The 144179-nt window shown below is 41.3% G+C and overlaps 1 protein-coding gene and 1 long non-coding RNA gene across 5 annotated transcripts; both read right to left on the reverse strand.

Annotated features, from left to right (window-relative positions):
- Positions 1–48546: 48546 nt before the first annotated feature.
- On the reverse strand, positions 48547–66474 carry Gm46660. The gene is made up of 2 exons (XR_001782703.2): positions 62709–66474; positions 48547–58885 (listed from the first exon to the last, which is right to left on the reverse strand). It is a non-coding gene; the product is annotated as a predicted gene, 46660 (long non-coding RNA).
- Positions 66475–66705: 231 nt separating this feature from the next.
- Rab11fip2 (RAB11 family interacting protein 2 (class I)) lies at positions 66706–116860 on the reverse strand. 4 transcript variants are annotated; one of them, XM_011247388.3, is made up of 7 exons: positions 115852–115935; positions 112361–112457; positions 110192–110634; positions 108810–109278; positions 86607–86652; positions 80140–80347; positions 76088–79498 (listed from the first exon to the last, which is right to left on the reverse strand). In XM_011247388.3, exons 2-7 carry the CDS (start codon positions 112399–112401, stop codon positions 79428–79430), a joined length of 1278 nt encoding a protein of 425 aa, XP_011245690.1. In that variant the 5' UTR covers positions 112402–112457; positions 115852–115935; the 3' UTR covers positions 76088–79427. The 4 variants fall into 4 exon arrangements, with proteins under 4 accessions (XP_011245688.1, XP_011245690.1, NP_001028344.2 ...); XM_011247386.3 differs by lacking the exons at positions 76088–79498; positions 112361–112457 and adding an exon at positions 66706–70298 and having other exon boundaries at positions 115852–116860; NM_001033172.3 differs by lacking the exon at positions 112361–112457 and having other exon boundaries at positions 115852–116568.
- Between the last annotated feature and the right edge of the window lie 27319 nt (positions 116861–144179).

Consider the following 144179-nt stretch of genomic DNA (forward strand, 5'->3'; position numbering starts at 1 on the left):
TGAATGCCAAATGGATGATAAATCAGACCAAGGAACACTTAAAAGGATATCAGTATACTATTTATTAAAATTCAGATGAAACCTAGTTTCATAAACAGTAATGAACCAGCTCAGCGCTGGTTTCTCAGCTATGGCAGATGTGCCATGGCAATGTGTGTATTAATATTAGCAGAGTCAGAGGGAGGAGCAGATGAGGTGAGGTAGTTACTATATCTGTAACTTCTCAGTAAGTGTAAAATAATTTCACATAAAGAGGCTCCTAAAAATGCATTCTGCACAGCCATTTATACTTTTCTCCATATATTTGTGAAGAATAAAGTCTAGGTAGGATTTATTGAACTTAGACACTGGCTGTTTCCTGGCTTCAAATTGGCTTGGGACTTTTGTTTCACACACTTTGATTAAAGTTAACAAACCATGATGTTACTCAAAATAATGCCAATGAAAGAAGAGTATTATGGGATGTGAAAAATGCTTATCATCTAACAACAACAATCAGAGGACAAAAAATAGAATCCCTGTTACATTTGAGACAACGTTTCTTTTAGCTCAGGCTGGCCAGAACTCCTGGTCCTTCTGCCTCCATCTCCTGAGTACTGGGATTGCAGGAATGTGCTACCAATCTTAGCCGGAGTCCTCATAATCTTATTCTTTCTTTATTTTTAATTAATTGTATGTCATGGCACATATGTGGTGGTTAAAAAACAACTTGTGGGAATCAATTCCCTCCTTCCACCATGTGAATCCTAGGACTGAACCCAGGTCGTGAGGCTTGGCTGCAGGTGACTTTCCCAGCTCAGCCATCTCAACAGCTCCTTAATCTTATTTCTAAAGTATATTTATTATCTAAATGACTGAAAGAAGAGGCCTATTAAGTTATGGCTTGTGCCTGCTTCTGGATTAGTAATTTTATTTTCTCCATGCATTTAAAATATTTACAGCAGATTCACAACGGATGCTCATCTGTAATAATGGGGTGGCAGCTCTTAGCGTTTTACTGTTATCCAGTGAGGTTGGGCTGGCAGTTGGCGATTCCACTGGAAAAGTTAATTAAAGCAGTGAATCATAAAATGCGATATATACATACTTTAGAGATTTAATTTTAACCTAAAACACATGGATGCTCACTCACTTGCCATGCTTTTGATGTTGTGCCAAAGCCCTTTCTCCGTGTCAGGTTCTGCTGGTCTGACTTCTGAGCTGTCTTTCCTAAAAACCACCCATAATGTGACATCCAGAAGGTCTGGGTTTCTTTCAGTCATTATGATCCCTCTAAGACACTTTATAAAAGCAGCTTTTCTCCACCTCCAGTCTCCCCCCTCCCCATGTTCATCATGTGTTCTGCACATCCCACCTCTCACACTCGTTTACTAAGCAATTTTCCATTGTTAGTTTACATGTGAGCGTACAAATAGAAGCATATAATGCTAACATAACCAGGTGTCACTAAACTGATACAGTTAAGTTAGAGAACACACATGGCTGACATGGTGATTGTGGGTGGGGGGAACAGAAGTGTGGGGCTTAATGAGGAACAGCCTTAGGTGGGAGAACATCAACAGGAAGTATTCATGGAGGAAAGAAGATCTGTCCTCATCCATCAATTAGATGATACTGAGGAGGAAGGTGGAGGAGCTCTGAGAGACAGGAGTGGAGGAGGGAGGGGGAGGGGAAGAGAGAGGGATACGAATTCTGACACAAGGCATTGTCTGCCGTGTGCAGGACCTATCTAGCATCATGCTGCCCGTTTGTTCATCTCTATACTTTACCACCAGGATTCCCCTTTCCCAGTCCCGAGTAGTTCTTTGGGCCTAAGTTGCAAATGAATGGCAAGAAGGTCTTTCTTTTGAATGGCAGTGGTTCTCAACCTGTGGGTCATGCCCACTTTGGGAGTCATTTATCTGATATTCTGCACACCAGATATTTATGTTACAATTCATAACAGTGGTAAAATTACAGTTGTGAGGTAGCAATGGAATGATTTTATGGTAGCGGGCCACTGCAACATAAGGAGCTATATTAAAGGGTCTCAGCATTAGGAAGGTTAAGAAGCCCTGCCCTAGAGGATCATGGTCTTTCTGTTAGTAGGAATGAGAAATGGGTGCACTGCAAACTACTCAAGCCCTTAGGCTTTCTGTGTTCAGGACTTCACCTCAAATGGATTTGATTTTTTACTCTGAGCTTGCAGCTCTAGTGACCTAGCCTGGTGCCTCTGCTTAGTGCACAGGGTTAATAAATCAAGATATACATGAAAGCATACACTAAAGAGCATCTTTTTGCCTTTAGGTTGGAGCACAGCTTTTCTCCACATCTTGTTTGTCTGAGTCCTAAAATCACTGGTTATTCAAAGATAGTGCATGTGTTGTTGTATGGAACTATTTCCTAGATACTCAGAACACTTCGCCTCCATCTTTCTGTTAGCAGGCTGTGGTCACAGAATCCATACTTGTCTTTATTATCCCTATTCCAGATTATTCTCAATCTCAAAAGTGTTGCCTGCTTCCAACTCCTATAAGCTGCTAGAAGATACACAGTCAGAGAAGATAAGGATTTGGCTAAATATCCCAGAGTTCCTCATGCTCTTCTTGGACATGCAACCCTGAGCTGTTTGGCATCCTAAGTTTCTTTTCTCCAACATTCTACAGTAGATTTGTTTCCCTCGATATTATGTCTTTTTTTTTTTTTACCATGTCTCCCTTTTACACTTGAGTTCTTCCAGTAAGTTATCCAATTTTTCACTCTTCTTTCCCATCTTTTCTCTAAAGTCCCACTTCTTAGCAAGGGCAACTGTTATGAATCTTGTCAACTTGATATGATTTAGAATTACCGTGAAAACAACAATCTAGGCTTGTATCTGAGAAATTATCTAGATTAGGTTAATTGAGGTGGGAGAACCCAACTTAAATGTGGGCGGTACCATGCCATAGGCTGGAGTACCAGATTGACTAAAAAGGAATCAGAGAATTCAACACAAGCTTCCAAATATCTCCCCTCCCTCCCCCTCACTCCCTCTGCTAACTGTAGATACAGTGTTACTGTCCATCTCCTGCTACACATTTTTCCTGCCAGTTATGGGACCACCAACTTGGGCCCAATCTCCTCAAACTTAGATCGATGGAAACACTACACCAAACCACAGCAAGTTACCACACAGAGAAACCCAAACACACACACCTTTCAGTCCAGTTAGTTACTCCACTTCCTCTTAGCATGATCACATTTCCCTGTGTTCATCCTCTATCTGTCCCACTAGGTTGCCAGGAGGATAGTGACTCCCTGGACCACTACTGTGTTTTCAAGCCTAGGTCCTACATTGGAGTATTGAAATTCATTTTTAAATTACTGATGGTGCATCATCTGCCTCTGGATACCTGTAACCTTGAGTGACAAGCACTTATAATAATATTAAAACTGATTTGAGGGCTGAGAAGATAGGTCTATCGGTAAAGCACTTGCCTTGCAAGCATTAGGATCTGAATTCTATTCTTGAAAGAAAGAGAGAGAGAGAGAATGAATGCTGGGTATGGTGCTGCTTTTCTGTAATCCCAGCACTGAGGAGATTCAGACAGGCAGCTCTCGGGTTCATAAGACAGGTTCAGCCTTGTCTAATGGGTGTGTTCCTGGCCATTAAGAGACCTTGTCTCAAAAATAAGCTGGACAGTGATCAAGGATGCCCTCTGGCCTCTTCCACACACACATGCAAGAACACGTATATTCGCACACATTAACATAAAGAAATGCATGCATCCAATTGCTCACACATACACATGCCTGCAGATACACGAACCAAAATTAAAATAACGTAAAAGTCATAGTAATAAAAAATTACCTAGTACACACTGCACACTAGACACTGTTCTCAGCTCAGCTCTTAGTCTGGGTTAGTGTTTAACTCAATCACTCTATCAGATAGGGTTTGATCAATTTTGTTCTTGTTGTTCACTTTGGTGTTGGAGACGGAGAGAAGAGTTGTGCACATACAAGGCAAGTGCTGTAATGTTGAGCCTGTGCTCAGCTCTCCAACTCTAGGTACATATAATATTATCTATTCATTTAGGGAAGTGAGGCACAGAGAGGCTAAGGTACAAAGGTTACCATCATGAATCAACAGATGGTCCAGATTGCTATAAACATTATTTCCTTGAACTTAATTCTTAGTTCCACTGTGTAGCAAGCTACCAAGAGAGTAATTATCCCGATTAGCAGTTCCGTTTGATCCTATTGAAGAAAGACTTACCAATACTAGATTACATAAAGCTCAACTGGAAATATCAATAAATACAACACAAGGACTTAAGAAAACATTTTAAATTGAAAGATTATAATCCTGTGGGCTAGTGTGATGGGTCAATGTAAGGCACTTGCCACCAAATCTGGTGACCAGAATCTTATTCTGGGAACCCACAGGGTGGAAAGAGAGAGCTGACTCTCGCAAGTTACCCTCTGATCTCCAAAATATACAATGGCTAAGGTAAATGTGTACATGTGTGTGAATGCATTCACACATGAGCACACACACAAACAAATTAGAACATGTAATAAAACCTTTAAAAAGGGATCTTAGTTGCTTACTTAACCCTCCGAAGGGTTAAAAAGCCACTGATTTTCAAAAAGGAAACTTCTGTTTCCTAATTTATGCCTATCTATCTCTCAACTGTCAGCAGGAATGCAGAAGGTCATTTCAAGCTGCTCCAATAGGTGTTTCATAAGCTAAATGGTGATAAAGAATTAGATCCACCCCAAAGCCAAGGCAGAAATAGAAGTGAATACACGCTTTCCGCAAGCCAGTCCTCACAGGACATAAATTATAGCCCCTCTAAGACAGAGGAGGCGTTCACTCAAGTCTCTCTGTAGGTTTTCAGAGCCTTTGACTATTGTGTTTGAAGTAAAAGTTAATAAAAGTCCAGAACCAAGTTTGAAAAGGCATGGGTACCAGGAGATTAATTCAAGGGTTTTTGGAGGAAGTGCCCTCCATCATGATGGACTGTGGAATGAGAGGAACCCGGCTCCACATGTGGTCACAGGAATGTCCTAATACTGAGTCCCAGCCTCAAGCCTTGAGCCCTGTCATGCCCAACCCCCACCTCAGAAGAGGAAAACTTACATGGTTATTGGTTCCCAGGGGCAGGTAAAAACCCAGCATCAGCATCCCTCATACCACCACAAGGCGAAGCTCTGTGGCCAGCAATCCATCTGGAAAGCCTATTTCTCAAACTCAATCAGGCTCACAGGGAAAAGAGTCAGAAAGCAACCGTTCTGACCTTCCAGGCCTTAATATCAGCATGTTTCATCAACACAGACCAATTGCACTGTGGATTTGAAGTGATTGCCAAGATAGACTAAGTCAGAGGAAACATATACTTCTTTCAGTCTGACCAGCCCTCCTTCCTGCCCTTCCTGCAAGGGAAAAAATGTTGACCCAAATAACTCACCAACCTAAGTCAATTGACCTCAGCAGAGACTCTAAGGGAAACCAAGCTCAAGAAGTCAGAGCTCAGGACCCAGCAGATTACAAGTTATATGCACCGAGAGCTTGTGAAGAGATTTGGCTGAGGTGTCTGAGACCCCACAGGGACTGTCGCTGAGAAGAAAGTTGACATTAAAATTGAATCAGCCTGGAAGAATCACATTAGGCCCCAAAGCCAGGCAGGTAACCCCTACTAACAAATGAGGCTTGGAGGAGATGCGGACCAAGGCAATTTTCACCTCGCTCTTCCCCAAGACAAAGCAAATATGCCAGCATAAAATGACATTTAAACCTGCTCCAATAGAAGGGCAGTGCAAATGCAGACTAGCAAGTGTTTTTCAAGAGGGTGAACTGAAAGGTTAAGCTCGGAGCCTACACACAGCCACAGAACTGCAAACAGTCACTGCTGAGCTGAGCTCCCTGAGCCCCATCACCCTAGATCCACAGTTGGAGAAAATTCCCCATCGAGGCCCCGGTCAGGGAGGGCCTGTGGGACATCACAATACAGTGGGATGAGAGATAGAATTTGAGATGGCTCTTAGTCCAATATATAGATACGACATTCTGAAATTATAGCATTTGGATTCGGGTGAATGAAATGTGGAGAGCAGAAAGAAGAATTTGTGTGCCTGTGATGATCCTGAAGCCCTCTGCAGTATCATGAGCGGTCCAGAGTGGAGCTCAACCTAACAGGTCTTTAGGAGGCATCTTGTCACTTTCCTACAGTCTACAGGTTATAAGGGCAACTGGAGTGGGCACTCATTCCCATGCTGGGTTTCACGATGCCTGCACCATGCAGGCAATGCATGGAGGACTTAGTAACGTCAAGTAACCCTCATCCCAGAAGCAGAAAAGGTTTGTGGGTAATATTCCAAACTTCTCCATCTGCATTTCAGGAAAATTTCTCTGGAGATCCTGGATGCATCATATTCTCAAAGGTGCCGCAGAACTCAGCCTCAGTTACCCACAGCAGTTTTTCTTGCTTCCTCTGGTGCATGGGTGCTTGTCTTCCTTCTCTGCCCATCTCTCTCTCTCTCCCATCTGCTTCCTATTGCACTCTGACAGTTAATAAACATTTATACCCAGGTCCTTGTCAAGGTTCTGCATCTAGGAAATGCAAATATAAAGGCACCCAAAAGCAGTAAGCAAAGCAGATACACGACACAAACCTTAACCCATGAACCCAGTAGCCCCTGCAACTTAGCTCTCTGTCATTTGAGCTAAGAAATCTCTCCCTTCTTTCAATTTTACTTAAGGTAGATAGCATGGGACTTTCATTATCTACAGCGAAAGAAGCATCAAATAAGACAAGGGCTTGGACATTTCAACCAATTAGCGGTGATGTATGTCCAGTTGCTTTTTAGTTGGTTGCAGCTTCTGATCTTAGAGTTTAGCTGGCACGTTCCCTAACACAGAGTAGACACAAGCAACATGCATTAAGTAAATAGATCTCATGCTGTGTAAAGATTGTGTGTGTGTGTGTGTGTGTGTGTGTGTGTGTGTGTGTGTGTGTGTGTGTGTAGGGGATATAAGCAAATGAGCACAGATGCCTACACAAGCCACGGGCATCAGACTTAGAGTTACTTAGATGTAGTTGTGAGCTGCCTGATACAGGTGGTGGCAATTGAATTGTCCTGTGCAAGAGCAATATGTGCTCTTCACCACTAAGGCATCTCTCTAACCCCAAATCTTATCTCCCCCCCCCCCGCCCCCCCCCCCCGCCCAGAGAATGAGGGCTCACATTTAGATACACATACTGGTATGGAAATACTGATTTGCTCAGTCCTAGCCCCTAAGTGCCCCTAACATCCTTAAACACCCTAGCCTGTACACACACACACACACACACACACACACACACACACACACACACACATAGCACCTGCACATGCAAGTATGCACCCCTCTCTACAGTCCAATACAAGGTTAGCACCTGACACAGCAGAGTCTCCAGGGCAGCATCTGCCCTGATTGGTCAGTTCTGGCCTGAATCACTGTATATTCAGAGCATCACCCTTGCATCAAGCCTAGTATTTTCCCTCACACTGTTCTTTTAAAATTAATCCCCACAAAGCTCCAAAGTAATGCAACACAAAATCCTCAACACAAAGGAAATGATTCTTCCTCCAGACCTACCATGCTGCTAAAAATGCAGAGGAAACAGCTTTCTAGACAGTCTCTGCATGAATATTAATACCAGTACAATCTGCCTGCAGATGTAACTCAGGCTTCTCATCTGGCCACATGATGCATCAAGAAACCAACTGATCTGCAAACTTTCCCCTCCTTCATTTATGCAGCTCCTGTGGGTGGCATTGTGTGATTCTTTCAGATTTTCTTTGCCCACCCCCCTCCCCAACTGGTACAACTCAGTAGAATTTTTTTTTAATAAGATGGACTCCCATCTGTGTCCCAAGTCCCAAATAATCAAGAGGTTTCTGATGTTACTTTTTAATGCATTTCCCCCACTTAGTCTTATATTATTTCTTCACCTTTAAGAGCCAAATTTAATTATAAGCCCCTTGGAGGCCACACAATGGACTGTGTTGTTGTTGCTGCTGCTGCTGCTGCTGCTGCATAGTGTAGGAGACATCTCATGGTTGGGTTCAATGTTGAGTGGTCCCATTCAGCCATAATCCAGGTGGGATTTTACAACAGGTGAGTTCAGGGATGGATGAAAATACACACATGATCCAAGTAAGTATATCTGGAGGGTCTAGAAATGGTAGAATGTGTCTACTTAGATGAGAGACAGAAAAACATAGACAAAAGATGGCTTCCTTCTAGATATGCCAGCCAAAGAAGGAACATTTTCTGGCCACTACCTGTGCATGTATTTATTGAGAAAGATGAAGGATTGAGCAGAGATTTTTCAGAAAGTAAAGTCATGGCAAGAGAAGGAACTGGAATGATGTGGAAATGGACTTCAGTTTCAGACGAGATAATTGTGTACCTGAAGACTTCCCTCTTCTCTCTCTACCAATACGCTATCTATCCTCCCTTTGTGAACCAACCTTTTCCTCCCAGAACTCTTCTTTATTCTCCTGTGACTAGAGTCACACGCTATTATTCTGGTGGTCTAAAACAGAAGGGTAGTATGTCTTGGTTCTGGAGGCTAGAAATCCAGCAGAAGTTGACATTTGTGGGTAGAAGTTGGGTATCACCACGATCACACTTTCACTTCCTTGGAAGCTCCAGGTACCTCGTCATTATCTCTTGTAACTTCTGATGGCTACAGCACTTTTTGGCTTGTGACCATATCAAGTCAAACCCCACTTATAAGGTCACAGAAACGTTTCCTCTTCTAGTTGAACCCACTGCCACTGGTGACCTCTGTGAAGACAACTCTATGAAGACATTTGGAGCTTACCCAGATGGTTCAAGATAATGTGCCTATTTTGAGATCCTTAATCACTGGCAAAATTCTGCCATGTAAGATAACATACACAGATCTCAGGGCTACATAGAATCCTCTAAAACAGTGGTTCTCAACCTTCCTAATGCTGTGACCATTTTTATAGTCCATTTATTATTATTATTATTATTATTATTATTATTATTATTATTATTATTATTCACTTTACACCCTGATTGCAGCTGCCCCCTCCTCCCAGTCCCACCACCAGCACAGCCCCTGCCATCACCCCTCCGTTCTCCCCTGAGAAGGAAGAGGCTCCCCTGGGTACCAACCTACTTTAGCACATCAAGTCACTGCAGGATTCACTTCTTATCCTCTCCCACTTTGGCCAGTTTCCTTCTAGCAGTGGGGCATATGGAGCCTGAAGTGGCCACCTCCTGTAGCCAAGCAGGACTCCCAGTAGAAGGATAAGGACACCAACCCACCCACAAAACTCTTGACCCAAAGTTTGTCCTGCCTACAAGAATTGCAGAGACAAAGATGGAGCAGAGACTGAGAGAGTGACCCTTTTAATACAGTTCCTTCTGATGTGGTGACCTTTCAACCATAAAATTATTCTTGTTGCTACTTCATAATTATAATTTTGCTACTGTTATGAACTGTAATGTAAATACCTGATATGCAAGACATCTGGTATGAGACACCCAGAGGGGTTGTGAGCCCCCATGATGAGAGCTTCTGCTAGAGAGGGTATATTTCTAAGCCTATTACAGGCCCTGTCTGAGAAGCTGTGGTCCCTCCTTGTAGCCCCACACTTTTGGCACTCTCTTCATGTCAGCTTGTTCCCAGACTGAGCCAGAACATGAGGGTTTTGATGCCTTACAGTGCAGACTACAGACAAAGCCAACTGGGACATGGAAGAAAATACCCCTTCTTCCTTGTTCCTGAGGTGGGATAACCCTAAAGCATACTCTACTGCCTTGGAGTTCTCTGTTGAGCCTGGGCTGTGGCAGCCTGCTTGCTGCAACATATTTCTGGGCTTCCACCCCCCAACCCCCTTCGCAAGATCACCTCCTTGGCCCTGGCCTGGCTTCCTAGAGTGATCTCTAACATGAACTGCTTGCAACTACATCCTCATTTTGGGGTCCATTTCTGGAGCAACCCAAACTCCAGACAGATTTTACATTCAGATAACAACACCATTTCCAGGTAGAGTAGGCTATGGACCCTAAGAAAAGCAAGAAGCTCATTTAATTTACCTTTCCACAGCCAGGGCCTGCTGAAATGAGCTAAAGAAATAGAGCCATCATTTTTAGAAAATGTAGTTCTGAGGGCCACATGATCTAGGGCTTTAAAGTCACATGACTTGGTTTCTGAAAGGCATATGGTAGCCCCTAGGCAGAGCCTGAGGATCAAGTTCTTTGCCAGCAAGATCTTAAAAGGAGGAATTGTCCTATTAATAATTGGGGGGTACTCTTCCCAAATTTCTTTCATGTGGGAGGATTTTAGTGCTCTGTCTGAAGGCAGACTATGATAGTGTTAATCTCATATAAATAGAAAACAGTGCGAAATGTATAATAATTGCACAAACTAACTCCTTTTGTCGACTTTTTGGTTTAGTGAGACTTGCTGTAGAGCTGGGCTTTATTGTGTTACTATTCGACAGTAATCTCTTCTGAGGTTTTACCTCATTTTGTTACATTTATCTTGCACGCCAGATTCACACTCCCACAGTAACCATATGGGGAAAAGCCACAAAAGCTGTTAAGTACATTTAATTACTGTTTTGATGAGCTCATTTTTTAATTATGTTTATTGATTCTGTGTATATTGAAATAGTTTTAGCATTTCCAGAAAAAAAAAGCAGAATCAATATGCAGCAATTACTGAACATTTGATGATTATGTGTGTAATTAAAACTTTCATAAACTATTTTTGAAGAATGTATCCCCCCTAATCCTAGAGCAGTGATTAACTGGGTTTCTCACCATGCTTAGGTAAGCTTTTTTTCTTCTATGTAGAAGGGAAAATAGGGTTCAGTGAAAAATATGTTTACAGTCAAATATTTCTGACTTTAAAATGTCTCCTTTCCAAAACAGCAGAAAAGCACATATTGTACCTTACTCGATTTGCTAAAAACACCTGCTAACAATGATTAAACACAAATGTAAACTTCCTAACAGTCCCCCGTTGCCAGCTCTAGGACGACTCCAACTGTCAGCCATACGTATATTGTTGCTGACAGATTAGAAAGGAAGCCACTCCACTCCACCTTTTGGAGCGTGCCTGATTCGTCTGCTTGAGTTCTTTCTGTCTCTCTTGAAATTTTTAAGGATTTTTTTTTTCTACTTTAAAAAGCAAAATGGCACAAGATCTCAAAGAGTGCAGAGGATTAAATTAGGACCACTTTCATCTTGTCCATTTCAGTTATGTTCAGTCTGGTCTCAAGAAAACAACAACAAAAACTCTAACAACAAGAGGAAGCAAAGATAGGGAGTCATGTCTTAAAACAGCGATGCTAGCTCTGTCTCTTCCTCCAATCCACCTGGCTGTTGTTTCTAGAAGCACAGGGATGCCCAGCCACTGTAGGCAGCTTGGGAACTTGTAAACTCTTGGCTGCTCACGCCAGGCCTCTTCAGAGACAGCCCCAGAAATCTGAATTGCAAATTGAGCTTCCTGGCAGCAATCAGGGTAGGGCTAGCACTCACCAACCCCTTCTGATTCTATAGGGGGCTCTTCATATCCACCTCAGAATAAGCCTGGTTCTTCTACAGAAGCTGCCTGCAGGAAGACTTCACGAAGATGGCCAGGGCGAGGCACTTTTGCTGCCTCAAATGGGCCCAATCCACATTTCCTTACTCTTCAGCATCAATGGGCTCCCCTATGGCAAAAGTATTGAGAGAGCACTTGCTTTCTAGAAGTGCCCAAGACCCAACCTTGCTCAAAGCAGGTCAACCCCTTGTTTTCTGGGATTGTCATAACAAGGAAGACAAGTTGGGTGGCTCTAAGCAACAGACAACTATTCTCTTATAGTTCACAAGACAATGTTGGTGAGTTTGATTCTTCTTGAAGAGGTCTTAGAGAACCCAGCACATGTCTCTTTCCTCCCAGTATAACCTCTCTGTATGTGTTGGAGTCCAGCTAGCCCTTTTATAAGGTTAGCTCCATCCTAATTTACTATGATCTTCCTCCAGAAAAACTGAACTAATCAGACAGGCACACACAAAGATTTATTGTTAAAAATTTGCTTGCATGGTCCTTTCAGAAGCTGAGAAGTTCAAATATCAAACTGTAGTTCTTGGCCAAACTATGGTTCCTGGGGAGTAGAGTATAGGCTCCAGAGTGAGTCTAAAAGTTCAAGATTCAAGGACACTGGGACTATGAATCCTGATCCAAGAGCAGGGGAAAACAACTCAACTCAAGCAGCCAGACCAAGAGGAAGAACTTAAACTCCTCCCTCTGCTGTTTCTATGTGGGCTGACTGCTGCCCTCAAACACTGAGTAGGGCCACTGGCTCTACTTAGTTTGACAATTCAAATGTGAATTTCTTACAGAAATACTTCCACCTAGAAATAGTGTTGACTACTTATCTGGGCATTCTGCAGCCTCTTCTTAACTTGATTACATCAGCCAGGATCTTAGTTCCAAACCGGAGTCACATTGACAGGCTTGGGGAAGTAGAGCTTTCATGTATCTTCAAACACCACAACAAGGAGTAAGCTTACAGGAGGGTGGCCCTTTCTTCTGGAGTCCCCAATGTTCTCTTTTGTGTCTTTAAATGTAGCCAGGCCTTAAGAGAGTTGCCTCCTCATATCTCATGTACTCTGTTCCTTGCAGAATACTTTTCTGAGGTGCTTTTGGTCAGTTCTTATCAATTCTTGCCAAGGACACTGAAGTACAGGGGTATGAGGTGAAATTCACACATGGATGACTGCTTAAAATTCCCCAAAGATAGGCTTGAGATAGATATTTCCTCCAAAAAGCTGTGCACCTTACTTTTGTCCCAGAGGGGCACCTCGAGAGAAATTCTATCAAATTCTTCTCAGTTCAGAAACGGAAGTGTTTATTCTTCTTCAATGCTGACCATATCTGTACTGGCTAGTTTTGTGTCAACTTGACACAGCTGGAGTTATCACAGAGAAAGGAGCTTCAATTGAGGAAATGCCTCCATGAGATCCAACTGTAAGGCATTTTCTCAATTAGTGATCAAGGGGGACAGGCCCCTTGTGGGTGGGACTATCTCTGGGCTAGTAGTCTTGGTTCTATAAGAGAGCAGGCTGAACAAACCAGGGAAGCAAGCCAGTAAAGAACATCCCTCCATGGCCTCTGCTCCTGCTCCCTGACCTGCTTGAGTTCCAGTCCTGACTTCCTTGGTGATGAACAGCAGTACGGAAGTGTAAGCTGAATAAACCCTTTCCTCCCCAACTTGCTTCTTGGTCATGATGTTTGTGCAGGAATAGAAACCTTGACTAAGACAAATTGGTACCAGCATAGTGGGGTATTCCTGTGGCAACCTGACCATGTTTTGCAGAGGACTGTGGAAGGACTTTGGAACTTTGGGCTTGAAGATCCATTCATTGTTAAGAGCTCTGTCAGATGTTGTGTGGGAGCTTGGAAGATAATGTTGAGAACAGTGCAGAAGATGGAGGTCTGGCTTGTGAAATTTCAGAGGGAAAATTAAAGACTCTTTTTAGGGCCATTGCTACTTTGGATTGTGAAGATTCTGTGGTTCTGGTTAGCTGGGGCTGAAGAATCAGCTGTGATTTACAAGATACCAAGACTACTAAAGCAAAACCTTTGCATTACTGGGACTATTGATGCTGGTTAGCTGGAGCTAAGAAATTAGTGGTGATTAAGAAGAGACCAGCATCATTGAGGTGACATCTTCTGGGAAGTGTTTTCTGAAAGCACAAAGAGGCTGTGTTCCAGAGATAGCCAAGGTTGTACTCCTGCTGCAGCAGGACTTGGTAATGTGTAAGGGTCACCCAGGTGGTACTGGTTTTGAAGGCATAAAGGGGTCAGGCAGAGCAGCTGAGGCTCGGCATTGTGAGAGGCCATGGAAGGCCATTGGTGAAGGTGCAGCCTCAGTTGCAATTGACGGCCCAGGACTGAAGGGGTCATGCAGCGTTTTGGAGATGCCAGTACCATGAGATGACCACCAAGAGCAGCAACAGTGGAGTACAGGCATCTGGAGCCTAGAGGATGATGTGTGTGCTACAAAGGGCATGGCTGGAGAAGTGACCCAAGCCCCCGGAGGAGCCCAGAAGATCGTGAGTTGGATCCCAGACATTGGATGGTTGGAGATTAATTTTTGCTTTTGATTGTGACTGTGCCCTCATATGTTCCCTCTTGAAAGAAGAAACTATTTTAGTGGAGCCCACAGTTAAGAGGCTTTTAATTGTAAAAAGACTTTGGATTTTAAAAGAGATGGATATTTCAAAGAGATTGAAATTTTAAGAATATGTAAAGACTGTGGGATGTTTAAAGTTATTTAGACCTTGGGGATGAATAAGAATGTAAGGGTTGAGGCTTACTAGTGATGTGTTTGTGTGTCAAGTTGACAAGGGGTCAATTGTACTGGCTAGTTTTGTGTCAACTTGACACAGCTGGAGTTATCACAGAGAAAGGAGCTTCAATTGAGGAAATGCCTCCATGAGATCTAACTGTAAGGCATTTTTTCAGTTAGTGATCAAGGGGGAAAGGCCCCTTGTGGGTGGGACTATCTCTGGGCTGGTAGTCTTGGTTCTATAAGAGAGCAGGCTGAGCAAGCCAGGGAAGCAAGCCAGTAAAGAACATCCCTTCATGGCCTCTGTATCAGCTCCTGCTCCCTGACCTGCTTGAGTTCCAGTCCTGACTTCTTTCAGTGATGAACAGCAATGGGGAAATGTAAGCTGAATAAACCCTTTCCTCCCCAACTTGCTTCTTGGTCATAATGTTTGTGCAGGAATAGAAACCCTGACTAAGACAATATCTCTTATTTTCGTTTGACTTTGGAAATACTAATTAGTGGAACTATGGCAGCCAGATAATTAAACAGCACAGGAGTTGGGGTGAAAAAGGATGGACAGGTGGAAATGTCATTTGTATAAAATTAGACAACACATAATTCATTCATCTAGCCTTTAAAAATGCTCATTATGGAAATTTTAACATGCATTTAAACATAAAGAGGTATAAGGAACCTTGGATATTAAAACTATCAATATTTTGCTAGTCTTAATAATCTACAACACTTTGCTTTTTTCTTATTCATCTTAAAATAAACCTCTTATGGATAGATAGATAGATAGATAGATAGATAGATAGATAGATAGATAGATAGATAGATAGAGATATGTAGATATATGCCCTTATAACGTAATGATAACCTGACATCAAATAATTTAATATCATTAATACAATCCATGTTTATTATTTCCAAAGGTAAGCTAAAGTTGGCTCTAAGACTTGGACAAAGCAAAACCCCTAGGCTCTGTTGGTGATCATGGCTCTCAAAGTGTTTCATTGTCTCAAACATTGATTCATGAAGCAGCTCTAGCACTTTTGAAGATACAAAATCTGCTGAGCTTGCCTTGACAGCTGCTATTCAGCAGTTTCAGATTGGGTCTCAGCTATGACCACCAAGTTTTTTTCCTGAGTATGAATTCCAGTTTTAATTTTGGGTTTTCACTAATTTCATTAAAAAATTTTTGTGACTACCTTGTTTTATACTTTAATTGTGTTTTTGCTTGTATGCCTGTGTCTATATGTGTGCATATGTTTGTAGGTGCATTGCACACATGTGTACATGCACATGAAGAACAGAAAACAACCTCAGGTATCATCCATAGGAACACTGTCTACTTCCTTGAATCCCAGAGATCTGTGAGTGTTCATCCTCAGCTCTCACTTACACCTAGCTTTTTATGTGGGTTCTAGGAATCAATTTCTGGTCTCATGCTTCCAGGCAAGCAATATACTGGCAGAGCTATTTCACGAGCCCTTTGGAATTTACCTCAAATTCCAAAATTTTATAGGTAAGTTGAATCACATTAATAATCATTTGGGGTGCTGAAGCCATCCAGAAATTAAATCCCATAGTCTAAACATCATCTACAGTATATAATCCACCAGGTCATGGAGTGCTGATCAGGTATTGAGGAAAGTGCTTAGAACAGCATCTAGCATATGGTAGGGCCATCAGAATGCTGGCATAGCCCTGGTTGGGGAGACTGAGGCAACAGAGTGTGTCTTTTGTGTTATGATTGGGAAAATCAAACCCATCAAGAATAGTGATGAAATTCTAACATTTAACAGATAGGCATGAATTTATCAGTGTTTGTTTTAAAGTTTCAGTGAACCCAATATATATATACATACATATATATATTTGTGAGGGAGCCAAAAGTCTCACTGAATTTTCACGTCATTTATTGAAGATCTTTGTGTAATACTAAGCAGAAAAATACAATAACTGAAAATGGCTAATATAAAATTTCAGAAACTCTTGTTTCTTTTTTGCAAGGACTGGGGAGTTTCCAAACCATCTATATTTGCCAAGGGATTTATACTGGTGAATGAAAAGGGAAATTGTCCTTGTCCTCATAAAGAGATTTATAAGGGCATTTTCTCTCAAGATTTATATGTAAGGTATACATATAACAGTTCAAGTTTAATTTAAAAGAAAGAACAATGAACTCTTATTAGTTTAATAAGTTGTCCATTGGCTCTTGCTATGTGTATGACCTTCATCTACATTTTTTGGGGAGTGAAAAATTTGAGAGGCTGTTTGTACTCTCACAGAACTGAAGATACTGAACGAGGCTATAAACCGTCCTGAGACCACCAGGTCCTGAATGATGAGTAGTCAGATAATCAAGGCTAAAGGAACTCCATGGTGTACGTTACACTGACCTACCATTCCTGACTCTCTGTCAACTCACTGCAATAAGTTGATCTCAAATGAAGGACCTCCCCATCCTAATGTTCTTTCTCCAGTCAGTCGCCTTCTTCAGATGGGAAATCAGACTCTCCCATGTGACTCCCAAGGCACTTTACCATCAGCACCATCTCCCAGTGTCCTCCTGGCAGCATTAAACTGACTTGTAATTTTGAATAATTGACTTAGACGCCTCAGTTTAATTATCTAAAGAGTGAGGGTAAAAACAGTCCACTCTTGTTAGTGATGAGACATTTACAATGTATCTGCTATGTGGTTACTAAACAGCCCACGCTTATTGGTGATAAGTCATCCACAATGTATCTACTGTGTGGTTACTAAACAGTCTACTCTTGTTGGTGACAAGTCACCCACAATGTATCTACTGTGTGATTACTTGTGCCCTCCATTCAGTAGCCAATTAATTACTTCTATCTGACTTTATTGACCCTTCTCCTGCCTGTACCAAGACTGAAAAGCATAACTCCAGATAAGAACACCAAGAGGAATAAAAACACTAGGAGGAATCCACCCTTGACGAAACAAAGCAGATGACCAAAATGAACTAAGGGAACAAGATAGAGGCTGACTTCTGAACTAACACTGAGTAGCAATGTATAAGATTATGTTAAGCCCCAGGGTCTGCTTCTCTACTTCTCTGAGCTATTTCTCCTTCCTTTCTCTTCTTCTTCTTCCTTCTCTCCCTCTCGGCCCTTCCTCTCCCCCTTACTCCTCTTCCTCCTCTCCCTCTTGCCCAGTTTGGTTCTTCTCCTCCTCTACTCTCCTCCTTTACACATGGGGTCATTTAAGGCTTCTCAGACTAGACTTACACAGTAAACCATGATTCAGATCTTGACTCAGGCTGTCGAGAGCCATTGACATTGACACTTGACTCATACATGATTTCATAACAGTTATTTGATCCCAGAAGCATTTGCAAGGCGTGGCTACTTGAGTGCTATCAGGCCCAGACCAGCACAGTGCAAATATTTCCACCCACTCCTCCATACTATGAGTCTGCAGGTAAGAGGCAGAAAGGTTGAAGATCTGACAGGTTGAGCAGGCATAAGCAATGGCAGCGATATCTGCTGAGTGGTTTCTGTGCTTGGAGAATGTATCCATTTCCCCCTCATACCCCCAAATCCACCACTGGTCCCATCATCATGTATTCTATGAACAACAATCAGACATCAAAACATTCTGGGTAGCTTCTCTCTGTGGTCTGACTTCCCAAGACCTCTTTATTGAAATAGCCAACACACACTCAGACTCAAGATTCTTCTTTCTATATGACAAAGGCCACAAATAACTGAACCCTGGAGAACAGTGGCACCTGCCTGTAGTTGGATAAGATGCCTGGATTTGGATTGATATCGAGAGGATTCAGTGTGAGTGAGTGTGTGTGTTGTGTATTCATGTTTGTATGGAGACATGTGTACATATGTACATGTGTGAGAGATTAGAGGTCAACCTCAGATGTTCTTCAGGCATCTCCTATCTTTTGTTTGGGTCAGGATCTCTCCAAGCCTCACCACAGAGGCTAGACAAGCTGGCTAGCAAGCTCTAGAGATCCACCAGTCTCTGCCTCCCATCTCACCATCTCTGGAATTACAAGTGTTCACCACTGCACACTGCTTTTTATGTAGGTTTCTGGGATCAAGCTGAGGTACTCATTCTTATAAAGCAAGCATGTCACCCAATGAGCTAGCTCTTCAGCCTCAAGGGAGTCTGTGTTATAGAAAGAACCACAGTTCTGTGGGCCTCAGTCTTCTTGCTCCCCTTTCGAAGTTATTTTCATCTCACATGGAGTCCAGTCACTCTATGGAAATTACAAGAGTGGAGTAGGCTTTGTTCAATGAGCAGCATCTTTTATTTTTATCTAGTCCATATTTCAACAAGGACCCTGGCTTCAGAGATTGTTTTCTTTAAAATAATAAGTGTCTTTCTACAGTAAACTCCACAGCTGCCATTTTTTCAAGAATCTAGCATGTGTCCTGTCTAGAACTAAGAAGCCTAAATTATGGTATTTAAGGTCAAGGGCAGGATAATTAATTATATTAATATGATATTAATATTTATTATGTTACATATTTTTAATTAATTTATTTTTTATTTTATATGCATTGGTATGACAGTGTTGGATCCCAGAGTTACAGACAACTTTGAGCTGCCATGCTGGGAGTTGAACCTGAGTTCTCTAGAAGAACAATCAGTGCTCTTAACTACTGAGCCATATCTCCAGTCCCTTACCATGTTATATTGATATCAACATTTTACAAATGATAAAGTCAAGTTAGTAGATATAAAGAACAGCTATCTGGGAGGAGTAGAGAACTCTAATCATTCTATTAGCTCCCTTCAAAGATTTATTCTGAGAACACCCATGCTCTTGCAAAACATACAAGGCCTGGTTTCCCCAACCAGGCATTTCTGCAGCTGTCATTTGCTCCCTCATATGACATATGAAGATCTCTGGGTTGCCAGATCATGCATCACTTGATCCCCCATTTCTGCCTTTTGTTATGTGAGGTAATATATCTACAAAGGTCCATTATGAAGAGTCAAAAGGTAGGGGTGTCTTTAGAGCATGGTTTCAAGACTGCCTATCACAGTGAGATTATACTTGCTCTTAAACCAGTTTCAGAAAACAAAAGAAACTCCCAAATTCCTGAACGTGTCTCCTAAATTGATGTCTGTGCCTTAATGGCCTACAGGTTTCTAGTATCTCATGCATGCACAAGAGGGACAGAGGGGGGGGGAGAGGGGGGCTCACTGAGTCACTGGCCTGTGGTATATGCCTAGAGAGTATCAAATCAGGGTCGAGCTCCAAGATGTGTGTCCTGGAGAAATGAAAGCAGCTCTTGGAAGGGACTGCTGTGCTGATTCCAGAACCAATACTGGATTCTCTCGTTGGAAGGACAGGGAGACAGAATGGTTTGCTTGATGCTGTAAGGCCTTCTACTTTCCCCGCCCTGCTGCATCTGCTGTGTCTATTCTGTTCTGCTGCGTCTCCTTCTACTTGCCTTGATGCACTGGAAACGGAGCCATGGGCCTCTGCCTCTCTCATCAGCCTCTCCTCAATGCTCACTTCCTAGTGCCTGTTCGGTCTCACGGATCTGCATAGCCTTTTGGTACCAGCCTCTAGATTCATTCCTTGGATTTTTTTTTATTCGCAGAACCCCTCCTGAGAGTCAGACCATGCCTCAGTTCAGGTGCCTGGATCGTTTGCGACATGATCCCTCTGTAATTGTGATGTGCCTGGGCTTGTGCTTTCTGTATGATTAATCGAGTTATGACCTCAGCAGCACAGACCTATTCCAAATTTTATAAGATGCCTGGGAGTTTCATGATATTCAAGGGGAAGGTATAAATAGGAATTGTAAATTTAAAACTTGTCCCAGGTGTTGAAAAGCAATCACCCCAAAACACCAAGGCACTGTATTAACATTTTTGCCAGAAAGGCTCTATTTCTACTTGCAGAGTTACAGAGCTCATGTTTTATAAGGCTGGATGGAAATCTTCATACATCCATCAACACTTATCTTTCAAACAGCCTCTGGACCTGGATCAGTGGAAAATTAATTTCATAATAGAGCCACCACTTTCTTCTTGGGAATCTGAGATGTTTGTCCATTGCCAAGATCATGGGGCTATAAAAGCTACTCCTTCAATATTACAGATCCTCCTTCATAAATGTGAGCTTTGGGTAATCCTGTGGAATATGGGGAGACATTTCCAAAGCAATAAGGCTAAGAGCCACCTGATGCTCTCTTTCTTTGGGTGATCGTATGGGCACCTTGGCAATGACCCATTCAGCATCTGTTCACAGTTGACCCTTCCCGTCTATCCATCACTAGATGACTGGTAGGTTCTTTCTTTCAATATATTGAGAGCCTCTGATGTGCTCAAGCTGCCCAAGCAACTGGTCAACAGTGGCTTTTGCTCCAGAAAGTGATAGTGTTTTCCTCTCTAGCCTCCTACCTGGTCTTCTTGCCAGGCAGCTTCAGATTCTCTTTTAAGTCCAACCTTCCAGCCCTTGGGAGCTACAGTCAGCTTAATATCTTGTTTTCCAGGTGCCTCTCTGATAACATCTAAACTCCTAAGATCAGGAACTTTGGCAGAGCATAGAGCATGTACTTGCCCCAGTCATATGGCTTGTGTGTCATGGACCTTGTCAGATTCAGATCAAGCAGTGTTGTAACCACTCCATCCCACTATCCTTGCTGCTGGGCTAATGAATGTTTTCCTCCTCAGCACTTCCATAGATTAGGCCTTTCATGATGGGTCACAGCAGCCCATCTGTCAGGTTTTTCCTCCAGGAAAGCTTCCTTAATTTTTTTTCTGTCCCAACCCCACTATAGGTACTGGGTCCATTCATAATTAAAGTTGACTAGAGTAGAAGTGCGCAGCCTCACTGTCTCCACAAAAATGATGAAACCGTGAAAGGCCTCAAAGCATGGTGTCACTGGGTTTCTGAGAGCCCACGTGCATATAGAGCAAAAGAGTTGATTTCTAATATGACTTTATCGAAGTCATTGCTGGCTATTCAGTTGCGCTTTGAAAATGGAACACAGTGACTTGGGAAAACAATGGAGCACTTATATTGAGCGGAAGTCCCTCTTTAAATGCAACACTGTGTAATACACATCGCCAATTAGACCTGTTGAAAACAGACTTACAGTCATCAATTGAGCTGCCTTCCCAAGCAGCTGCCAGGTTTCATGCTGCCAATTTCTAATGTTCTCTTGCAGACTGTAATTAACATTAAAGCAGCCCTAAATTACCATAATTTATATGGGGTGAGTTAGTGAGTAAACCTGAGAGTGGACTCACCACAAGCATCAGGTTGAACAACCTTTATAGTAGCCACCGCCTAAGGTACCCATGGAAGACTTGAGAGACATGGTGCCCTGACATTTGCTGTGCTGCAGCAAACACAGCAGCAGGCCTGCCTGCAGGTTGAATGCTCAGGTCATTCTAGCTCTGAGCATTGCAAGCTTCTTTGTGATGGCCCATGCCTAATTGAAGGTGTCAGCTAAATCCTTTCTCCGTCAGAACAAGAAACTGTGTGATCTTGGTTTCTGGTTCTTCCTGGGTACTTTTGTGCATTTCTCTCTCCTGATATCGCACTGCTATTGTGTTATTGCCTACAACAATGCTAAAATAATAGTTTTCATGGGCAAAGCCAAGCAGAGCTCTTTGACTACATGATCCACCTCACACCAGAGTCACTTGTCAGAAAGAGAAGGAAGGAAGAGGCAGGGGTGTTTGATGACCTGCTGGGATGGTACTATTGTTCATCAGTGGCCTCGAGCACAGCTCCCTTTGGTGCCCTCATGTCATTGTGCAGAAGAGACTTTGAACACTTCAACAAAGTGTCATCATGCTGGCAGCTGTTGACTCTAAAAGAGGCGCTGAACGGGATTGTTTCCTTTCTTCTTACTCCGGTTCACTTTAAAGAAAAAGCAGAGGATAAAGAGGAAGTGATTGGGTCACAGGATGGCTCTGTCATGGGTGGGATTAATGCCCAGATGTCAGGCAAGGTGGTCAAGGTGTTTGCTGTTAAATCTGACAACATAGCTTTGATTTCAGGGACCCACAATGTAAAGAGAGAACCAATTCCTACAGATTATCCTCTGATGTCCACATGTGTGTGCAACATAGACAACCATGCCCTACACACATGGACATGTACACACACACATAAATATATGTAATTAATTTTTTTAAAAAAGAGACCACAGGGAGCTCTCTTTCTCTCTTTCAGCCATGCTTGCCAACTGGAAGACATGAGTCCTTGGAACCAAGTTCTGGTCCTCTACAAGGGCAGCAAGTGTTCTTAACCACTGAGCAGCCCAGACCTTTCAGCCCTTTCTTTTTGTTTAGAATAAAACAAAGATTCAACAATAGGAACCAGAAAACCTTGGCCCCTCATTCAAATCATATATTAGAAGGTTAATAGGTAGTGAAGGCTTGTTGAGGTTATACAAGCTACCTTCTGGCAACATTTACCATGGACAGCAGTGAGCTGTGGCTCTCTAAACAGGTCAATGAAAGTCACCAAGTTCCCTTTTATTTTTCTTGCTGACAAGTTGGGTTGTCATGGGGATAAGGGTTAACACAGGCAAAGTGCTCAGCAGTGTGTCAACTCATGGCAAGTGCTCAACTCATAAATGATTTTACTTAATATTGATATTAACAACAAAGTTCTCAAAGTATCACTCAGGTAAAATATTAATTTCTGATCTACTTTAGTCAACTTTAATTATTGGGAGGTAGATCTCTGAGTTTGAGGGTAGCTTGGTCTACAGAGCAAGTTCCAGGACAGACATAGGAGATTCATTCTCTCTCTCTCTCTCTCTCTCTCTCTCTCTCTCTCTCTCTCTCTCTCTCTCTCTCTCTCTCTCTCTCTCTCTCTCTCTCGTGTGTGTGTGTGTGTGTGTCTGTCTGTCTGTCTGTCTGTCTGTCTGTCTCTCATATATACACACACAAAACCATACATTTTTGTTGTAAGTCTTTTTGTTAATGAAGAAAACAACACTAAAGCTCAATAAAATCTTGTCACAAAGCATGTAACAATAGTCTATGCAGGGCTCTAAGCAAGCAGATAGTATGCATTATCTAAAGTCATCTCTTCCCAGTTTAGGGAGATATCTCTTGAAGAACTCTTCTGTGCGTTTGCTGATCAGGATGAGCAAAGGAGGTCAACATGAGTTTAGACATCTTGCACATGTGCACATGTGTATGTGTGTGCAGGCAGACATGTCCTTGTACCCCTATGTATGTGTGCATGAGTTTCTTTTGTCTGCCACTAATATTATGAACAGAGCTGAGTTTACTCTGCCCCGTAGTTGGTTTTCTCTCCCAAGAAACTTGGAGTGGCGACTGAGAGAAGGGAGCAGGAGCCTCCAGGATGGAGGAAATGAATCAGGAAGGGATACATTGTTTCACTTCTCTTCAGATTAGTCTCAATTAAGTAGCTTGGCTTGAGGAGGGGCTGGGCTTGAGCAGAGTTGGGGGCAACCTGACACCGAAACTAGGATCTCAGTCTATCAGTGTACTAAATTGATGGCAATGAAAAAGATCCTCCAGAGACACAAAAGTACACTTGTTTTCAGATTAATGTACCCTGAATGTAAGCTTTTCAGGCCTGGCCTGAAGGAGTTAACATGTGCCTGCTCCAGGGTAGCTTCGGAGCCTGGTGGTATTACTTTGTGAAGTATTCACTTGCAGGGGTGACCTGGCCACTTGCTCATGAATACACTGAAGGGTTGTTCTTTCCTAACATCTCACAGTGCACACTCACAGGGACACTAAAGGGTTTGTTTAAGTCAGTGTCGACAGAGGGACAACCCAGAATGTGTGCTGGGTGGACCTTACACGCTTCCCCAGGCCAAGTCCAAGTCACGTTGACAGAGCTCTATTTCCTCCTTCCCTGGCAGCACGGCATCTCAGTTACCTGCTGTTAAGCATCTTGGCCTTATCTTCATGTAACCAATGCCTGTTTCTCTTTTCAAAAATGACTTAACAGGAATTCAGGGTATTGTGTTGAATCTTAATGGCTTATTTTGTCTCTTGTGTGCTGGTTTCTAAAGGCCCCACAGTTGCTTCCTCTCTCTCTCTCCTGCTCCTTTAAAAATAAGAACAGGAATCTTGCTGTCTGGTGATGGTCTGAGTCAGTATCTTCTTAACTGCTAGGGAGGCTCAGTGGTTTAAGACTCTGGGCTAAAATCATATTGTAATCAGTACTTTAGGTTCTTTGAAGTTTTGATCTGGAATTTACTTAAGTTAGGAGGTTGGCAAGGAACCATCCTGTACTTCTAATTAAAGCAGCCTCCAAGCTTGAAAATGCTGGTAGAAGACAGATATGGCTTATAGACATGCAGGAGCCAAAGGTGCCTCCCTCCCGTCTTCTTTTTTCTTCCCTCCCTCATTCCCTACTTCCTCCCCTCCTTCCCTCTCTTACTGCTCCCTTCCCTCTTATCCCCCTCTATCCTTCCCATCTCTTCTTTTTCCTTCCCTCTCTCCCTCCTCTCCTCCCTCCCCTTTTTCTTTCCTCTCTCCCTCCCTCCTACCTGTCTTATACCTCCCTTCCCTCCTCCCCTCCTCCCTCCCTCCATCCTTCCCATTTCTTCTTTTTTCCTTCCCCCTCTCCCTCTTCCCCTCCCTCCTCTCCTCCCTCTCCTCTCCTATATCCATTCTTTTTCCTTTCCCCTTTTCTCTTTCTCCCTCTCTCCTTTCTCCTATTCCTTCTATGTTATTTTTCTTAATAAGATAATTTTTACACACTTGCTTTTAAATTTCAACAATCATTTATATTCTGTGTTAGGAGAAAAATTTTATATTTGGTGGCCTTGGCTTATATGGAACTTCCTTTGAGCATGCCAATATGTCCAAGTTCAAAGGCAAGCTGTCTCCTTAGTCCAAGAAGGGAATATGATCTGTGTGTACACATACTGAGCACTTTTTCTCTCCACAGAAATTGGTCTTGTCTCAAAAGTAGACTCTTCAAGTTTTAAAGGTGTGCTGTGAGTCTTGCTTGGAAAGGCAGGGGTTAATAGAGTTGACACTACACTCAGAGCTTTTTGAGGCTTTGTTATAATTGGTACATATCATAAAATGAATTTGTGGTGGGCCCCTTTGTTTTTATAGACAGCAGACTCATATGATTTCCAAGGCAAAGTCCATAAAGGCAGAGAGGCCTGACAGCCGAGCAAGGCTGAGCAATCACATCTTAAGTTTACAAACAGGAAACAATAACAATTAGTGAAAAACAAGGCAGTGAATTGGAAGGAGGGGGCATGGAAAGGTTTAGAGGGAGGAAAAGAAATGGAGAAGTATTGTGATTACATTACAATTTCAAATATATATAAAGTAAATTTCCTATCTAGTGGGGAGAGGCTATAAAATTTCAAAGCCCAGCCCCAGTGACAAGCTTCCTCCAGTAAGATTTCACCTCTATTAATCTCCCCCAGACAGTGCCATCACTGAGGCTAAGTGTTCAAATACCAAAGCCTAGGGGAGAAACTATCATTCCAACAACCCCAAATACTTACTTATAAGCTGTCTTTTCTCTTTCCTATTGTGTGTATATTTGAGAGAGAGAGAGAGAGACAGAGAGAGAGAGAGACACAGAGAGAGACAGAGAGAGACAGAGACAGATAAACATAGAGTCAGAGATAGAGAGACAGAGACAAATACACACAAAGAGAGAGAGATGAAGACAGAGACATACATGCATGCACACACAAAGATAAGACAGACAGGCAGGCAGAGAGAGAGAGAGAGACAGACACACACACCAAACACAGACACACACAGACACACACACACACACACACACACACTCACACACAGAGAGAGAGTTGATCTCTGCTTCTCATCCTTATTCAACTATTTAATTGGAATACTGGGGAGTGGCCAAGCCTGCCCTGACGGGAAACACTGGAATGAGAGAATAGATGGAAGCCATTCTTTCCCTAAGCCTTTGCATACATTATAGTATTAATTGTAAGGTCTTTGAACCTTTATATTTATTTATGTTTTTTAAATGTGCAGTAATGCCATTTAACTACAAACACTTCCTTTCCTGTTGCTCCAAACCTTGTGTGGAAAAGTACTTTGGACAAATACAAATATATTAAGAAACATTTTTTTCATTCATTCAAATTACGATCAGGGGCATTAAGTCCCAAGTCCTGTCTATAATTCTTTCTCCTCCCCCACAAAATTGCCCTGAGTCTGCATCCGTCATGAGAAGGCTGCTTACCCCAGGAATCCACTTCTGGAACTGTGTCAGTTCCACTTGCCAAGAGAGAATCTGACCTAATTCTTTTTTTTCTTTTTTTTGGTCAAAAATAGTCAATACGTTTAATCTATTCCTAGAAAATTAACTATTGAGACTTGGCTATTTGCCACTCACAGCATTTGTAATTTGGTCCAAAGCACCCTTTCCACCACATACTCCCTTTCTTTCTCTGTGACTGGAATGCTAGTCATGCTTTAGACAATTTTACAATGTTTTTCCCCCCACCAAAGGTCTCCTTTCCAGGTCTCTCTTCTGTTTTCTAGAATCCTCCTAGCCATTGTGCATACCCCACTGGTCCATAAAAACTTACCAGGTCTTCAAACAAATGCCACCTTCCCTCATTTTAACCCTTCAGTGAGTCTCACAACAGGATACAAATCCCATAGGATTTGAGAGTGATACCACTCCTATGAATCACACACTTGAAAAAAAAAGGCAAAGTGGCCATCAGCTTTGTAGTCCAGTAATGCTTTCTACCTGATAAACACTCTGTCTTTGTCACATTGACCTAAAGAACATTTTAGGACCACACTTGCAAATGCTAGGCTTATAGACATAAACATCTGATGAGAACCTAGGTTAGTCCAATTAGACATCTGATGAGACCATAGGTTAGCCCAGTGGTTGATATTCCTATTAGATCAGAATCACCAGGGTGTTATTTAAAATTCAGCATTTCAGCCTAGCTTCCTTCAACATAACTCTATTGAGATAGAGAAGTCAGAGAAAAAAAGGTACCAGTGGGGACCAGGGAAGAAATCTTGGTTATCACAATATGAGATAGAAAAGAAACTTAATATCCCATAAGTACTGACCCACAGTTTGCCCCCTAGAAAATTCCTCCATCTGTCTTGGCTTCTTCACTTAAAAGCTTTATCAGACATCTTATATATTATATATTACATGTTATATAACAGTTATTATATAAAATGGATGAGAGAATGGGTGGAAATCATCTGATAGCAGAGGGAGACTTAGGTCTTCCTTCCTCTCTCCTGCTTGTTACCTCACAGCAGTACCTGACCTCAATACTATGCCACAATACTCAACTGAATAAAATTGGCAGTAATTCATAAAAATTTATGGAGATTTTCTATGAATCAGGCACATTATTAAGCCTTAGAATGTCCCACTTAAACACCAGCATTGACAGAGTATATTTTAAATAATTACATACTATGTCACTTTCTGGAAATGAATATTGGGCTCAGTATTTATCAAATACTATGATAAATATCAATAAATATCACTGTGACCCACACCACAAGGGAATAGAGAAGCACAGTTTGTTTCTTTCAGCTCGCCATGCTCTTGCCAATATCATGATTCACTGTAATGTTAATAATAGCTTTGAAAACAGGAATAAAAGCAAGGTATAAATTCTGTTTCAGGGAACTACAAGTTTGCTTCTTTCGGTGAGTTGCAACTCAAAGTGAGCTTTTCACTTGAGCATCTCTCGTTTTTTTTCTCAGTCTGATGTTTAATAAGAGGCTTATACGTTTCTGGTTTTCTTAGTTGGGAGACCAGGATACGACTAAAACTACCATGTCTCCTTAATCCACTGTGGCATATGTGAATAGCTTCCAAACGTGACGATGTGGTGTGTTAAATAAGCAATATTTTTCACTGCTCTGTTATGGTTTGAATCTAAAATGCCTCGGTAGACTCATGTTCTTGTATATTTGATCCTCAGCTAGTGGTATTATTGTAGGGGGTATAATGGTGGAAACTTTAGGAGGTGGGAGCCTAAGTGGAGGAAGTAGGGAGCTAGAGGTAGGCTTCAAGAGTTATGGCAGGCCTTATTCTTGCCCTGTTCTCTGCTTCCTGATTTGGAGTGTTGTAAGCACTCTTTAGCACACACTCTAACAGCCTTCCCTAATACAATGGAATGCAGGGAGTGCTTCCCTAATTGTTTCCCTGATTTTTGTTGGTGAAATAAAGATCGCAGAAGCCAAGAAGGCAGGATTTCTGGGCAGGACAGGAATAAGAGGATGGGGAGAAGATGGGAATCTGACAGTTAAGAGCTGCAGACACGTATGTTTCTCGGGGCACAGGTAGTTTGTGGCCTCTTCAGGCAACTGAGAAGGCCAAGGAAGATGGGGCAGGATATTCTTTGCCCAGCCTTTGAGTTATCTGATCAGTTTTAAAATATAAAAGTGTCCAGTGTTTTCCTTTCATGGGGTTAAAGGGAGCTGGGTGAGACCAGGGCAGTCATTGGTGGTCTGCAGGGCTAGCCGCGGGGTGGTGGGGCTGGGGCGTGGGGTGGGGGCTGGCCGGCCAGTCAGTGGAGCATGTGCTATGACTCTGGGTGTTCGCAGGAGGGGCAGCACTGAGTGGCTTGGCAGGGGCAGCGAGGGAGCCATGGCCAGCTACATGGCGGAGGCTGTCCTTGGAGCATAACTGGGAGGGTGATCTTGGCGTTTGTGGGAGAGGTGTTGGCTAGCAGGCAGGCAGCTGCTGGTCCCAGGGCCTAGCCGGATCAAGCGTGGGTGTTTGTTTGTTTGTTTGTTTAATTATACACAACAGTGGAACAAAAAACCCCTTAACTTCCCTTAACCATTTTCTTTCAGGTATGAGGCCACATGGTGAGGAAGTAACTAATATACTAAAGAACCTGGATGCATGCCTCCCAGGAACGTGTATTTAGATTATAGCAACAAGTCCAACCGTGCTGAGGCCGTCCTGCAGTTGTAAGGCAATTGCTGACCAAGCATCAGGACCCAAGTTCAGATCCCTGGTAAATACATAAAAGCAAGGCATAGCAGCACACTACTGCGATCCCAGCACTTCGGAAATAGGCAAACAATTTCCCCATGGTAAACACTGGACAGATAATGGAGAAGAAAGCAGGAAAGTGGGGGAAGGAATGGACTCTGCCCTCATGAAGCCTAGTGCGGGTGAAATCAACCAACCACTCATCAGCAAAGCCCCACATAAGGATGGTCACCAATGTTCAACGAAGCCACAGGAGGAATCTGGTTGAAGACTGACATCTTGTCCAACAGGGACGTCAGCTAAAGGCATCAACGAAGGAAGTTTCAACCAGAAGTCAGTCTCTAAGCAAAAATCACAAACAGTGAGGCATAGATCTGAAATGATACAACTTTCAAAAGGAAACATTTTGATTTAGGATTGGGTAAACTGTCCTCAGCATGTTCCTAAGTGTATTCTCCATTTAAAAAAATTAAAAGATAAACCAAGTTAAGAAGTTTCCTATGAAAAATACCACCTAAGATGATTTTTTTTTAAGGAAAAATGTAGCCTGGGACAATATGGTAGAAAAGGTAAGGGAAGGGAAAAGGGAAGGGAAGGGGGAAGGGAAGGGAAGAGAAAAGGGAAGGGAAAAGGGAAGGGAAGGGAAAAGGGAAGGGAAGGGAAAAGGGAAGGGAAGGAAAAAGGGAAGGAAAGGAAAAGGGGAAGGAAAGGAAAAAGGGAAGGAAAGGAAAAGGTGAAGGAAAGGAAAAAGGGAAGGGAAGGAAAGGGGAAGGAAAGGAAAAAGGGAAGGAAAGGAAAAGGGAAGGAAAGGAAAGGGGAAGGAAGGGGAAGAGGAAAGGGGAAAGGGAAAGGGGAAGGGGGAGAGGAAAGGGGAAGGAAAGGAAAGGGAAAGGGAAGGGAAAGGAGAAGGAAAAGGAAAGGAAAAGGGAAAGGAAAAGGAAAAGGAAAAGGAAAAGGAAAAGGAAAAGGAAAAGGAAAGGAAAGGAACATGTCAAGTAAAAGCATGTAAACCACACAGCACTGCCAGGTGTTAACACAAATCAAAGGTGTGGATACTATTGCGCTCTTCCGGAAACAACTCACAGGATAAAGGACCAAGTGTAAGTGTCACCATGCTGCTGATGAAAGCAGAGAGCAATGCTGTCATGCCACAAAGCAGTTGGGTTTTTTTTTTCTCATTACACACTACATAACCCAACAATCACACTTAATGTTTATCTAAGAAAAGAATATATATAGAACTTGTATGCGGATGCTTGTGGGGCCTGCATTTGTAGTAGACCCAAACTGGAAAAAACAAATATTCTCTAACAAGTGAATGAATAAGGAGCTAGGATCTGCCCAGACAGAGAATACTGCTGAGACATAAGAGAGACACAGACAACTGACTGATTCCTACAAACATCTTGGGTGAGTTGTCCTCCCCGCCCCCCGCCAAAAATGATAAGAGCTTCAGAGCCACTGGCAGAGGCTGACATTTTAGGATTCTGCTTGCATAGCATTCCCAAATGCATCACATTATAGAGATGGAGAGCAGAGCAGAGGTCACCACGAGTAAGGGCTGAGGAGGGAAGGCCCCTTTCGGGGAAGGAAAGGTTCTGTATCCCATTTTCGATGACTGCTACCAGACTTCCAATCTCCTAAAACAACATCCACGTGCATTTATGTAAACTTTTAGGATTTTAGCATTTCTACTAGAATCAAAAGTAACATAACACTATCCGTGTGCAAATACTTGTGTTCCTGTGCATATTCATGTTGGCACACATACATGTACACATGGAGGCCAGAAGACCTTGGATGTCATTCACCAGGGCGTATTCACTATGGAATGTTTCTGAGATAGAGCATCTCACTGACCTGGAATTCACCCAGCAGGCTAGGCTGGCTGGCCAACTATCCCCACGGGTACACTCATCCCTACCTCCCTAGTACTGGGATTATAAGCCCTCTGCTTTTCCTCACATAGGTTCTGGGGACCAAACCCAGATTCTCATGAGTTCATGGAAGCCAAATAGTTTAGAGACGGAGCTATCTCCCTGTAGTTTATAGACTGAACTATCTACCTCCCAGGCACCTGCACCAGTGTTTTGACATCATACTGTGGTTATGGCCAACGAGTCTATGGTAGGAATCCGAGTCATGGCCACACAAGCTTCGGAGTCCTAATGTTCCTATGAGTCTTAACTATTTCAAAATTAAAGGTTGTATTAGAAATAGAACCCAGATGCCCCTCAACAGAGGAATGGATACAGAAAATGTGGTACATTTACACAATGGAGTACTACTCAGCTATTAAAAAGAATGAATTTATGAAATTCCTAGGCAAATGGATGGACCTGGAGGGTATCATCCTGAGTGAAGTAACCCAATCACAAAGGAACTCGCACAATATGTACTCACTGATAAGTGGATATTAGCCCAGAAACTTAGGATACCCAAGATATAAGATACAATTTGCTAAACGCATGAAACTCAAGAAGAACGAAGACCAAAGTGTGGACACTTTGCACCTTCTTAGAATTGGGAACAAAACCCCCATGGAAGGAGTTACAGAGACAAAGTTTGGAGCTGTGACAAAAGGATGGACCATCTAGAGACTGCCATATCCAGGGATCCATCCCATAATCAGCTTCCAAACCCTGACACCATTGCATACACTAGCAAGATTTTGCTGAAAGGACCCAGATAGAGCTGTCTCTTGTGAGACTATGCCGGGGCCTAGCAAACACAGAAGTGGATGCTCACAGTCAGCAATTGGATGGACCACAGGGCCCCCAATGAAGGAGCTAGAGAAAGTACCCAAGGAGCTAAAGGGATCTGCAATCCTATAGGTGGAACAACAATATGAACTAACCAGTACCCCGGAGCTCTTGACTCTAGCTGCATATGTATCAAAAGATGGCCTAGGCGGCCATCACTGGAAAGAGAGGCCCATTGGACACGCAAACTTTATATGCCCCAGTACAGGGGAACGCCAGGGCCAAAAAAGGGGGAGTGGGTGGGTAGGGGAGTGGGGGTGGGTGGGTATGGGGGACTTTTGGTATAGCATTGGAAATGTAAATGAGCTAAATACCTAATAAAAAATGGAAAAAAAAACAAAAAACAAAAAAACAAAAACAAAAAATAAAAAAAAAACAGAAAATGGCCTAGTTGGCCATCAGTGGAAAGAGAGGCCCATTAGTCATGCAAACTTTATATGCCTCAGTACAGGGTAACGACAGGGCCAAGAAGTGGGAGTGGGTGGGTGGGGGAGTGGGTGAGGGAGCATGTGGGGGACTTTTGGGATAGCATTGGAAATGTAAATGAAATAAATACCCAATTAAAAAAAAAGGAATAGAACATGAATGCACATAAAGGCACAGTTCTGTTCGGTCCCATGGGAACCATACATGAGGTACCAATACCTCTGACACAGGGATTGACCTGGTCTTACAGATCAGCAGAGGCTTAAAAAGTAACTAAGACCTGAGGAAAGGGTGAAGAAAGTGAGCAGAGAGCCAGAGGGCAACATCGATCCCTGGACTTACACAAAGTTCAATCAAGCAATAAAACCAACCCCGAACCTTCAGAGTTGGACACACATGAAGACGCAAACAAGCTAAGGTGGCCTTATCAAAGATGGGCTTCAACCAAAAGATGAAAAGATCTTAACCCCCCCCCCCAGCTGCTGAGTAAATTAGAGTGAACTTTCTTCTAATGCAGTGGTTCTCAACCTGTGAGTCACAATGCCCGTGGGGTGGGGGGGCTAACGACCCTTTAAAGGAGTCGCCTAAGACCATTGGAAAACACAGATATTTACATTGTGATTCATAAGGTAGCAAAATTACAGTTATGAAGCAGCAACAAGAATAATTTTGTGGTTTGGGGGTCACCACAATATGAGGAACTAAATTAAAGGGTCGCAGCGTTAGGAAGGTTGAGGACCAGTGTTTTTAATGCCATTCTGGGCTCGACGGTTTCCAGTGATGGTTGAGTTAAAGGCATATTCTCAAAATGACCTTGATAGGTCAAGTACAAGAAGTGTTTCATTCACAATGGAAATGAAGAATTAAGTACCAAGATCCAGCCTTCCAACTGAGTGCATGAGAACTTAAACGTCTTAATAGGGGTCTGACTGAGCTAATATTTATACATTTAACACAAATTTCAACAGTTTAGTTAAAATGTCCTTTTTACAGCAGTACTCTGAAGAGAAAGATTGAAATTATAGTCACTAATAATATGTTCAACAACTGAGGAGGCAGTAGAATATATCCAGCTGATGGGCCAAAATATATTTGCTTTAAAACCACACATACACAGAGAGAGAGGGAGAGAGAGAGAGAGAGAGAGAGAGAGAGAGAGAGAGAGAGAGAGAGAGAAAGAGAGAGAGAGACAGAGAGAGAAATGTAGCCAAGAGTAAAAAGGTCCCTCCTCCTCCTCTCCCCCTCCATTCGACCTCCCCTCCTCCTTCCATTTCTGTTTCTTTTCTTTCTTTCTCTTCCTCTTTCTCATTTTCTCTCTTTCTTACAGCTCTCATTTCTACACTGACCTTCCTTCCTCCCAAGGGCACCACTATCCCTTACGTTTCCACCCTGTCTAATAAAATAATCACAAATATTTTGAATGCCCACATTGACAGATGGAATTAGAGCATTCCATGCTCACAATGGCCCGGTCTCAGGGTGAAGAGCAGCGTTGCCTGCTTCCCTGCTTCCATTTTTAACTCCCAACCAACCAAAACATGAGTGTTTATCTTTTAAGCCTGAAGGGCTGGGGCATCTGATTGACCCCACTTGGGAGACAGACTGTGGAGAATGAATGGGCCATTCTATTTTGACTGAGACACAATTGCCTTGAACTTGTGAGGAGTTCAGGTGTGGGGTTCCAGCTACCTGGGGCAGCTGCTGGAATGTGATGGTCTGCACCCTCCAGATCACGCATCTGCCAGGCCACAGCCCTTGTAGGGCCCAGCTCCATTTCACGGGAATAGCTTACCTATTCATGAACAATGAGGGTCAGATTGTACTTTTCCTTAACACAACATTAACTCTCAAAGAGCTGGAAATTCAGCCCTGGTCCTGTGAGCTTAGACTCCAAATCAGTCACTGAGAACATTATATGAGCGGTAATCCCATTAAATATATCATCTTGCAAATATCTAAATCCAGTTAATTAACTTGTATTGCAAAAAAAAGCTCAGCAATAGAGTTTTCAGAGAACAGCCACACATTTTAGGGGCCTAATTATACTTAAAAACAAATTTGGGGCTCTACATTTTTGCACAAAGTAGGAGGGGAACTATCTGCTTGGGGAGTAAATGAGTGTGTTGGATTTAGCTTATGGGACTTGCACAGCAGACAAGATATTCAAAGATCTCAAAAATGAACTGATGTCTTACACGTACTTTTTTACTTGCATTGTGGGAGATTTTTTTCTTTAATAAAAGGATTAAACAAAGTCTGCTATTTTAATTAAAATTCATAGCAATACACTGTCATCTTTACAATGGTCACAGAAATTAAGCAGCTCCTGGATTTAGCTACCTTCAGAGTTCAAAATCAAGTGACTTTAGCATGCTCCAACCCCCCTCTCCATGTATGGATTGTAAATTCATCATAGAAGGGCTTAAAAATAAAAATAATGACTCTACTTAATAAAAATCCCCACTAATGGATTAGAAATGTTGCATAGTGGTTTGATTAGGGAGCTGTAAAATCAAATCTTTACCTAGAATGTGATGTGACTAGTGTGTATTTTGGAGAAAGGGAGACAGAGAGAGGGGAGATGTGGGTTTGGAGGCAAACTGCAGACAATTCCCTGGCTACACTTGCCTCACCCCACAGTGACACTAGATCTTCATTCTTATTTGTTAGCAATATCAATCCCCTCAATACAATCTTTTCGTTATGCCTCACAAAAAAATCCACACCCTTGAAGTGTGAAATTCAAGACCGATTTATTTTACAATAGTTGAAATTGTGGTTTCTCTAGGCTATTGTTCAACACAGACCAAAAAGAATCACCATAAAGAATAAGAATAGTTTAAATATAAATAGTGCTATTCTTTCAAATAGTTCACATTCTTCTCTTACATGTAAATCCATTTATATGTATGAAGAGAATATGTGAAATAAAATCTTTTTTTGAAATCTCAGTGCCAACTGAAGTCTGGGGCAGATACAGTTTTTCAAAGATGTCAACAGGATTGGATTTATTCTCACTGAAATCCATGACCCCATTTGGGGCATTGTGGTTCATTGTTCTGAAGAATAAAGTCCTGAAAATATTCTGAGACTTTTTCTAACATTATCATTTGAGCTCTCCAAATGTCACCAACACAAAACATACCATCCTTATTAGAAAAATATGTCTTATTGGGCATTTATACCAAAACAGTTTTGAGGAGCTTGTACTTAGAAGCAGACAGGCAGGCTTGGAGAACAAAGAATTCCATTGATAGCCAGTCTTCTTCAGATACATTTATCTAGAGTCCACAGAAATTACAAATATCTAACTCCAGACATACAGGCTTGGTCAGGAGGTTCTGCATATCATAGGCAGGAATGGCTGAGTGTCTAGTAATTTCAGGAATGTGTACACTCACCTTACTGAGACTTCAGCTTGGGGGTTGGGGAAATGGTTCAGTGGGTAAACTGCTTACTATGTGAACTTGAGGACTTGAGGTCAGACTCTCCAATGCCCATGTAAAGGCCAGGCAGATACAGCAGTCTGCTTTACATAAGTCTGCTTTATGTAAGACAGGACCCTTAGCTGGCTAGCTGAATCAGACAGCTTTGAATTCAATGAGAGACCTTGCTTCAGTATATAAGATGGACTGAGGTGAGGATGAATCCTTGTGTCGAGTCTCAGGCCTCAATATGCAAGTGCCCACATATGCGTAATATGGATGTGCACACAAAAGACTTAGCAACTACATCATCAATCGTTTCCCAAAGCTTGCAGTGCACTTTGTGATATCTAACATTAGAAACGAATCAGCAAATACCCACTTTGCCTCCTAACAGCTCTGTGCACTGAGACACAACTATTTGTTTCCTTTATTGGTGGTGGGGGAGCAATTGTTTGCTTGTTTGAGACAGAATCTCTCCATGTAGTCCTGGAACTCAGGACTCAGGACCATGTAGATCAGGATGGTGTCAAACACAGAGAGAGCCACCATCTCTGCTTCCCAAATACTGGGATTAAAGGCCTGCACCACCATGTCCAGCCATAAAGGCCTGAGCCACAGTGACCTTCCAATCATTTTTTCCATTTAACAGCTAAGAAACACAGAGCTTAAACATGTTCACTCAAAGCCATGGATATAATGAGTTATGAAGCTGGGATTCAACTCCAGGCTATCAGACTCCCAAATCCAAGTTTTTCGTGAAAAAGCTCCACTGTTTTGCAAACACAGTGCCCTATAGCCAGTGTCTTAGCTCTTGCACCCTCACTCTGGAATTATTAATACTGAAGTCCTGCTGGTTGATAACAGGTCTCCTATAGAGGCTGACATATCCTATGAAACAGTATGCCCACTGGCACTGAACTGGTGGTACTCAACTCTGAACAGGAATGGTACAAATGACTCTTCTGGTTGATGTAGGATGCACTCACAGTTTGTCAGTAGCAAGTGCTTGAGTTATACTCTGAGGACTTAGGTTGGACTGAGTCTGGTGAAAGGGTTAACCATCTCCCAGGCTTCCTTTCTTCCCTATCCTGGGTCATGTTATCTAAAAGCAAGGCTCCCTGCACCACTGCTAACCCAGGATGTATCCTAATGACAGTATAATTAGAAGTATCATTGTGGTAATGATTCTTTTCATCTGAAACACAGGCTCACAAAAGGGGGTTCTCATTCAGCTAAACCCCCCCCCCTCCACCCATCCTTGAGTTTTCCTGACTGAAGGTCAGCATCACAGGGTTAATACCAGGTGTTTGACAAGTCCTCAGACTCAGGACTCATCAGACTAATTAAAGAGAAACACATCCAAAGTCTAGTGAATTATTTTACCTTTTAAATGCTTCCCATTCATCGGCATGGTGGGTTTGCTTAATGAAGACAACAATGGGCCCCTTGTTCCTGTGACCTATAGCCACTTGGTTCGGGTTCAGTGGGCCCAGGGAGAGGCATCTACGCCTTAACCTGGTCTTTCTTTCCTACTTAAAAATCCAAAGAGCAGAGAAGCTTCTGATTTCTATCAGACCCGTCAAGGCAGGAAAAGAAAGACAGAAACCAACTCCATGCACCGAGTTGATGTAGCCAGAACTTATTTGTTAGACTTAAATGCTCTCGGAGACGTCCATTGTTCATTCGCCACATATAGAATAATTCGAGATATTAGGGAAGCAACCCAGACACCAAGACACTTTCCAATCCCTAAAACCAAGAAAGTCCAGAAACCTGTCCCTTTTTAAGAAAGCTTTTGTAGTACACTGAAGCTCAGGGCTCTCCCAGGGTGTCCCTATCTCAGCCCCTCCCCTAGTATCCCCCTTGGAAATGAAGGAGGATATTGAGAATATCTGGGGCTGGATGTGAAAAAGAAATTAGAGTTTTGGATTCTTTACAGGAGTGATTATTCTCTTAAGTAAAAAAAAAAAAATTCTTTCTCAAGTGCCAAGTACATCTTAGATGGAGTTGCTCTCTGCAAGAGCAAAATGACACATACGTATAATTAACTAGGTAAATTTGGAGGAAAAATCGAGCATTTAGGACAAACTTAGATTAAGATGCGTGTGCTCCTGACATGTTAAAAAGAAAATCCAATAGACAACGGTACTAACAAAGTTAATATATTTAACAAACCACAGCTGTTTAAGATGTGGCTTTTAATAATGTTAACCAAATTCATTGTGAGATTACAGTTTTAAAACTCATAAGCCATAAATAAATAGCACCTCTAAGGCTCAAAATCTTAAAATCCAAATTATTCAATGTAATATCTTCTCATTTGGTATAGAGATATTAAATGACATCTTAGCCCTACAGTTCAAATTATGGAAGCATTTGAACATCACACTGAAGAACCACCATTGTTTATTAGACTAAAATTTAAATGAGCTAGTTTCTTTCAGAAAGTTTCTCTCACATTCTTAAACTTATGTTTATGGGCTCAGTGTTGGTGCTTTAAACTTTCCTGGAAGCCCGCCCCCGCTTTTTTTTTGCCTCCTCTTTGCAGGCTAAATGTTGATCAGGTCTGGGCAGTACCACCTCACCAACTCTTTGTACCTGTGACAGTTTATTGTTTCTAGGTTGAAAGTTATTAGATTTCATAAGAAAGTCCACATTCAAATGATTTTCTTGTTTATCAGAATCGAAGAGAAGCTGAATAGCCAGTTAAGTGGGGTCCCTTCAGGAATCGCTTCCTTCAGTGCATTGAGACACACTAACTCCATGACAGACAAAAAACGTGGTATTGTTGTTGTTAACCCATTATCACAAACATTAAGAAGTATACATTGCAGCAGAGTAAACAGCATTCAGCAAATTCCCTAACCTCCAGGTAAACAAAGCTGGGCAGTTTTCTACACACTAGGACTTTCCCCCTATGTCAACCTGCCCTGTTTGCCTAAGAAAACAGAAAGTGCACTCTGTTACAAACTAATTTGCAGCATCTTTCATTTTTGCTGGCCCAATGGCATCTTTTTAAAAATGAAGTTTATGACAAACATGGAGCACCTCGTTTCTCTGCGATTTCATCTGTGCCAAATGAGAAAGATATTTTGGGGGAAAAAAATCATGATTTCCAAATTCACCAATATGTGAAAGGTTCACAGTATCAAAAGAACAAGGGCTGTTCTGAAAGCCAGCTGAATCTCATGCAGTTGGTTTTAGCATCATTAATCAATGCACAGGGGCTCTTCTGAAAACCAGAACAATTTGAAACTGGAAAGAAAATAACCCAAGTTAATAAAGGTCTTTCTTTAAAAGAAAAAACAAACAAACAAACCAAAAACCCTGACTACTATCTTAGAAAGTCCACTAAAGAAGGTGAAATATAGCAGGTAGACTTTTTCAATTTAATGTGAACACTGATGTAGAGCTGACCTGAGGGCTCCAGGTTCACCTGGAGTTACTCTGAAATCCTTGCTTATTTCTTGCTCAACAGGATAGACACAAGTCATGTGAAATGTCAAGTTCTGTGTGGCTGCATTTTCATGCTTATTATTTAAAGTCAAGAACTAGATTTAATGCATGGGCTTTCACATGGTAATATTGAAATTAAATTCATTTGTGAGTGGGGTCTAAGACACAATAGGAAGGCCATTATTAAAAAGCAGCCACAAACTTTTTTTTAATGGCTTCTTTTGTTTGTCTTCTTCCTATACTCCCAAATGTGCACAAATTCTCTGCCTACAACAGCTCTTAAAGAAATAACTAATAAGTTAAAATATAAAGCTATATTATATTTTGCTCTCATTTCTATCCCAAAACACCTCCCCTCCCTGATTCAGGATCTCCCCCCCCCAACCCCCCACCTAGGGAATTAAATCCCAGCCATGGATTTGAAATGACAGATTTTGTGGGTTTTACTTCTCAGCGATGATGTCATTTGTCGGGAATTGTTGGGTAAACCATACACTCTTTTCAGAAACCTGCAATTACCTCTCTGAATAAAGAGATCAATGTCATGTTTCTAGAAATAATGGCTAATGATACGTCTCCCGAAAGGAAGTGGCGTTATTAATTACCTCATTGTGAACACACAGTTTATAGACAGCTCAGAGGGCCACTTGCCCAATTAAGTATAATGACTAGAGCTTCGGTTAGTCCAACTGCATCTAGATTAACAAGTCCACAGCTTTACAGGCAAGGGAGGTAGACATGCGCAGTTAGGAGTGCTCCTGGGCCATACCAGGCAATATGCAGTTAGGAGTGCTCTCGGGCCATGCTAGGCAACGGAGGTAGACATGCGCACTTAGGAGTGCTCCCAGGCCATACCATCCAGTGGAGGTAGACATAGGTACTTAGGAGTGCAGCCGGGCCATACCAGCCACTGGAGGTATACATGAGCAGTCAGGAGTGTTCCCAGGCCATATCTGCATGCCCAGAAGTGGCAATGAGAAGGAAAAGCTTTCAACTATTATTTTATGATCACCTTCTTTGTTTCTTACGTCAGCTGCCTCAGTACTGACCTCACCCCCCAATGTCATTTACACTGTATAGTTCACATTATATGCTTAACTACATCCCTATATGTGAAAATATTTTAAATGAGTTCAGATATAAATTTTTAATAATGCATTTAAATTATATTTGAAGTGTATTCATTTCTGTATATAGTCATAAAATATATAAGATTTATATATGATCATTTATGTGTATGTATATAATACACTTATATGCAAAATGTAAGGGTAATTACAGAACTATATATTTATATAAAATACAGTATTTAAAGACATACTATAAAACTTAAGACATTAAAATTGACAAAAGAAAATGAACCATGACCCAAGGGGCTACAGATACCGACTAGAATTTAGCTCCGTTGAGAATAAAGTCCTGATGTTGGGTGTGGTGACATATTCTGTAATCTTAGTATCCTGGGACTATGTTCAAGACCACCACAGGACTGAAATCTAAAACAGAACCCTCCTGCCTCTCTGTGTGTGTGTCTGTTTCTGTCTCTCTGTCTCTGTCTCTGTCTCTATCTCTCACACACACACTGCTGTGCTGTGATTAAATGTTCATTTTTTTTTAAGTTGCAGAAGAGTCTGGCTGGGGAGATCCTTGCACAAAGGCCCATGTGCTAAGATCAGTCTTCTTGCAGATGATGTCATCTTGCTCTTTCAGATGATGTCATCCTGCTCTTTCAAGTGATGTCATCCTGTTCTTTCAGACGATGTCATCCTGCTTTCCATCAATGGATTATCCCAGCAGTCCTGTGATGTTTGTTTCTTTAATTTTCTAATTGTTATGGGGGCTCCATGTTAAGCTCTGGGGAATGACATGGGCCATTTATCATGTGTTCTGTTTGTCTCATTATCAAAGATTAGTCAAAATACAGAGGCACCAAGGAAAGACATATCACACTCCTACTCTGGACACACTCCTTGACCCCAGAGGACCAGAGAGGATTCCTCTCTTGTGTATGCGTTCCTGTCACAGACGAGGCGCTATGGATGCTGAAAGTCCACATGCCAACTGTACTGTCTGTCTGAACATACACATCAGGGAATCATGAAGTTGACTGCCATACTGCCCATAACAGACCATGTATGATTAAATTGCCGCATTTAACATATATGACAGAAGCATGCCTAAGTTCACTCTGAGAGAAATCTGGACCTATGGATACCAGGAACATAAACAAGATGTTCACAAAAATTATAAACAGTGTACTATAGAGCAAGGAAGATCAAGGGCATGTGTGTATTTGTACATGGTTAAAATGTGTATGAAGAAACGTCAGGCACAAAATTTAGGAGAAGAGACTAAGTCTGGAGAGAGAGAGAGAACAAGATGAAGAGTCCGGAAGGTCAGGAAAAGGCAGGAGTGCTCTGCAAGAATTGACAGTCACTGGCTTCACACGTGCCAACTTTACAACCACCTTTGCCCATTCAGATATTTAACTTATAAGCATAAATATTATATATCTTATAGAAAATATTTTTATGTTTTCTGTTAGATCTGAGTTCTGGAAGCCAAATATCCTTGAGAAACAATACATATGGGGATGCTCCAAGAAATGTCATTTGTAGAAGGGGCAAAACAACAACAAACATAAAAAACAGAAAACAAAACAAAACATAACAAAACAAAACCCAAAGCAGTATCCAGATTTTTCAACATGACAGTGATTAAGTCTGTCGTGGAGTGGTCATTATCCAGAAAATGTTCCCAGCTATTGGCTTATAAGAGAAAGCTAGAACTTGCAGAGGCTGAGCAGTCAGAGCTCATAAGGTGGGATTCCTTTCTGCACTGTCTGTTGGTCAGAAATAATCACTGAGACTTGAATTTCCCTGGCCTTCTAGATAGTGAGTGGTAGTGGTGTCACATTTTCTATTAATATGGCTTGTAATTCAAAGAGAGCCTGGAGGGCTACACTTTCTGGATGACCATATACACGACTATGTGTGCACTTATAAATGTTGGTCTCATGTGTGGCTGTGTGTATAGGGCCAGGGGTCAGGGGTCAGTGCTGGGTGTTTTTCCTCAATAGCTTTCCCACCTTATTGTATATAGTTGTGAAACAAAGTCTGAATTCAACTAGATTGGCTGCCCAGAGCTCTGAGGGACCGCCTGCCCCTCCCCATCCAACACTCCCCCCACCCCAGCATCCCCATCCCCAACCCATCACCCTCCCCAGCACTCCCCCCACCCCGGCACTCCCCCACCCCAGCACCACCCCTGGCAAGCACTGTGATCACAGGAGGAGCTCTGAGCCTCATGCTGTCACCCCAAGCACTTTACTAATGGAGCTCTCACACCAGGAACTGAAAGAGATTTTTCTAAAAGATTTTCTTGGAAAATGTAGGAAAGAACTATTAGGGTTTGAATCAAGTTTCTTTAGCAAGAAAGATAGCAACTAATAATCCCACCAGGGCAAGGTGGTTAGGGACCCCAATAGCGGAGAACCATATCTATATAGGCACCTTTACTCTACCCCAGTACCTCCTTGGGGTATTCAATGTGGCTGTTAGGCTTGGGCCCCTCAGAGCTCTTGGCATTCAGGTGTCCACTGAGGCGGAGGTGGGAGCCCCTGATGGACAAGCTGTCTCCATTGTGACACTCTGTCTGCCATGGTCATCAATGATTTTCTTCCAACTGCACAGCTCGGTTTTCAATTTCCTCTCCTCTCTCTCTCTCTGAGATGCTAAAATGAATTGGTCCAATAATCACTTGTAGTCAGCAAGCCTGAATGAGCACTTCTGTTCCCAGCATGCCCTTCTCTCTAGAACTTCTTTCAGAAGTCTAGCCACACCCTCATCCAGAGTTTGTGTTCTACTGCTCACAGCTACTGCTGTGGCTTGGGATTTGACTCAGAGACTTAATGTTCTCTGAGGCAAAATGGTAGAGAGCCTTTGAGAGGGTGTTCTCTGTACACATACACCTGCACACACACACATGGATGCACACCTGGACACCCACCTGGATACACATCTGTCTGCACACCTGCACACACTCCTGGACACACTTGCACACACACCTACCTACCTACACACACACACTTGCACTTTTATACCCCACAGGCATGCATACACACACTACCCATTGGAAGCCAGACTGTGTCTGAAGCCTTTAGCTGGGGATCAGATAACTCCAGCAAAGCTGAGCTGTAAACAGAGGTTAATAAAGGGATCTGTCTGGCCCTTGGAGAAAGTAATGGTTTTGCCCTCACACTCAGACTGCTCTGGCCTCTGGGATGTAGTTAAACTCCAGCAGGCACCTGAGATCACTTGAACCACAAGCTGACATTTCTGATGATGAGATGCACATAACCTCTCACAAGAAGTTCCATTTTCTAAGATGCCACTCCATTTTATATGGACACATATAAAATCATCCTGTAAAATAAAATGCAAGAGGTACTTTCAAACCACTGGTAATTCACTACCCCCTGGCATAAATATTTCTTGTGTATTATTTTACTTCTATTTTTGCCTGTTCCTGAATTTACATAGTTCTTGACATGTGTGTGTGTGTATTTACTTGTCTTTCTAAATTTTATATCATGCACACCTTTCTCTACTCTTCATAGTTTATACAGCAAATACTTTACTCTTGGTATCATCATACCACCAGTCTAATAAACTGTAATTTATCTAGTCAATTCCTTGGGGCATTCAGATGATTCTCTATTATCTTACTATTGTGGATAAACCTAATTGATATCATATGTAAACCCTTTTTCCTTCTCATTGTCTCATGAGTTTGATATTAATCATTGTATTTGTTACTAATCTCATTGCTGTGGTCAAAATACCTAGCAAGAAACTTGAGGACGGACAGGTTTATTTTAACTTAAGGTTGTAGGGGTGACAGTCCATCGTGGAGGAGAAGCAAACACTGCGGGAGTGACAGGCACATGCCACGTCACATCCACTGCAGGAAGCAGGAGAGGAATGATCAGCTCAATCTCTTTTCTTTATTTACTCTGGGGCCACAGCTCATGGGATAGCATCCCTCACATTTAGGGATGTCTTTGGGATAACACAATCTGAATGATCTTCATATGCAGACCCAGACCTATGTCTCCTAGGAGATGCTAAAGCTGGTCAATCAACAATGAAAACTAACCACCACAGTTGTAATGGCTACTCCTGGTTGTCAACTTGACTGTGTCTGGAATGAACTACAATCCAGAATTGGAAAGCTCACCTGTGATCCAGATCTTGAGGCTGGGAGATACAAGTTTCTGACCTGGATATCGGTGTGGAGATCTTGAGGCATTGTGGCCATGAAAATCGTAGGCAAGGTACTATACACCTTTAATCCCAGGAGATTGGGCAAGGAGTTCAAGGTCAGCCTGGGACAAAACAAGTCCCAGATCCAGGCCTGGTGGCACACACCTTTAATCCAGGCCACACCTTCTGCTGGAGACCTACATAAGGACATTAGAAGAAGGAAGATTCACTTTCTGCCCACTTGCATTTACTTGCCAGCACATCTGTTGGAATCTACTAGCCTTGTGGGACTGAGCAACTACTTGATTCTTGGACTTCCTATTTACAGCTGACCATTGTTGGGTATTGAACTACAGACTGTAAGTCATCATAACAAATTCCCTTACTCAATAGAGACTATCCATAAGTTCTGTGACTCTAGAGAACCCTGACTAATATAATAGTCATTTGAACACATTTGCTCATAGATATGATTCCATTTGGCCTTTCACCTATCCAGTACTTTTCTTAGAATCACTTCTGAACATCTGTGATGCCCTGTTCTTTCACCCCAGGCAAGACACCCTCTGACAAAGGCCCTATCCAGGCTCAGTTTTTGCAACAATATCTCTCTCTCCCACTCTTACACGCATTCTCGCGACCGGCCAGGAAGAACGCAGCAAACCAGAATCATCTGCGGCAAAACTTTATTGCTTACATCTTCAGGAGCAAGAGTGCAAGAGAGCAAGAGAGCAAGAGCAAGAAAGCAAGAAAAAGAACAAGAACAAGAAAGCAAGAGAGAGAAAACAAGAGAGAGAAAAAGAATGGCAAAACCCCGTCCCTTTTAAGGAGAATTATCCTCCGCCTAGGACGTATTACTCCCTGATTGGCTGCAGCCCATCGGCTCAGTTGTCATCACGAGAAAGGCAGAACACATGGCGGGAAAACTGCCCCTGCACGTGTGCAGATTATGTTTACTACTTAGAACACAGCTGTCAGCGCCATCTTATAATGGCAAATGTGAGGGCGGCTTCCCACAGATCCCCCTTTTCTTTTAATAAGAGCAATAGGCCACCCATATTAATGAGAGTGGAGATAGAGGTCAAATCCCCAGTGTGCAGGTAAAGGAGCCATGTACAGGATTAGCTCTTAGGCTCACAGGCTTTTACCCAGAGCAACCCTGACCTGCTCCCGTGTCGTTTTTCCTGGAGAGAAGGACACTTGGACACTCAACCTTCTTGAAAGATGACATGTCTCCCTAGAATAGGCTCATATATGCCGCAGAGCCCTTCTACTGCAGTGCTTAGCCGTGCAACTCTCTCGGGCTGCTGAAGCACACTCACTCTATCCCGTGCAATGAGACTAGCCTCATGGGGTGCAAGAGCTGAATGGCCAGCGACCTATTGCTTAAGCATAGATATATCAGGGGAAGCACCATGTTCTAGTGCTGCAAGCGCCTGGGCAATAACCACCTTGTCTCTCCTAGTTTGGGCCTTAAGCTTACAGACCAACCAAAGAAGCAACACTAATCCACAGCAAAGTGTATCTCCAAATAATATCAATCCCACCCATTCTTTAACGAAGGAAAATGCTGAGGAGATCCAATTGGGTAATCCTTTGATCAGGGAACAGGTCCAAGCGTGTGGAGTTGACCTGAATGATGGCAATTCTCAATTCCCGAAGGGTCTGTTCAAATTCAGCCGTCCAATTCTGTAACATATACTGAGAAAGACTTTTTGACAAATTAGCTGCCCTAGTAAATTTCTCATACTGAATGGAAGTAACGGACAATCCCGGAAACTTTTGTTCACATCCCAGCTGAGCTATTTGCCATAATACATCTAGTTGTTCCTGGACAAGATCTATGCGTTGATTCATTTCTGCCCATGGAGCATTTTTGGGATTGGAGGATGGCGGCCGCTAAGCCTGCATTGGTGAGAGGTCCCCCAAGCTCCCGACAAACCCTGAGCCAGTCTTGTAAACCTTTGTTCTTTCTTGGGGCTATGGCCGCTCTGCATTCCTGTGTGGCTTGCTCATAAATAAGCTATTCTACCAGAGGTGCGGCTTGCTCCAAATCTGCAAAAATACGCCCTGCTGCCTCTGTCATTCTGGCCACAAAATCTGAGAATGACTCCTGAGGTCCCTGGACGATCTTTGTTAGTTGTCCAGTGGCTTCACCTGTTTGGGAGAGCGCCTTCCAGGCCCTAATAGCCTTTTCATATGATTCAGAACTATTAAGAACTGGCTCCTTGAGCTTACCTAGTGATGAGTATAGTCTCCTTCTCCTAGAGACCTCCGCTAATTGATCTTTTTTCTTTTTTTTTTCCTTCTCCTTCCTTCCAATCTCTCCCCAGGTATTCTTACCTGACCTAAACTTTTCCTCAGGTTCAAGACCCGTGGAAAGGCCTGTATACTTATTTTGTGTACCATATTTCCTCTTTGCTCCTACTCTCTCTCCCTGCTTTACTTCTGATAGATTGCCTTGAATTTCATCCAGAATTTTCAGCCCTGCCTTAACCACTTGATAACATGTGAAAAGGAACAAAAAGGCTCCTAACACTAGAAAAAGTTCAAGGCCAAACATACCTTGTAAAGCTATTTCCCACTTTACTTCTGATAGACTGTCTTGAATTTCGTTAGAAAGTTCAAGGCCAGACTTACCTTGTAAAGCTATTTCCCACTTTACTTCTGATAGACTGTCTTGAATTTCGTTAGAAAGTTCAAGACCAGACATACCTTGTAAAGCTATACTTACGGGTACCCTGTTCCCCAGCTGAAGAGTTCTGAATTCACGCAGTTGAATCCTTCTCAACAGTCTGTGTTGCGGGAACACTTTATTACCACCGTTCCCCAGCTGAGGAGTTCTGAATTCACGCAGTTGAATCCTTCTCAACAGTCTGTTTTACGGGAACACTTCATTACCGTGACCCGCAGTTCTGGTTCCGGAATGAGGGATCTTCCTTGCGCCGGTGATGGTAACCGTCCCAGGTTTTCTTGTCCCAGGATTTCTCGTCCCAGGTCTTCTCGTCCCAGGTCTTCTCGTCCCAGGTCTTCTCGTCCCGGGTCTTCTCGTCCCGGGTCTCCTTGTCCTCCCGGGTTTCAGCACCAACTCTTACACGCGTTCTCGCGACCGGCCAGGAAGAACGCAGCAAACCAGAATCTTCTGCGGCAAAACTTTATTGCTTACATCTTCAGGAGCAAGAGTGCAAGAGAGCAAGAGAGCAAGAGCAAGAAAGCAAGAAAAAGAACAAGAACAAGAAAGCAAGAGAGAGAAAACAAGAGAGAGAAAAAGAATGGCAAAACCCCGTCCCTTTTAAGGAGAATTATCCTCCGCCTAGGACGTATTACTCCCTGATTGGCTGCAGCCCATCGGCTCAGTTGTCATCACGAGAAAGGCAGAACACATGGCGGGAAAACTGCCCCTGCACGTGTGCAGATTATGTTTACTACTTAGAACACAGCTGTCAGCGCCATCTTATAATGGCAAATGTGAGGGTGGCTTCCCACATCCCACCTCTCTTCCACCTATGTGTATGTATATATGTATACATATGCAATGTGTATGTATGTGTTGTGTCTTAGTTAGGGTTTTATTACTATGAAGAGACACTATGACCAAAGTAAAGGCAAACATTTCATTGGGGCTAGCTTCAGAGTTTTAGCCCATTATCATCATGGCAAAAAACATAGTAGTATACAAGCAGATATGGTGCTGGACAGGCCTAAAGTTCTACATATTGATCAGAAGGCAGCCAAGAGAAGACTGTGTGCCACACTGGACATAGCTTGAGCATAGGTGGCCTCAAAGCTTGCCCTGACGGTGGCATACTACTTCCAACATCCAACAACGCCACACCTCCTAATAGGCCAAGCATTCAAACACTTGAGTATATGGGGGCCATACCTATTCAAACCACCACAGTATGTGTATGTGCCTATGTGTATGTATATGTATTTCTCACACACACACACACACACACACACACACACACACACACACACACACACACACACATATCCTATTTATCCTACCTCTTCTTCATTTGAAGTTTTATGGAAGGAAAACACGGGATAGCAGTCTTTAGAGGAAGAGGCCTTTCCTTACACAATACCCTGATGAAAGGGCCCAGTGAGGAATGGTTTGGCATATAGAGACTAGAAGTCCCTTCAGCAAGCCTTGTGTAGTCATGTGTCTCAGTCTCATTTGGGTGGGAAAAACAAAATACCATTAACTGGATGACTTCTAAATTAGAGAAATGTGCTTCTTACAGTTACGGAGGCTGAGTGAAACTTGAGATCAAGGTCAAGGCACAGTGTACAGCATGGGTGCACTTCCGACTTGCAAGTGATACCATCTTCCTGTGTCTTCACATAGTGGAGGGACAGGGAAGTTCATAAGACCTCTTTCTGAGATACAACTGCTATTCATGAAGGCTCTGCCCCCCTCATTTCCCCAAAGCCCCTCCTTCAATATGTTACCTTGGCAGCTAACTGTTCAAAATATCAGTTTTGGAGACCAAAAAATCAGACCTCATAGTTTCTCTATCTTGCTATACTGGAGTGGTCCCCCAATATAGAATCAGACAACAAGTTGGAAGCTTAAACATGCATTTAACTAACCTTGGTATGAGCCAGCAAGGACATCAAAGTATCTCTTCAGGGGATCCAGAGGAGGCGAACCTTCCCTCTTGTTGTTATCTTCCCTTTTTTTGTTTTCTTTGGGAAGACACTTTTAAAAGGGGGATGAGGTGGTAGTTAAGGGGCATAAAGTACTGGCCTTATGAGTCTCACCTTTGACAAATTCATTAAGATTGCCTATAACAGCTTCTACCTCTGCTAAGCACAGTAATGTAAGACTTCCCAGCTGTGGTTACTGATCAATTTGAAGATTGTCATTTTTGAGAATGATTTTTATCAATCCAGCCATAACCATCGATAGAGAATTCATGTGACTATGAAATAAGAAATGCCAAGGAAATTAATTCTTTGCTGTTGGATTGAGATTTGATGGAAGAAACAGCCAGGCAATTAATTCTATTTAGGAACCATGCATCTTGGCTTTGAAGTGAAATGGATTTCCCTGTGGCTTTATATTGGTTACAGCTTTTATTAAATTCAATTACTTTTCCCTCTGGTCTGCTCCATAAAGGTACATTCATAGGGTAGGATGACTCTTAACAGAACTATTTCCACTGGAAAAGATGGTGACCGACTGGACTTGCCACTAAAAAGGTTGGCTCTTTATAAGCAAAATAACAGAAGAGTGCCTGTGTTTGTTACTGGTGGTCCTTAAGTCTCACCACGTTCTCATCAGCTAGCAAAGCAATGAAGAAGCAAAAATAGATTTCACTTCCCATTTGCCTCTTTCTTGCCTGTATCCAGATTCAATACCTTTGTCTCTTAACTGTCTCTAAAAAGACGAATTAAACCATGAGACCAGGGGACTCTTCTCTGGAGACTTCTGGAGGTTCAGATTGTTGGCATGGGGAAAGCTCAGAATAAATTATCTGGAAAGATCACTGGAAAGCAGGGTCACCAGCTGTAGTGTCTCTGTTTCTAGCCATTGGAGACTGGTCATATCTATTCATGATCCTTGTCTCATATGACCAAAAGGCAGGCCTGATGATTCTAAGTTTCCCTGACATGTCTGGTTGTTGTGTGACTCAAACAGGACAGTGATTTAAAAGTTATCATAGGCATTGGGAGGGTTGTTCATTGTAATCTATGAACTAGAAAATTGCTGTTTTAATGTTACTTTATGCAAACCACGGCTTGCTTGAATAATCTTCCCTTCCAAATGTGCTAGGATGTATCTCACCATATGGAAAGAGTGACCTTCTCTCCCTAAAATGCATGCTCAGAGATATTTCTAAAATCTAATATTTGGCTAGAAAGAGACTGCAAACATTGACTGCATCATCAGCCAATCAGGTGGCAGCTCCCAATGAGGGCATTTTCTGACTGCAAGTCCAATGTATTTCTCTAATAAAATGACCAATTTTACAAGTCCCGGGCACTGCTTAAAAATGGTTGTATTAGGATCAAAAGCTCTGGTGCCACCTGGGACCAATAAGTGGTCTGTTTCTTCCAGAAACATCACCTACTTCAGCCCCAATCCTGGCTCCATGAAATTAAGAAGCATGAAAAACATCAGGCAAGCTCAAAGAGGTTGTTGAATTATGTAGGTAAAATTCAATATTATAAGCTGGTAATTTTCCTCCAGGTTTGTCACCGAAAGGAGCCAAGTCTAATCTGCAATCAGCATGCCTTCCGCCAGTAAAATACTTCCCAAGTGAGAGTCAAACTCAGCGGCAAAATCTGCAAGTAGCCGAACTGCGTTGAACTTGTTTAATATCTACACTGCCTTCCCTCGCTTCTCATTTTGAAGTTGTAATGAACCTGAGTTTCAGACAGAGCTGATTTCATCTGATGTAGCCATCACAGCTGCCTTAGAGAGAGCATCCTTGATACAAAAGATTGTTATGAGCGGCATCTGAACTTCAGACAGGAAGGATCCTGTGATCTGGTACTTTGGGTGTCTCATGTTTGGCAATTCTTTAGTGGAGGTGTTAGAATCCTAATGTGTTAACATTAAATCACTGAAGTTCCGTACACTGATTTAGACAGTGGGGTTATTATGGGGGGCATTGGATGTAGTTCTGAGCTTAATGGACTCTGAATGTAGTTTGACCAATATGTAAAGACAGTTGCATAGATTCAATCTTATCAAACACATTGATTGTCTACTAGAAGGGCACGGTATATCTGCTCAGACAATGGGCCAAAGGTAAGTCTTGGAAAAATTGCTGAAATTACTAGACATCCACATGTGTTCAAAGATCTACTTAGATGAGACCTAGACTTTTCACAAAAAAATTAACACAATGAAAAAACTAAAATTCGCAACACAAAATTATTAAATTACTTTTACTAAATACAAAAGAGGAAAAATTAGATGTTACAGCTATGGTGATAACTTAAAAATCACAGTAAAGATGCTGTCTATGAGAGAAATAACTGATATGATAAATTTCATTAAAATTACAACTTTATGGTTCACAAAAGCCACTATAAACAGAATAATGTGTGTTTTCAAAACAACAAACAAAAAGAATAAAGACATGAAGTTGGGAGGATTTGGGGAGAATTAGAGAGGAAAGTGTGGAGTGGATATGATCACATTTCACTACACATGCATTGAAATTCTCAAAGAATAAATAAAAAGAATAAGATTAGAAATAAGTTTACAAAAGATACACTTTGTAAATAAAGATATATTCCCCTCGCCCCCCATTATATAAAACACTCTTAAAACTGGCCAGTAAGAAAGCTAATTCCTTAATTAAAATGTAGCAAAAGAGGGATTACAGAAATGCCTCAGTCAGTAAAGTGCCTGTTTTGGAAACACAGGGTCCTGATTTCAGATTCCCAACACCCAAGTAAAGAGTCAGGCATAATAGTGAGACCTTGTTTTGCTTTTGTTTTGTTTTGTTTTGTTTTGTTTTGTTTTGTTTTGTTTTGTTTTGTTTTGTTTCATTTGTTGTTTTTTGTTTTTTGTTTTTTTTTCATTTATAAGATTCATATTTATTCCTTCCATCAGGACTTTTGATTCTCCCTAGAAACAACTGCTAATGCAATTGTAAGTTTGTGATTGAAGCACTGGGGATGTGGGGACTGGCCAGACCCTGGAACTCATTACCCAGACACTCTAGGTTCAGTGGGAGACCCTGACTTAAAACATAAAGTAGAGAGTGATCATATATAACTTCCATAAACATACCTTCCCGGGAAGAAGCCAGTGAGCATCCGAATGGCCCCCATCTGTGCTCAATTTCCTCTCAGGAGAGTCCTTCTGCCTTAACTGAAACTCAGCCTCCACCTTGACAAACACAAGTGTGGGAGAAGGAGTGGAACCCCTCCCTGTGAGCCATTCTGACGGGAGGTTGTGGCACCATTGCCTTTCTTTACATGGTGTCGCTTGCTTTCTACTGATATCATTCTTTAAAGTCCTTCTGAATTACATACCAAATTCAGATCACATGACATCAGTGACTGTTTATCATGCTCAGTCACCAGTAATCTTATGTGAGAACATGTAATCTTCCACGATTCCTCTTTTTGGAATGTGTGCAAAATCATTCAAAGACAATTGTTCAAGCAAACATAATTGTACTTCAGAGAAATTTTTTTCTGTTTAGAAGAGGGGTGGTGATAAAAAGAAAATTTGATAGCAGAGTTTTAGACAGGCAAAGGGCCAGATGATGTAATCAATCATACTCTTATGCTTCAAGAATTTGGAAAATTATATTATTATATGTGTAATAATGAGTCAGAACATAAATATGAATGCCATCTAACAAGGCCTCCTAGGTCTTTATTATTGGTCTGCAACCTAACAGAATCTTTTGATGTTCATGAATTATGAGTCAATCAAAACAATCTTGGCAAGGCCAAACAGTAGTGCCAAAGCCCAAGTAAAAGTCTTTAGGTCTTCATCAAGTGTTTCTAGCCTTCTCCTTTCAGGCAAGTAAGTGGTAAAGTTGCATTTCCCAACCCTCTTCCTTTGGTATAGAGATGTTTTATTAGTACTAGTCAGTAATTTGTGGTCAGAGATAATTTGCTACTTCTCAGCAGAGGATTTAACTAGGTCTCCTCAGAGATCTTTCTTTATACCAACAAGATTCTAAAGAGTATCAGCTCTACTCCCTAAGGCACTAGAGATGTCTCAGAGAAGAGCATCCAAGCCACGCTGCAGTGCATATGCAACATGAGAAATAAGACTATTTCAAGCTACTGAGATTTAGAAGACAGTTATTTTTGAAGCAAAATCTTGCTGATTCTGACAGATACAGCACCCATCTCCCCAGGTCAGAGCTCTCCAGCTTACGGGCTTCATTTGTACTTAGATTCTATTTGGATTCAGGAATAAAACCTGAAAACTTAAAGATACTTAAATGAGGAGGCTAAGTGGTTAAGAGTCCATGCAGATCTTTTAGAGGACCAGAGTTCCTAGCACTAACATTGCATGTTCCACAACTGCCTATAACTCTAGCTCCAAGGGATCCACAGCCCTCTGTGGATCCATGAGCACCCACACTCACATCCACACATCCACATAAAAAGAATAAAGTAATTCAGAAAAACTTATCTAAATGCTATTGAACATACAGCTCATAAATAACCCCATGGTTCTGATCTTAGACTTGTTCAATAACATTCTAGAATTCCAATTTAATTTCCATTTCTCCTGTCTATTAGCTACATCCCTTATGCAGTAGTGGTGAACACTGACAGACACTGTATGTCACCCACTCTCTGATATCACATATGAGTTTTCTCTAGGGTTTATGAGGTTGTCTAGGATGAGGTGGGTTTTCCCTCAGGAGTCAAAATGTTTGACCTCTAAATCCAGAAGAAGCTAGACAATGGAAGAAAAAGAGTAAAACAACTGGCTCAAAGTGTTTAAATAAGAAATGGATTTATTGTTCCCATGACTGAAGTAGTTCAAAGCCAGCCTCGAACACAGTTTGTTCCAAGGCTTCATGGTGTTCTCCAAGAATGATCTATGTTTATTCAAAGATTTCTGCCTCTGTTCTCCTAGGGTGTGATAATTTCCTTCAACCTGGCTATCCTCATGAATAGAAATATGGCTACCTCTACCAGTGGCCTAGAAGAAGAGAAAAAAAAACGTTTTATTCCAGTACTACGAAGCAAACTTAAGGTTAACTCATTGAACTAGCTTGGCTCACATGGTTAATTCAGGATGGAGACTTACAGGAAGAGTAGAGATGGGTGGAAGGTGTTGAAGTTTTTCTAAGTCACAGTTCTGTCTAGGGTTGGCAGCCAGAATCAGCTTCTCTGAAATCCCAAGAAATCCTTCCCCCTAAGTGTGGGCTACTAGTAAGTACTATAGAACAATGCCATAATGAGGGAGGAAATGAGGTGGAGAGAGTCCAGTAGATCATTTGGAAACACGAAAGGAGTCAGTGAACAGTCCTGGCTTTGAACCCTGGTCTCTTGATACCAAATCTCATTACACTGCCCACTAACTTGAGGAAAGGCTGCATTTTGGACTTTTGGTCAGGCATCTAGGTCAACAGGGAGTCACAGTCCCTCATGTATAATCTGTTTGTTGCCCATAACCTCAGGAGTTCATAACACTTGGCAAAAGGCCCCTGGTTATCCCACATGTCCTTAAACAAATGCATCAAATGCATATCTTATTTAGAAGTCCGGTATATGTTGACATGCAGAAGACTTAACATCGGTTGATCTAAGAAAATATGCAGCCTTGAACCGGTTTCAAGACCAAATGCCAATCCTCAGTCAGCACAAATTATCGAGGTCCAAGCAAGATGGGAAGACAATCCTTATTGGGCTCAAGGCTGACAGTTCCATCAGGAATGGATCAGTTACACAGCATCGAGGTTAAGCTCTCTGCCCGTCCTAGTGTTTGTGGTGGCCTCATGCTTGGTGTACTCTCAGCCCTTCTGATCTGGAACTCTTGTTGACTGTGCTCCTCAATCTCCTTCCTGCTCTTTTCCTCCTCACATCAGGAACGGCTCTTCTCACCAGCTGTGATTCTGACTAAAAGAAAACAAGCCATTCTGGGTGTTGGTCTTTCTCCCTTATGGTTTTCCATCTGTAAGATGCAAGCGAGTGAGGATAGACACTCCTATCTGTAAAGTCCATCTCAATTACAGACACCACCTGTACCTCATGCTGATAGCTGTATCCCTCCCTGCAGTTCCCATCTTGTCTCTCCCCACTTCCTCTCCAATCTCTTTTCTACAGTATGACTAGAAACATGATATTTTTAGCATTAAAATATTATCTCCCTTTTTTTTTGTATCTTGAGGCTAGGTCTCACTATGTGGTCCAGATTGGCCTTAACTCACAGTGATCCTCCTGCCTCAGCATCCCAAGTATTAAGACTACAGATGTGATCCACCAGATCTGGCTTCTATGAGCCGCTTGCCTTCTTATTATGTTTCAAATGTTTTGCAGTATATAGATACCTTACCAAATTACAGTGGTTCAATTTTGTATCTTTTTTTTCTTTTTCTTTTGATTTTATGATAACACAAACATATCAATGAAATGGAAACTTACAGGTTCTTTAGAAAGTCAATTGTGCTGGATGGTGTTTTGCTCGGGCAAACATGTGAAGGGGTGTTTTTCTGAAGTGGACACAAATGAAAGGACATATTGCTTGAGCAGATACATGAAGGAATGTTTCGCTGAAGCAGACACAGGTGAAAGCTAAGGCAGACTCATGAAAGAATGAGCCTGAGGCCTGGCTGTCTTTGCTAGGTCTATTATGTACAATATATATTATGTTTAACATATATATATGTATATGTGTATATATATGCATATATATGTGTGTATATATATATATAACACATATGATATGTATTACATAATGAATATATACAGTTTCATCAGTTTAAAAACAAATTATGTTTTAAAAGAGTCAGGGGCTTGTGAGATGGTTAAGCTTTTAAAGATGCTTGTTAACTGAGTAAGCCTGACATGCCTACTTCTATCCCTGGAGACATGTAAAGGTGGAAAGACATAACTGATTCCTAAAGTTGTCTTCTGACTACCATGTGTGCAGTGTGTCACACACACACACACACACACACACACACACACACACACACACACAAATAGGCTTCCCAGAGTCATTCTTTCTCTGTCCTTCCCTGAGCTGTCCCTTACTGTTGTCGTCTTGAGTGTGGCACATTTCTTTTAACTGGAATCTATAACAACACATCATTTACTGGAGTCAAGAGTATATATTAGGAATCCCTCTCTCAGGTCCGCATGTCTGTGGGTTTTGACAAGTGTTGAACACATAACCTAACATTAGATTCTGTGTAGAAGAGTTTCACTGTCCTAAATGGCCCTTGTGCCCCACAACCCTCTCTTTTCCTTCTTTCTCAACCCGGTGGCAACCACTTTTGCTTTTTTTTTTTTTAAACTGACTCTATAGTTTGCCTCTTCCTGAATGTGAAGGAGTGGAGTCATACAGTACTAGCCTTTGCAGACTGGCTTCTGCTGACAATCAGCACTCAAGATTCCCTGAACGCCTCTTCATTACTTGATAGCTCTTTTCTTTAGAATAACTAATGTTCTACTGTGTATGTGTAATAATTTCTGATCTATTCTCTGGTGATAAGTCATATTTCCAAGGTACTAGAGGGTTTCAGGACTGAATTCTATCCTCAGTCAATGAGAATCTATATGTCAAATAACCACTCTCCCCTTGTCATGATTTAGAGAGCCTTGTATATTCTATTCTCTCTGCCTGATCCTCCAGACCAATCAGAGCCCTCCCTCCTTTACAAGGTGGCCATCTTTGCCATTCAATGCTGTCCTTGTGGGTCACTACTCTTTCATTTCTCAGTTTAAATGTTACCTTCCAGAGAAACCTGCCCTGAACTATTAGATAGCTAGATAAAATAAAGGACTCAGTTACATTTTAATTTCAGAAAAACAATGAATACATTTTATATATATCCACATACCAGGAAGTGCTTGGACCATGTTTATATAAAAAACATGTATTGCTCATCTGTAGTTCCCATTTAACAGAGCCTAAGTGTTTTCACTGGCTTAATCTGGCAACCCTACTGACCTCCCCCAAGTTGCTTTTCTGGGTAATCCTCAACAACATTACTCTATATCCATACATATGGTTGTGGATCCTATCTACTGTCTTTGTCACGACAGACTTCCTACTTTTCAAAGACAGGGTCTAGGTATATTTTATTCACCAACTTACATTCAATACATGAGAGCTCAGTAAATGCCTATTATATACTAGGAGTTCAATAAATATTGAATGAATTAATAAATAGTATGATTTTAGCTGAAGAGATGACATCCTTTCCCTTGTCCCAATTTGTTGCTAGATAATGTGGCATGTTTTCACCTTACTGAAGACACATTACATGACCAACACAGTTATGTATACAGCCATAATCCATTGAGATGCAATTAAACCTTAATGTAACTGAATTTAGCAGGTGGCATATTGAGGAGACTAGGTGTTGAGCAACGTTAACTACACTCTGATACCTTTTCCAGTGAGATAACCAGTGGAAAGAGAAAATAGAAGCAAATAAAGAGATTCATGGATGCCCTAGAGAGGGAAGCTAGGTCAGTGGTTCAGAGCAGAGAGAATACTGATGTCAGCAAAATTAAAAAAAAAAAAGCTTCAAATGCTGAAGTTAGAACAGGTCATTGAGGTGCTTCAGAAAAGCCAAGGTCAACAAGAAAATAAAAAGGGAGAATAGAAGTGAACTGATGTCCCATGGATACAACTGTCAGGATGCCCGTGAGAAAGTTCTGGGAGATGACTGTGTTTTCAGGACCTGTTTGCTTTGTGCATTATAGCAGGAAGACTAGCACAGACAGTCAATGGCACCAATTTCTCATGGTGCCAGTGTACACAACCCACCAGTAGAGAGGAAAAATGGGCCAGCAAGATGGCTCAGCTGGTAGAGGCACTTGCTGCCTAGCCTGAGGACCCAATCTTGGTCCCTGGGAACTACAGGGTCAAAGGTGATAACTGCTTTCCACAAATGGCTCTCTGACCACCATACTACATTGTGTCACACACACACACACAGACACACACAAAATGTGGAGAGAGGAAGGGAGGGAGGCAGAGGGGGAGGAGAGAAAGAGGGAGGGAGAGGGAGGGAGGAGAAGGAAGGGAGGCAGAGGGGGAGGAGAGAAAAGGGAGGGAGAGGGAGGGAGGAGAAGGAAGGGAGGCAGAGGGGGAGGAGAGAAAAGGGAGGGAGAAGGAAGGAGGAGAGAGAGAGAGAGAGAGAAAGAGAGAGAGAGAGAGAGAGAGAGAGAGAGAGAGAGAGAGAGAGAGAGGGAGAGAGAGAGAATGTATGTGTGTGTACATTTGAGATTTACTGTGGCTTTTAAGGCAGGGCAAACAATACCTCACAAAAGCAGGGAGGCTACAGTTTTTGTGCCAAATATTCCGAAATGCATTTTTAAAATAGCACTTGCTGGTAGGTAGGAGTTGTTTCTGGGATACTGAGATGATTTGTGGAAAGCTGTGAATAATATAGCCAACATGGATTTGTGCCCACTCATCTCTAGGACAGAATTCTCTAGAAGTCTTCTGGATTGGTTCTTGCATAACACAGAGCCAGCTCTTCCTTCTGCCATCCCTGTGGAGTTTGACTCCATTAAGCTTCTTTTCTTCATTGGTTCCTTGTTGCTTCACTAAAAGCAGTCAACAGTCCTGTGGCGTTCCTGAAGAGCATCTAGAAGTGACTTTGAAAAGCAGTGTGCTCCATAAGAAGCTGTGGGCCAGATCAGTGTAACCCACACCTTTCCTCCCCGCCTCCTAGGCTGTCTGAGCACTTACCATCTAGTCAGCATGAAGATCAAACAGGACTCTGACAAAAGCACACCCATGGAAAAGGAGTCGGGATGGTGGGGTTAACAGAGGGAATTCAGCTCATCCACTACAGTTATTTGGAAAGTGGCGATGTATCCACCTGATCTGTTCAACAGGAGCTTTGGCTATCATCTTGTCACCTTTGTATTATCCATTATGAGTCTCTACCAGGTATTATGCATCTCCCTGAACCCCTTAACGTATCAAGAGAAAATATATGCAAGCTCGTGTGTGTGTCTGTGTGTGTGTGTGTGTGTGTGTGTGTGTGTGTGTGTGTGTGTGTGTGTGTGAGTGAGAGAGAGAGAGAGAGAGTGAGTTGGGGGAGGTAGCCACATTTGAAATAGAGATTTTGAATTTGCTTTGTCTGGCTCTTGCCATACTGTTGTTTTTCCATTCGTGGCTCTTCCTCATATTCTTATATCACATGCATATTCATTCCCTAATATCCTCATTTCTGTCCACTCCCATCTTATGCAACCACTGAGGCATGTCTGGGTGATCTTTCATTGTGTTTGTGTTCTAGGAAAATGCAGAGTTTTATTCGATATCATGGCCCACTTATATACCCAGTGCTGCTGCATAGATGCTATCCTGTTCCATGCTGGGAAAGGGTTGTGCTTATGTTTTCTCCTAAGTCCACATTACTGTATGTGTATCTGTCCTGTGACCATCAGACAGGACAAAGCATTTATGACACATGCACTCTATATTTCATCTGACAGTGAGCCCTGCTGTGGCAGTCCTGGATACTGTCAGAGATTCCCATGGACACATTGTGAAAGATACAGTTGCCAACCTCAAAGGCATGCTCACTAGATTCATCACTGTGTATACACAGTATATACACAATGTATACACAGTATACGCTGTCCTTCGGCTCTCTAGTACTGAAGAAGGTCCCTAGACTCCTACATGCCACCAACACTGGACATCACCTGGCTTTCATTCTACAAATCTAACTTAGTACCTCCTGGAATATCACAACTGTTTTTCTTGAAACCCTCAGATTTTAAGATTATGTTGTGCTTATCCTCAAATCTGCAAAGCACTTGGAGTACTCACTGCATAAATGACTCATTACACAAAAAGGCAGAGCCAACAAAGGTGCTTGGGGGAAGATTAAGCCACTGATTCTTATGACTTCCACCTATAGACTGTCAAGGAAGGAAGGAGGGGACCTGTTTTTCACTGTAGTCCTTTATAGATTCAACTTACTGTTCTAACCATTAGACTACATTTCCTGATAGGGGATAGGAAGACATACTTATCAGCAGGGTGTTTTGTCAAGTACAGAAATGAAAGCTACATAAAGAGAAATGTAATGCACAGCTTATAGAGTGAAATTTCCCAAATGACCTCTCTCATGTGTGTGTGTGTGCATGCACATGTACATGCTTGTACACCCATGTGCATGTATGTGTGTGGTTTAAGCATATCCATGTACTTGTGTGTGTGTAGAAGTACTGTGAACATCACTGGCTACCTTCGGTATGTCTTCCTCAAACCTTCTGAACCTTATTTTTTGAAATAGTTTCTCATCGCTGAACCTGCAACTTGCCATTTTGGCTAGGCCAACTAGCTATTGAGTTCCAGAGAGGATCTTTCTCTGTCTCCTCAGTCCTGGAGTTAGAGATACTCACAGCCATGCATAGCGTTCTACATGGGTGATAAGCTATGAACTCAAGCACTTTGCCTACTGGCCCAAAACAACATTTTTTTTTTTAAGAAAACACCACTGCTCCAGTTTGAGACAAAGAACAATGAGGACACAGACAAGTTACTCTAATTGAACAAAAGAATAAATTAGATTATCTGGACCAGAGTCTTGACAAACACTGCTGTATCACCCCAAAAGTGCCTTCCTCCTTTTCAGCACACCGTAATTAATCCCCCAAATACTTAGGTGCTTAGAAAAATTTCTCCCTGAAGCAGCAGAAGTGATTATCATGAATGATAAGTAAATGTGTCAGCATTAGTGCACTAAAGTAAGTCCCATCAATCTACACAGAGACATGCCTCAGGCTGGGTGGACACAGCAGCTGCTCTGAAGAGTGGCCTGGGTGTGTGTCATCCTCTTTTCTCTGCTAACATTACAAGTATATTATGTGTAATCTAATATTTGCCAAGCATCGAAAACTGCTTTTGATTGAATGAATTTACTGAAAAGCTTCATGGATGTAAACAGTCATTGGTGAGAAAAGATTGATTCCTATAATAGGATCCAGCTGTAACTTGCCTTGAGCATGGTCCAAATTCTTTAGGGGAACCTTTGGCTTTTTTTTTCCCCTGCCAGTGTAGTTGAAAATGATATGCTATAGGTCTATTTTTTTTTTTTTTGGTGGGGAAAACTTGTTTAAACACATTCAGAATGCCGCTCCTGTTTTTATTGAAGCTAATCCTCCTGTTTTCCCTTGTTAAGAAAGCTTAAATATAAACACAATCAAATTTGTTCTGTGTGAGCTGGTAAAGCCCACTGCCTGACGATAATAGAAAGTGGACTAAAATAGCTTTCCCTAAACTTATACCAGAGAGGTAGTGCTATTTATTTGTAAGGCAGAATAATGGCACTGCAGACATCAAAGGATTCTGTGCACAATTAAAATTAATAACATTAATTGCAGATGCCTACATTCCATGTTCCCAGGACAGAGACCTAGTGGTACCTACTCCACAGATGGTCTCCTTTCCAGTGAATGGAATAAATAGGGCTTCCTGGGGGCCAATATTGATTGCTTATTATTATGAAAATTTTGCAGCCACATTGAATAACATCCCATTCTTCCCATTCTGGGAGGATCAACTGGTTGGAAGCAAAACTATCTACTTTATTGAAGGTAAAACCAAATTAGTGGGCATTGACACTTCATGCACTAGAAATGGGCTTCTCCATCCTTTTCCCTAAGTTAGAGGGAACTAAACTGGTCTCCACAGTCATCCATAGCTCTAGCCAACTAGAAAAGCCCTCACACAAGTCTTTGCAACTCACAGTGTTGCTTAGGCATCTCAGAATACAGAATGCAGAATGCAGAAACACCTCCCTCAAAGAGGATCAAGTGCTTTAGAGTTAAGGTCCCAGCCTGCCAATCCAGTGAGCTGTACCCACTGAGGCTGGGCAGAGCTAGACTGTCCCCAGAGCTTTCTCTTCTGGAAAACAGAAAGGAAACTGATGGTCTTCTATGGAAATACACAGCCACAGAATTAAGTATCAGAGGAGAGGAATGTGATTTCAAAATCATATCTTACTATCGTATTATTGTGCCTTACTAGAGTTAGAATTTGAAAATTTATTCTTGGTGTAGTAATCAGAGGAAAAACTGAGGGTAAATACCTAACACTGGTATTCATCACACAGCTTAGCGCCAGGTCTCAAGTGTGCCTTCTATGCAAACTGTCATTGTCCAAGTAATTGCTGGCTCATACTTTATATGTCTGCATTTTTGGTCTCTTCACAATCATCTGATGTGCCTTCTTAGTAAATGGTTGCTAGGGAGACTCATTCTCTACTTGGGCAACTATTTAAATTGGGAGACTTCTTGAATGACCTTAATTGGTTAGAGAGAGAAATCCCTGTTGTAATGTGCCTCCTCTTCTGTGTTAGCTTCAGAATCACCCGGATGTGTGGCAAACATTAAACAAACCATCACTTTGATTTGGTGATCCGCACTCACATCAAAGGTACCATCATCAAACACTTACCAGAGGGAGGTGATGAAACCCATTGTGCCTCTGCAGTGCACAAGGTGGACAGTGGGTAGGGTGTCCTGGGGTGTCTGCACAAGGCTCCTTAGAGAGATAAAGGAGGAAAACTCTGGGTGCTGCCGCATGGCAGTTGATAATCAGTGGAGGTCTTGGGTTCAGATCAGTTTTCTCAGCTCAAAACCGAAACTACTAGAATTGGGAAACATGGAAAAACCAGTTTTTATGATTGATGGTTTTGATTTATTTTATTTTGAGGCAGGGTATCATGGCCCTGGAATGGCTTCTCTCTTGTTAAGTAGTTGAGAATGACCTGTGACCTCTGATTCTTTTGCCTCTGCTCTCATGGGCTGCTGATCACCACTACATTGGGTATATGCAATGCTGGGTGTTGAACCCAGGAATTCTTGCATCCTAGGCAAACACTGCCAAGTGAGTTACATCCCCAGTCCCTGAAAAGTACTTTTTAAAAAAATGCAAATGAATACTATAAAACCCTAGACCACTGTATTTTGTAATGTGTTTTAAGGCTATGGGAGAGTCCAGCTGACTTTCCCTTTCTATCAAATCAGGAAACAGATGCAAAAAATTGTTTAGTGATTGAATCAAACTTATGTATGTAGTCCTCTCTGCCTCTCAAACTCTGGAAAATTATGGAGAACATGCAAGATTAAAAGAGGAGTGAGTGTGCTGGCTGGTTTTGTGTGTCAATCTAACACAAGCTGGAATTATCACAGAGAAAGGAGCCTCCCTTGAGGAAATGCCTCCATGAGATCCAGCTGTAAAACATTTTCTCAATTAGTGATCAAGGAGGAAGGGCCCAGGCCATTGTAGGTGGTGCCATCCCTGGGCAGTAGTCCTGGTTCTGTAAGAAAGCAAGCTGAGCAAGCCAGGGGAAGCAATCCAGCAAGCAGCACTCCTCCATAGCCTCTGTATCAGCTCCCACCTCCAAGTTCCTGCCCTATGTGAGTTCCTGTCCTGACTTCCTTTGGTGATGAACAGCAATATGAAAGTGTAAGCTGAATAAACCCTTTCCTCCCTGACTTGCTTCTTGGTCATGATGTAACCATATATACAAACCCTGACTAAGACAAGGAGGTTAGTGGGGATGCCACTTAGTGGCCTGCCCTTTGCACATTGGCCACCTGGAGGAGGGACCATGTTCTGTAATCAGCTGAAGACACAGTTCCTCCCATGCCACTTCTGCATCATGAAGTCAACCAACATTGGATTGAAAATTTTCTTTATCTGTACTGCACGTCTAGATGTTCTTTTTTTCCCTCTCATCATTATTCCCTTCATAATGTAGGACAGCAACCATATATACAACAGTTGCAGCTGACATGGCAAGGATCTGAGGTGATTTGAATGGGCAATGTCTGCAGACTGTGTATGCAAATTGCTATAGTGTTGGATATCAGGGACATAAGCATTGCATATTTTGGGACACAAGGGAAATATGGCATTGATTTCCTAGAGACATTAAGGGATAACTATAGTATGTTACAGAACAAAATTAGATGGACGGGACAATTTCCCTGTGTCTGATAGATTCCTTCTTAATATATTTGAGACTAGAATCACTATTTTCCTGTTCAATGTTCAGTGGGCAAGCCATGATTTCTATCTGGGAAAACCAGGCAAGAGCCAATCCCTACAGGCTTTTGTTTTGTTTTGTTTTGTTTCTGTTTTTGTTTCCTTTCTACTTGATTGAACAGAGAACAAAAATCACACCCTCCATAGTTAACAGTCTGCGTTGTTTGGCAGGGCCTGGGTTAAGGAGAAATGACAGGGTTATGTTTTGGCATTAACTCTCAAGTGAGACTATGAAGAGTCAAAGCAAGGGTGGGAATGAGTGTGGTGGCAAGAGCCACCAATTTGGTATTCAGGCTGTGAGGGGCAAGGAAGATCCACCTATCTGTCAGGGTATCTGTGAAGAGACCAGCGCCTGGAGGAGCAGGCCTTCCTGCTTGCTTCAAAGGCCATCACCCACTCCAGTGACAGCTGAAGACTGGACACCTGGAGACCCACAGGCACCCTCAGAAAAGGGAGGGCAGGCAAGGGCAGAGATAGAAGGAACCTGGGGAAAGAGACCAGACTGAGAGGCCCAACAAGGAAGGAAAAGGCCAGGTGGCACCACTTGGGTTTAATTAGATGGGGGAGGGAAGCTTGAAGCTGAGAGCAGACACACCTGGGGAGTCAAAGATATAGGCCAGGGGCAAAGGTTGAGCAAAACAAGTCACCTGGGACCCCTGATGGAAGCAATCCCTAGAGGAACTTGTGAAGCAGCACAGGGGGATGCAGGGTGGGATTTCTGGCAAAAGAAGGGAAGAAAGGGAAACTGGGAGGAAGGGAGGGAGGGAGGGAGGGAGCTGCAGGTGCTGACAAGAGGTCTCAAGGCCTAGGAAACACTGAAGGGATGAGCCTGTTAACTGGATAGGATATGGGGGTAAATGCCAAGCCAGGTGGGTTGGTAGAAAGGTCTAGCATGCAGCCTAATGAATCTTTCTCTTCTTTTAGATCAGTGGCTCTCAACCTTCCCTAATGTTGTTACCCTTTAACACAGTTCCTCATATTGTGGTGACCCCCAACCATAAGGTTATTTTCATTACTTCTTCATAACTGTAATTTTGCTACTGTTATGAATCATAATGTAAATATCTGGTAAGTGACCCTGGGGTGTTTAACAGGAAGGTTAAGAACCACTGTTTTCGACTGTTTTGCTCGACACTGGATAACCCTGTGTCTCTGTGAAGATCAAATCAGATGTTCTCTTTTCTCGTTTATTTTGAAAATGTTAAAACTTACAGAAGAAGTAAAACAAAAATGCCCTCTATACTCATGAATTCTTTACACCATGATTGCAAACAGGGGCCATTTTGCTTTTGTGTTTCAGCTTCACACTCTTTGTTCTGACCCACTTGAATATCAATTGCATACTTCAGTTTTCAATGATGGGTCATCCAATACACCCTGTTTCTAAGAATGAGGCCACTGAATTCCATAAGTATCAACATACCTTGGGAAATTTTCATTCATTTATTAAGTAGCTCATAGTCAATTTTCAGGTGTCACTTACCAGATATTTACCCTTTAGAATCTGAAAGCCAGAGATGTCTGTGCAATACACTTATGTCTTCATTTAAGTTTACAAATTATTTTGGTTACAAACAGATAGTTAAAATAGTTAATAGCTATCCTGGTACATACTGGTCACTGAACTGGATGCTCAGATTCAAGGCAAGGAAAACAATTTGGTAAGGAAACTGAATTCTAGAAGTTTGCTGTCCAAGTGATAGACAAGATTGCAGAAAACATTCCTGGCCTGGACTCCATGGGTGTTTGTCTGGGAAGCCTGAGAAACAGTACTCTGTCTGTGGTCTTACCATGGCGAGAACATCGGCATGAATCTTGAAGAAGAACCTGAAACAGAACATTCCATACCTTGGCCAGAAGACCCAAGATCTAGATGCCACATTGCTGCAGAGAAGCCAACCCCCTCCTTTTGCTGTCCTCTTTCCTGTTTTTTTTTATTCTGAAATGAGGGTCTTGTGTATCCCAGATTGCCCTCAAAGGTGAGGTACTTTACCTCCAAAGTACTAGGAAAGCAACCCAGTGCTATTACACCCTGCTGTAGTCAAGATCCTTGGCCATGTGTGAGTTTGGTACTTCTGTGGAACAGTGGTTTCTAGATATTATTTTACAACTATAGAGTCTATATTATATACAAAACACACATACTTCTAAAACCATAAAATATAAATCCTGCATATATACATAATATGAATATATGCTATATAAGAAATATATAGTTAGGTAATAGTGAAATTGTTTTGAAATTGGTCAATTTTACTTAAATTTTAATTTAAATTAAGTATAATTAAATAACATAACAATTATTTTAATAAAATAATAAAACAAAATAACAAATAATTATTTTATATAATAAAATATAAAAATAAATACACTAAAAATAATAATGAAAGTAAATTAGTATCTGCATATTAAAAAAAAACTTGAAACAAAGCAAATGGATGTTGAGAAAATTGATGTCTTCCATGTAAAGAGGTTGCCATTTTCTCCAGAAATAAATTCCACCAGTGTCTTCTATTCTTGTAGAAATGTTACAGCTGGTGTATCCTTGCACAACAATATACATCATAGACTCACTGCCTTTCCCCTTTCCTTTATCAAGGTATCCGAAAGATCTGAGTAATTTCATGGTTTCTGTTTATTTTGTAATATTCAATTGGATAGCACTTGACTAGTTGTTTTCTTCTGTTATTTAATTATTATATTATTTATGGTACTAGTTATTTTAATATGCATTTTTGTATAAATACTCAAGGATATTTTAAGATGAGAAATCACAATAAAGTTACCATGTCCAGACAAGGTAAGCAAATATATTAACAGACATTGTCAAATTGTCCTCTGAAAAGTTTTCTTCAATTTATCCTCCAAATAAAAGTTTATTTTCCTTTATCATGATAAGGATGTGCATTCTTGTAGCTAACTGGTGAACTCTTTGCTTGTGCTAATTAGCCAATGTCCCTAAGGTGATTTGTAACTTTTCTTCTTGGGATTATATTGTGAATATTTCCATTATACTTTCTCTCTCTATACACACACACACACACACACACACACACACTTTTATGTAAAAAAAGGAAAAAACAGCTTTAACAATTCCCCCACACATTCTGTCATTTGCCTGCTGACATTGATATTACTATTTTTTAAGATTTAAAGCATTTAAAAATTGTGTTGTTGAATGTACAGATGTACATTCTCCTTATTAAAATGTACATTTCTTGCCTAGACAGGTCTCAACTGTTCTGAGTCCATTAAGAGACAAAACAGAAGATCCCACTTTTTGTTTGGTGCTCTATATATTATGTTTAGAACTTGAATCTCTATAGAACTACTTTGGTACAAGGACTGAGGTGGGAATTTGAATTTATATGCTTTCCAAGTGACATCCAGTAGCCTCAAGACTCTTGATGAATGCATCTTTCCCCACTAATTTGTTGTCAGTTTTTCATTTCCCAAAGGTAAATGGCTTGTGGCAGGAAGATCAATAACTAGTTTACTCTCAATAAATACGTAGACTAAGGCCTTGTTAGTTCCTGTGCATGAAACTTTTCCATTGGTGTTTCTGACTTTGGAAGCAATGTTTAGAGAATTTCTCTTTCTACTACGTCACTGAATCTACTCAACCACTTGATATTTGTTTCGTTGTTTATTTGTTTACTTGTTTTGTCCAAACTAAAGAACTCATGTGTTACAAATGTTGATGTTTTCTTACACAAACTATCCTTTCATTCATTTTTTTTTCCCCTGAAAGATATGGTTCAATTCTAAACACAGTGAGTTCTCTGTCTTACAGAAAAATCACAAGCCAGTGAATGTCGCTGAATTTTAGCTTAATTGGTGCCTTTTAAATCTTGCCTAGAAATACCTTCTAGGGTTCAACTTTACCTCTTAAAAAAATTAAAGATGCAGCTAATTAAGAGCCATGGAAAAATTTCAAGTGAGCTCACCATGCTGAGAATGTCCTATCATGAACTCACTGCAGAGACAGCATGAAGTGTCAGCCTCTCATGATGGAACACTCAACTTCCAGGAACTAGTGCTGCCGTAAGTATATACTACCTGGTTATTTTAAATGGAGTTGTCCTTACAAGATTAAAAGCTGCTCCCGGGGAGATGGTTCAATGGGTAAAGTGTCTGCCATGAAAGAATTAGGGCATGAGTCCAGATTCCCAGGACCCATGTGAAGCTTGATGTGGTAGTAATCCTAGCACCTTAGAATGGGATGGGAGAGAGACAAAGGAGACTCTCCAGGCACTGGCAGGACAGCTAACCCAGGGCAGATAGCTGTACAAAACAAAGAATCTTCCTCTCACACAAGGTAGAACTGACACTCAAGGTTGTCTTGTGAGCTGCACATGGGCTTTCATACTCATGTGCATGAACACAGAGAGAGAGAGAGAGAGAGAGAGAGAGAGAGAGAGAGAGAGAGAGAGAGAGAGAGAGAGAGAGAGAGAGAGAGAGAGGAGAAATGGTGCTGGCACACTTTCCTCTTTCCATTCTTCCATTCTGCATTGTGAAGTATTACAAAAAGTGCCTTGCACAAAGCAACTTCTTAATATATACTGCTGAGTGGAGGGAAAGACAGGAAAAGGAAGGACAGATGGACACTGGAAGAGACTGATGCATGGAAAGAAAAGATAAATAAACCATCATCACCTTTCTCGGCACAACAGTAACTGCTGACTGATCGTTCACACTAAAAGCACAATGTATTTGCCATATCAAGCTGTTTTATCTGAGCACATTCTTCCTACCTTGTCAAGGAAAGACATATACTTATACTAAATAAGATACTTCAATCACAAAGTCTAGGTTGCCTTGTCACCAAAGTGACAAGTTTACTTTGTATCATGATGTAATTCCAAATTTTGCTATTTAGCGTTTCTGTGAGGGCTCTTCAAAAGAGTGCATCCATGTTCTTCCTGTTTCAATTGGGGACCCCTCAAGACTTCTTTCTTTCTCCTTGATTTCAAATATAAACCCAACTAGAACAGGGGCTCCTCCCTTCATCAAGGACAATGGAAAATGCTTTATAATAACCATGGCTTCAGTATTTTAAAATGCAGACAATTAAAATCCTAGTACACAACCATCCAAATCACATACAAAAACCAAGCAAACAACAAACAAACCAAAAAACAAAAATCCACCTTCCTTTACTGTGTTCCAAAGAACAAGACACTTTACCCTTCCATCCTCTCTCTTCTCAAACATGCATTTACCAAGTATCAGGGATGCAACTTGCGGTCATTGAGCATGGTGGCAAAGGTGAGCAGGAGTCTCCTGTTCAGGATGTCAGGGAGCAGGATGCAGACATACAAGCCTCTGCTGTGGGCCAGTCATCAAAACATGGGCCACATGCCCATCGAAGCCTGGCACCCTGGGACAGGACTCTGAATTGAGTATTTCTTCCTGTTCACAGCTCACCCTGGCAATGTTTTCACACCAATCATTTGCCTTCTTGTGTGAATCCACACTCCCTCTTATTTTTACTCATTGCAGAGGGTGTTCCATTATAACAAAACTATTTTAAAACAGACTCATAGCAACCATAGGAATCTTAATAACTGTCATTCATCCAGCAAGTCTTTAAATATGGACCCACGCTAGGAGTTCATGTTAGAAATCCAAAGACTAAACTCAACTCCCCTGCACTGGCCAAGAATTCCTCACCAGTTTCAAAAGAATCGTATTAAACCCAAATAAGCATATACAATTTGACTTTGCTGGAGATGAACTAAGTCTGGGATTCTAAATGTTAGTTCCAGGGAGCCAAAGGCTTGAAACTCAAAATGTTGTTAGTTCAAAACGATGACATAAATTAATGGGAACACGTGTGTGGAAATACAAAAAGTTGGTAAAAACAACCAATATAAAAACTTGCCGTTCAGACTTGCAGATAGGGAAGCTCGCTCATTCAGTCACCAGGAAATGTAAACATAAAACCAGAGTGAAGACTTGGATGACTTTGATTCAACTCAACGTATCACGCACCTGTACAAAAAGGAAGGCCTTAGGGTGAGGTTGATTCAATGACAAAATGATCAATCTAGGGGAATCAAGAGAAGGGAGAACTGCACATTATCTTGGGTAGGAAGTAATAAGCACTTATAGGATCTTTGATAATACTGATTAAAAAAATTGAAGGGAAGGGTAAGATAATTTGAATTATATCCTAGCACAATGATAGGTCTGGAACAGCCAGCAGCAGGTTAACATATTGTAAACTACTGTGGTCTTGCTAGAGTTTTTGACAAGAAAATGTGCTCTGTGTAACACCTATGAGTGGTCACAGTGCTACTGTGAGACTAGTAGGTAGTAGACACTGTAAACAAAACAAAACACCAAAAAAACCCAACTGTGTTTAATTATAAGGTGGTCTTGTTTGGGCACTAGAATAGAGGATTAAAAGCACTTCAGAGATGACTCAGGGGTTAAGAGTGCTTGTTGCTCTTACAGAGGACCTGATCTGTTCCCAGCACCTATATGCTGGCTCACAGTCATGCATATAACCCCAGTTCCAGATCCTTTGCCTTCTGTTGGCCTTCTTATTGCATGCATTTGGTACATATACATGAATGTAGGCAAAACACTCATATACATAAACCAAGATAATCTAAAACATGTAAAGAGGATTCCAGGAAGGCAGTGCTGACGGCTTGTGTGGCAGAAACTGCAGCCCTCCAGGAGCCCTAGGGTTTACTGGAGACCAAACTGGATCTGTGCATATACCATCCTGGTAGAAGTTACCCTGATAGCTTACAGCTCATCAAGGTGAGGAAGTGAGTCCATGTGGGTGGGGCAGTTCTTAGAACTACTCCTGGCTGGAAGGGGTGAATACAGGTGTTTCTTGTGGCTTAGAAAACTTCAGTTTTCGGGGTAGTGTAGATGACTTAAGTTGGTAATGTGTGTGTGTTTGGCCTGTGTCGACAATCCCTACGCTGAGGCATCAGAGACCTCAATGGGTGGTTGCTGAGTCAGTTTAGCTGAACCGGTGAGTTCCAGGTTCACTGAAAGACCCTGTCTCAAAACACAAGGTGGAAGTGAATTGAGGAAGACTCCTGATGTCAACCTCTGGCCTCACCCACTCACATATGGATACACACATGGACACTGAGAGAGGAGGAGGAGTGGAAGGGGGAGGGGGAGGGGGAGGGGAAAGGAGGATGGAGAAGGGAGGGAGAGAGGGAGGGAGAGAGAAAGAGAAATACCAGTTTTTTTTTCACAAGGTTACTCTGTGAAATCACCCATGGTGTTAACTTTCCTGTTTTCTTAATTCAGAGCAAAGACATAGCTCATCCTGTCTGTCTGCAACAGGGCTAAAGTAACCTTTGAGGCCCATGATCCCATAGTGAGTCATGGTGGGCAGAACACTCATACATAAAACTTCCACCAGGATGGTATATACACGGGTCCAGTTTGGTCTCCAGTAAACCATAGGGCTCCTGGAGGACTGCAGTTTCTGCCACAAAATCGCCGTCAGCACCTTCCTGGATTCCTCCCATGTTTTATAGATTATCTTGTTTTATGTATATGAGTGTTTTGCCCAGATCAGCATTTGCGAGACCACAAAGGACACATGGTGCTTTGCCTCCCAGGATGACACCCCTCGCTCACCACAGCCTCTCTCTTGGCTTCACAGCAGCAACTTCTCAAGAGAGCCCCATGGGACAGTTAACTATTCTGAAACACAAACTCTCAGAAGCATAATTCTAGTTCATATTATGCCAATATTTTTACTTCAAATCAGTTAAAATGGGCCTCTCCCATGTGTGTGCAAGAGGCCAGAGAAGGACACTGGGTCCTTTGGTCTCCACTTTCCACAGCACATGTCTGTGCATGGCCATACTTACATCAGCACTGAGGATTTGAACTCAGTTCTTCATGTTGTGCATCAAGAACATTTATCTACAAAGTCATCTCCCCGGCTTCTAAAATGTCAGTTTGACATTTGCCTGGAATTAGAAAAGTGTTTCACTCTGGAAAGCTTCTTTGTCAAATTTTAGACTGCAATGTTTTCAAACTTAAAGTACATGCTTTTTCCCTCCATCACAAACACGGCCTGAATATTTCATGTTTTGTTTCTCGTTTGCTGTATTCATCTTCACAATGTGCACCAAAGTCTTCAAATGTTCCTAACAGATGGTTTCAAGTGCTACATATTATATAGAATTAAGTGGTTGGCTTTGTAAACAAATGCATCACAGATTAAAATATTTTACAGCTTTTAAATCATGAAAGATGTTCAATAGCAGCACATTAATGAAAATCTAAATGTAAATATGGAAACACTAAATGAAACTAAAGGATTAGCTAACTGCTCATGAAGTGAATTATTCCTTTAAAAGAGGCGCCTTTTGGAGGGTATAGGGGACTTTTGGGATAGCATTTGAAATGTAAATGAAGAAAATATCTAATAAAAAATTTTTAAAAAAAGAGGAGCCTTTTGGTAGGGTTCCCTGTTATATAACCTTTATTAATCTAAAGCTGACAATCAATTTTACCTTGAGTTGAGCCCAGTTTTTTTCCATTCAACTCCCAGGACTTTATCTGTATTCTCCATAAGACCTCCTTCTTAACTAGGAAGGTAATAAACTGGACCCAAGCCCACTGTGTTCTCTTAATGTTATCTTAAGCAAAAGATGTCTGAAAGAAGCTGCAGCTACAGGTCCTAATGGAACTTTCTAAAATACCTACACTCTCTAGTACAGACCCCTAATATTAGGTTTCCATGAGGGATGAGTCTGATGAGGACACCAAAGTTGTCATCCAAGGGTTAGCTTACCTGAAGTGAACACAGGAACTCTCTGAGTATATTCCAGTTAATGTCATCAACATTATTGTAATGAATAAATCCACAAAGGCATTCTCTGTCAGATGTGGCTTCATATTACCCTTAAGACAGCACATAGCCACCTTTTCTTCTGACAAGACTTAAAACTTCATTCTGTTTATCTAACCAAAGAGATTTAAACTCAGTTTTAGCCTTTGACTTTATCTACTGACTTGTATGGGTGTGTGCACGCACACCACAGCACATCTGTGAAAGCCAGAGGGCAACCTGCAGGAGACAGATCTCTCCTTCAACCTGTGCACCCTGGAGATTGAACTCAGGTCATCGGGCCTAGTGGCAAGTACTTTTACCCGCTAAGCCATCTCTCCGGCTCTCAACTCAGTTTTGATAACAAAAAGAGCAGAATTAGTTTAATGAACAGGTTTTTTTGTTTGTTTGTTTGTTTGTTTTTGACAAAATATAGTGACCACCACAAAGTTGGAAAGTGGCTGTTAAGGAAAATTCTCACCTGAATGTACCAGCTAGCTAGTCATTCACCTTGGTACATTTTGGATTTAGGTATATATGCAACACATGTTCCTACCACACTGTCTTTCCTATGGCAGTGTCTTTGATTTCACATAGGACCCTTTTTGAGACTTGGGAAGGGTCTGGTAATCCATCCTATTAGGTGCTGCTCTGGGGACAGTCTGTGAACATCAATGATGTAATCCAGCCATCTTTGCTCATCTGAGAAGATCCAAAAGTAGGAAGAATTTTAAATAGCTAACACATTTCAAAAAGATTAGATGGACAGGTGGCTTAGCTCTTAAGTAGAGGTCCTGAGTTTCACCACCTACATATGCTAGGAGGCTCACAAGCACCTGTAACTCCAGCCAAGGGATCTAACACCTCTGCAGGTACCTGTGCTCTGGAGCTGGTTTCTGGAAAGGGGTTTCGGGCTCTGTGATCTTTGAGCTTTTCTAGTTGCCATGCATCATAGCTGCATGGCCCTAATGTGTGTGGGGAGAGACACTGTACTCCTGCTCAAGGCACCCGTGAGAAGGTTGGGTGAGCCTGCAGTCTCCTGCTCCTCTACTGTAACAAGAGTAGGGAAGAATTTGAGTAAAATGACAGCAGGCAAATCTTTGTTATGCTTTTTTTTTTTAATTAGGTATTTTCCTCATTTACATTTCCAATGCTATCCCAAAAGTCCCCCATACCCTCTCCCCCACCCCCCTACCCACCCACTCCCACTTTTTGGCCCTGGCGTTCCCCTGTACTGGGGCATATAAAGTTTTCAAGTCCAGTGGGCCTCTCTTTGCAGTGATGGCCGACTAGGCCATCTTTTGATACATATGCAGCTAGAGTCAAGAGCTCCGGGGTACTGGTTAGTTCATAATGTTGTTCCACCTATAGGGTTGCAGATCCCTTTAGCTCCTTGGGTATTTTCTCTAGCTCCTCCATTGGGGGCCCTGTGATCCATCCAATAGCTGACTGTGAGCACCCACTTATGTGTTTGCTAGGCCCCTGCGAAGTCTCACTAGAGACAGCTATGCTTTTTAAAAGAGAATCACCAATTTTGGTATTGAGAGTATTAACCAGACATTATCTTGAATTTGACCACCATGCATTTGAGTTGGAAACCCCTAAGAAATCTGTGATCTTGTTTTCTGTCATGAATCCAAGCATGTGGTGGGACTATCAAGTGATAAAAGCAAAGGACACTTAGGCATGAAATTTTACTGTGTAAGAAGTATTAGAAAAGCAAGCACCTTGGGTTCAAATAATTAATTGTAAGCAACTGCATAGCCACAGAAAGATAAGTGTGAACATTTGTTATGCAAGATTATTTGAGAAAAGTATAAAATGTGAGGCATTTGGATCATAAACCCATGTGAACAAATCCCTAACCCTGATTTCTGGGATAGGAACTATCCTGACAAATGACCACCTTTATGCCCCTTGGCTTTTGGCTCCCAAACTGCCCTCAAATGCCTTTGTCTCTGCAGACAGAGAGTAAGACTAGGCTAGGGTTAGCAGGCAAACAGACTAGAGAGGACACTCCCCAGAAGGGAAGGGCAGGTTAAAGACCCTGCAAAACCAAGAACCATTAGAAGGTAGGAGGATATGTGGCTCTGTAGAGAAAGCTCTTACTCCAGACGGGCTGACTGATATCTAGGAATACACATGGACTGCATCTCTGAGTCTGGACTCTAGGTTCTGTAGCAACAGAAGTACTGGGTGTACTGCCATCTGCATGTTCAGACACACATGTGCAGTCACAGGTATGAGAGCAAGTCCTTCTCAGACAGAACCTCAGATGAACAGGTATCTGTTTGGATGGCCATGTTGAGGGCTGTGGACTTGTGTGGCGTCAGCCATGAGTGGAAGATAAGTAGTTAAAAACTCCGTCTTACTCTTCCCTGGCTACAATCCCCTCCAGAAGCTTCTGTCCTTTCTGCTTGAGTTGTGAACAGTGAATGGGGCACAGAAGAAAGTTCTTGCCATGGCCTCCCCTGAGTGCCAGCACTCATAAGGCATTTTCCACTTCATTTTAGATCCTGGTCCTCTGGCAGCAAGTCTCAAGGCAGAGCTTATGTATCTCCACACGTGCTGAAGAAAGCTTGCCCTTAAGTTCTTAGAAATTTTGCTGGGGCTAGGTAGATGGCTCAGGGATAAAAAGGATTGCTATACAAGTCTGAGTCTGATGCCCAGATTCCATGTAAAAGCTGGACATGGTAGTGTAAGGGTCTTTAACCTTAGCATGCCCTGTGCACATGTGCATGTGCTCTCACTCTCTCCCCCTTATGCACACACACATTAACAGAAAAGATATTTCACTTCTGCATGACTCTTCAGAACCATATTCTCTACAAGGCAGGTTTAGAGGCCTTTTTGAACACATGCTCCAACACAATTGGTCTCACTATCAAGAGACAATAAAGAGGTCTATAGAAATGCATGATGGGAACAGATTTACCTACAATAAGAGATTCTGATGACTGAATTAAGTTTAAACACTTTAATCAACTATAACAAATCAATTATCATATATAAAAATTCTGACTCATGCATCAGAGTACATAAATTATACAACTGTCACATTATACAATGTTTATATACTTTTGTACCTGCAAAAATGTATATGGGTTACTAAGCATTTACTTAAGAACATAGGGGTCGTACTCTTCAATGGTAAATAATGCTTACATCATTCAAACACTTGCTAAGAACATACATTCCTAGATCTGCAGCATTTTTTTTGTACCTCACAATACAAACAATCTAGAAGCTTCAGAAATTAAAAGGCCCAAATACCATTAGGTAACAGACTTCAATTCCATTGTAAGTGGTTGATATTCTTTGACAGTGAAAAGTCAATGAAATAAAACGTCAACTTTAGTTTAATGCTTGAAGAGCTTCTACACATCTTATTAAATACATCAGGAAACCCTTCATATGCAGATTAATTAGTAAAGGTGCTACCTATTGCATATTAAATACCTCCAAGGACAGCATCTGGATTATTAAAGTTATAAATCTGTGAAAATGGGGGCTTTCAGTATGTGCTGACAGACCCTCTCCAATAGCACCACGAGCTTGCAGTGCAGTCCTTCCCTCTGAGAAGAGATCACATGACTGGGCATGCTCACACTTCACCCACACGCACCAGTGACACCTACTGCACCTAGAGACAGACGATGGCACAGACAGCAAGGAGTCTCGGCCTGCTTCTCCAATCCAGGGTAAGCTGCTTTTTTTTGGGGGGGGGGGGGAACAAAAGCTTTGTGTAAAAGTTATTACAGCTACTTAGAGATAGCAGGTCTTTCTTTTTTATTTCTCATTTTAAAAGATTCTCCTTGTTAAGAATAAGCACTCACATCGGGGCGGGAAGCAGGATGCAGGAGGAGTGGTGAGATGGGAAAGGGGGACATGAAGAAGCAGGTTTGTCACTAATGAGCTTATTTACTTAGGTTTCCACTCGTGAAACCATTTTAAATACAAGGCAACATTTTCACAGCTGGAAAATTACAACTAGAACTTGATTTACTGCCAAAAGCAATACATGTAGTTATGTATAATCTATGAATAATACTACATTCATGGGAGGAGGGCAAAACTGGGGTCAATGCAGAACAGAGCAGCAAAAGGCAATGCTTCCAACACTTACCATGAGTGGGTTACATGGTATCTTATATACAACTCTAAGCAATGACCTTGGTGTTTAAGGAATGACACTTGAAGTCCCAGAGGCAGGGCGGTGTGGCAACACTGTCAAGCTGAGCTTAGAACTGACAAGAGACTGCCTGTAAAATACTGTTGTCGTTAAGAAATAGTTTAATTATGTAACAGAAGTGTGTGATATTAAATCAGTCTTGATTCTGTGATTTTAAGTCTTGTTGGTAGAAGTGTTTTTGAGTATGTATTTTTAGGCTAAAATCAGAAATAAAATGTTCTTAAAAATCTATTGCGCATGCACTGTTTACTGAAATATACATTTTTATGTCCACCTCTAAGATAATACAAAAATAAATCACTGGAATACTCCAGGTTCCACTTGGAAGATAAAGCAAGTGTGTCTCTGGCCTTCTTTCTACAGTGCCCAGCTCACACATGTACTTAGACACTGCCACATGCTATGTTCCCTGGAACTTGTTTTACTTGTAAGCTTGTTATGTTGATTAATGATAACATTAAGTTCATGAGTGAAACTCTTACCACTAGAACACAACATTTTCCAGAGTGTAAATGCAGACTTTTCATTTGTCTCAAACTTTTGTTTTTATTTAGCAACAAGAATTATGCCTCAGATAAATCTCACTGCCTACCAGACCTGGACAAAGCTTCACTTCAGATTCTAAGAAACAAATACTCATTCAGTCTGGCCAGTCAGTAAGGGCTGTTGAATCCACGTGCACAAATTCTAATGGAGGCAAAACTGTGCCTTATGACTTACTTCTCATAAAAAGGAACAAAGGCATTTGAACCATGCTTTTTAGATGAGATTTATGGGAAACTTATTCTGAGGACAAAAGCAACAGACAGCTCAAGTCTCTACTGGACTGAGACTCTAGAAAGGACACACTTGGCTAACACATGTTATTGTACCTGCAGGCAGCTGTCATAATACTGAATACATGGATTTGGGTGCTTTAAAAAGTTGTGGAGTCTCAGCAATGCCATGATCAATATATGCTAAGAATTTGATGACATCTAATAAATGTTAATTTTAAACGGCACCATTTAAAAACTAATATTTACCAAGATCTCATATGGGAAAACCAAGTCTACCTTAGACTTTGAAGTTTATTACAGAATCACTTCAATTATTAATTAAGTGGAAGAAAAACTGATTGTAAAAATCCATTTTTCCTCCTCTATTTTAATTTTAGAAAAGTACTGAAGTTTATATTTGGGGAAAAATTCACTTCAAAACCCATGTTTTCTAGAAAACCACAGAAACTCAGAAAATATAGATAACAAGGGATTTTGTGACTAAAAAATATGAAAATCAGCAAAACTATAATCTCTGCTTTCATTTGACTTTCAGTGAAGTCTTACTAGAGATAAAAATCAGGAAAATGCAACTCACTACAGGGCTACAGAATGTACCTGGCCCCAGCCTGTATACAGCCAGTCTTCATATCCTCAATTCAGAAAGACTGTCTACTTCAGAGTGTTTAGATCTGAAAGGTTGAAATACCAGCAGAAGACCTGCAATATTTTTATCTCATCACTTTTCTCTTTAAATTTTAGAATAATTTTATACAAATACAGAAAGCTAATCCACAGAAAACTACCATTCTAGGGAGACAGGTTTAAACAAAGACCCCATAGTGTGTGACATCAATCCTCAAGGGTAGATGTGGGCTGCCTCATGCTGTATGTTGGTAGAGACCTGCTCTCAACACCCACGGTTGCAATGAGTCTTTGGTTCAGGGCTCAAAGGCAACCATCTGTTCTATTAATGATGAAATTGAAACCAAGCCCAACCTTCATTCCTGGAACTTGCTGTTGCCTTTGGTTATCAGGCAACAGACAATCACCCCACCCCACCCCACCCCAGCTCATTTTCAGATGTAACTTTGCACAGTTGTCTTTGCTCAGGATACACAGCAGAATAAACCACACTACCCTATCTCCTGCTTATACTTTCCATAAACTCAAACACCAGGAGAACACTGGCTGAAGAAATCCATGCTTCTACGAAAAGAATAAAGAGCTCTAAATTTTGTCATTCCTTGAAAAGAGACTTGAGATCATCAATTTTTGGGACAGTGGTTGGGAACAAAGTTAGAAGCTGGAGTTGAATGTAGTGAATCCCTTCACAATCAGAGTTCAGAGAATCAGGAGTGGGTTGAAGTAGCTTCTCCACAGAGGTGGGGTGGCCCGGGTGACAAGTGGTCCTGGGTGTATACTGTAAAAGTACATTTTAAACTATGAGATTGATATCCTAACCTTAGAGGCAACCACTTGTTTTTAAATGTCTTTAAAACACACGTGTATATGAGGTATATGCATGTACTTTTTATATACAGAAACACGTGAACACACATAGTCATGTATGAGGAACTGTTTTTTCAGTAGTGTTTATAATGAGCAGTGTTCTGACACTTGAGTGTGTCTGTTTATAATGAGCAGTGTTCCTGATACTGAGTGTGTCTACAGACTGACTACTGAGAATCCAACAATAGTATCGATTCTGCTTTATGGAATCTATTCCTGAGGAATAACTCATGGGCTGCTGAAGATAGTTCCAGGCCTATGGCAGACAGGGGTCCAGCACCCAAGTGATGCCAGAGAACTGCTCAGTCATCAAGGCATGGCTCATTTTCAGTTTAAGAGTTTAGAGTATTTTACCCACTCCAAAGGTTACTCTTGATAATACCTGTGAGTATGGACAGGGCTGACAACTGTTCCCAATGCCTGAGGGGAGGAGGTGAAGCTTGACTGTGCCGTCTTTTCCAGGAACATATCCTTCTTTCCTTTCTGCTCCCCCCACTCCCTTCCCAGTTATAAACAGTCCTCTTGACTCCCACTAGCTATTGGTGAACTTGCCAGCTTTTCTGGATGGCTCGTAGGGCACTCGCAGGATGCTGGGTGTCTCTTCCATCACCCTGACGAGGAGGTTGTCAATGTAGTCCTCTAGCTCCCGGATATGGGTGTCCTTCCTCCGAAGGAGTTCTTTGTGCTTCACCAGCTCCTGCAGCACCTCTTCGTAGGTCAGACTCCGGTACCCAGCCGTGGCATCGAAAGGATTGTTGTCCTGGAATGAGATGCAGACTTGCTTTAGCAGGCAGGACACAGACACATACATTAAGAGCTACTCAGAATTCTACCTTCTGGTTTTTCTGAAGCTGATAAAGTTTCTCTCTAGTTGTAGCTAGAATCATGGTGACAATTGCTGAGTGCTACTCAGTCCCTGGCAAGAAGGAGGGCAGACAGACCAAATGCCTGATTCAATCCATACCTGAAACTCCTTCTCACATGGGAACAACTTCCTAGAGCCAGAGACAGTCTGTATCAGTGAGAACTAAACCCCAGCGTGAGTGTTGAGGGTATGGCTCAGTGGCAGAGCATTTGCTTAGCATGGAGAAGGCCCTGGGTTCCATCCCCAGCATATTGGAGTGGGCTGGATAAGACATGCTCTATAGTTTCAAACAAGTTAGTTAATATAATGAAAATAGATTAAAACTGAACGCCTATAGGAATCTAGTCAAAGGATGGCCAAGAAGCTATAGAAAACTGCACATACGGACACTGTCCTCACAGAATGTGCACTCACACTTCCATCTGGGCCTTTCTTGATGATGGCTGTGAGAAACAGAAATGCCAGGCTGATTCTCTAACTTCTCAGAAATGACGAAAGGCTCCTGGAGCTAAACCAAGGAGCGCCATTCACAGGTATGGCTTCTGCCTTAGATGACCACATGGTGGGCTGAGTCTTCCTGAGTAGTGGACATTTTAACTTCCCATAAATAACATCCTTTGTTTGATCTTGTTTCCCTCTCTGCCCTGTTATCAGGAAGCTCAGAGATCAGCTATAGCCACATTAGTACTTATGGTCAGGACAGCAGCATGTCCTCTCATCTGACTTATTTACCTAGCTAATGATAATCGGCCATCACTGCAAAGAGAGGCCCATTGGACTTGCAAACTTTATATGCCCCAGTACAGGGGAACGCCAGGGCCAAAAAGGGGGAGTGGGTGGGTAGGGGAGTTGGGGGTGGGTGGGTATGGGGGACTTTTGGTATAGCATTGGAAATGTAAATGAGCTAATACCTAATAAAAAATGGAAAAAAAATTTAAAAAAATCAAACAAAAGCATAAATGCAACCAAAAGAGGATCTTGCTTCAACTTGTTTCATTCTATCAGTGTTGTGACACTGAAATCTAAAGAAAGAAAAAAAAAAAACACCTTATGATGATGAAGATGGGCCATTAATAGATTCCCTAGATTTCAATGCCCTGGGATTTATATTTCTAATCTGCAAATGCCTTGATACAAAATGGCATATTTTATGCCTTCAAAACATAGTTCTATCCCTAAACCCAGTAATTTAGGATGATTTGCATCACTTCCCCTCAAACACTTCCATTTTGCTTTAAGAAAAATTAACTGAAATATTAAGGATCCTGGTTCATCTGTCCAGCAGAGGATTAGTGAGGCCAGAGAAATGAAGAAAGACTCTTGTTCCCATAGAAATTATATGTCTCTCCCCTCATCATCATCTACTTTGACTATGTTGTGTGTCTAGCTCTTCACTATATGCTCCTACTGCAAGATCCCAGGGCAGAAACTAGAGTGACACCCCATTCCCTCCAATGTTCCTTCCTCCTGGAGGTACAAACTCTAGGCTGAAAACTGTCTCCCATACTCCAGGCTTCAGAGTTTGGGTAGTAACAGCTTGCAACAGGTTTCATAATCTCCAGGCAGAAATTGGCAGTGGGGTAGCAATTATCAAACCAGGGCTCATGGTCCAGTGGCCTGTCACAGGCCAGGGAAGCATGACTAGAAAACAAATCTGAGAGAAGCAGCTCTGTGACTCCTACTGCACCATCAAGCATAGGCAGGTCATCTTTGAGGATATGAGCCTTGTCCTAAGGAAAATAAGCCATTGAAGGTTTCTAAGCAGAAATGAATCACTTCTTAGCTTTTCTTTAAGCAGAAGTATCTTTGAGGCAATGCTCTAGGAAACTAACCTGGCAACTAGGGAAAATATCACTTGGGAGAGCAGAGGTCCTTCCAGAGCTACCTAAATACTGAAAATATCAGTTTGGATGCTTTAAAAACCTCAACAGCCTCTATAGTGCCATAATAACAATATGCAAAGGATTTTCAACATTTAATAAATGTTAATTTATTTTTTTATTTATTTTTTTATTTTATTTTATTTTTTCCATTTTTTATTAGGTATTTAGCTCATTTCCAATGCTATACCAAAAGTCCCCCATATCCACCCACCCCCACTCCCCTGCCCACCCACTCCCCCTTTTTGGCCCTGGTGTTCCCCTGACTGGGGCATATAAAGTTTGCAAGTCCAATGGGCCTCTCTTTCCAGTGATGGCCGACTAGGCCATCTTTTGATATATATGCAGCTAGAGTCAAGAGCTCCGGGGTACTGGTTAGTTCATAATGTTGTTCCACCTATAGGGTTGCAGATCCCCTTAGCTCCTTGGCTACTTTCTCTAGCTCCTCCATTGGGAGCCCTATGATCCATCCATTAGCTGACTGTGAGCAATCAACAAGATAGATAAATGTTAATTTAAAATGGTACCATTTTAAAACAATTTTAGCACAATGCTTCCCAAGACCTCAAACAAGAAAACCAAATTCTTTACTAGATTTTGAAGTCTATTATAAGCATAATTTAGCTGAGTAACCACAGTACTTAAGAAAGTGAATTTAAATTCTGTGAGATATACTTTAAACAACTTAGTTTTCCAATTAACAAATAGGAAAAGTAGAAAATTTCTGAATTACTTGTGCACCAACATTTCAAATGTTGCTATGAACCCCATATGGACAATTTTAGAGCTAAGTTCTGGCTTCTACCTTCCCTCTTGGATCAGTTAAGCCTATAAAATAATGCACTGGTCACTGGCTGTTTAGAGATATATTATAAATTAATTATACTCTTATAAAATATACATTGTACTATGAATTTTTCTAGAGTAAAGACAAGACAAACTATAGAGAGTTTTTAGTTTGTCAGAAGTAAGCTAACCTTTGTACAAGTAAGTTTGTCTAAGAATGAAACAAGAATCAGGCTGAGTGTTGCATCCCTTATCTGATGAGACATGTCCTCCTACCCTTTCAATCCTGTTATCTATTGAGTGATTTTTTTTTCTCAACTGCATTTTTAAAATAATAAAGTCCAACTAATGTGATTTCACTTTTCTAATAAAATGTTTACTGGAAAAAAATCTAAGAATCATGGGGGTCATGAAAGTTAACTAAATGGGTTATGTTACTTATAGGTTGTCTGTAATTTTATTTCTTTAATGAACTTAACATAATAACATCTGTTCAGACTCTCTAATTTTAATCAAATTATATGTAAATGCAATGATTTTTCAAATTTCAAAATATAAGATGGCATACATTTAAAAATCACTTACATAGTTAATATTCTATCAATCACACAGGTTAATAATGTAGGTAATATTTTAACATTTATCTTAAAACAATGAAGATAAATAACATGCCCCCAAAATTCCATATGATATAAGTAGTCTAAATGCCACAGGGAATCACTTCAGTCTTGCAAGATTACCTAGTATTTTAGAATACTGTTTAACACTTTATAGCCAAGTGAACAAGATGCAACATACTCTTTACCTTTCTCACCCCAGCCTCCTTCCTAGAAATACATTTCTAATCTTAGTAAAGTGACATCTTTTTTTTTATAGGTGAAAATTTTACCCAAAACTCAGCATCTGATTTCTGAACAGGAAAACATCTTAAAGACACATATACCATAAACTACACTTTACTCTGGGAAAAAAAAACACTAAAATTAATTAATACAGCTCAGACTTGGCTCCATATTTTACTTAATACTTTTGAGAACCAAACAAATTTTCTAATTTTAGGTATATAATTCTTAAACCAATATATTACTATACTCACACACACACTTATAATGTCAAAGGAAATGATAAAAATAATATTAATATAAATGATGTTAAAATGTTTCCTAGTTATAAAAAATTAGTTTGTTTTTTCTCAAGGAAATTCTCAAGAACATGCAAAAATTGTTTTTCAAAAGGTATATTCAGGGAAAACTGAAAACTCCAACCTCAGAACAGAGAGCAAATACAGCCCACAATGGGGCTGTCATAAATTCAATATTTTGTCCCCATGCTTCACAGACAGCATACATTTTAAAGATGTTTTCCTGTTTTGAGATTTAATATAAAATTTTCCGGTCTCGTTTCTTTCACAACTAATCCTTCTTCTTCTGGGTAAGAAACAGCCTTCTATGAAGTTTTAGACCAGAATTTTAAATAACAGGACTCATGTGGAAGATTCTCAGATGTATTAGCTATTTTTACCTTATATACAATCTAGCCTTTTAAACTAGGAAATACACACACACACACACACACACACACACACATACATATATATTATTACAATATTTAAATTCAGACAAAAGCAAATTATCAAGACTCAAAATAACTGAAGATTTAAAGAAAGGTTACCCTGGTAACCAAATATTGGTGGGGTCCTAACTGACATCCAAGGCAACTGGAGGAGAGAGGGAGGAGATGAAGGCTGGCGTTCTCAGATCATCTCATTATGGTGTAATGAGGACTCTGCTCTGGGAACATCATCTCAGCTACTTTCACATCCTTTGTCTTCCTCTCTTCATCTCCCTTTCAGTTCTTAATTAGGCCTTAAAGAGCTCACACTGCCCTTTCAACTGGCTACTGCTCCTGCCTAAACACCGCGCCTCCACAGACAGGTGTTGGCACCAGCATAGCCGACATACAAACCTAATTACACAATACTCCCTCCAGAAGGAGAGAAAAATAACTTGCTGGATGTCTATTACTGGAGAACTTCATGTAAATTACTTCAAACATCTTGTAATCTTCAACATAAAAATTGTTCAAATAACTTCTTCTGAAAACTCGTCTGTAAGGACTCTTTCTCCTCTTAATTGTATCTTGCAGTACATTAGCAACACCTAGTAATCTTTTAACTGTCATTTAGAATAGTTAGATTCCAGAGAAAAACAATCACGCATCAAGGATTCTGTTATCACCTTTAAATCCTTGAACTAAAACAATTTTCACATTTTATTTCTTTAAAGATTTCTAAGGATGTTTTAACACTGATAAATTACCAGATTTGGAAAAGTACATCTACAAGCACAGGGAAATTGTAATTAAGGTTACCTAATAAACAATAGCTACATATTAAATCAATTTTTGATGTTGCATTTTGTTTGAGATTAAGTAACAGCTGGTAGAATTCATTTCACTGTCTGATCAAACGCTGACTTCCTATCATCTGACATTGCTTAGAGACTGCCACATTATAAAGACAAATACTTAGTAAAGCATCAAAACTTAGAAATAATTTACATAGAACAGCAGTCATTATCTAAAGTCCCGTGCATTCACAGAGTCTTCTACAATTCTTTAGACAGACAACTGCTCTTAAAATGGTTTATAAGATAGACTATAACTCCACTTTGACTTCTTTTAGATAAACATATACTAGAAATTGTGATATAAAATTGCTAGAAAAAATTTAAATACATCTGGATCACACATATTAAGGTTAGATAGTTGAAACAGCAGCCACTGGCCTCTTTCTTTTATTCAGTGAGAATGTAGTTTTCCCCCAAGAACATCTGCCTATAATTTTAGAAAGTGATTTATTCTCCAGGTCAACAAATTTAAGAGGACTTAGATGTAACTGAAAACTCCTATACAATCCCAAACTTCAGGTAACAATGAAACAAAGTTAAGCTATCTCAGCAATTCTTGCAAACTACACACATCCATTTAGCTAGCTGACTGCTGCCAATCCTGAGAAAGATCTGGCTTTGGTCTGACTTGGAAGATAGGTATCCTGAGGCTTTTGTCTGTCCCAAGCCTTTCCTGATAAACTCTGGTCTCTTACCATGCTGCTTTCCTGCTGAATATTAGCAAGCAGCTTTGCTCTTTATTCAACCCCCGCCCCAACAACAAATGCTAGCTACTTTTACAACTATAATGTTGACTCTGACATACAGCTTTCACATTAAGGTCACAAGTTGTAAACAAACATGCAGACCCTAGATAGATGTTCGATTATAACTACTTGGCTCGGGCTGTCTCTGAGCAAGTACAGAAGCCACACTTGAGGCAAAGTCTCAATTTGACTTTCTTCTTTCTCCCCAAACCACCACACAGACCACTGTTGTTTCTGCCACTGAGGTGTTTAAGGAGACAGAGGCATGAGGGGAATATGCTAGAGAGAAGCCAGGCTTGCTCTCTGGTGATCTTGTCACTCCTTGGTAACTTACCGGGATTTTCCTGAGGTCTTCACTGCTTGTTGGATTCACATGAAAACTAAGTAATAAAGCATAAAATAAAGGTTAAATTTGGCACAGTCTATATGGTAAGAAACAGAAAAATAGAAACATTTTAAGCCACACTGCAACATGTCTGTCTAATGTTCTCACTTAGGTAAGTGAATTCAAGAAGTAGAAGCAAAACAGTATTTACTCAACATCCTTAAAGCATTTGCAGGTTTAAGCCCTGAAAGAAAATCCTCCAGTATTCAGAATCAAGGAACCATAAATCTTAAATAAACAGTTCCTAAATATCTTTAAGCATCATGACTTTACCAGTAAGATACTTCATTAAAGTAGTTCTTATAATACACTCACACACACACACACACACACACACACACACACACACACACACACACACACACACACCTCAACCCTTTTGACATATTACTGTAGAAAGCTAAGAAAATTTATGTTTGGAAAGGTTATAGAGTAAGAGAAAACAGGCACCCATTGTTTAAAATGTCAAGTATATTGGAAAAATTAACTTTCAGACCTTACCCTGTCAATGAGAATGAGTCCAGAGTAGCAGAAATAATTTCTGTCATTAATGTGATTTCTAAGTAGCTAGCTTTCAAACCGTCCATTTGGAGACATCGCCACAGAGTGCCACAACCACTTTCTTCTTTGAAACATGCCCATTAGGAAGGAGACTACAGCCACCCCAGAGAAGCTCAACTTCAAAGCCATCTGATGAGTAAATGTTTCATCACTGCTGTTCCACTGCAAATTGTACCCAGCATTTAAGGCACTTATCCTCAGAACAGATACAAAGCAGATTAAGGTCCTGGGAGTCTTTTTATTCCACATATACATATAAAAAGAAGACTTAACTATCAGAAATATTTTCCATTGTCTGCATACTACATAAAAAAAAGACTCCTAAGACTTAAGGAACCAACTTTTAAAATCTTGTCCATGTGATAGAAATTATGGATACTGGAAATCTTTTTATGAAACACTGCCCTGGTTACAGGTACACATCATATCCCACAGAGGAAACCCTAAAAGGCACAATACATGTAGGGCCACACATCAAAAGAATGTGCTCTGTAGCCAGGGCACACTCAAGTTGTCACAGTTTTCACAAGCACTGGCTGTGGACCTTTCCCAGGAGGAGAGCCTGTGGAAGCAGTTTAATATTGGGATGAGGCTGGCTTACTATGCAGACAAGCATGACACATGTGCTGAGACCTGCAGTACATCATTGTAGGCTTATGTAGCTGCCACATTTCCCTATCCCTGTATGCCATCTGCATGGTGTTCTGCAAGGTCCTATACTAGTGTCAGAGAACCAGCCATGCCTCAAAACCCTGACAAGACACAAAATGATAAGAACAAAATCCCAAAGGCCATCCATCATTAGAGTTGCCTTGTACCTGCAGTCATGTACCTGCAGTCTTGTACCTGCAGCCCTGCACCTACAGCCCTGTACCTACCCTGCACCTGCAGTCATGTACCTGCAACTCTGCACCTGTAGCCTTCTACCTGCAGCCCTGTAGCTGCAGCATTGTACCTGCAGCCCTGCATCTGCAGCCTTCTACCTGCAGCCCTGTACCTGCAGCCCTGTACCTGCAGCCCTGCACCTGCAGTCTTCTACCTGCAGCCCTGTACCTGCAGCATTGTACCTGCAGCTCTGCACCTGCAGCATTGTACCTGTAGCCCTGTACCTGCAACCCTGTACCTGCAGCCCTGCACCTGCAGCTCTGTACCTGCAGCCCTCCATCTGCAACCCTGCACCTGCAGTGTTCTACTGTGGCAGCAATTGCTGATGGTTTCTACCTTCTCCATCTCTCAATCCAAGCCAGTGTAAGAGGCCAGTGAGAGACAGTAGTATCCCCTTGCTTCATGGCCTCATGGCATGTTTTATGATAAGGAACACACTCCACTCCACCCACCTCCACTGGTGGACAGTCCCATGTGTAACATGATTTACATGCAGGGGTGTCAGGACACCAATGTGCTCAAGAGCAGAGGAGTCAAGGACCCTGCAGCTGTGGGAGATGAATTCACTGTGTTCTACCCTAGTATCTGCGGCTTCGTGACCTTTAACAAGTCAGTTTGACTACATCTTGGTTCCTTCATCTGCAAAACCATACTGTCAAAAACATTCCCCAAACAGGACTGCTGTGGAGAGAGAAAATGAACAGAGTAATGCAGAAAACAAAGAGCAGGAAGAGCCTTCCCAATGCACAATCTCAGGTCATTTGAGGTGTGTTCTTCTAAACTTTTTCAAAAATAATTTTCAGGACAATTAAGAGGATTAGGTGGTACCAAATTCTATCCTCTACAACCTTATTTCAAATATAAAGGATGTTAGGTAACATTATAACATTAGTTATAAATTCTTCCACTGCTGACTGGTGGAATCTGGCTCTGAGATCTGTCCTAGCTGCGATGCCAGCCCTGTGCCTGTTTCTCTTGACAAATCTTTGTGAGTGCTGACTGTAACACTGGAGCCCCAGCATAAGCACTCTGGATTCAACCTCACTTCATTATGGGATAAAACCTCCTTCACAGGATGGAGAGGTAGGGCATCCCAAAATTCTTAGAGCAAGTGTGTGAAAGTCATGCACTCACAGAATTCATTGAAGAAGGCCTTTTTCCTGGGACAAGTAGGATTTGAGACTCCATGAAAGACAGAGAGAGTTGGCTGTTTAAAGGACAGCTCTGTGGACACTGGGGAGAGTGAAGAGTGCAAGGCAGTAGCGTCAGTACAGGATGCTGAGCACAGCATGCAAGGCAGTGGCATCAGTACAGGACACCGGAACACAACATGTAGGCTAAGATGCCCTGAAGGCTTCTACAGACAAACTCAAGGACCTCAGACCTTATCCATAGACAACAAGCATGTTCCTCAATAACGTTAGTCTCCTCTCAATAACCTATGAACATTCCACATTTGGGGTTCTGATCTATTCTGTTCATCCCTAGGAATAAAATATCATGACTACATCTACTCAGCATCCTGTGTCAGAGAGAAATTGTTGAACTCAGAAATAACAGAAGCATGGGTGTTATATTATCAGAAGAATTTTTAAGGAGCACATTTAGGTCAAAGATTTTTATTAAAATCACAAAGTACTATGCAATGTGGAGTAACGTAAAATAAAACTCAAGGACCCGAGAAGGGGCTAATGATCCCTGGGATTCTCTACACTGCCAGGGCTGTGCAGGGCAGTGCACTCACTCAGGCAGCAGCCCAGCCCCTTCCCTCTCTGTACCTGAGCATGCACATGGGTGTGAGCTTGCCAGTGAGCTCAGGTCCCCACTCTGCACCATGTGCTAAGTCCCCCCACCCCTACTGGTATTGTCTGAGAGCCAGAGGCTGAACCCTCCATTATGGTCTGCTTTGTATACACACACTGACCACTGACATGTCAAACACATGACCAACTCAGTCATTCATGGCTGCCTTTTTTCATCTGTCCTTGCATGGGGGAAAAAAGAGTTAACTGAACTGGATTGAATTAGTGTGGTGCAAAATAAAATGTCTCTATTTATTGAAGTGTGGCACCAATTTGTGATATCTCTTTCTTTGGACTGGTGTCCTCATGTCAGATAAGATACTGAATAATACAATTTGACTGCTCAACTGAGCTGCTGACAAGTTAGGGGCTGGTGTTTTCAATCAGGTAGAAAATAAACCTGGATGTTCTCTTGGTGAAGAGGGAGTCTGTACAACTGAGTTCCAGAATTTATGTTTATTCTTAGAAAAAGACCTGAGGGAGTTTGATAAAGCCAAAGGAGCCCTAAAGTAATTTTTAAACAGATAAGTATTTTAATGTATATGCTTAAACATATTTTAAACAGATAAAATGTCTTAATCTTAGTGTAGTCAAGTTTTCAGGTAAAAACATTAGTATTTTTTATTTGCAAATTCATTTAAAAATTCTGAAAAAAATGTAAGTAAACTTGAAATGTAAACTACTATGCACTTTAAGTATTGTTTTTCTAGAAATCGTAAACTTTCCTATATCATTAATTAATTTATCTTAAGGTTAGAGTAGCAAGTAAAGAAATACTTGAGTAGAAACTGAAACCTGTGTTATACTAGGCTGTCTATAGGTACTAAAATAAGCCTGTCTCGAAGAAGTGATGGGCCCAGTTGCTACAGTAATAACTTGGGCTTCTGGCCATGCTCAAAATGTTTCTCCTTTTTAAGCAAGCACTTTCTTTGGAGCAGAAAGCTCTAAGACAGGGGAAGACCTATATAGAATGTTAAGCTTAAAACGCTTGACTTGTCAAGACAATAGAACGCATGAGACCAAAGATCTATTACAAAGTCAAGTCTTATATCTCTTACTTCTCTTTCCAAACACCATCACTGCTCAAATGACAAAGTCACTTTAGCCTACAGCTTGATGCATTTTCCTTTAATATGTGAATCCAAATAATTGACAAAGTCCAGAGATGTGCCACCTGGCAGGGAGAGGGGCCAGTTTCCTCAAACACTGGCCGATGCTTTACTATGAGAAGGAAGCAAATGTTACTCTAAACCATCAAAGAAGAACTTCTGACAGTAATTACTTTCCAAGGTCAGCATCCTATTGATCTTGTCCTTTAAGTGAATAGAGAAGGCTTTAGGGACCTGAGCCTCCCTCAGTGGCAAGTGCAGGTGGAAGGAGGCTCTACAAGAGGCTGTTATGCATCATTAAATTTGTAACACATGAGAGTAAGATAGAAACTCTCACTTTGCAGCACTGGACTGGTATATCCTAGAGAGTGTAATAAAGATGCCAGCCTTCATGCAGAAGGAACTTACCCATCTACACTGTAATCCCCACACCCCATCACTACTTCTTTGATGACAAACTCCTTTTACCAAGGCAACTTGCCTCACTTCCAACCTTTCCTTCCATTTCACCAAGGGCTACTTTGCCTTTTTGAGGCTGCTTTCTGTATAGCATGCCAGCATAATTCCTGCATCCCCAATGCCTCTTTCACTGCTGCCTTCCTCTTTTTGTGCTTGTATGGGGAAATGCAGCTATTTCCTAAGACCATCTCTACTTTCTCTACTTTGCTTTGATGGCTATGCTTCTCTTGATACTTTAGCTGTCACCACATCATCGATGAATGACTGTAATCTTTTCTCTCCAACCACAACATCTTTACCTTCCAGCATACTGGGCTTACAAGTTGTCTGGCTACATATTCATATCAAGAATCCTACCTGCACTCCCAAGTGAATGCACCCAAACTCACCACCTTTCCCTTTTCTACCAACCATCTTCTGGGTACCCCCTAACCCACCCACCCCCCATGAAGCAGCAGTCTTTAGCAGGCATGTCCCATAAATCCATCCTCCTTGGAACTAAGCCCAAACCTCTCATCTTCTTGCTGCTCTCATACATGCTCCTTTCTGATCACAGGACCACAATCACACCTCTATTCATTCCATCTTACTCAATCTAGCCAAGGCTCTGTTGGCCATGGCAGAATCTCAGGTGCAAGTCTGACCTCATGATTTATCTGGAAATTCTGCTTGAATATGACAAATTCTTTAAACAACTTTTTAATCCCACCACATTTTGCTCAGCTTTTTTTTTCCATCCGGATGGCCCACTATTCAGTGCCAAAGTACAAGCCACCTAACTGTTCATTTCGCATTTTTAAATTTCAAATAATTAACATTAGAAGAACACTAAAAGAAACGAGCATGATAATTTTTCTTTAACAGCAAATTGTGGCTCAACAGCTATTTTCTCTCAATCTAGCCTCAATCTAGAGCTTTCCATGCCACTTTTCTGGAAGCCACTTAAAGAAATCATATCTTATTCCAGCCTTACCTCTGTTGCAGCACCTATAGCATGGCAGGACCATTAAACACGGATGCTGAATGCCACAGCACCTATAGCATGGCAGGACCATTAAACATGGATGCTGAATTGCCTTGCTTCTTAGTGCTTGATAGTAATTATGAGAGCCAGGATGGTTGACTGAATGTCTACCAACAAGACAAGTCTCCAGTGAACAGAGAAAACCCTTTCCTAAATTGCCAACATCACATATTCATATCTAAGAGGACACTAGTAGATTGTTTTCAGTTCCGTTTAAGATGGGAAGAGATATTGCAGCTCTGTCCTGGTTGGTTTGATACAAGCTAGAATCATCCGAGAAGAGGGAACTTCAAATGAGAAAATGCCTCTATCAGAGTGGCCTATGGGCAAGCCTATGAGGCACCTTCTTGATAAATGATTGTTTTCGGAGGGTGGGAGGGCCCTGCCCACTGTAGATGGTACTGCCCCATGGGCAGGTAGTACTGGAGTATTCAAGAAAGCAGGCTGAGAAAGCCACAGGGAGCAAGTCAGTAAACAGTTCCTGCCTCCAGGTTCCTACTTTGGGTTCCTTCCCAGTCTTCCCTTCATGAGGGACGATAAACTGTAAGCCAAAATAAATAAACCCTTTCCTCCTCAAATTGTTTTTGGCTATGGTCTCTATCATAGCAATAGAGAAACAAACTAAGACAAACTGCCCATAAGAATTGAAATAAGTTTCAAACCAAAAGACTTCCAATAAAATTAACTCAAAGTTAGCTTATGAGCACACAACCTGCCATTACTTTAGCTGTCTGACCATAAAACAAAGTAATTAAAGAACCCTCTAAGTCCTAAAAACAGTCCTAAAAACAGTTCCTGCCGTGCTTCTTATTTCATGTTCCAGAGAGGTTACACACTAAAGAAATCCTAAAAAATTGTTAATAATCCTCTTCTCAAAGGACAACAAAAATTTTTTTAATTGACATAGCCAAAGAGATTTCTTCAGTAAATACAATTCAACTATAATTATGCTTGTTACACAGGCAAATAAGGCTGAGAAGACAAGATGAAATAACTTGCTTGTTTGCTTGCTTGCTCTCATTCTTTCCTTATTTCCTTTTAGGAAAAAAAGCAAGGAACAAAGGACTAAGTCAGATTAATGACAGAGCAGCCTGAAGTACTACATGCTCTCTCCTGGGACTGGGCACACTAAATACCCCGGTGACAAAACAGAACTAATGCAGAAGTGTCTGTGGGGATTAACAGCAATTTGCTTATTAATATTCTCATGGGGTATCTTTTAAGAGATCTCAGAAGCAAGACAATTAAAAAACGTGGTCAGTGACAGCAAAGGTCATGGACAGTAAATTTTGTCGTGCAGTTCTTCTCTAATGAATACTAGCTGCTGCTGCTAGAGAAAGGGCTAGAACACAAGGACTTATGGATATCTATCAAGAAAGGCATGCTCTGAGACTTAATATTCAATCAAGTTTATTAACTAATTACTTTCTCCTGCTGAAGAAAAGTAACACAAGTTATTTTAAAGACAGTCCACCAACTTACTGATTTCCATATATAAGCCCCATGGATGCCAAATCCCACTCCTTTAAAGCTAAGCCTCTCAAACAGTTTTCTCTTAAGTACCCTTAATACACGAGAAGAATAAATCCAGAAACACGCACACAACTTCCCTGACATGTCAAGATGAACTTGAAAATTCAGGCAGTTTATTCCATAATTCTATCATGCCTCTCTTGATGTAAGAAGACTCTTCTGTCACTGGGGAAACTGCATTGCTTATCTTTGTACTCTGAGGAGACCTTGGCCTATGACTGATAGTGCCACACATCCGTGATTAGTAGTGGCTGAGGGAGGGAAGGTAGTCCCTTTTGATTCAGCAGTAAAACAGGGAATTAGAAAGGAGTCATGAAAGCAAGGTACCAGCAATCCCCTCACTGAACTAGTACTAGCACTATCTCCATCTGCCTATGGGATCAAAGACAGCCCAGCCTCCCTAACTTGCCTGACCCTCTGGGGAGGTCTGACAAGAACCTGAACTGAGGGGGAGAAAGAAGCATCCTATCACCCTCTAAACTAGGTTAAAAAGGGCAATACACCACTCTTTGCCAAGACAAAATTTGTGGCTATGGCTGAGATAAGCTCCGCCTAAGAGAAGCTGTGGTAGCCTCTGGTTTCTAGGAAGGCTTCAAGTGTTCAAGAACAGCCTGTATGTAACAAGGGTTAGGGCCCACAAGCACTCAAGGCTCTAGCCATCCCTGCAAAGCCTTCAAGCAAGGTTGTTCAACATACAATTCTCAGAGCCCCTTTCTTAGTGACAAAAATCAGAGGCTCCTTTGCTAACTCTGCAGAAGCACAGTTATGGGAGCAATAGATGAGGTCTATATGCTAAGCTCCCAGGCTGAAAAAAACAACCCGAAGGCATGCACAGTGACCAAGTTTGCCTCAACAGGATTATAGAACTTCATGTCTGTCTGAAGAGAATATAGTTTCCTATGGAAATACACACAAACATATGAACACTCTTGCTACAGACTATACATTATTCTATCCTGTTCAGCTTTTTCTTCTGCTTTTACATTATATGTATTGGTATTTTGCCTGCATGTATGTCTGTAAGGGTGTTAAATCACATGGAACTGGATTACAGACAGTTGAGCTGCCATGTGGTTGCTGGGAATTGAACCTGAGTCTTCTAGAAGAACAGCTAGTGCTCTTAATCACTAAGCCAATCTCTGGCCCCGGTCGGCTTTTTCTAAATGTTTCATTTAGAGAACAGTGAAAATGCTGGTTCCCATGAGTCTAAAGACAACCACTAAAACCAATGCTAACATCTAAGTTTCTTATGCTACAATAACTTTGACGCTTTTGAGTTTCTGTAAGTTTTATATCGAAAATTACACCACATGATGCTTTTTTGTTCTGCTTTTTGTTTTCCCAGAATCTAGTATTTCACTTGAAATGTGCCTCACTGGTATCTTTGAGTTCCTGTGTCACTTCCTACTCAGGCCCAGGTGGCAATTTCCTGATTTTTCCTAAATGGGATTTGAGCACTTCACTCCTGTCCTGACAATTACTCTCTAGAGAACTAGGTGCTAAAATCAAACTATGACATAAGTTCCCAGTGAGCCAGGCCCATCCCACCTCTAACCTCTGATAGTTTTAGACACATTAGGTCCCTGAGAACCTTTAATGAGTTTTCCCCTCATCAAAGCTCTTTCCTATCCATTTTCATACAGCCACCCTTTGAGGCTGTTAAATCCCCCTTTCCGTTATCCCCAGACTGACTAACTCTGCTTATCTAAACTTCTGTACTTTCTGTTGCTGATCTGACACAAGGTCTTGCTATGTAGCCCCAGATGGCCTCAAACTCATGATCCTACTGCTCTGTCTTTCAAATGCTGAGATTTCACATGTACAGCACGAGGCCTCATCTAACCTCTAGCTTTTAATTCCAATAGCACTTCCTGACTGCACCATGCACTATTAGGACAATTCCACAGTTTTTTAATCTACCTGCCTTACAGACAGACTCTGCCTTTTATGTAGCTGTTGTGTCTCAGTAGCAATGAAGAGAGAACCATCATAACCAAATGATGAGCCAAGTAAGAATTTTTACCATCAAGTGTGAACAAAAGCACCTTTGTTTTGGAACTCTGCCTATGGTACTGTCTAAGGAAGCAGGCCCACGGGGATAACATTTGAGACTTTGCTGATTCCGGTAAAATTCCTGCCCATAAAAAAAAGCATATTTCACATTCAATTTCTCATTTGATATTTTTTCTGTTCAATGAGAAATGCTTATTAATTCTAAAAACACAACAATGGCAGAACATAAAAATGTGTCATTTCTGTCACACTAGGAGATGGAGGGTCCTGAAACAATGAGCAGTACCTCACACTTCAGATCTGAGTGACAGGGCACACTGGGATCGCCATGGAGTTTTTTAAGGCAGGGGCTTTTTCCAAAGGGACTCTGGAATGTTGCAAATTCTTAATAAACATCCTTTATCCTTATTTTTAATGACAGCTAGACCTGCCTTCTTTAATAAATTCTAATATGTCTTTTTTTTTTTTAGTTTCTTTTGTTTAAACTATTTTTTATTAGATAGTTTCTTCATTTACATTTCAAATGCTATCTCCAAAGTCCCCCTGCCCTGCTCCCCAACCCACCTACTCCTGCTTCCTGGCCCTGGCATTCCCCCGTACTGGGGCATATAATCTTTGCAAGACCAAGGCCTCTCCTCCCATTGATGGCCAACTAGGTTCTGTTACCTATGCAGCTAGAGACACGAGCTCTGGGAGTACTGGTTAGTTCATATTGTTGTTCTTCCTATAGGGCTGCAGACCCCTTCAGCAACTTGGGTACTTTCTCTAGCTCCTCCACTGGGGCCCTGTGTTCCATCCAACAGATGACTGTGAGCATCCACTTCTGTATTTGCCAGGCACTGGCATAGTCTCACAAGAGAGCTATATCAAGGTCCTGTCAGCAATTTAATATGTCTTTTAAGCAAGGAGTATAGTTTACTAGAAGTACCTCTATCTGACTGGTTAGCACTGCTGTTTAGTGTTCTGTAGATCTGTGAGGTGAGATCATAGGCTGAGTGACCATTGCTGGGTCATGAGTCAGTACTGTCCTCAGCACTCTGCGTACCATGTTAATCTTGTACAATCAGGTTATCCTATTTGACAGTGAAAGGCTAATGTGAAAGGCCCAACAGCTTTTTACTAAAGATGTAAATCCAAACCTGAATCATAATTCTGAACTTGTACCTATCCCATATTCCCTTTAAAATATTCTATGTTCATAGTACATTGTGAAACTCTTCACTGAAGAATCAAGTTATAACACTGAATCAAAACATGAATCATGTTCCATGTGATTTTCATTTTTCATACTTTGAGACAATTCATTTCTCTGAAGATTAAAAAAGAAGAAACAATATAGAAAACCACATTCGTATGTCTCTGATAAACAAAATACATGACTGGCTAGACACTCTTTTTAGACCAAATTCCCTAACAACGTGTTCATTATGCCTAATGCTGAGCTGCTGCGGGGCACCTATTAAAAGCATCTCTGGAAGCCTACAGTAGCAGGCATAGTTCCTCAGAAACTTCCAGGCAGAGAATGGCAGGCATGGAGTACAGCTCCCTAACTCTTGATAGAAAATAAATGGTATGACCCCCTCAGTTTTTAATAAACAACTAATAATTTAATTATCAAACCATTATTTGGAAATTATTCCTTTGGAACCTATCAAATAACCCTTCTCCTATTTGCTTTACTTGTTTTGTTGTTTTTGAGACAAGGTCTCGTTTGGTAGCAGGCTGACCTTGAACTCATCATATCTTTGTGCCTCAGCTTCTTGAGTGCTAGAATATCAGGTGTGTACCAGCATATATGGCTCTCTAACAGCACACATGGCTCTCTAACCACTTCCTCTATGACCTTTATTACGGTTTACTAACACAGAGGTTTTATGAACTAATTTCCAAACTTGCAAAGTCTATGTTCAGTGGTCAAATTCAAGGACAGAGACATTTGCCTTGAGGAAGCCTTTCCACAGTTTCAATATACTAAATTTCTCCTCTCCCTACCTTTGCATGGCAAATTTCCTGTACTTCTATAGAGCATACACTACTCTGTCTTGGTAACAGGTCATTTATTTTAGGTCCCATCCCAATATTGGAGAACTAGGACCTTTCTGAATTTTAGCTTTGGAATCATTTCCATTATTTCTTTTCAGTGGTGTTTTAAGTGAGAATATATCCCATCGGCTAAGATACTTAAATACTTAGTCTTTGGTTGATGACATTATTTGGGGGGAGTTCCGGTGGTGAGGCCTTATTGGAGTAAGTATGTAACTGGGGGCAGGATTTCAAAGCTTAAAGCCTCACCCTACTCCATTTCACTTTCTCTGCGCTGTGCTAGTGGTTCAGATGCGAGCTCATAGCTTCCCACTGCTGCTGCTACTGCTGCTGCGGTGTGACTTGCTGTCTTGCTGCAAAGGTGAATGTACTTGGGCTTCCAGAGCATTTTAAGGTGTCTTGTGGTATGATGTGTCTCTGATAGCTGGTATTACAGTAAGATGTCCAGGGTTTTTCTTTAATTTTGAAATGAATGTGGTAAGGGACAGGAAAGATGGCTCACTAGTTAGGAGCACTGGCTGCTCTTAAAGGGGAAGAATTATTTAAGGAAAATTGTTGTATGAATAGGTACAGTCAGTAACTGGGGTATATCTCCATGACAGAATATTTAACTAATCTGTGGGAAGTTCTGGGATTCATTCCCTAGCAGGACCAGAAAACATTAGAAGGCTGAATATTTTGGCCTATGCCTGTAATCCAATTCTGAGACAAGAGGCTAAACCACACAATAGTCTGGAGCTAACATGGAGTGCCTGTGGGGGTAAATGGGCAGGGGGTGACTGAGACTGGGGATAAGTAGTTAGTTATAACTAGGATAGCCAGTTAGACTGTGAACATAAGCTGCTTTGGTGCTGTTGGTTTGATGCTGAGGGTTGGGAGAAGGGAGCACCCTTTGAGAAACACTTCTATGTATTCTTCAGCCTTTGAGTGAGACAGTGACCAAGGAATGGAAAAAGAAGAAAAGGAACAAGTCTAATGACATCTCCCAAGTGTGTGTGCATACACGTGGAAGTCAATGTCATGATGTGTGTGTGCATGCATAGAAAACAAAACAGTTTTTTTAAAAAAATGCTGGGTCTTGTCAAATTTAAGATAAATCCTGGCCCAGGGAGATAGTTCAGGTGGTAAAGTATTTGCCATGCAAGTATGAGGGACTGGGTTCAGATCCCCAGCACACCTACAGAAGATGAAAGAGTCCCAGCATGCACACCTATGAGCTCAGCACTTGGGAGCAGATACAGATCCCCAGGACTTGAGGGCAAGCCAGTCTAGCCAATTCAGTGAGAGATCTTATCTCAAAAATAAAAGTGGAGATTGAGGAAGATACCCAGTGTTGACCTTTAGGACCCATGTGTGCGGGTACATGAGCACTCACACACACACACACACACACACACACACACACATACATCATGCACAGGTGTGCATGCTGGGACTCTTTCATCTTCTGTGGGTGTTTTGTTTTCTAGAACAATGTTAGGTCTGTGGTTTCTGAATCAGATTTAGTGTGTTAGTCTTGAAGGAGAGGTTTGAGATTTTAGCTTTAGGGGGTTTTTTGTTTTTTTGTTTGTTTGTTTGTTTTATCATAAGCTAGTGTTTCCTTGTCTGTTTAAGGTTTGTTCTCAAGAATAGGGACTATGTGTTTTTAATCAAATCTAGCAAGCTAGTATGGACACAGTAACAGTTCTTACAAATTTATTTTCCAACACTTGAATACTCTGGCTTCTTTGAACATAGAATGCAAATTTCAGTAACTTTAAAGATTTGTGCATTTAAAGTGTCTTCATCTTACCATTATAATGACTATGCACATAAAAAGGTTTTTCTGGCTTTTCCAGATTTTGCTCTTTTCTAACTCCTGTAAGTCTTTCATTGTGGGAATCACCTTGCTTCTTATTTGTATGGCCCTCATTGGCTTTTGTGCAGGCCTCCTTTCCAGGCCTCTGGGTTTTGTGCCTAGGGCATTCCTATCTGGGCTGTCTGACCCATCACTTGGTACTGCTCTCCTTTATTGATGGTAAAGCTTTTCCTTTTGAATTGCAGCAGTGTATTTATGTATTATGTATTCATGGCAGTAACTACTGTAGCCAGATTGTCTAAATATCCAACGGTGACATATAAAATAAATAAAAAAAAACTGTTACTGTATTCATTTAACCCATTTCTAGTAAAATTATGGTCTGAACATTTGACATAGGTATCCTTGAACCTACTGTTTAGTGATGAATTATATCGATGTTATTATATAATTATTAATAAGTAGCTAAGTGTTAATTATGTGGTGAATAATGTCTTAATTTGTTTTATATACTTGTTTTACATTTTAATATCTTTCTGATGAAGAAACTAATACCATTTAAATAGCCATTGTTTGGTCTTCTTAAAGTTTAGATGATCAGATTTTCTGTATGATTTCTCAAGCTTGTATAAAGCTTCAGTAAGGCTAGGAATGGAGGTTTGAGAGTGGGATATATTCTCACTTAAAACACCACTGAAAAGAAATAATGGAAATGATTCCAAAGCTAAAATTCAGAAACATATTCAGCTTGATGGCCTGCAGGAGCCATACTGAGACAGGTCATGCAATGTTAGAAACTCATTAGATTTTAACCTTTGCAGGTACATTCAAGCTTTTCACACTGGAACACAAAGCCATCTACTAAGGCCATGCTCAAGAACCACACAGTCTGTTAGAAACAACTCAAGAGCTTTTTACCTTTATAGGTTTGTGTCGGGCCACACTCACTGCTGTCCTCGGCCTATGTGACCTATGGCTACTAGTTGGATATACCTACCAGAATACAACAGGACTGTAAGAAAATGCTTGACTGGGAGTTTTCTGAATCAAAACTAGAGACAGTAATATCCAAGTTACACAGGAAATAACCAAGTCTTTGCAACTGGGAATGTCAGCTCTCAAATGTGAAATTGGCAGAGAGTTGAATGAAGAACCCTGGCTAGGATGTCCCCAATGCAGTCTCCTCTGTGGCCAAAAGTCTGACATTGTAAAGTCAACAGAGGAGCAAGATGATCTAGAATAGGCAGCTTTAGGCAAGAGGCCACAAATGAAAAGCATGCTTCACTGGTGGTGTTTAAAGTAACTGAGGCATCCATAGTCTGTTCTTCTGAAGAATTTCCCTCTAACTACACAGCTCAGAATCCACATCAGCACACATCATCCACCTGCATCCATAAGCCCTTCTACTTCCTGTTTACAAACAAATAATTCTCTCAGATGTTACCTTAAACCCCAAAGCTTATGTACTGATTTATAAAAGTTAGCATGCTGGGATCACTGGAATAGAACCGTAACACTTTCCTCCTGGAGAGCTTCAGAGGACTTACAGGCTCTGTCATGCATTTGGTCATATCGTAACGACCTGCTCTCTTTAACTATCAGACTCACCACGTGTTATCCTGTGTCCAGTGCTTAAGAGCTCGTTAATTACCTAAACTATATCTCGATAGGTCTTGTTAATTACCCGTCTCCTGTCTCAGAGGACCTTGTTAATAACTTGTACAGTCTCTCTAAAGAGGTCCTAACAACACATTAAAATTAAAGATGCTTTTCTTTTAGCACCTGTCAAGTGCTGTAAATTGAGAAATTTTCACATCAGTTTATTAGCCTACAGTAGTTTTTGTGGGTTTGTGGTAGGTATGTTTTCTTCCTTTTCTCTCACACATACTCTCTTTATTTCTTAATCTCTCATCTTACAAAAATAAAAACAACAAAAAAGAAAAAAAAACTTAGCAAAGTTTGTCTTTTTGTTACAGAGCTTTTTTGCTTTCAATTTTAAAAACCATAAATATCAATTTGCATTAGTGAGTTAGCAAAGAATGGCATGGCTGGTATCTGCAAATTAACCCAATGGGAGATGCACCAATTAATGAGACCATAATAACGAGTCTAGGATGACGAAGGATAGAGAAGTTTCAAGTCGTCTCTGGGGAGTCACACACAAGTTCTAGTCAGTGCTGTGGGAACTAACCACACCCACACTCTCCCTCCCAATCACTATCACATGGGAACCCCTACAAATCCCGGGCCACTAATGGATTAAGGACTCCAAAAGTTTATATTCTCCATCTCATCAATGAGGCTGCAGGTATTCAGCTACAGATAGCAAGCCATCTTTAGATGTACATGACAAATGCTAAATATTCCTACCAAAACAGACCTTATGCACAGTAGTATTTACAATGCTCTCTCTCTCTCTCTCTCTCTCTCTCTCTCTCACACACACACACACACACACACACATACATGCACGCGCATACATACATCCACAGAAGACATTGTAAAGGAAGATGTAACAACTAGGAACAACTAGGAATAAGATTATTTTTTTAGGATTACTATTGTTTTTTTTTTCAAATAAAAAAATATAATCTTACATTAACTGTCTTTTTACAGGCATATTATAGCTTTCTGATAATGGGATACATGCAACAGTTTATGGTGATTTTTGGACAGTGTGAATTAGGCACACATTCAGGGTAACTAATTTTTGGTAGTTCCTAAGACTAATGTGACTCCATCATAAACAGGAAATAACTAGTTCCTCAAAAGGAAAAGGTATACTATCACCTGAAACTGGAAAATATTAGTGATAAATATGTCTCCATCTTAGATAATATTTCTATACTATCCTAAAAAAAATCTGGTCTGAGCTTATTGGCTAGGTAGATCACAGGAAGGCTAGAAGACACAGGGAAGGCTAGAAGGACCTTTGATGACCAAATACATGTGAAATATGTGACCTAATAAAATAAAAGATCCTAGGAGTAAAACATAAAGCTCACTACCAAGTTTCTGTATAGCAACAGATCAAGGGCTGCCTAGTGCTCAGAGCTGCAATAAAGCAGAAAGGAAGGAAAACATGTTTTGTGTGCCAGTCACTGTTTCCAAGACAAACACAAAATGCCTTGAGTTATTTCTTGTGCTCTGACTTCATCAGCTCTTCACATGAAAGAAGTTTTTATTATGAATGTTTTTAAAAGCTCAAGGTGCCATCCTGGTGGTATAGGTCCATAAATTCAAGGTCCAGCCTGGCCTGAAGTGAGCTCAATGCCACCCTGAGCAACCTAGTGAGACTCCTCTGTCTCACAACGAAAAGGAGAAAGGGGGCTGAGAACAGCGTTCTGTGGTAGAACACCTGCCTAGGATGTGAAAAGAGGCAGGTCTGCTGGTTTATTTTGAATTTAAGCAAGACAGACACTAACTTTCTTCATGTGGTTAAAGACTTTCCATAACTGGATGGAGGTATGACACTTTCCAGACCTCCTTAGGAAAACGCACATCATGAGGTATACGCACCACTGCTTCAATGGACTAAGCATGCTTTTTGAATCACTCATTGCAACTGTTGCCATGGCCAACAATTCACCCATATACCATAAACACCAGTCACAGCTCAGCCTTGTCCTCAGCACCCACTACAGCTCAGGTGCTTCCTACATACGCCAACATAGGGAATCTCCTATTGTCTGTTTTAGCCAAGCTGTTTTCCCTGCTGTGTTATCTATCTTAGGGGTCCATTTAAATCTGTGTTTATCAGCTTAACTCTTGACTCCCAGTTGTTAAAAACTGACTATGTATGATTACAGAGATACAATTTAGATCAGTAAGTTTTAAACCAAACTAATCATCAATGGGGAGTTTTGAAACACTGATTTTCTTCAAGGCATGCTGATGAAAAGCTTCATACTTCATCTGAAGGGAGATCCAACAAACCACAGCTTAAAAATAAAACAAAATAGGAACCAATGCTGACCAAACAGACACAAGCATCTGATGGCAATTCCAACTTATCTATCAGAACAAATCCAATGGAGGGAAACACCAGGACTCTACGACAGAGAGCATGAGTTCTTGGTATTCTGACACTTCCTCCTGCCTGATCCCAGTAAAGGAAGATGGCATATGGTTTACAGCACCTTGGGTAGAGGCAGAGAAACTCACTAATGAAATGTCCCAAGATGAGTAGGGAGCCTCAGCAAAAAGAGAAGTTGGGTAGTAAGAAAAGGCTAAAATATGACAAACCTTAGCATTTACAATCTGTCTAATTCAGAGTTGCTGTCTGGACCCACACTTCATAAGCATTTCTGACTTGAGCTTTCTTCAACTGAACAAAAGGTATTTTAACCCACATGGGAACACCTTAGTCACTTAGTTCTGGGAGCATCTATCTTTCCAACTGGTTGTTTCAGGTTTCTTGCTCTTCTGAGAGCCAGGCTAATCTCCACTCAGCCAGTATGAAGGTGAGCTCACTATTTCTGGAAAACATCAAGTCTGGTATAGTACCTGTAACCCCACAATGAAGAGGCTGAGATTGAAGCAATAGAATCTTTAGTTTGAGGATATGGGGAAAATATGGAGGAGAAATTGGCTCTGTGGGTCATGAGTTGCTGACACTATTCAACTTATTCATTCTAGAACCAAACATCCACCTGAAGATGAGAATGGTGGTAATCCAACCAAGTGTCATTTGAAGAAACAGTCAACAAGCCATAAGGCCTCTTTGGACAATCCCTTGTCTAAGCATGGAGGAAGAGGCAATGGGGGCAAGCACAAGAGCAGAGAAGGAAGCCAATGTGCTGTTCAGCTCACACCAGCTCTGTCCTGAGCCACAGTTCCATGCTCTACTACAGAAAGCACAGAAAAATGGAGGCTATGAAAGTGGTCAGGTATAATCTCAATGCTTGGAACACTCAGAGAAAGAGAAGCTCAAACCCAGCCCATCCTATAACACCCAGTGAGACGCTTTCTGAACGGCACTGACGGGATGAATACATCTGCCCATTTCCACTCTTCAGATCATTTATAATCTGCTTTTTAAAAGCAATTATTCTAAATAGCCTTTTTAAAAAAATCCTAACCCTGGAGGCATGTCTGCTTCTAAAAAATGGTATTCTGCCAGTACAAAAAAGCATTGCTTTACAATTAAGAAGACATAACACAAATTAGTATTTGAGCCTGTTGATAAATAATAAAATATATGCTTGTCTCTGACTTTTGTCAACAAAAGGCAAGAGGAACAATTCTGAAGCACAAACAATACCATCTGACATTTTCCTATAAACGATGTGAGTTCCAACTATAGTTTCATGCTCAGGAGCAGTGGGACACCGAGAGAGAGAGAGAGAGAGAGAGAGAGAGAGAGAGAGAGAGAGAGAGAGAGAGAGAGAGAGAGAGAGCGCGAGAGAGCGAGCGCTACGTGGCGTCCAGAGCGTCAGGAGACACTCGACTGGTGTCTTTCACTTACACAATGCTGTATGCCAAACCAACTCAGTTTCCTTCTGAGCACACACAACTAAACCAAATTTCTTAACGGTTTGCAGTAAGGATGAAACCTGATTGAACTCTGGCCAAAGAGACATATGTAGACACATGACTCCAGCCCTGGCACGTAACAATCGATCTATGCCAGATGATCCTCACCTCTCCCTGTGTGAAATAACAGTGGTGCCAGTGCAAGGAGGAAAAGGCCTGGTTCCAGAGAAACTGTGTGAGGCTGAGCACCTATTTACTCTGCTCCCCTCTCAATGAGGTCTTGTACGAAGCCATTGAGACCTAGAGTCACTGCAAGTTGATAACCTAGCTTACCTGCCATGTAGACACTAGAAATGGCTGCTTATGTCAAAATCTTAAATATCAGTGTAAAACTCAGCTTTTTAAATTAGTACTGGAAACTTGCACACACTAGACAAGCATCTTTACCAATGAAGTACATCTTTGCTCATTTATTTAACATTTTCAATTATGAAATAGGATCTTAAAAGTTGCCCAGGCTGCCACAAGCTCCTGAGTGCTGGCTAACAAGTGTATATTGACTCACCTGATCACTCTCTCAGATTTTAAAATAAAAATGTACATATCAACCTTCTTGGATCTATTTTCAGTGTATCAGGGAGATCTCCACTGTTAACACTGGGCTGAAAGCAGGAGACAGGCATAATGAGAAGAACATTGTTATCTTGTTTATGTTCAAAATCTTTAATGTGGTCTGCCTTTCAAAAAGCATGCAGGAGATTAAGGTCAAAAAGATGAATGAAATTACTCATGACGGTGGAAGGAAAAGGTAACTAAGCTGCTGGTGCACAATGCATGCTCCTTCAGAGGATTAGACTGTATCAGAAAGCACACTGAGCTTGGGAAGCCACGACTCTCTAGCAGAGTGGGAAAGGCTTCAAGGAAGCAGAGCAGGTCAGCAGGAAGAATACTGTTAGAGTGAACCTCAGAGAGGAGCCATGCATCCTGCTGATGCAGGCAGCCTGACTAATTTCCTCATCAGTTTCCCACAAGACTATAGGAATGACTCCAAGATGCAAAATAAAGTGTATTTTGTAGTTTCCAATGTGCCTTTTCCTTGGGCAGATGTTACATATACAAACACTAAAAACTTTAACTTCTAAAAATTATGTTCTTAGTGACAGAAAATAGAGGAATATAAAGAAAATTCTCCAGTTCTAGTGGCATGCTTAGTTACTTAGAGGACAGACATGGTTCCTGTGCTCCTGCAATCACAGGCGTGTCAGTTCACACACCAGCTTCTTGGCAATGGACTGTGCTTTAAGTTGACACAGTAGTCTCAAAACCATGGGTCACAAGAGTTCAGGAGCTCTCTAAGTAGGTTTTACTTAACATACTGGGAAAAAATTCTGTTCTACGCCTTAACTGGAGACACCCATTAACTACAAATGTTCTAGTTTACCAGAAAGATGACTTGTGACAGAAACTTCCAGGAATGCACTTTCTGTCCCCATACCTGGAGCTTCATAAATACAAAGAAAAAGTCTTAAGTTCTAAAAGAATTTTTTTCTTATATACTTGTAACCATAGGATTTATAATACAACCTTGATTTTGATAGTAGTGTTAATATTAAAGTGGAACAAAATGAAGCTGAAATCTAGTGCAGGCCGTCTCCCTGTTAAAGCCACAGAGGCCACAGCTTGAGGACAGTTACTTTTCATATTATTTGTATTGTATTATTTTAAAACTAGTTCCCTTTTTTTTCCTGCTTTTCACTGACTCTAAAATTACCTAGTTTAGCCAATCTCTAAGTTACCTTGAACACTTGTTTTCAGTAATCTCTGCAAAAAAATAAGTGTTCAGAAAGGGAGGGGCACACTCTTATTTAGCTTGTACTTAAGAGTTGATGAAGTAGAGACACATGAAGAAGTATCTCTGTGTCAGGAAAGCACAAAATAAAAATTTATTTCTCTGAAGTATAGTCTATAGATAAAACTGAATGAATTTTTTTTCTAAAACTACAGCAAATTCCCATCTAATAATAAAGAAAACAAACAGAAAATGAGCACTTCCCTCTGGAAATTTTAAGAGCATTTTTTAACATAGCATAGAAGATATACATTCAAGGGTGGGCATTGCATTCATGATGGAGAGGTCTAAGAGAAAAGCGTACCCAAGTGGCTGTTAATGCTCCGTCTTCTGTAAGTACTGGGACAAAACAAAAAGCCCCAATTTTAAAGAAAAGGATATATAAGACATCAATTGGTCACCTGTCCCTTACCCAGTATTTCTGGGACCCAAAGTGGTTCAGTTTGGTTTTAGAATTTTAGAATATCAGCATTGACTTTCCATGTAAAAATTACAAATCTGAAAAATTCCAAATCTGAAGCTCAAGGTTCTACCCACGATGAAAGCGTTAAACTGTCATTCTACTTCTACATAAAAGTGGATCGGGTTCCAAGTGAAGGATACTCAGCCTGAAGCAGTGACCATCTATTCGATCCCCGCTTGGTACCTGGCTTTGTACTGTGTGTTTCATGTGTGTGTTACTTAGCCTCACTACATCCTACAAACTACATATATCCTCTTTGCTTCAGAGATGTAGATGCTGAGGTCTAGAGAGGTCACAGTACTCCACAGTCAGGATTCCCACTCAGGTCTGTATATTACACAGGACACTCAGCCTCTACTGTATTTCTCTACAATTACTTAAAAACTTCATGGTCATCTTCATCTTTGCTTGAGGTTCCTTAAGCAGGTCCTCTATCACTCAGAACTGCAGAACCTCTGACTTTAATGCTGTGAAGTAAGCAGCCATGTACACAGAAGGACCCAAAGCTTTAAAACTCTAACTTTCATCAGCTGATTGTACCCATGGCTACTTGTCACCCAGGGCTCTGGTTAGGGTACAGACAGTACCCCCAAGGGTCCCTGGATTCAAGAAGACATTCATGTATTCATGAATAAAAGATATTTCTGATCAGCCATCTAATAAAGACAGTTAACATCTTTTATGACAACATTAGTACTTCAGCATTTGCTAAATAGCACCATGCTGACTGCTTCTGGCTCACTGGCGCTCTCCTGACAGCCCGTGATTTAATCCCTGGGAAGCACCTAGAAATATACTTCTGGATTGAATTCATGCCCATGGTCTATTCACTTTTACTGGGTCTCATCAAATACCATGCTGTTTTCTCCAAGAACTATGGTAGGTTTCTGGCTCCCATAGGTAGGAGCAGACTGAGGTAGAAAGGAAAAAGTCTTTGCTCTTCCAAGGTAAAACATTCAATTCCAAGGACACATGCAAACAACAATGTTTAGATCTATGATGGATAGTTTTTTTTTTAAAGGTAAAAATAAATAAGTAAATAAAAAGAATATAAAATATTCATGCATCTAAAAGGAATACTTATTATTTTCAAGTACAAGGTCCCCCAAACGGCACATGTTCCTCCTGGTGAGCTTACCTTGAAGATGGCATTATAGTTGAAGCCCTGAATTTTGCTGTAAACGGGTTAGTTGACTCATATTCAAAATAGTCCTGCCGGTTTTCACTAAAAGCACTAGGTGATTTCAAGTCACATGGGCTATCAGATCCACCATTGTTCAGCTTGTCAGGTCTCCTGCTATCTCTCTTGCCAGTCACTCTTTCAAAGAGGCTCACCTTCTCCCTTTTCTCTCTCTTACTTTCTTTCCTGACTTCAATTGGTTTTGAGAATAAATTCATGCTGCTGTCCCATGGCTCACTGCTTTCTTCAAATGGATTCTTCTTCCTTGGCAGTGTTGCAAATTTTTGGGGTAATGAAGCAGTCACATTTGTAAATGGGTCACTCTGTCTTCCAAAAGAGTGTTCACCTTCATCCACAATGCTGCCAGGTTGGTTCAATTTAGAAGTATCAAAGCTTAGTGTTCGTCTGTGTGGAGACTTGAGACTTCCTACAAACATTTTTTCCCATTAGTAGGTGATGGGTGACATATGCTGTTACACTATCTGATACATTCTGCTGCTTCAGAATGAGAGCAATTAACAAGATATCAACCCTCAAAATAATCAAAACAATCTTAAAATTAGGTAAGGGGTATTATAAGTAGATGTGCTATGATACTATATTTTTAGACAATTATATTACTATCTTCTTTGGCTCAGAACCGATCACATGAGAAAAGTGTAAAATCCATCCAAAGGGCCTGCTCTCACAATCATACTGAAAAGTCTTAAACTTTTCCACCATTAGAATCCAATTTTGTTTCCTCTGAATATAGAAATTTTTCTAGAAACACTTGTATGGAATGGAATATATGCTACAGGCTCTTTTTCCTCTTTGGTGTGTCCATGGATATGCGTGGAGGCCAGAGGTCAACCAACACTGTCATTCCTCAAGAACTACCCATCTTGGTTTTGAGACAAAATCTCTTACTGGTATGGAATTTCCCAAGTGGTCTTGGCTGACTGGCCAGGGAGCCCCGGACATGCACCTGTCTCTACCTCCTCCATTCCTGCCTTACTGTCTCAGTGTGCATTTGGGTGTCTAAGGAACTCCTCAGATCCTCATGCTTTCAAGGCAAGCACTTTGCCAAACATTTCCCGCTGCAAGCTTTTGAAATGGAGAAATGATAACAGAAAAAAGAGGCCAGGCCACAAAAGAAGGCTAGGATTCATTTCTCTACCACATACAACAAAAATATAGATACAAGCAAGCATGTCTCCGGTGAATCTATCAATTAGGTGTTGGGAGGTACTCAAACAATCAATGACTGGCTTTAGAAACACTACTTTTCATTTTCTATCTTTAGAAGTTACACTACATAAAATAGGAGAGAGGAAGAAAGGAAATATGGCACCACTTACCACTTTCTGGAACAACTCCAAAGGAATCTATCTGGCGACTGAGAAGATGTGTTGGACCCACAGTGCTGGACTTCAGCTTCTCAGAAGATAAGTGGGACCCAGTTAAATCAGACATCGAATGGGCAGAAGAGAGCCGCTGAGGACCCAAAAGAAAAGGCTTTTTTGGTTTGGATTTCATCTGCATTTCACCACTTGAAAACTCAGGATTGGCATCAGGCATGTGAGTGCTCGGAACGATGGCAGAGGACGTATCAGAAAACACCCCGTCGCTTTTCCTCCCTTTCATCTTATCTTTTAATTTTGCAAAAGGTGATCTCGTCTTGTCCTTCATTGACAAGTCAAACATGCTTGCTGTCATGTTGTTCCTCATAAATTGAATATTGACCTTTATCTCACCCCTGTTTTTTATTCTTTTTCCTTGTTTGGATTCTAATCTAAACCACCTTAAAAAGAAGAAAAAAAGTTGGTTGTAACAAGTAATGATGGCAGTGAGCATTATATCCAGGCAGCATTTAAGTAAAGTGACCACACATCTGTCTACAAACTGAATGAAAACCAGTCAGCTATAGGTTTCTAGTTTTACTCGCTGTTTAAAAAGAAAGCAAATCAAGCCAACAAATGGTCTGATTTCTGCAGAGTGACACACACCACAGGCGTGAGTCTGTGGAGGGGATGGGAAGCATTTTAGATAAACCTTCCCCTCATAATTCAAAATTCATCATCAAAAATTCTTATCAACAATAGCTAATTATGCTTCTATATAGGACAAGTGTTACTAATGGCCTAAGGACATGCTTAACATTCAAAGATACTGAGCCAGAAACTTTGAAAATAATTCATTACTTCTAATTATTTCTGAGTACCATAAAATGACAAATAATGATGACATTTGAACAAAATATTTAGTCCCTATCCAAAAATATAATTTATATAAGTAATAAAAGAACTTTATTATTTTATTAATTTTATTAATGAGGATAGTACATAGTTTGTTAAATAAGTACCGTTACTTATGTTTATATAAAATGGATCTAACCCTTTTCCTGACTATGTAAAATTAGTAAAATGTAAGAAGCGATAAACAATAAATCTTGTGAAGTTTTCAAAGAATAAAAAGCTCAAGTGATTCCTGACAGAAAGCTATTGACTGTGAAATAAAAAGGACTTTACAAACAAAACCAGATCCCAGCTTTCAGGCACTTCTTGCATCATGCTGCCAATTTTTAAGTGAACTATATAAGAAGCAGGGCTTGTTTTGGTTTTGCTTACAGTATTTTTATCCACATGAAATTCTCTAGTTGATGATGCCACAGGTAGTTACTCTACAGGAGAAACAACCCACACCTGCAGCATGCAGCCACAATGCTTTCACATCTGAGTGAAAGTGATGGGGTCTGAGGCCTGTTATGGAGACATGCTGTTATTTAAATACAGATCTAGTCTCTCTAGTGTAGAGAGTTATCTTAGCCTCAGGTCAACTCTGACCAGATTTTATATCACTTCTTTTTGTTTGCCAACAGGATAGCTAAAAGATTTACTATACATCAAGTGAAGGAGGGGCATACAAGAGAGACAGACAGCTGGTGCACAATCTATATCAGCCCCATGATGGTGGCATGTTTCTTTGATAAACTGAAATGATTCGATCAATTAAGAAATATCATACTGATGCCAAAACAAGCATTTTCTTACCACAGAATATTTTATCAGAGAATGAATATTTTATGACCCTAGACTAAGAAAAAGTTAGGAGATAAATCTAACCAGGCTTACAAGTAAGAAATGACAGTCATGAACTGTGGAATGGAGACCAGCAAACAATAAAAACATGAGTTCTCAGAACACCTCCAAGTGACACAAAGCCAAACACCTCAGCATCAACTTAGGGATTTGGGAAACAGCCATTTTCAATGGCCTGAGAGATACTTCTGATGGGTGATACCTGAGAAATACTCAAAAATCTATATGGAAAATAAGCAAACGCTCTTTGTATAAATTCACATGCCTCCCCGAACAAGCAACAACAATAAAAAAAGGATATGTAGAGTTTATAACAACTTGATAAAAGCCAATTGGAAGAAAATATATCCCAAAATGGATCTGGGTGAAGATGGCCAAAATTTAGTATTTGAAATAAGAACCCATGAATTATGTCGTCAACACTCTTACTTTGGTGATGAAGAAACTGAGGCAAGGAGAAGGCAAGCCATTTCCCCAAGTCAGATGGGAGCCAATGAGGAAAACATCTAAAGCTGATGAGAAACATCTGCAGGGAAATAGAAACTCTTCCTTACTCATGAAGCACATGTGTTAATAAGGTTGGCCACATGGCTGCCACACATTACAGAACTCTGTATTTAACCAGAAAGCACGGAGGTAGAAAGGGGAGTCCACACTCTCCTCTCCTTCTCTCAGAGAGGGGGTTGGGGGAAAGGGAGAGAGAGAGGGAGAGGGAGAGGGAGTGGGAGAGGGAGAGGTGGAGGTGAAGAGAGAGCACAAACTCCTTTAGGACAGAGTGTTTTACACTAAAAACTCACTTCTTTATTTCTAAACCATCTTCATAAAATCAGCAAGATTCAGCTCCAAACATGAGTGCTCTGTAACATTTTAGTTTTAGTAGGAAACCCTGAACACCTATGCAAGCTTTAAAGAATAAAGCAACAATACATTTGAATCAAAGTGTAAAAAATATTAATTTTCCTCCCCTCCCCCATAAAAACAACAACCAAAACAAAATCCTGCAAAGAACTCTGATAAACACACTGATTTATAGAGTAGCCTGACAAGTAACTTTAGCTGTTCTGTTTTGAAACCGATCTTAATGAGAACATCAAGAATCCTGAAATAGTGTTTGTTTTCCCAGGCTTCAAAGGGACAAATGAAGACACAGCACTTGGGAGTTGTTGGATTAATGCCGATTCCTTTCCACCTCTGGAGTGCTAGGCTGAAATGGTATATGGCTTCTGTTCAATTTTCAGTGGGCACAGGTCCATGTCCAAACTACCACACATGTGGGAATGATTCCCAAGCAATTGGTGCTGTGTGGTCAGAAATGGGACAAGCCTGGCAATAAGGAGGCCAGAGGCCAGGAGGCAGGTGCAATACACACGTGTGTGCGCACGCGCGCGCACACAGACACACAAACACATCTATATATGTGTGAGTCTCATCTAAGTCTAGATTCTCTATTATTAATTTTTGAGAGCATTGAAAGAAAAAGAACATCACCTATTTGGATTGTTAAAACAAAATCAATGGATATTACATAACAGCATCAATGATTTTCCCATTCTATTATTAAACACTGTGTTATTTGCTTAAATCTCATGCCAGAACCAACCCAGACATCTATTAAAGAAGGCTAATGCAAAAGTTCTCTTTGTGCTCAAAGGATTTGGCTTGGGGCCTCCCCAAACCCCTCCTTTAAAAAGAAATAATAAAATTATATATATTACACACACACACACACACACACACACATATATTCAAAGTAGAAAATAGGTTAAAATAATAGTTTTAAGCATGATACTTTTTGCCTCTTATGACACAACTTGATGTAAACACTTGTCGTTTTCACTGTCAAAAATACAAAGCTTCACACCCAGCAGTTTCGTAGGACATCTCAATCAGCTGGTAGCCTTCATCACTCATTCCACTTTTCCAAAAAACACTTGGGAATATGCTGACAAGGGCTAGCAATGCGCAGCATATTAAATACCTTTCTTTTAATACACTGGTGGCTCAAGTCTGTCTCTTACTGTGCCACATGTGCAGCTGGGTTGGAAAAAGGAAGCTATTAAATATATTAAAAATCTAGAAATATTACCAATAAAGATACCTCATCAAATACACAGTTCCCATTTAGTCACCCGCACAAAACAATAAGGGTTTAATAACATGAAAATCTCTTTGTGTGCAGTAACATCGCAAACCCTGTTGATAGCATTTCAAAGCATCTCCCTTCCAAAAGCTGTCCTTGATTTTATAGACAGACTACACTGTTAGAGTATTGTTCATGGTCTAGTTTATTGTAACTGCAAAGCTGCCAAAGGCGGAAATAAAACAAGAAATTTTTAAAGGGCTACTTCGTTCTCAGCATCTTTGGATCTACACTTGGGCCTACTTAAATTTGGGAATTTACGTTCGAGTGGTCTGCAGTATATTACCATTAATATTAAAAGCACTTTTTAAAGCACGGCAAAAAATTTTGAAACTGTAGATGCTCAAAACCTCACAGTCAAAACACTTTAAAGGGTATACACTAGATCATTTCATAGTGACAATTTGGGACAAATTATTTGGTTATTATTCATTTTTTCATTTTAAATCTGATGAAGAATCCCTCAGAAGAAATAACATGCTATTAAGTATCAGGAAATTTAAAAATCATTAAATATACAACTTAAACTTCTTCTCCTCCCCCCATCCTCATTGAATATTTACCTATTTTTTTTCTTCTTGCATTTCTAGTATTTTTTCTTACATACACTAAATCTTAGGTAAAGACTTTATTCAAAACAAAAACAATTCTTATTAAATGAAGTTTGCTGGCAGGTTTTACAAAGGAAATAAAGACAGATAAAAGATCACTATACTTGTAAGAAATTAATGTGAGCTTAAAGTTATCATTGCAAAAATAGTGCTCTAAAGGGTAGGTAGATGAACATGCATCAGGACTGGGTTTTGTTCTTTTTTTTTTTTAAGCTACTTGGGAAAAGTGCAGTCCTCTGATGAGTTCCCTCAGCCCTCTTTTCACAAACTCCAGCCATCTCAATGAGCCTTCAGGCCCATTACAAGCTCTGCGTGTAAGGTAAGCGTGTACAAGCATGTAAGCTAAAAGCAGGACAGCAGACCTACCTTTCCAAAGATGCTACTTGTTTCAACTTAGCACATAACATCCTAGTGTTGATTTGAATTTTGATTTCTTAAATTAAGTATATCTAACTTAGGCTAGAAAGTTCAATTTCAAAAGCCATGTTTTCATCGAAGAAGTCATTAAATCACTGCATCACAAGACTGTAATCACTGTCTCTGATCTTACACAACAGCTTTGCTGAACTAATTCTTCAGTAAACAATAGCTCCACTATACTGTAAATTCAAAGGGAAAATGTCAGTGGGCTCAAGACTGAAGATGTCTGTGCAGACTTCCAAAACTTTTGTTCTTTTAACAACTTTCTACCCTATCAAGAAGTACTGACCCTGAAAACTGGTGGAGCAAAAATAAGGCCAACTGTTTCCAATGCTGAAATAAAGAGTTCTAAACCTAGTAACTTATCTTTTGACACCCTTTACTAGTAATTTATTTTTTTAACAGTGCTCAACAAACATAGACCTAATGGTACGCATATATTTAATTTTCTGGTTTTCTAGTTCATGCTCTAGGCCTCTTATAAAAAGTATTAAAACCCAGTGCAAAATATTCCACTAAGAGCTCTTAACCTCACACAGAAATGAGAAAAAAAAATGGTTTACTAATCACTCCATTAAAAAAAAAATCAGAGTAAAGGCTATTTCCCTTCAAAGTCATGCAAAGAGAAGTGCTTAATACTGGATCCTATTTCAATCCCAAAGACCAATGCCTCAAATATACTATGTTCAAGAACAGTAAATCCATATATCTTTAAGTACCCAAAATTCAAAATAAATTATATAACTTACTCTGTTTTCCTTCTTTGTTTGTCCTCAAAGATGTCATTGAGATTGATTGCCACCTGCCCTAAAAACTTATCCAGTCCCACCAGGGACCTGTGCATCACTATAAGAAAAAGAATGTATTTCTCCGGACTACCCTGCATGAGCAACCCAGGCAGCTCAAAGGAGGCCTCCTCCTTCCAGACCGGCTCCAGGGTTTTCTCTGCTACAGATGTAGAATACTTCTCTTTGCCCAACTGAATTATGGTGTATGTGTCATTGGTACCACTTTTGCCTTTTGGCTTCAGATCTTTAGCTTGGAGCACTGTGACCTGCACGTGGGTTGGAAACCACTTTTGGGCTTGCTCAGACAGCATCATTCTGGGTTTTTTGTTTTGTTTTGTTTTTCGGTTTTGTTTTTTGTTGTTGTTGTTTTGTTTTCTCTGCGCAGAGTTCAGAAGCGCAGGCAGAGCCCCTCCCGCGGGGAGAGCCCCGTACCCTGATCACTGCATCCTTAAGAGCACTTCAGTGAGCTGGGCAGTCAGGGCTGCCGCGAGGTCCCTAAGGGCTGCTGTCAGGAGGACCGGTAGGGAGGCCGCCGCCGCTGCTGGGGTCCCTTTCTTCCGTAGAAGCACAGGGGCCCACATCACCTCCGCGCCTTCCGGGCCTCCGCGCGCAGCCCCGCGCCCCGCTTCGCCGCTATCCTGAAACCTGCGCCCCTAGGGCCCGGCCTCCGCCCCGCGCGGCCCGGCTCCTCCTCCGACCCGGCTGATACGAACCGTCGACGGCCGTGGGGCCTGGCTCCCTCCGCCCGCCCGCGCGGCCTCGCCTCGGCTCCTCCCCCCCAAGAGTGGCGCAGGCCTGGGCGAGCGGGGCGGAAGCGGCCGACCTGGACCGGTGTCGGAGGGACGCGGAGCGCGGGTGGCAAACCGAGGCCGGGCGGTGTCACCGGGTGAGGCCTGGCCAGCAACCCGCGGCTCCTAGCGCCCGGCGCGCGGCGGCCGCGCCACTTCCGGGTTGGCCGTCTCCATGTTGAGTGGGGCTGCGCGAGGGGCGGGGCCGGGCGGGGTTGGGGGTCAGCGCCTCCCTGGTTGCCTTGACGACGGGGCGCGCGGTGCGGGACGCGGAGGCTGGGATGCGCGCGCTGGACGGTGGGTGCTGAGGTTCCAACCTGTCGGTTGCAGCGGGCTGGGGAACTGTGAGCCCGCAGAGGCCGACAAGGGGTTCTGGGAGGCGGCACTGGGCCCTATACACCGCCCGCTATTGGGAGAGAACCGGTTTCCATCTTGGAAGGCAGAAATCTGTTCCAGCTGTGTGTTCAGTCCTAGCTGGGCGCTGGTGTCCTTTAATGGTGGTAGTTCTTCTTGAGTGACAGTTCAGACTTCGTCCAACCGTTCTCCATCGTCTTGAAGAGGAAACCTTCAACTGACTAAAGGGACCTCCTCCTGAGCACAGACCAAAAGCAAAGGATGCAGATAGATTCCAAAGCTTAATAAAGATTCTCTTGCTTAATAAAGATTCCCTTGCTTAATAAAGATCATAGACGCTTTGGGATGGCGTCAGAAGACCAGGCCCCCATGCCTGCCACCATAATTCTACGGAACTATTTAGTCTTTTTTCCCCCTTTCTAAGTTGTGTGTATGGCGTCCAAGTCAAAAGCATTCCCTGAGCGCTCACTGTCAAGTCCTCCAGGAATCCAAACCCCAACTTCATGGCCAGAGAGGACAGGAGTACTGTCTCTGCTTTTCAGTCTCAGGAGATGCATACTACCTCTGTTGACTTTATTTCTGTCCATGTCTGCCTAGGAAAATTCTGAAGCTCTTTGGACTGCACTTCCTGGCAGCACATCCAACCTGCGGCCAACAATAGCTATGAATGAGGCCAAACCCAACCTTAAATGCTATGAGAGTATTTAACTGCATTGTGCTTTTCTTCAGGGAGAACTTTGCAGACAGACAACAGCTCTCCAAGCAATGTCAAAAGATTAGACATCCCTGAAGGACTTTAGAGAACTAAGCATTAAACAGACATGCTAACCAATCTGTTGACTGACTAAATGCTTTTCTCCCTTTATGGGACTAATTTTGAGAATAAATATGATAGATAGGAATGTGCTTTATCCAACTTAAAATGGTCATAAACTGTAAGGTATTGGGTTTATTATTATCGGGCAAGTTTTAGAACTTCTGTTATACAAGCTGAGTTTCCATCCCGGGGAGAGCTGAGTTTCCATCCCGGGGAGACAGTGTTTGAAAAGGCCATGTGTGCAAAGCAGAACAAAATCATCTCACTGTGCACATAGCATCTGGATCCCAGAGCGGGCAGTTGTCAACTCTAAAGAAAAAATATTTTCAGGGATTTGTAAAGAGTACATTGGAGCAGTCAGTGGTGGAATTTCACCAGCATCTCTAGAGAGAAATAATATGACACCTGAAACTTGTAGAGAAACAAAATAAGTGTTTTGACATCCAATTTAAGCCTAGTTTTATAAACTGCATTTCAAAGGTTTCACATTTCTATTAGAGGTTGTAATTAAACAATAGGCAATTATAATAATGGATTGTGTTTTTAAAGCACTTACAGTGTTTGCTAAGCTTTATTAATGGTTATAAACTTGTTTACAAGTATCATTCCCCTCATTGTTGAAATGCAGCCATTTCTAGGGTGGAAGTTGGCTACAGCAGTCCACAGCAACGCAATAACAGGCTCCAACACAATGCAGAAAATGCTCTAAATTCAAGCACTGACAATTGATATTGTCCTCTCTTTTATCACACCTACATTTGAGTTTTTTCAAAACTTAGCTAGAGCCAAAATTGTTTAATATTGCTGAGTAGCAAGATAGGAATTCGTGACATAATAGTTTTAAGTCTGAATAAGAAAATAGCATCTTTTTGCTCATGGGAACCAAATGAACACACAAACCATAAGAGCCAAAGAAAGTCTAGAATTGCATTATAAAAAAGAAGCAATTTCCTAGAGTGATTCCTTTTTATTGCATCACTACATTCAGAATATAAAAGCATGTCGGCTAAGCCAAGAATATGATTGGCTCATATGAAAAAATAATATTTATATAAGACCTGAGATCAAAGTGCTCTACTAAAGTGTTCAGGTTTTTGTAAGTTTTAAAAATGATTTTTACCACTTTTAAAGTGTATGTGTAGTTATTTTTAAAGTTGGGAAGATCATATGAGTGAATACAGAAAACCCCAAAATGGAAGACAGCTACTTATTTTTAAATTTCTTTTTCTTTTTTGTTATTAGTAATGATATGTCCAGAAATCTTTAATGCAATTCTAAAAACAAGGCAGTGGGGGTAAAGGACATATTTTAGAGGAGGAAAAGGTTGAGAATTCTGATTTTATATTGTAAACACTTGATTCGGTGAGAAAAATTTGACCAGAAAGTTAAAGTGATCACAATTGTCCACCACATGCACAGCTCACAAGATTCCATGGATGAAAACAGCAGGTACTGCGCCTTTCAAGACAGCTCCACAAGGGAGTTTATTCCTAGCACGTTGGAAGGCTTTCCCATTGAACATCCACATCTCTAAGCTCGCATCTTGTGGCTCTCCTGTAGGACAATTATGAACACTCAGTATTTAAATAGTCCACTGGGTCCAGCGTGTTAATGCTTTAGCATGCATTATGTAATGGGTGGTGTGTTAATTGTTTTCCAGATGGAGATGGAGACGCTAAAGAGAAGCAAAAACCTTTTCCAGGGTATTGTTAAGACCTTCAAACTTCAGATACAGACACTCACTGAATGCGAGCGCTTTACTTTAAGTAAGAAATTATTTGGCACATCGAAGCCTAACAAGGACTCGCAAGGACTAGTGTCGGGGATTTGAGAGGTTGTTTGTTTCATTTTCATCACTGCACTGATTAATCAGTCCTGTGGAGTCGTGAGGACTTAGACTGTGATACATGAGAGGCAATATGTTATGTAGCGTACAAAGCCTGGGCCAGAAGCCTGGCTCTGAATCCCATGTTTGCGTATTGCTGGCTATGTATCTTTAGGAAGAAAATTTCCTTCTTTTAGCCATCTGTAAAATCAGAGTCTGTCCTAACAAACACCAGGGCATCTCCTCCCAGTCCTGATTCCAACTAGTCCAACTGTAGCACGAAGAAGCAAATTGCATTTTAATTACCTAATTGGGTACAGAAAATATACTAAAGCAGATTTCCTTTTTATGTAATTTATTAATGATGGATCCCCTAATTTGGAAGGAATAGATATGTATATATGTATGTATATATCTCAAGATGTCCTGTGTATTCTCTTCCCCCAAATGAAAGCAATTAATGATCAGAGAAAGGAAGCAAATGTAACTCTAATTAATTGGCCCTTCTTGAGGAAATCGACACCAAACAGCTCAAGATTTGGAAGAAATTACACACAGGGCAAGTGGCTTGAAAAGCCTTGAACAGTTCCCTTATAGCCATCAGTATAACTTCTGTTATCGGCAGCTTCTTTGAACTATGAAGAGATGCTGGGGAGGGCAAGAAATTGTGAAGCAGAGCACACATTTGCACATAAGGACGTTTCATGTAAAAGATTTTCCATTTCTTGATTATGGTCTCATAATATTATGTCAGACAACCTTTGTTCCCTCAACCAAATAGATGCATATGAATTCATATAACAGGAATGTATTCATGACAACTGCTATATGGTATTGGACAAGATGAATAAACCCCATTTGATCTTTTGTCCTTCCAAGGAACATTGAAATTGTTTCCAATTTTTAGCTATCATAAACAACGGTTTGTAGATGTACAAATTGTCTCCTTATGAGCATGCACAGAGAGTAGGGGTTTTTTTTGTAATAATACCTCTCTTTTGAAAATATATTCATTTAGTTATTTAATTAGTTATCAGATGGGAAAAATACCACAGCACCCAAGTGGAGGTCAGAGGACAACTTGCAAGAGCTGATTCTCTTCTTCCTCCACATGGGTCCTGGGGAATGAATTAGATCATCTGTCTTGTGGACAGACACCTCTGCCATCTTCCCATCATACTTGCCCCTAATACCTCTTCTTTAATAAGAATGAGTTTTGTGAGTGACGATTAAAAGCCCATAGGCCAACCAATCAGAAGAGCTGAGTCATACACCTGGTTCTACAAACCCACAAGCTGTAGGTAGACCTGGTTTTTTTTTGTTTTTTTGTTTTTAAAACAAGCAAAGAAAAAATTCCACCTAAGCTTTGAAAGCACCTTCTAATCTCAGGATTCTCAAAGTCCTGCTTTCTGAAAAGTAAGAATTGTTGCTCTTAAGTTCTCTCTCCTCTAATCTCAGCTGTCCCGTGATGACTCATCTTAAAGTGTTCAGTCTTCCCAGTGTTACCTCTCACTTGGTTTAGATAGAGGTCAGCAATGATTGGAATCTCGGTTATTACTGAATGATTATTATTATTAAAGCGACTTTAACCCACTGTCCTCACTGGCAAGGAGGCTCAGTGAGTAAAGCAGTTGCTGTGCATGCCGGATGAGCTAAGATCAATCCCTGGAACCTAATAACGGTGACAGGAAAGAGCCAACTTCATAAAGTTGTCCTCTGGCCTCCACATGTACAGCACATAAGTGCACACACACACACGAACACACACACAAATTTGAAAACATTGGTTTATTTGTCCTTGTGCTTTGTAAAAAAAAAATTTAAAGATCTGCATGGAATGTATAATATTTCTAGACTCTGAGTTAGTCTGGAGAATATTTAACTGTCAGGCTACTCTCAAAAATATATGATGTCTTTGTTTCTCACCCAATAGGTTGTGTCTGCATTTCTATTTACTGAATCTTTAAATGCATTTGTTTTGTTTCATCTTATTTCTTTTATTTTATGATTTTTTATGCAAATCCAAGGATGGAGAGATGTTATTTTGAGTCAAACTTTTCTTGTCCCAAGGCCAGATTTTAAACCATCTCTTCTGAAGCAATGTTCAACTAAGCTGAACAATGACCTAGTCCATCTGAATATTTGAAAACAAACATATTTCAGCTTAGGGCATGAACTTATCACCTTTGAAGCACATATTAACTGTAATATGGAAAAGGACCATCGAAAACTTCCACTACAGTCATTTTGTATCGATCAGAAGGATCACAGCCGCCTGGAGAGCTAAGGTTAAGCACAAGACCGTCTGCAGTGTTGTTTATCTCAAGATGTAACAGTGCACTTGGAAAGCAGGCTCTCCATGCCTTTTCAACAACTCTTGTACCTCAATTGGCTGTAAACATTACCTGAGCATCCTCGATGTGATGCCAGGGCCTAACTCTGCTTTAGTGTGAGCACAAAGACAAAGATAAGTGACTGATTTGCAACCCTCAGAAAGCGGCAATCCATGGTGTTTGTTGTCCATAAATGGCAGAGAGACTCAAGGGTATTAATGGACATTATCTGTGGAAAAAGAGCCATCCAGGCCTTCACTAACCATTTTTACTCCCGTGACAAAAAAAAAAAAAAAAAAAAAAAAAAAAAAGATGAAATGCTAACCGGCCCTCTTTTGTAGACAACTGTTGGGTTTTCATTCAGGAGATCAAAGCAGATCCATCACCTCAATCAGCATTAAACATGTGTTACAGAGCTGAGAACAGTGCCAGATGGAAAAGTCTTTTATAAACAAAAAGAATTTATTAACTATGAAATTTTATCACGGTTCAGGTTTGTATCTATTAAGTATGTATGCATTAGTATTCACACATTTTCTTCAAGCGTCAATGTTTGCTTAAAATGATACAAGTTGAACAGATTTAAAAAGCAAGAAAATCCTAGATTGCCATCATTCAAACTATATCAAAGCCTACTCAATCTTATAAGGGAAGGCACTTACAGAAGAAAAAATAATTCAGCGGATATGGAGATAAATCTCTGTGATGAGCTGAAACTGATGTCTGTTGCAAAACCAAAGAAAACACTATAAAACGAGGCTAAATTTAAATTTATTCTGGGAGGGCAAACCCAGTGACTTCTTGGAAACACATGCCGTAACAAGCTCATGTGGTTATAAGGCTGGTAATGAGTTGATAACAGCTTTCACCATCTATGCCTTTCTCATTCCTAGTAATTGGCAGTCTCTTGTGACCTTCTGGTTTCAGGCAAGTGCGAGGTGAGCAACACTTAGATCCTCAGAAAAGGAAAGGGTACGGAAAGCCAAGCCGATTTGGACAAAAGAGTCAGTTCCTATTCTCCCATTTCAAGGTAGACAATAAGAAAGAGGTAAAGGCCAGAGTAATGTGAAGGCCAAGGCAGAAGAACTGTAAACACCATGAGTTCCGCTTGTGCTTAACAGGGCGTGAGTTCAAGGCCAGTCTAGAATTCAATGTAAGATCCAGTCTTTTAAAAAGGGGTGGGGCAGAGAATACAATGGATAAAGTCTAGACATTGAGGGTGGTTAAAGCTTGCTAATCTGCATGGCCATATCCAGCAACCACAACCAGGGCCAGGAGTGGCTAATAGCACAAAAGACCTCTGTATGGTGCAGACCACATCAGATCCTTCTCTAGGATCTTTAGTTAATACAGGTAGCCTGTTTTTAGACCTCATCTTCTTGGAAGAAATGACAGGTACTCTGAGGTGAGTTTCAATGTTGTTGCGCCTCTTTGTGCACTTAGGATTGCATTGCACCAGGAAACTATTCTTTCAAATTGTACTTAAATTGTGTTTAAATATGCTGGCAGTAAACCTCTGGCATCAGACTCCCAAAGTTTGGTCTGGCGCTGACTAAGTTGGGCTGAACTGAATGTTCCTTCTTGCCTCTTTGTGGAGCATTTCCCTGCTGGCCATGACACTGGCAAGGACCCCCACAGATTGGCATAAAGGGTACTTCAGGCTGGGACCTGAACAAAGACTATGATGGGATTCCTTTTACCTGTGACTTGGTTTGTCAGGGCAACAATGGGGATGGCATCTGTTGGGCTTTTCCCTGAGCCTCCCTCAGCTTCAGCCCTGACGTGAATCTTAGTTTTTGTTCCCTGGAGGATAAGGTGAAGGAAACTGAATCTTCATTTGTATTCATGTAGGGCAACAGCTACATACCACTTTTTTTTTTTTTTTTTTTTGGATACCTTACTTTTTTTTTTTTTTTTGGTTTACATTTCAAATGTCCCCCTTCCCAGTTTCCCCTCCACACTTCTTCCCACCTCCCCTCCCCTATGCCTCCCCCCTCACCACCACGCCCCAGTCCCACCTCACCACTCTAGTGTCTGTCCCCTTGTGCCTCCACAGGACCAAGGGCCTCCCCTCCCATTGATGCCAGGTAAGGCCATCCTCTGCTACATATGCAGCTGGAGCCATGGGTCCTTCCATGTGTACTCACTCTTTGGTGGTGGTTTAGTCCCTGGAAGTTCTGGGAGGTCTGGTTGGTTGATAGTGTTGTTCTTCCTGTGGAGTTGTAAAGCCCTTCAGCTCCTTCAGTTCTTCCCCTAACTTTTCCCTTGGGGTCCCCATGCTCAGTCCTATGGTTGACTGCGAGCATCTGCATCTGTGTATCGGTCAGGCTCTGGAATAGCCTCTCATGGAACAGCTATACTAGGTTCCTGTCAGCAAGTGCTTCTTGGCATCAGCAATAGTGTCTGGGTTTGGTGTCTGCAGATGGGATGGATCCCTAGGTGGGGGAGTCTCTGTATGGCCTTTCCTTCAGTCTCTGCTCTACTCATTGTCCCTGTATTTTCTTTAGACAGGAACAATTCTGGGTTAAAATTTTTGAGATGGGTGGGTGGCCCCATCCCTCAACCAGGGGGCCATACCTATCCCATGGGTATGTTGTCTACAGGGGTAGCCACTAGAAAGTCCCAGATGCCAGGGAAGCAAGAGGTCCCCAGGACCCAACGAGGATGACATTAGCTACATATTTCTTACCTAGCACCTGAGTGTGTGACCTGAGCTCATATCTCTGGATAAGAGATACCACAAAGTGGAGTGATGGGCAGAGAGAGCCTAGGAGGATCTGGGGCTTTCCGTGTTGTCGTAAAGTGGTCTCTTGTCCTATCTGTTCCTGGTCACAGGTTAGAATTAAATGTTACAAATGCATTACTAGAAGCCTGAAGTGATAACGTTAGTGAATTTTGTTCTAAGAATTAACCACATGGAACTGAGTGGAACTCTACCAGCAGAACAGAAAATATCTAGGCTCTTGTTGGATTGCAGCTGTGGGGAGACGTCGTGTTCGGATGAGGAACTTTACAAAATTAACTTCTGGGTTCCAGTGATAGCCATCCATTTCCTGAGAGAGCCCTAGCACTCTCCTTGCCTCTCCTCTCTTGTTCTGATGGACACTCGTCTGTGTTCCGGAGGACAGTTTAAGCACACAGGGCTCAGGTCTCATCCTTCCCTACCTTCTCCTCTCCCTTCCTCCCTTCCTCCCTCCCTCCTTTTAGCTGTTGGCAACTGCACTTATCCTTTCCCTTTCCCACATCTTTAGGGGTTTATTTCTCCATCACATCAATCTCAGTGATGCAAATTGTCTCCAACACTTAGGCCTGTTTATCTATCTAAGAAAGAGGGAGAGGGAGAGGAAGAGGGAGAGAGAGAGGAAGAGGGAGAGGGAGAGGGAGAGGGAGAGGGAGAGGGAGAGGGAGACGGAGAGGGAGACGGAGAGGGAGACGGAGAGGGAGGGAGAGAAGGAGAAGGAAAGCGAGAGAGCACTCTGATAGTAAAATGCTTGCAAACATGAAGCTCTGAGTTCAGTCCAAGAGCCCACGTTAAGCAAACAAAAGAAGCCAGACATGGTGGCCATCACCTGTGATTCCAGTACTAGAGAGGTAGAGACAGGTCCATTTGGAACCCCGGGGATTCCTGGCCTGCCTGCCTTCCTTGGCAAGCTCCAGGGCAGTGTGAAACTGTCTCAAAAAGAAAAGAAAAAGTGGGTGGTGGTGGCACACGACTTTAATCCCAGCATTTGGGAGGCAGAGGCAGGTGGATTTCTGAGTTCGAGGCCAGCCTGGTCTACAGGGTGAGTTTCAGGACAGCCAGAGCTACATGGAGAAACCCTGTCTCAACAAAACAAAACAAAATAAAACAAAACAAAACAAAACAAAACAAAACAAAAAAACAAAAAAACAAAAAGAAAAGAAAAGAAACAACATTTGGAAAACCACACCTGGCCAACATTGTTTTCTGAACTTACACACACAGATACACACACACACACAGACACACACACACACACACACACACATACACACACACACACACACACATACACACACACACACATACACACACACACACACACACATACACACACACACACACACACACACATACACACACACACACACACACACATCACACACTCACACACACATACACACACACACATACACACACACACATACACACACACACACATACACACACACACACACACACACACACACACACACACACACACACACATGCTCACCTGTGCCCCTTCCTGTGTAGCCACTTCTCTTAAGAGCAAACATTTCTGATAGACTTGTTCATGCTTGCCGCTTCCCCATTCTCTCCTGATTTTTGTCTTCATCCTACATCTACCTGTCGCCAACACCAGTGTTTGGTCCTCATCTGACTGGAGCCGACCATCCTCACTTGACACTTCCCATCAACGGACAAAATTGGTGTTCATATTTGCAAAGCAAAGGCACCATAGAGGTCCAAGGTTCAGAGCGGGGGTCCTCTCTGGTGTTGTATATGGTGCGTCGCTGTATTGTGTTACAGTGACGGTGCAAACTCATGAGGACAGAAACCAAACTGTGCTGCACTGCACTCATTTACATACGTCTTCAATTACACTTGAAATGTGTTCACCCAGCGCACTCACCCCTAAACTCCTTGGACTAAAATCTTGAATTTGTTGCATCTCTGAGAAAGCATGAGGGGCAAAGACAACCTTAAAGTAACAACTTCTATAAGAGACTCTAATTCTGCCTTTCAGCTAAAGAAGTTTGTGCCTTGGGACCTTTCTCTGATCTGGTGACTTATGTGAGAACCTCTTATTTTATAAACATAGTGTATAATATAAAACATACATACTATATGTAATTTCTACACATCCACTATATCATACAATTTTATAAATATTCCACAGGATGCTACTGTGTCATAATTCATGAATGTATCCTATATAATTACATAATCTATTGTTATGTTTTATATAGGCTATGTATAATTAACACATATGTACATAATTAGAGGTTCTTTAGCTGCAGGAACCAGATAATTATGGCAACTAATTTGTTTAGAATGGTTTTATTATATTGATATAAGTGGAGCAAAATCAGACATGAGAAATTTCATGGTTGCTTAAGCCAAATTGCAAATCCTGGGCTACACATTTTGGAGACCTGAGCTGGAGTGTGGGGATCTCAGCAGATGTCATGACTGCATTTGATGCGGAGGCGGCTCAGGCTCATCTCTGCCTGTCACCTGGAGCCTTCACTCTGCCTTACAGCTCTCTCCACGGTTTCTGACCTGTGCCTCATCTTGATAGTCATCAGATCTGCCAAGACTCCCCCAGCATTGACTTTTGTCTTTCGGCTTTCATTCATGGCTGAGAGGAAGTCACATGAACCCAGCTCTCTTTCTTGGGGTGGACCATCCTAATAGTCCTGATTCTGTGACCTGTGGCTGTGTCTGGGTAGAACTGGGGCTCTGAGCTAGCAGAGACACTGGTTTCCTAGCCGAGTTGGGATGGAAAGGGGAGCCAGTTCTTCTGGTGCACTGTTGGCAGGCAGATGCTTTGATTGATAAATATATAAAACACATTAAAACACAGACTTCTAAGGCTTTTGGTGTGGTTCAAATTTCAGGGTCAAGCTTCATTTAGGAACAAAAATGCACTCCCCTTCTCTGCTTAAGTGAAATAGAGTTCAGACTATGGTACATTCTCAATGCCATTGAAGTTTACAACAGAAACTAGCTTTGCTCCAAGTATTTAGATCCCTGCTAGTAGGTTTCCTCTTTTCAACTGTTGGACAAGTATTAACTTTGCAAATTCTAAACATTAGTGTTTTCCAATGAAGTGAGCTTTCTTTCTTTCTTTCTTTTTCTTTTTTTTAATCACCTTCCAGCCTTAGATTCCATTTAACTTTTTTGTTTTTTTAAAGCCAGCTTGCATTTGGAATTTCAGGATTCTTCTGTTTGTCATGCAAATATTCAGTTCTGTTCTTTTTACGATAATACAAAATAGAGTAGTTTCTCATAGCAACCTTGTAAATCATTTACTCTCTATTACATGCAGCTGGTTTTGTTACGACAATGGTTTTCTGTGAGTATACACTGCTGCACATGTAAACGCCAGCATGATCATCCTCTATCTGGAATTTCTATGCAATTATTGTTTGCCCCAAAATAATAAGATAATTCGGGAATATAGAAACTTATTGTAATACATTTCTTTTTAATATGTAGCTATATTGAGGGGGAAATCTAAATTTCTAAAAATGACATCCCATCTCTTTTTGTTATAGAGACTAGAGTTTTCATCTTGCAAGAAACTCAGAGTCAAAATCAAAACCAGCTGAGGTAGTTACTCGGGTGCCTTCCTTCAGCTCATTCAAAAGAATATGGGATGAACGGTAAGAATTAAGTAAACCACAAATTATTTTGGAGTATCTGGTTTGTATTATAAATAAATTTCTTACTGCTGTTTTTTTCTCAAAAATATTGCCTGTATTTTTGATATTCATTCTTATGATCTAATGTAAACTATGTCCTACCAGTTTAGTGTACTTTTGGTTCGTGATTACATTTTTTTTCATTACAGTCATACGCTATAAATATTTTTTTACTCTGCCCTTTGTATCCCTCCCAATATGGCTATGGTCTTTAAGACGTGTCACTGAAAGTGTTAAGAGAAATAACCCCCATTCATGCTGGCATATATAAACTTCACACCGTAAATGGTATCCGACCAGATCAATAGTTAAGCATCTCGTTTTAAGGCAACAAATTAAAGAACATTAAAAGGCAACAACAACCAAAAATATGTCAACACAGAGTGATCTCTGGATGCAGCATTTCATCCCTTATTGGTCTTGACTAGAACTTTGAAAGATGTGATGATAAATTATATTACTTTGTTATTTAATAAATTCACAATTGGTTAGTTCTTTGTTTTGGTATATAAATGCAGGCTTGGGTGTAGCTCTGAGGTAAAGTGCTTGCCTACCATGTATAAGACCCTGAACTTAATTCTCAGCACTGCAAAAATAAAAGTATACAGTATATATCTTTGTTGAGCTTTCTTATATTTTAAAAAATAGTACACTATACAATAGCATGGCATTAATATTCTTATTAAAAAGTACTGGTATCCACACAGTATATTACATGTAAGAGGAAGAATGAAAATTACCAGTTACAACAAAAGCCCCTCCCTTTGAGTGAGAGTCACCTCCCAGGTCTCTGGTACATTCTGGAGGATCCCTCCCCCCCCTCCCCACCTCCTTCCTCCTGAGGTTGCCTGTTTCCATTCCTTCTGCTGGCCCTCAGGGCTTCAGTCCTTTCTCCCTAACTAATCATGTTCCCCCCTTCCCATCCCTGTCCTCTTTCCCACCCAGATCCTTCCTTCCCTCCACTCCCCCCCAACCTCCGTGTGATTGCTTTCTTCTCCCTCCCAAATGGGATTGAGCCATCCATACTTGGGCCCTTTAGCTTGTTGAACTTTTTGAGTTCTGTGAACTGTATCTTGGGTATTCTGTTTTGTTTGTTTGTTTGTTTGTTTGTTTGTTTGTTTGTTTTGCTAATATCCACTTATTAGTGAGTACATACCATGCATGTCCTTTTGGTTCTGAGTTACCTCACTCAGGGTGACATCTTCTAGTTCCATTCATTTTCCTTCAAAACTCAGGATGTCCTCATTCTTAATAGCTGAGTAGTATTCCAGTGTGTAAATGAACCACATTTTCTGTATCCACTCTTCTGTCCTGAGACATCTGGGTTGTTTCCAGCTTCTGGCTATCACAAACAAGGCTGCTATGAACATAGTGGAACACGTGCCTCTGTGGCCTGGCGGGGCATCTTTTGTGTATATTCCCAAGAGTGGTATAGCTGGGTCTTCAGGTAGATCTATTTCCAATTTTCTGAGGAACTTCCAGATAAATTTCCAGAGTGGTTGTACCAGTTTGAAATTCCACCAGCAATGGTTTCTCCACATCCTCTCCAACATGTGTTGTCATCTGAGGTTTTGATCTTAGCCATTTTGACTGGTGTAAGGTAGAATCTCAGGGTCATTTTGATTTGCATTTCCCTGATCACTAAGGACTTTGAACATTCCTTTAGGTGCTTCTCAGCCATTTGAGATTTCTCTGTTGTGAATTTTCTGTTTAGTTCTATACCCCATTTTTTGATTGGGTTGTTTGATTTTTTTTTTTTTTTTTGGTGGTTAGCTTCTTGAGTTCTTTATATATTTTGGATATTAGCCCTCTATGAGATGTGGGATTAGTGAAAACTTTTTTCCCAATCTGTAAGTTGCTGATTTGTTCTATTGGCCCACTTCCAGCAGAAAGGCAGGGCATCAAGTGAGGGATGGGGTTGCCATCCTACAGTCAAAACTCTGACCCATAATTGCTCCTGTCTGAAAGAACTGAAGGGACAAAAATGGAGAAGAGCCCGAAGAAAAGGAGGTTCAGTGACAGGCCCAAAGTGGGATCCAGTTCAAGGGGAGGCCCAAAGGCCTGGCACTATTACTAAGGTTATAGAGTGTTCTCAAAAAGGGACCTATCATGACTGCTCTCCAAAAGACCCAATGAGCAGCTGAAAGAGTCAGATGCAGATATTTACAACTAACCAATGAACAGAAGCTGCTGACCCCAGTGGTTGAATTAGGGAAAAGCTGGAAGAAGCTGAGGAGGAGGTCCTCCTATAGGAGGACCAGCAGTCTCAATTAACCTGGACCCCCGAGATCTCACAGACACTGGACCACCAACCAGGCAGCATACTACACCAGCTGATATGAGGCCCCCAACACATATGCAGCAGAGGATGGCCGGGTCTGGGTTCAGTCAGAGAAGATGCACCTAACCCTCAAGAGACTGGCGTCCCCAGGGAGTGGAGAGGTCTGGTTGGATGGGGAGTGAGGGGTTGGGAAAACCTTGTGGAGACAGAGAGTGGGGAGGAGGTATGGGATAGAGTACAGTCAGAGAGTGGATCGGGATAGGGATAAAATCTTCAGTGTAAAAAAAAAAAAAAAGAACAAGAAGAAAGACAGAAAGAAAGAGAGAGAGAGCAAGAGAGGGAGAGAGAGAGGGAGAGAGAGAGAGAGAGAAAGAGAGAAAGGAAGAAAGAAAGAAAGAAAGAAAGAAAGAAACAAAGAAACAAAGAAAGAAAGAAAAGAAAAGAAAAAGAAAATAACCAGTTACTTAACATATGATTTGTATTTTAGTGGTGCTTCTCATTCCCACTACAAAGTTGTGGTAGACTCCTCAGTAGTTCCTGAAGCTCCATAAAGAAGCCAGCACAGTTTGTAAGAGGAAGCAGAACATGATAGTCTTATACCAAGTAAAGGGTTTGAATGCAAAGACTGATGGAGAGGTTGAGTCTCTAGGAGTTAAACATCATTGACAGTTGAGATTAACATCCACCAACGACAGGAGGACCACACACTGTTGAATATAAGAACATAGTCAGCCATCTAGAGCAGCAACATGACAAAAACCCCTTACACTGTTACCATTAGTAAGTCTTCCAAAGAGATACGGATATTTCAAGCAACAAGCCTATTTAAGAAAACTCACATGTCCATGTATGAGTGCTTTGAGGAGGTTATAACTAGACTTCTGTAAGTCACAAGGACAAACATGCTGTAATTCCAGTCTCCAGAATACTGCAACACATGCTGAAGATGAGGTCAAGGCATGTATTGAGTGTTAATTCTCTTTAAACTCCCAGAATTTGACTGGTCAAAACAAGAAATTTTTCTTAGACCTGCTGCAACCAGAGAGAACTACCATTACAAAGTTTCGGCAGAGTCTCAGAGTGGGAGGATTTGGAAAGGGACTGAGGCAGAGGCTGGTGACTTAAGAATATTCATTGCAAGGCAGAGGTGAAGTCAGTGGGTGAGACTAGGCCCATGGGGTAAGTACAAATCAAGGCTAAGGTCTTCAAGCAGATTCTTTGAGTGAGTTGCAGGTCAATCAGCTAGTAGTTTGGTGGATCAGCTCATTGTCTAGAACACATCTTTACTAGTTCATTATTCCTAAAGCCAACTCTTTTCTGAACTAAGCGTCCCAGTTACTTTGCTTGTTTTGTTCTCTCTCTGTCTGAAAACAGGGAGAAAAGAGTTCCGAGTTCCTGAGTTGCTTAAACTGGGAGACAAAACATTATGAAAGCTTTAGCTGTGTTCCCTCCAAATGTTTCTAGAAGTAACAGCCAGACAGAAACAAAAGCCATTCCCATTGGTGTGTTGGTATTCCCCGGTGACTGAGGCTTTGAAGTAAGTGAATTGTGTCATATCATTGTCCTCATTTGGAATGGGATACTCACAGGGGAAAAGACAAAACAAAACAAAAACAACAATAACAACAAAAAAACAACTCATCCCAAGGTTACAAAATTAATGAGTGGAGGAGATGGAGTTCAAGCAGGGTCTAAGTAAAGATGAGCTATTTGTAGCCCTCTGACTGATGGACTGGTGTTTTGTCATGTTTTTTTCCTTCCACAGCAAGGAACTTTCTAAACAAGCTAAAGAAAAGTTACTTTTCTCAGCAGAGCTTAAAACAAAGTGTCTTTTGCCACTCCATGCGTTTGCGTTCAGTTACATACTGTCTTGATGAGTCTGTATTTCTACCTCTTCTCTGGGAAGCATTGGGAGGACGGAAGTGTTTCTTACACTTTCAGTATAATTCCAAACTCAATGCTGCATTGAAATGTGCTATTTACAGCTTGCCTCTCCAATACTTCCATGCCGGTTTTACTATTTTAGACTTAGTAGCTGTGCCAAATATTTGTTGTGAGGAATAAGCAAATATTTCCCAAAATGTTCGCGCAAGCACATTACCACTGCAAACAGACTTTTCACTGGCAAGCTTTTCTGTATAAGTCTTCGCCAAAGGGGGGAGAGAGGATTATGGTTTTTCATCTGCCTCAGAGACACAGAGAGGTCTCCAGAGCCATCTGTAAAACAAAGATCAACTAGCACTTTAATTCCCCAAACCTAGGATGCATTTTTTCTTTCTAAGTGTTAATCAAAGACCCCTAACAGTTTCAGATCCTTACCTTATGGTACTCAAACAGTATCATAGGATGGTGGGTATGGTTCAGCTATATGTTTAAAAGATAAAATCTTATACCACGGGGAGTAAAGTTGAGAGAAAGACAGGGCAGGGCATTTAGTCGTCTGAGAACATTCTCATTAACTCCAGTTTGTCACCGTTTCTTTCCTTGACCTCCATCCCTTCCACAGACCATCTCTGTAATAATTTTCTTCAACTCCTTAGCGTTCCCACAAAGAACCACACACAATACTTGATTTTTCACCTGGATTAAAATGCTGGTAATGGGGGCCCCTTTTGTAGAGTTGTCTGTGAGGGTAGCCTTCGCTTTGACGGCATTGCCATGATTTTGATGAGAACGGCTTGTTCTCTATAAGATGCTGAGTTGTTAGAGAATGGACGAAATAAACCTAAGGTCACTGGGAACTTATGAGTGTTTTCCATGGTTTATTTTGAAGATGAGTAAGACAAAGACAAATATAGACTCCACAGCCACCATTCTGAGGCTGCTTGTGGGTGAGCTGTGTTCTCAAGAGAAAGAAGCTGGTGCAATTAGACCCTAACCATTCATATTTTATAAGAACTGAAGCAATCCCTTGAGGTGCTCAGCAAACAGCTTTAATCATTTTATTCTGTCTTTCTGAATGGATACCATATCCAGACAATTTAGAAAATGTCCGACCTTGTATAAGGATAATCTGCAAACCTCTGCAATAGAGAAAGGCTTCCTCAGTCATGTGCTGAGTGGGGCACATGCCCTCGTTTCTAGAGGAGTTCTTCTGAATCGCACCTCCCTCCACGCCCCATTGCTCTTCTTTGTCATCCCCTACCCCTGCTTTGAATCAGGGCCTCTTTTATTTTTGAAACCCATATGCAGTTAAGGATGGTCTTGAACCGTCCACATGCTGGGAAATTACGAATGTGCACCAACATGTTCTACTTCATGCTGTGGAGTGAACCCTGAGCCTCGCCCATGCTGGTAGGCAAGCACTGGGCCAACTGGGTACACACTTAGCCTTCTTTGGTTTCTCTTTTTCTTTCTTTCTTTATTACTATGGTGTGTGTGTGTGTGTGTGTGTGTGTGTGTGTGTGTGTGTGTGTGTGTGTGCGTGTGCGTGTGTGTGTGTGTGTGTGTGCACACATGATGTCTGAATGAGAGCACATGTGCCATAGCACACCAGTGACCAACTTTGAGTGTTCTTTCCTTTTACCTTTACCTGGGTTCTAGGAAGTGAACGTGTGCAGCAAGCAAGTGCCTTTATCCACTGAATCATCTTGAAGGCCATTTCCTGATTTTTTTTTTCTCTTCTCCACTTACTTTCCATGTAAACTTCCTGTGTTGCTGCTCCAGATCACAATGCTCTGAATTGTGCAGCCAAAAATCTATCATCATTGATCTAAAATTTCTATTTTTATCCAAGAGCACTTTCTAGTTATACATATAAAATTATGATACTTCTTCTTTACATGTTTAACTACTTGGAAGTTTGTTTCCAAGCCTTAAAAAAAATCAAGCAAAAAACAGTAAACTAAAATTATTCCCAGGTCATTATAGAGAAGTAAAATCATGTCAGACTTGTTACTGCAACGTGTTCTGGGGTTGTGTACAATATTAAACCCCTTTTCCAGGATTAGATGGGTCCAAAGCAAAATGTTCTGCAGAGAAAACACCCTTTAGCCTTGTGCTGGCTGGGCAAGAACAAACACCTCCACAGGGAACAATGTCACCCATTCCCACATCCCTTAACTTTTATCTCTGTTTGGTTTACAGACAGAATTGGCCTCCAGCTTGATAACAGTCCTTGCCCTTGCCTGGTGACCCAGCCTTCTGGCATCAGGTCCCCATTGTATGCCTTCTCGGTACCCAATCTCTCTCTTTGTCTTCTTGCTGTATTATTGAAGTATTAACCTCATTAACTCCAGCTACACAGAACTTCAGTAGAGTCCAGTGGCACTCCCCAGGCATGGGGCTGCCTCCCCTGATTCTGAATACTGCTGGCATGGTCTAGCTAACAGGGAACAGACACCTTCACTTGCCTGCATCTTCCCTCAGGGAGCCAGTGTGGAGTTCAAATAGGTTAAAGCATTACATTTGTAAATTTGTGAAGGATCAGGTTGTGAAAAGAAGGGCAACTCTTGTTCTCTGAGACTTTATTAGGCAGTAAATGCAACATGATACATTTATAGGAGGGAAGACCCGGATCTTCTGAACTTCATTGAGCCTGAAAGATGGGTTTTATTTCATAGAGTTTATGGAATGAATGACTACTGCACGGGTATGCTTTTACAAGGCTCTATGCCGATTCAAGGTAATCATAAACTAAAAATGAGCAAGCAGTACCTTCAGGTCAAAGGTGTAATTTATACACACATTTACCCAATCAAATGTGAGGCCCAGACAGAGCCACATGTTTTTAATTTTCAGTTTAATATTTAAGTTTTAGGCTGCCTTTTTTTTAAACATAAAAGAAGTATAATTATGGTCTTTTTTAAAGAAAATTCTGCTTGTTGCTGTCCACAAAGTTGGTATCCAAAAACACACCAGTTACACCAGCAAATACTCCTGATGCACCAAGAGACATAAGGCAGCATTAAATAAATCATAATGGGAGAGCAGACTCCTTAAAGTGGGGAAAACAGAGCCACTGGCATCTTTCCTAGAAGGAAACGGAACATGGGCAGGACAGGCTTTCTGTATGCTACTTAGTCCTAAGCACAATCCCACACTGGTCTCCTGTTTCTTTTTATATAGTGGACTTTAAAAAGACATACTCTGACAGCATAAGGTAGAAGTTAGGTATAAAATGAGAAGTAGTGTAAATGACTGAAGATAATAGAACGTGTAGCAAGCAGGGATGGAGAAATGCTACAGAAAGAAAAAAATTCTTATTTACATTTATCACCAGCCAGGTAGCTGACTCAGAAAGCAATTTGCAAGAAAAGACATTACATTGAGGGTGTTTGGTTTTTAAATATCCATTTTAAAAAGTGTGCATACATGTGTATGTATAGCATGTGTGTGCATATGTGTGTTTGCATGCCTCTATCTCCCTCACCCCTCTCTCTCTCTGTGCATGTGTGCATGTGTATGCATATGTGTGTGTGCATGCCTCTCTCTCCCTCCCCCCTGTGCATGTGTGCATGTGTATGCATATGTGTGTGTGCATGCCTCTCTCTCCCTCCCCCCTGTGCATGTGTGCATGTGTATGCATGCCTCACTCTCCTCTCTCTGTGTGCATGTATGTGTGCATAAGTGTGTGTACATGCCTGTGTGTGCAGACACTAATGTCAGGGCACTCCTGTGGAGGTCAGAGCAGAACATCAGGTGATGATGTTCCCTCCTCCCACTTTGTTTAAGGCAGGATCTCTCTTTTGCTCACTGATGATTATGCCAGGCTATCTGGCCATCCAGCTTTTTGGGATGCCCCTGTGTCTACTGCCCACCTCACTATAGGAACTCTGGCTACCTATAGTGGCTTCATGTGGGTTCTGGGGATTTGAACTGAGATTCTTTATGCTTTGAGCCATCTCTCCAGTCTCTGGTTTCTATTATTGTAGTTCAAGTGATGAAGAAAAAGTGGTGGTATTTGATACACGTGTAGTGTGTATCTCCCATTTATGGGAACCAAAGTAGGTCATTCAATACATAACAAGATTAACTCTCACCTTCTCCTTGCCCTCCTCTCCATCCTCTTCCTCCTCCTCCTCTTTCTCTTCTTTTTCTTCTTCTTCCAAAGCTGAGTAGTTGATGGTATCATATCTCAGTCTTTTCCATATATATGTGCATGTCTCCACAGGTCTTGTTTACATAGAGATCACAATTTATCCATTGTGCCTCCAAGATTTTTAAGCAAGTATGCAAAAGACAACTTCATATGTTCTATTGGCTCACAGAATTTCAAGGCGCTCATATGTCATATTAAAATTCTCCATTCTAGTTCACTGAAGATCTTTTCAGTGTTTCATTGCTTTAAAAATGTTACTCTCTGTACATTATGTTGAAGAGAAAGGGGGAAGATTTCATTTTCCTAGAAATGGGATTGCTGGGTCAAATAGAAAGTATTTAAAAAGCACTTTAGATTTTGTGAAACTGGCTTCCATGAAGCTTGTTTCTCTTGTCTTTTTCTTTTCTAGCATAAAAGTTTTATTAAAATATATATCATGAAAGAAAAGAGAAACAGTTGTACTTTTTCAAGAAGAAGGTATTTCCCCCCATACACAGGACCATAGGTCCTTTTTATCATAGAGATGACTTAGCTCCTGGGACATGTGTGTGGATTATCACCACAATTTCAGTACCAAGACTCCACCAGCAGAAATTCAGTGAGTATACTACCTTCAACTTGATAGAAATTTCCATCTCTCCAAGCTGTATTTGTTCCCATCTGCTACAGAAGGAAGCTTCTCTGATGATGGCTGAGCCAGGCATTAATCTATAACTGTCGCACAATGTGTTTAGAACTAATTTTATTGTAATGGTTTGTTTGTTTGTTTGTTTGTTTGTTTGTTTGTTTAGAACAGTAGTGTTTGCTGGCTTTGCCCTAGAACCCTGGGCTATCTAGTCTCAGGTTCTTGGCTACCCAAGGAGTGCTGGATATGTGTTCCATCTCACAGACTGAGCTCTAAGTCAAATCAAACATTGGGTGGCTGCTCCCACAAGTTCCGTGCCACAATTGCCCTAGCATATCTTGCAGACAGATCACCATTGTAGTTCAAAGGATCTGTGGACTTGGTTAGTGTTTACATTTCTTCTTTGGTAGCATATAGAATACCTTCCTGAACCAAAGACACTAAAACATAGAAGTGAAGGAGGGAGAGAAGAAAGGAGGGAAGGAGGAGGGGGAAAGGAAGGGGAGATAGAAGAAATGTGAGAGGAAGAAAGGAGGGAGAAGCTGTAAAGTGTGTCACCCTGCACATAAGTGATAACAGATTCTCACCCCCATGAAGCAGCCTTGAGATTTCCTTATTATGTTATTAATATAACAAAGGAAGCTATTAGAACCTAGGAGTGAACTAATGGATCAAGGTTTAAAGTTCCTGGAAATATATGGAAATACTCTTGATTTGATGCTAAACACAACAACAGTGGCTCTTATCATTGATGTTCTGCCAGTGTAGGAAACCTCCAGACACATAGTTACACATTTCATGAACAAAGACTTGTCAGTAAGAAGCACGGCCACCCCTACACTTACCTGTCTCTGTCCCTACCTTGCCTATATCTGCTCTTCCCTCCTAGGCTTTGCAGTCACTTGTGTGCTTGTTTTTTCTTTTACATTCACCTTTTATATTTTTTGGGCTGTCATGTTTGGTTTTGATCTTAGCCATACTGAACCCTATAAGATGAAATCTCAGAGAAGTTTCGATTTGGATTTCTATGATGGTCAAAGATGTTGAACATTTCTTTGTTTCTTTTCTCTTTTTTTTGTTAGATATTTTCTTTATTTACATTTAAAATGTTATCCCCTTTCCTACTTTCCTCTCTCCAAAAATCCCCTATCCCCTCTCCACTCCCCCTGCTCCCCAACCCACCCACTCCTGATTCCTGGCCCTGGCATTCCCCTATACTGGGGCATAGAACCTTCACAGGACCAAGGACCTCTCCTCCCATTGATGACCAACTAGGCTATCCTCTGCTACATATGCAGCCAGAGCCATGAGTCCCACCATGTGTTTTCTTTGATTGGTTGTTTAGACCCAGGGGGCTCTGGAGGTACTGGTTAGTTCATATTGTTGTTCCTCCTATGGAGCTGCAAACCCCTTCAGCTCCTTGGGTACTTTCTCTAGCTCCTTCATTGGGGACCCTGTGCTCCATCCAATGGATACAATGGATAGCTGTGAGCATCCACTTCTGTATTTGCATTCACCTCCTATTACTTTTTAAATTTTTATGCATCATTTATATCATCTATGTATTGATATTATTATTATTTACTTATGAGCATGTGTATAGTGTGTGTGTGTGTGTGTGTGTGTACATGGGCATGCAGACAGCCATGGAGGTCAGATCCCCTGTAGCTTATAACCCTATGTGAGTGCTGGAAACTAAACTCAAGATCTCTGGAAGAGTAACAATCCCTCTTAACTACATTTCTCCAGCCCCTAGCCTTACTGATACAACCTTTAATAATCTGTTAATATCAGATTCTGTATTCAACTCAGAATGTTTTGTTTTCAGATTCAACGTGGAAAACTCCTTCATTGTTGACCTGCTCAAAAACTGATGAATGACCATTTTCTGTATGCTCTCAAGAGTCCCCGCAGAGGAGTGTTCTGCTTCATTGCATGTCCCTTTACACTTGGTCAAGCTTGGGGCAGGTTTATTTCCGGTTTAGCAGAGTTTGACTTTCTTTTGTCAACCCCCCACACAGCTCCTTCTTGGTGGAAAGGCCCAGCCATGGCTTTCCAGCCCCTTGACACCTCTATTCTCACCTTTTCCAGCCTTTGCCTGTGTTTATAGCTGTCAGAATAAATTCCCAGTTCATCTTCCCAACTCCACAGAACACTTTTCACCTTCCATGTTACATTATTATTTCTGTACCTTGTCCTCCACCCAGAATACCTAGGATGGTGCCTTACAAACAGGAGGTTTTGAATAAATGACCAAGCTGATGGACAGTTGTTAGAATGTAAATGGCTTAAAGATGTGTGATATGACACTATTCAAGCTGATGGACTCAGAAGAAAAAAATGAGAAGTGTAGTTTCAAATTACCAAAAAAGCTTAGACAGTTATCTATCACTACTGTGAAAGGGTACAAATATCTATATGAACATATACATCTAATAAAATACATAATAAAATAATAGTAAGACAGGGTTTATGAAGTTTATCATGCATAGACAGAATTCAAAACATACCAGAAGGAATGATTAGTCCTTTCCTCAGAGGGATAGACCAATATTAAAACAGTTCGTGGCCTTTACTATCTGTTTGTCTCCACAACAGCAATCCTCACACTTGGCCTAGTGCAATCTGTGCATTTCAGAATCACAAAGCTACTTTGAACTTCCACTCAATGACTGCAGCCTTTTAAAAATGCCTTGGACAAAGTGTGCTCACTGCACACCCAGCCTTTGGGAAGCACCCTGACTCATGCCTGGAATTAGTAATAGATGAAGAGAAAAATAGGATTGTAGCAAGATATCACACTTGAAAGTCTGTCTTCTATCTTTATTGTGCTTAGGGGGAAAAAGCCAAATGTGTAAAATGTTAAGGGTATTTTTATTCTTGTGAATTCACATGCACCAGAATGGTGCATGGTGATATATCTTAGACATTATATATATAAATGAATTATCAGTGGAAGCTGGGACTATCCAAACTTTTTCTTGTCTCATCTTCTGGTTTTGTTTTGTTTTGTTCTGTTTTTCAGCTTCTGTTTTTGTAAGAGGATAGTCATTTTAATGGAGTGGGAATCAATGTGTGTGTATGAATTGAATGTGTGTGTGTGTGTGTGCATGTGTGTGTGTTATGTGCACATGTGTGTGCAGTATGTGTATCTATGCAAAAGCCAGGAGGATGTTAGGCTCCTGCTCGATCGCTCTTCACACTATTCCATTGAGACATGATCTCTCACTGAACCTGGAGCTAAGCTGGCAGTCACCAGGCCCTAGAAATCCTCTTGACTCCATCTGTACACCATACACACACACACACACACACACACACACACACACACACATGCATGCATGCACTTGGGTGCATACACACTGCATACTACACACACATACACTCTCCACGCCCACACCTACTCTGCACACCACACACACACTGCACACCACACACACTGCAGACCTAACACACATGTGCACATAACACATACACACACCCTAGCACCATACACACTGCAGACCTAATACTCACTGCATACCACACACACACTCTACACACCACACACACACCATACATACAAACACCACACACATTCATACACTCTCCATACCTACATCCATACATACTCTGCATATCACACACACACACACATGCACACACATACGCTGAACACCACACATGCACATATAGTCTTCACACTCTGCACACCACACACACACTCTCCACACCACACCATACCACACACACATACACAAAGACACACTGTACAACACACACACAAATACACTCTGCACAGCACATGCACACCATACAAACCATACACACCCTCCACACCATACATATACATGTGCACATACACTACATACAACACACACACACACACACACACACACATTGCTGGGATTACAGGCATGCACAGTTCTGGGAACCTTGTTGTTTGTGCATGCAATAGTCCTGCCCACTAATCTGTCTCTCCAGTGATTGCTGCTAGTTAGCTAGTTATGCCAATTAAGTTCAGACTTGGGAAAGCTGATTAAGATGAAGGTATACATAATTACACACACACATACACACACACATTTTGGAAACAAAGAGTCCTAAGAATTTGTGAATATTCTAAACAGTTTTGTATTGCTCGTCCTTCTTAATCTTCCTTCATTGGTTATAACCTGTAAATGATGTAACTTTATGAAAATGACATTGGTACAGTAGTTTTTACTATATCCCATTGAACCTACATTCTGTTGTAGTCATGTGACTACAGGACCCTCCTTGTCCTATACAGAGATGTTCTACCATATAATTCCTGAGCTACCCACTTTATATCACATATTTAAAATAATCCCTTATTAAACTGGTTGATTGTGCCATAGACCACGTAACAAAGATCCCAGTAATTGATGTAAGAAACTGCCATCTGTGTTGTTGATCAGGGAAGTCCAGGAAACTCCCAAACAATGTAAGCCATTGCTATTGCTCTAGGTTGCCTCACAGAGGTTGAAGGTAAATCCCTATTGCTGAAGACACAGTGTACATTGAAAGGATTTAAGCTGGATATGAGTTGAAAGCTTTCTTTCTGAAGGCTAGCTTTCATAGTACCAGAAGATGCTATGAAAGCTAACAAGGGAGGGAAGCAATTCATAGTTCTACCCAGATGTGATGCCTATTAACCAAAACAATGACCAGCATGGCAAGATATCTCTAAGGATGCAGTAGTGACTCTCATATCTTGTCAGTTTACAGTGACATTCTAATTGGGTTTAAGGCCCACTCAACATGAGAGAAACTGTGAAGTGGAAATGTCTGGGTTCATTGGAGATCCAGTTGTGTCATGTGATATTTTAATGGAAGCTGTCTTATGAGAGGATGCTTTGCTGAGCACAGACATGTGGTGCTTTTCTGAAAGCTGCCTGCTGAAGGCACATGTGATGTTTTTCTGGAGCGGATGCTTGAGAGGACACGTGATGTTTGGAAAGAGTGTAAGTACAACCCAACAGACAGTGGATGACACTCTGGCATTGGTTTGCCTTGCTGGCCTTCATTGGGCTTTGATGATGCTGATCTTCACTGATAATGTTATGGCATTGGTTTGCTTTGCTTTCCTCTCTGATCTTTGCTTGCCATAACTTCCTTGAGTGAAATGCACCAAAGAACTTCTGGTGGTGTTCTTGGTGTTTCTTGATACTTTGGTGAAGTCAGTGGAGCCTTGTGGTTTCTTCTGGATCGAGCTGCTGCTGATTCATGTTTGGTTTTTAGCTAGTGGACTGGACTGCTGACAATGAAGATTAGATTTGCCTCAAAGAACTACTTCTAAGTCCACATCCCCCTTATCCTATTAGCAATCTTCCTCCCTCACCTTTGGTTTGTGGCTATAAGGGAGGTTGAAGTGTGTGTGTGTGTGTGTGTTTTTCCTTCCTTTTTTTTATTAGATATTTTCTTTACTTACATTTCAAATGTTATCCCCTTTCCTGGTTTCCCCTCCAAAAACCCCCTATCCCATCCCTCCTCCCCCTGCTCACCAACCCACCCACTCCCACGTCTGTGTCCTGGCATTCCCCTACACTGAGCCATCTCAGGACCAAGTATCTCTCCTCCCATTGATGTCTACTAAGGCCATCCTCTGCTACATATGCAGCTGGAGCCATGGATCCCTCCATGTGTACTCTTTGGTTGGTAGTTTAGTCCCTGGGAGCTCTGGGGGGAGTACTGGTTGGTTCATATTGTTGTTCCTCCTATGAGGCTGCAAGCTCCTTCAGCTCCTTCGGTCCTTTCTCTAGCTCCTCCATTGGGGGGACCTTGTGCTCAGTCCAATGGTTGGCTGAGTGCATCCACCTTTGTATTTGTCAGGCACTGTCAGAGCCTCTCAGGAGACAGCTATATCAGGCACCTGACAGCAAGCTCTTGTTGGCATCCACAATAGTGTCTGTGATTGGTGACTGTATGTGGGATGGATCCCCAGGTGGGGCAGTCTCTGGATGGTCTTTCCTTCAGTCTCTGATCCACACTTTGTCTCTGTATGGACTGAAGTGTTTAAGAACCCTTATTAAAGTAGGTTTTGAAAAACCTCAGCCAACAAAATTATGTCTGGTACTGAAAACCTAGCTAATTACCTAGGGCTAGTGGGAAGGGCTGGTGAGGTCATTGATCTAAGAGAAGAATCTACTGCCATCATTTTATTAAACCAGCATAACTGCTAACTGAATCCTAAATACTTATCCTTATATAGACACAGACAAAAATATTCTTCAACCTTCATCAAAGATGCTTATCTTTGCAGCAGACAGAGACTGCTATAGAAAACCACAACTGGTCAAATATAGGGAAAAACTAAATAAGAGGTGTCCAGCCCCATTGGATACATTTAAAACACAATTCCTACACCTGACACTCAACATGGTAGAAGAAGGAAGAGAAAGACTGTAAAGTCCAGATGACAAAAACATCCTCTTTGAGATTATATCTTCTAGAAATAACAAGGAAACTACACCCCTGGTACTTCAAGAACAGAGCTGCTTAAACAAGACCTGAACAATAGCAAAACCAACAGGCATTCTAGGAGAGAAGGGGATTAAAATTAGCTGAGAAATAGAGAATTTGTTTTCTCTATGGTAAGCCCCCTAACTGTGCATTCAACACCAAGTTGGCAAAGAACACTAAACTCAGCAGATTGTATTAGTATTTTATGCATATATCAATAATTATTAAAGAAAAATAAGTTGAAAATATGTCAGGAACTTGAGAAGGAACAAAATGGTTGGGGGGGTTGAAGAATGAAGAGGGAAATGATATAATTACATGTTGATTTTTTAAAA

The sequence above is a fragment of the Mus musculus genome, chromosome 19 (genome assembly GCF_000001635.26).
Source record: "Mus musculus strain C57BL/6J chromosome 19, GRCm38.p6 C57BL/6J".
Taxonomy (NCBI): Eukaryota; Metazoa; Chordata; class Mammalia; order Rodentia; family Muridae; genus Mus; species Mus musculus.

Coding starts and splice junctions, on each gene's coding strand:
- Rab11fip2 (NM_001033172.3), bottom strand. CDS start 116,204: ATGATGCTGTCTGAGCAAGCCCAAAAGTGGTTTCCAACCCACGTGCAG. Junction 109,279..110,191: donor TGGAGTTGTTCCAGAAAGTG/GTAAGTGGTGCC, acceptor AAATGTTTGTAG/GAAGTCTCAAGTCTCCACAC. Junction 79,499..80,139: donor CGAGCCATCCAGAAAAGCTG/GCAAGTTCACCA, acceptor GTACTTTTACAG/TATACACCCAGGACCACTTG.